This window comes from Corvus cornix, chromosome 26, assembly GCF_000738735.6.
Source record: "Corvus cornix cornix isolate S_Up_H32 chromosome 26, ASM73873v5, whole genome shotgun sequence".
Taxonomy (NCBI): Eukaryota; Metazoa; Chordata; class Aves; order Passeriformes; family Corvidae; genus Corvus; species Corvus cornix.
The window spans coordinates 2,697,229-2,837,524 of NC_046354.1; the positions used below are offsets into that span (position 1 = coordinate 2,697,229).

The 140,296-nt window shown below is 56.9% G+C and overlaps 2 protein-coding genes across 4 annotated transcripts; both read right to left on the reverse strand.

Moving 5' to 3' along the window:
- Positions 1 to 23,162: 23,162 nt before the first annotated feature.
- MDFI (MyoD family inhibitor) lies at positions 23,163 to 39,015 on the reverse strand. Its single transcript, XM_039565553.1, is given in 6 exon segments — positions 23,163 to 24,277; positions 24,591 to 24,770; positions 24,773 to 24,835; positions 28,664 to 28,847; positions 37,267 to 37,388; positions 38,946 to 39,015. Coding segments are annotated over 6 exon segments (876 nt in total). The 3' UTR covers positions 23,163 to 24,020.
- An 11,241-nt stretch (positions 39,016 to 50,256) lies between these two features.
- Positions 50,257 to 107,164, reverse strand: FOXP4 (forkhead box P4). Of its 3 annotated transcripts, none has more exons than XM_039565484.1 (17): positions 107,044 to 107,164; positions 87,534 to 87,747; positions 79,535 to 79,624; positions 71,420 to 71,542; positions 69,755 to 69,841; positions 64,415 to 64,562; positions 63,720 to 63,924; positions 63,352 to 63,456; positions 60,688 to 60,775; positions 58,872 to 58,961; positions 57,727 to 57,928; positions 57,546 to 57,622; positions 57,297 to 57,398; positions 52,706 to 52,827; positions 52,533 to 52,599; positions 51,983 to 52,149; positions 50,257 to 51,592 (listed from the first exon to the last, which is right to left on the reverse strand). In XM_039565484.1, exons 2-17 carry the CDS (start codon positions 87,729 to 87,731, stop codon positions 51,448 to 51,450), a joined length of 2,016 nt encoding a protein of 671 aa, XP_039421418.1. In that variant the 5' UTR covers positions 87,732 to 87,747; positions 107,044 to 107,164; the 3' UTR covers positions 50,257 to 51,447. The 3 variants fall into 3 exon arrangements, with proteins under 3 accessions (XP_039421418.1, XP_039421420.1, XP_039421419.1); XM_039565485.1 differs by having other exon boundaries at positions 51,448 to 51,592; positions 58,878 to 58,961; XM_039565486.1 differs by lacking the exons at positions 79,535 to 79,624; positions 87,534 to 87,747; positions 107,044 to 107,164 and adding an exon at positions 78,487 to 78,617.
- Positions 107,165 to 140,296: the final 33,132 nt, after the last annotated feature.

Consider the following 140,296-nt stretch of genomic DNA (forward strand, 5'->3'; position numbering starts at 1 on the left):
ATTAAAAAATTTTACTACTGTTTTATAAATAAATGTATAAAAAGAATGAACTGGGATGGAAGAAGAATCATTAAAAATATATTTATTTACAACATCCTGGAGCGTGGCAGCTTCTTCTTTGTCCTGGGTGGAGGACTGGATCTGCATCACCTCAGGGTGCTGCAAAACCCCTCTGGGGGCTGGTCCAGGCAGGTTTTGGGGACTCTCCTGCCCATTGCAAGAGGAAAAATCTACTTATAAAGTATCCTGCTGAGCCTGTGCCTGGCAAAACTCATCCCACACCTCGTCTGCAGCCCCTCAGCCACGTGCCAGGTTCCCACTCCCCTCGGTGCTGGTGTTAAACACACCCAGGAGGGGAAAGCAAGCAAGAAAATCCACCTTAAAACAGACTTCCCATGCTGGAAAAATCACAGGGGCTAATCTTGGAAACTTTATTAAAAGGAGAAGGAGGGGGGAAAAAAGAGCGAGAAGAGGCCGAAGGTGGTGGTGGTGGAGGGGGGGGGAGAGAAGGAGCGAGTGGTTCCAGACACTTCAGAGGGGGAAAAAAAATGACAAAAAAAAAAAAATCCCTGATTTGATTTATCAGGGGAGTGTGAACACTAAATAGAGAACAACGCCTGAAGTGTGAATTATTTCCTATATTAACACAGAGAAAAACTGATAGCCTTTTCATGTCAGGAGAATAGCGTGCAGGGAGGGAGGGGAGCCCACGACATTGTTCCAGCTCGGGGTTTGCTCACTCTTTATCAGGCTGAGATCAAAATTTATTCCCAGGATGAGGCCTGCGGCCCGGCTGAGGCCCTAGAGATTTTTAAGGGCCTAATTAAGAAAACAGGATGAAAATGGCGAAATAAGAGGGCAATTTACTTCTTGCAGAATAGGGAGATCAAATCAACTTATGAGCAATTAATGTGCACAAGGAGAGAATAAAGGGATGCCGGGATATGGAAGAGGGGCCTCATTTTAATGACATGCTCTGGTGTTGGCATAGAGGATTACTCTGAAGGTCAGATGGAGATTGAAACGACCTTGCAGATTCTTAACCCTCCTTCCAATTAACAGAACCAACTCAGAAATGCAAAAGACCCCGGCTCAGAGCACTGTCATCGCTTTATGCGCCGGAGGGAGAGGGGAGGGCGGGGGGAAAAATAAAATTATAAAGGAGAGAGAGGACGAAAGGGGGTTTCCTTGGCTTCCACAGCGGCCGTGGAGACGGGAGAGGAGGCTCTTAATTACAGTCTGGGAGCCACCCACGGAAAAAAACGGTGTCAAGGCTGCGAGTGGGAGAGAAAAGGGAGGGAGCGCTGGCTGGGGGTGATGGGTTAGTGCCGGGCTCTGCCTGCGGGGACGGACTGGGACGGACTGGGACGGACTGGGATGGAGGGACAGAGCCGCGGGATGGGCACAGCACGAGAGCCACCGCAGCGGGAGGGTCCCGGCCGCTGTCCCAGCGCCGGTCCCACGCCGCCCGTGGTGCTTTTCCCAGCGCTGGGGCTGATCCCATGGGAAGAGGAAGGATGGGGACATCGCGAGCGGGGGACACGGGGCCGGGCGCGGTGGCCGCGGGCTCCGGGAGGGTCGGGACGGGAGCGGCGAGGCTGCAGCGGGGCTGAGCAGCCACAGAGAGAGCCCGAAGGTGCGGAGGAGCCGGGGCTGGGCGGGAGGCGCGGCCCGAGCCCCGCCGGCTCCCGGGAACGGGAACGGGAACGGGGAGCTCCCCCGGGGCTCTGCGGTGCTCCGGGTCCTGGACACGGCGATCTGGGCTCTCAGCCCCAAATCCATCCATCCATCCGTCCGTCCGTCCGTCCGTCCATCCGCAGCCCCGCTCAGGTGGGACCCCACCCGCAGAGCTGCCTCCAGCTTTGGGTCCGACAGCACAAGGATGCGGAGCTGCTGGAGCAAATCCGGAGGAGGCACCAGGGATGCTCCGAGGGCTGGAGCTCCTCTGGAGCCAGGCTGGGAGAGCTGGGGGTGCTCACCTGGAGAAGAAAAGGACACACGGAGAGCTCAGAGCCCCTGGCAGGGCCTAAAGGGGCTCCAGGAGAGCTGCAGAGGGACGGGGGACAAGGGATGGAGGGACAGGACACAGGGAATGGCTTCCCAGTGCCAGAGGGCAGGGATGGATGGGAGATTGGGAAGGAATTGCTGGCTGTGAGGGTGGGCAGGCCCTGGCACAGGGTGCCCAGAGCAGCTGTGGCTGCCCCTGGATCCCTGGCAGTGTCCAAGGCTGGACAGGGCTTGGAGCAGCCTGGGATAGTGGAAGGTGTCCCTGCACCGGCCTTTGGATGTGTCTCCAACCCCCTCACAAGTGCTCGTGGCAAGTTGTTTCTCCAGCCCCCTCACAAATCCTCATTTCGAGTTGTTTCTCAAAATCCCGGAGAGTTTTCTGCAGAAAGTTTTCTTGGGGAGAGAAAAATAATCTTTAATGTAACAGAGGATGGGCTTGATCCCGAAGGAAGAAGGAATGAGCACGAGCCAAGTGGATTCACTCCCTCAGCACCTCCGGAGGTGCTGGGCCAAGCCCTGGGTATCTGAGCAGGAGAGCAGCAGCAAGAGGAGTGGGAAAATCAAGGGGTTTCACCCCAAATCCTGGGCTCCCTGAACTCATCCCCACATGGCCCTGTGGCACCCCTGGCACGGGCCAGCCCAGCCCTGTGATCTGGAAGCCGTTCCCTGCCTCAGGCTGAGTTTTCCCTCTCCCCCCGTCTCCCTCCATTTCCTTGCTGGCTCTGTCCGAGCCCTCTCTGCGATCTGAGCGCTTCAGCTGCTCCTGCTGCTCCTTCCCCACCTGAAGCCCAAACCCTCGGCCCCGCCGCCGTCTCTCCCAGGGTTGTTGTGGCAACGCTTGGGATGAGGTCAGGAGGAAGGGGTGGCTTTTTCAGGTGGGGGAGCAGCCACACAGCTGCCTTGGCTCCCAGAAACCGGAGCAGCTCCTTGCGAGGAAACCTTTGTAATAAAGAGGGAGAGGCTGGAAAACATCTGATGCCTGTCCAGAAATTGATTCCAAAGAGAAGGGGCTCGGTGGGTCCCTGGGTGAGTCTCTGGCTGGGAAGGGTCTCTCCCTGGATGTGTTTGGCCTGCTGCTTTTCCATCGGCAGCTTTTTAAGGCTCTGCGATTGGGGAGCCCTTTGGATTGCCTGGGGAGCCCTCGCTCCTGGTTTAATTGAGGATTTCTGGAAGTGGCTGTGCGCTCTAAACCACAGAACTGGGGGATGAAGGATGGTGGAGTTGGGAAGAGGGCAATGGATGTGCTGGAAAAAATCCCTGGGAGTGGGAAATGAGGCGCAGGTGGACAGTTCCTGCCTCAGTTTCCTCACTGTCCAGGTGAGGATGCTGAGGGTGACGCAGGGATGTGACCCGGCTCTTTCCTGGGGTGCAGCCCCTTTCCCATGGGATGCAAATATCCCCCAGGGAGCAAAACCTGGGAAAAAAAATCCCTCGTGGCTGGCTGTGCATGTCAGAGCCAGCTCAGATGGTTTTTGGGGTGCTGGGAGAGGCTCAGTTCTGCCTCCCCTGTAGATCTGCAGGAATTTTCACCCCCAAGCCACCTCCGGAGCCAAATGGCCCCACTCCACCGGCCCTGGCAGGGCTGGGATGTCTGCCAGGGCAGCCTTGGCCCCACAGACTCCCAGCCCATCTGGATTTTCCGTGCCTGCCGCTGGATTTACAGCCCTGGGTGCTGGAGCAGCTCCTGGCTGCTCGTTTGAGCGCAGCTGTGCCGGGATCAGAGCACAGAGCTCCGTCCCTGCCACCAGGAGAGGGGACAACGGGCAGCAGGAGCGGCCGGAGCAGCAGCAGAACCCCAGGGCACAGCGGGGCAGCTTTGGGGTGCTGGGCGCCCACGGAGAGCCAGGCTGAGGGGAGCAGTGCCTCGATTGTCCTGGTGTTTGGAAATCCCGTTGGGAATTCACTTCTCTCCTGCCTGTCGTGCCACAGGGACACCCCAAAGAGGTTGTGATGGACATGCAGAGACCCCTTCTCCCAGCAGGCTGCACCCCGAAGCCTGGCACTGTGCTGGGAGCCACCCTGCATCCCCATTCCAGGATTTTCCTCCTTGGGAATGCGGGATTCCTCCTCCCGAGCCCCTTCAGGGCCCTGCTGTGCGTTTGTCCATCTCCCACGCCACCGCGGAGTTCTTTTCCCCTTCTCTTTCCCCCCACGCTCCGGAGCTGGTTTAATCAGCTCCGAGTTTTCATTTCATGCCTTTCTCTCACTCCTTTTTTTGAGGGGGCAGTGAAATTTATACAATATTTAAGCAGCATAGTGGAGTCCTGGAAGATATTATTAATGTAAAAGGGACAGGCTGGAAATGCACTTGAACCTGGTTACAATTAGAGGGTGATTTTTCTAAAGGTCAATGAATTCAGATAATATCCACAGGGGGGAAAAGAAATTTAATACCTTTTTAGTGAATTAATTAATTATAATATTATATCAGCTTGGGGTTCTTTTCCAGAATGATTAAGGGAACGATCTGTCTTCGGAGAGGCTGGGGGAAGTCAGCGAGCGAAGGAGAGACTGACAGAGGGAAGGGAGAGAGGGGGAGACTTTAATGGGAGAATAATGGAGCCTTTTCTTCCCTTTAAAAACTCACTGCACTTCCAGGCCACATGATCCCTGCCTGCCGGGCCCAGACCCTTCCCTTCCAGCCTCTCCAAAGCCTTCTGGAGGGATTATTCCGAGTTTTCACCTTTCCAAAGCAGCTCCGGATGCTTCAGCATCCCCGAGGCCGGACGTGGTGCGGGGGTGGGCGGAACCTCTGCGGCAACTCCATCCCTGCTGCCACCAGGGCTGGCAGAGGGGGTCGTGGCCGGCTGGGAGGACACAGAGTCCCCAGGAGCCACCAAAAGCCGTGGCCTTGGCTTTGCTCCAGCCTGGGGAGAGCCTTGAGGCCCCAGCCCTCAGCGGTGTTGGTTTATCTGCAGCCCAAGCCGAGGCTGGAATTTACACTCTCTGCTAATCCAGCCAGCCCCAGAAATTAATTACGGCCTCGTACATTAAAAATTAACATAACCTTTCTGGATATATGTTCTTATGGCACGGGAGTGGGCCAGAGTCCCTCGGCTGCCTGTAATTGGAGCTGCTTTGCTTCTAATTCCTTCCCCCCCGCCCTGTTTTTTAGAGACGTGGACATTTGAACTCATTAATCACGACCCTGGTAGCTGGTAAAGTTTAAGAGGTTTGTAATTGCCTCTGCTGCTGGCAGAGTTTGCAGGGAAGGGGGAGATCGGGGGGAGCTCCTCTCTCCTTCCTTGGGGTGTGCTGGGATGGGCTGGGCCCCCCAAAACCCACCAGGGAGGTTCTCAGGGCTTGGCTGGAGGAGAGATGGGCAGGAAAAGGCTTTTGCAGGAGTTGCTCTGCCGTTCCAGGAGCTGCTTTTATGCTAAAATAAAATCAGCTTTCTTTATTCCTGGTGGGAATTACAGCACATCCCCACCCCTCTGCTGAGCTCCCGGCTGCAGAGATCCCAGTCCAGCAACGGGGACAGATCCAAAGCTGGATGTCCTGGTGGTGCCCCAGTGCTCTGGGGCTCCCAGTGCTGCTCTCACCGAGGAGTGGGAACATCCAGGGCAGTGTGATGGGATAAATTTCTCAATAAACCAAGAAATTCCTCAATAAAACAAGAAATTTCTTCATAAACACAAAAATTGAGTTGATGGATTTTATCAGTGGTGATTCCCAGTTCAGGCAGGACCCAGCACGCAGAGTGGGGCTGGGAACTGGGAGCCCAGTGGGTGTAACTGGTGCTGCTGGGCCACGGCCTGGAATTCCTGGGACTGGGATTGCCAGGGATGGTTTGTGCCTCCCATTGGTGGGCTCTAAACCAAAATGTGTCACGGGCACGGAGAGCATCTTCCTGCAGGGGTTTGCTCTCTGCTGCTGCAGCATCATCACAGCCCTGGGCTTCTGATGCACTTCCTCGATCTTCCCAAAAAATCCAGCCCTGGGTGATGCTGCTGGGTCACGGAATCATCGGATTGCTTGGGTTTGAAGAGACCTCATCCCATCCCACCCCCTGCCATGGGCAGGGACACCTCCCGCTATCCCAGGTTGCTCCAAGCCCCGTCCAGCCTGGCCTTGGGCACTGCCAGGGATCCAGGGGCAGCCTCCCGAGGAAGGGGGTTTAGAAGGGCCGGGTTGTGGTGCTGTGCTGGTGGCTCCAAACTCGGCACTGCCCCTGTTCTCCCGCTGCTCCCTGGAGGTGTTCATCCCTCAGCGTTCATCCCTCAGCCTTCATCCCTCAGCGTTCATCCCTCCTCCTCCTCCACTGCTTCCAAGAGGACGGAGAACTTCCCAGGCCCTTGGGCACATCTCCTCTTCCCTCCTTCCCCATCTCTCCTTAAAACCCCACCATCTTTTATCAAACCAACCCTTTCATTCCTCTTTCCTCCCCCTCCAACCCCACCACCTCCCTCCCTCCTTCCCTCCCTCCCTCCCACCACCTCCACCTCCCTCAGCCAGCCAGCGGCTGCCGGGAGAGCGCCAGCTCCGCTCCCATTGTGCTATCTTTGGGTCCTAAATTAAAATTTATGACATCTTGAAATGAGCAGTGAGGGTAATTTTGCTTCTGAGCGAAGATGCTAATGAGTCCCCTTAATGGCGTGAATAAGGAGTTGACGGGTCGTGTGTCACTTTGCGCAGCCCGTGCTGGTGGTGTAATGGCCGCAGTAAGTGTCTGTAATTATACCCTGTCTCGCTGTATTTTGGCAGCCGTTGTGGGAGAGCAGCGGCTCAGCCGCGGCCAAGGCAGGGGGGGAGGGAGAAGGGAAAACGGGGAAAAAAAATCCCAGCCCCTCCTGGGCGCCCTCTGTGCTCCCCGGACTCCTCTTCCCCCTCCTGTGTGGCTCCAGAGCGGGGCCTTTGCTGGGTTCCCGGTGTGATGGTTGTGGCTGCTTAGGCTGAGCTGCTCCATCCAAGGCAGGGAGGGAAAAGGTAAAGGGGGAAAAAAAATCCCAGCCCCTCCTGGGTGTCCTCTGTGCTCCCCGGACTCCCTGTGCCCTCCTGTGCAATTCCAGAGCGGTGGCTTTGCTGGATTTGGCTCCAGTGGGATGGCTGATGGCTGAGCTGCTCCATGCAAGGCAGGGGATGGAGAGAAGGGAAAGGGGATAAAAAGTCTCAGCCCCTCCTGGGCATCCTCTGTGCTCCCTGGAGTCTCCGTCCCCTCCTGTGCGACTCCAGAGCGGTGCCTTTGCCAGGCTCAGTTTCAGCAGGATGGTTGTGGCTGTTTGGGATGAGCTGCACCATGCAAGGAGTGGATGTGCCCCTCCTGGGTGTCCTCTGTGTTCCCTGGACTCCCTGTGCCCTCCTGAGCGGTGGCTTGGCAGGGTTTGGCTCCAGTGGGACGGCTGATGGCTGAGGCTGAGCTGCTCCATGCAAGGCAGGGTGGAAAAAGGGAAAAAAACCCCAGCCCCTCCTGGGCATCCCCTGTGCTCCCCAGACTCCTTGCCCCCCTCCCGTGTGACTCCAGATTTGCCAGGTTTGGCTCCAGTGGGATGGCTGGGGCTGTTTAGGATGAGCTGCTCCATCCAAGGCAGAGACGAGGGAGTATGGAAAGAAGGGGGAAATCCCAGCCCCTCCTGGGCATCCTCTGTGCTCCTCGGGCTCCTCATCCCCTCCTGTGTGACTCCAGAGTGGTGCCTTTGCCAGGCTCAGTTTCAGCAGGATGGTTGTGGCTGTTTGGGATGAGCTGCACCATGCAAGGAGTGGATGTGCCCCTCCTGGGTGTCCTCTGTGTTCCCCGGACTCCCTGTGCCCTCCTGAGCGGTGGCTTGGCAGGGTTTGGCTCCAGTGGGATGGCTGATGGCTGAGGCTGAGCTGCTCCATGCAAGGCAGGGGATGGAGAGAAGGGAAAGGGGATAAAAAATCCCAGCCCCTCCTGGGTGTCCTCTGTGCTCCCCGGGCTCCTCATCCCCTCCCGTGTGACTCCAGAGAGGTGCCTTTGCCGGATTTGGTTCCAGTGGGACGGCTGGGGCTGTTTAGGATGAGCTGCTCCATCCCTCATCTCCTTTCTCCCCTCTAAAGCCAGCTGGTGACCCCACAGGTCCCCCTCTGCCACGCACCACTCGGCACCACATCCCGAGCAAGAACTGCTGAGAAATGAACAACTCGAGCATGGGCTGGGAAGTTCCTGGCCTCGTGGAGGTTTGGGAATGAGGTAGTCCATGGAACATGGTCCGTGGTCCTGGGGCAGATAAAAACCTTCAGAAAAGCAGTTTGTAAGCAGGACCTCGCTTGGGATGTGGTGCCGAGTCCCAACTGCACTCTCAGGGAGCTTGGCTGCAAAATGATCCCAAAAAACAGCAGCTCCCAAGCAGCTCCTCGTGTTGGGATGGGAAAGTCTGCCCCTTTGTCCTTATCCCCAGGAAGCAGCTCTGTGCCAGGCCAAGGGACCAGCCTGGAGCCCGGTGGAGCACCCTGGGGTGATGCAGCATCCCTGGGGGATGGAGCACCCTGGGGGATGGAGCATCCCTGGGGGATGGAGCTTCCCAAACTTCCCTGAGGCCAGAGACCTTCCAGTCCATGCTTGAGTTGTCCATTTCTTGTCAGTTTTTGCTCGGGAAGGGGTGGGATGGTTGGTGAAAGTGCTGAAGATGTTTGTGGGGATTTTGGATGCCTATAAGGGCAGGGCTCCAGCTTGGATATTCTCTGGGACTTCTTGGGGCAACAACCTGGTCCCAACCCAAGCCAAGAACCTGAATAAAATGAATTTATACCCCAAATATGTGGCAAAGAGCTCCCTGAGCGAGCCAGGCGGGTTTTCCGGCACTGGCTTTGCAGGAATGTGTTCCTGGATTTACACCTGGATCACTTCCTGGGGCAAGGATAGGCGGCAAGAACACAACAGCAGCTCCTGGAGCCACCATGGAATGACTCCCAGGGAATGTGGAGCTCGGGAAGCCGTGTCCCAGCCCGGCCTCTCCCATGGCACATCCAAGCTCTCTCCCTGCGAACAGCCCCGCGCCTTCCAGCTGAAAAATCCCAACCTCTGGCTCTGCTCCGTCGTCTCCGGGCTCGCAGGGGATGATTTACAAACTGCCGAGGTTCCTGCGGCGCCTTTGTGGAGGTGAATTTGTGTTTATGTGTCTCGTGAAGCCTCCAGAGCCCTCCACGTATTTCTTCCTTTCCTCCTCCTGCCTCCTCCACACCATTCCCGACGTGAGGAATTCCTGGGTGATCCCGAGAAGCACGGGCAGGGCCAGGCAGAGACCGGGAGAGGCTTTTCCCAGCACTGCTGTGGGTGTTGGGGTGGATGTTATTCCCATCCTCCTTCCACTTCTCCTCCTTGCTCTGCCTTTGGTTCCCAAGGATTTTTGGGGACTTTTGTGGTCCCACCTTTGTGCCTGGAGCTTGGAGGAGCAGCAGCTTTGGGCACAGCCCCGTGGAGCTCCCCTGAGGTGTCCTTGTGGGGACGGGCAGTGTGGTCCAGCTGCTCCCCTCTTTCCCAGACTGATTTGCTGTTGTCACCTTTGGAAGCAGCAGGAATGATTTTAAGAACAACAGCGCCTGGATGTCCAAAACATCCCTGTTGTGGGCATCACATCTTGGCTTTGGGAAGCGAGGAATCTCCCTGGGCATGGGCTTGGATTGCCCAGAGCTGCTGAGAGGTGCAGAAATCCCTGCCAGCCTCACGCTCCAAGCACCGGGCTCCCGCAGGTGCTGCTTGCACAGGTAAGGGATGCTCCACACCCACCTGGCGCATCCCTGCGGATACCAACGCCCCCACCCCGTCCCCAGCTGCCTGCAGAACCAACCCAGGTGTCTGTGCCAGGCCACACGTGGCAGGGTTTTAAGGGACAATATCAATAAAGTCGGGATCGCTGTTCCCAGGCTCCGGAGCGGGGCTGGCAGCGGGCGCTCCCCGGGATCGTGACCATTGAAATATTGAAGTACTCGCATACAAACGGCGCTTTCAAGTATTTTTGACAAGGGTACTAATTAAATCTTAATTGACGCTGCACTAATTAGCTTCTTAATTACATGGAACCACGTAATTAGCAGCACACTCTGTGCTAATTGTTAATTAGGAAAACCAGGCTTCCCCCTATGCCCCCCCCCCCCCAGCCCTCCCATCCCTCCCCTCCTGTTGTCGCTTTTAACTGAAGAGGCTCTGGTGGGAGGAGGAGGAAGAAGAGGAAGAGGGGTGGGGTTGTGCTGTGCTGCCAGCACATGGCACAGGATGGTGTGGGGCTCCAGGTGGGATTTGGGATGGGGGCAGGCACACCTGTGGGGGGAGTGGGAGCACTCCTTGGGGTTGCTGACGAAGGAAAATCCTCCTCTGGAGTCATCCCCGTTCCAACTCCTTCAGGATGAGCCCAAAACCTCCTCAGGCTTTCATTTGGCCGCTTCCTTGCGGGGGTGAGGGTCAATCCCACCCCAAACTGGGCACACTGGGGTGACTGGGTGCTCTCACCTGCCTGGGCACCCTGGCTTTGCTGCTGGGGTGGATTCCACCCCTCTGTGGGCACCGCGGGATTCCAGGATTGTGGATCAGCCTGGCTCTGTGGCAGCATTAGCCTGGCACCGTGTTTAACCTCCAAACCTGGATTTTGGGAGAAGAATCACCCAGCTCAAGCTGTGCCACTGCCATGAGGGACCAGAGATGCTCCATCCCAGTCCCTGCTTCCCAAAACCTTCCGTTCCCACTGGGAATGGCAGCCATGGGGTGATGCTGTTTGTCCACCTCCTCCACGTCTCCCACCCCAAAATCTGCTCCAGCATCCCCCTCCCCACGCCAGCCAGCCCACGCTGCCCATCCTTGCAACATGCAAACCCCAAAGCTGGAGTTTTCCAGGTTTCTCCCTCTACTCTTTCTTCTTTAAGTATTTTTTATTATTTTTTAATTGCGCCGTTTTCCAGGAAATTGGAAAAAAAAACCCAGTGGCCCAACACCTGCTGCTGAGCCGGTCTTTCCCGAGAGCCTGGAGGAGCGGGATGTGCAGCTGGGATTGCAGCCCTGTGTTTATGGGGAAAGAGGTGGAGGGGGAAAGGAAATATCTGTATTTTCAGCAGGGGAAAAAGAGGAGGAAAAGAAAAGGGGGGAGAAGAAAAAAAAATTAAAAAGAAAAGAAGAGGTGAGAAAATTGTGCTCATTTGACAAATCTTTCTAATTAGGGGCCAATTATGTCCTCAGATTCCTAATTGGGATTCCGGCAGGTTTTCAGGCTTGTAGGGTAATTACAGGCTCGTAATTCTATTAAGATGGAAATTTGGGAGAAATACCTTATCATAACATTTGGATTTTGCCATCTGTGTTGACGGGCTGCAGCTCGGGTGGGAAGGGGGTGCTTCACTCCCGTGCTGAGCCTGATCCTGATCCTGATCCCCATCCTGATCCTGATCCTCGTCCTGATCCTGATCCTGATCCCCATCTCAATCCTCAAATGGTGCTGTTGGTAGGATGGGAAAAGGGGATGGGGGATCTGAGCCTGGTCTTGGTCCCAGGTTTGTTGTGTCCTCAGCGTGCCAGGAGAGTGGATTTAGGTGGAAATTCCCAGGATTCTGCAGGGCTGGATGTCCCCAGGGCCATCCCTGCCCCATCAATCCCAATCCCGGCGGTATTTCCAACCAGGAGTATCCATCACCAGCCTGGAGGAGGAAGCAGCTCCCTCAGCTTCCTCGGATTTCTCTGTCACCCGCCTGTGCTGGCGCTTGTCCCAGCCCTGGGATGTGTTGGGACACTCCTGTCCCTGTCCCCCCCACAATTTGAGGTTCCCCAAATCCCTAATGCTCGTTTGGATTTGGATTTCGATTTTCCCCCTCTCGGCTAATGAAACCAGCTGCGGGTAATTATTTGAATCTGCATTCCTGGGTGGGAACGCAGCTTCTCCTTCTGGATCCGCGAATTTAGAATAAAAACGAAAATGGGAAAGAATAAGAAAATAAAAAAATAAATCATGATAATAAAAAAAAAAAAAGCAAACCCCTCCTCTCCAGGAGAGTCTGGCTGCTTTTGATCTTTTGTGTGAGGCCTCTTATCGGGACCAGAGTGGGTTTAGACGCTGGAAGATGCGGGAATAACACTCCACGGAGATAAGCTGCAGCCCCGGCTCGCCTTTGTGTGGCACGTTTGATAGGACTGGGGCGATGTTTACTGGGAGGCTCTGGGAGAGGAGGAGTCCCCAGCACAGCTGAGAAGAAAAATAATTGCTTTTCGCAGGGTAATTAAAGGCTGGGGGGCTCAGCCCCGGGATGGGGTGGGAGCAAAGGGTTGGTTTGCTGGGAAACCCTTTGGATTTTTGGGATGTGGCGGATGGGACTTGTCACTGTCACGGCCACCAGGACCCCTCGTGGGGACACAGGAAATCCCGGGATGCTCATCCAGAGGTGTCAGATACTCCACCCTTGGATTATTTCATTGGGATGAGCATGGAAATGGCAGCGCTGGGTTAAAGGAATGTCCCTGGGGCGCTTTTGGGGTCCCAAACTTCAGCTTTGGGGTGGATCAGGATCCATCCGGAGCATCCCAGAGGCTCGGGAGCATCATTTGGAGGCTCGGGAGGAGCCCCGGATGGGGAAAACTGCTGGGAAAACCCTGCTGGATTTCTCCATCTAAAGGAGTTCCCCAACTCTTACAGGTGCCAGGAGGAACTTCCCAACTTTTCCAGCGCCCAGCCACCCCTGGGCTGCCGAGCAAGGACATTTCTCCTTCCCAGGACCCATCCCTGGGGTCGCCCAGGAGCAGCCCCCACCTCCTGCATCCCCGGAATCGCTTTCCTATTAATCTGACTTTTTATTATTATTATTATTGTTATTATTATTAAACATCTCTCTTCTCCCAAATCATCTCGGAGCCGCGGCGAGGTCCCCGGTAATAGCTCCATAAATTTCCGCCATAAAAAGTAATGGAGGGAGACAAATGAGATAATTAGGAATAAATCTTGGCGAGGTCTCTATTCATCAACATCCCCCAGAACCGGCCAATATTCCAAATCATTAGCAAAGCCCGTAATTAACAAAGAGCCGAGGCTTCCAGCGTTAATAAAGCTCGCTCAACTCGAGATTATCAGGTAGCAGCTGACGAATCAGCCCTGCTAATATTACGGCCTTTGTTAGGGATCTTCTTTCTTTTTTTTAAAGCTAAAAACCCCGTGTCGTGGGGTTTGGTGTTCTTTTTTTTTTTTTTGTTCTCCCCTCTCTTCTGCTAAATTTTAATTAGATTTTTGCATCTGTAGAGGCCGAGGGAGGGGACAAAGGGACAAGGTTTTTTTCTTCAATGTTCAGGGATGGTGGCCAAAGAAGAACCTGATGGATTTTGGGTTTTTTTTTAATTTTTTCCCCCATTTTTCTTACTACTTTCGTTCGTTCCTCCATACTGTGGGGAGTCCTCGAGGCTGGGACCAATGAACAGCCAACTTTTATTTATTCTCTCCCTAAAAGCCTCAGGATTTCTGGAATATTTGTGTGGACGGAAGGTGCCAGCTCAGCTCGGTGAAGCTGCCACTCCCAGCACCTCGTTTGGGCTAAAAGCAGAAGGAATTCGCCAAAAATCGAGCGCAGCGATTATTTTCCTGCCATGGATTAGGAATTCCGGGGGGTTTTTGGAGGTTTATGAGGAGTTTTTCTGTCCCCTGCCCACCTGAACAACGTGGGCACCACAAGCGCAGCCCCCCACGTCCTCCATCCTCCCCGGCTGGCACTGAGTGTCCAGAGAATTAAATTTTCACTTAAAAAATTACAAATTAATCACTTAAAAGTAAGGCTGAAAAGGTTTTGCAGCTGCAGAAGAGCTGCAAGGCTGCTCAGCCCCCCTGAAACCCCAGGGAAGCGCAGTTTGGGGTCTCACTGCCCCCGTTTCAGCCTCTGCCATCTCTTCAAACTCTCTTAAAATCATTCATTTGGGGTTTTTTAGGCTAAAAACTGCTTCAGATCGAGCAGGGTAAAATCTTTGCTCGTGCTGTGGGTATCCCCAGAGGAGGTGCAGCCGCTGAGAATTTTGGAATAAAATCCTGACCCTCGTGTCTTGATTTTTCTTGATTTTTCCTTGATTTTTTCCTCGACTTTTCTTGATTTTTCCTTGATTTTTTTCCTTGATTTTTTCCTTAACTTTTCTTGATTTTTTCCTTGATCTTTCCTTGATTTTTGCCTTGACTTTTCTTGATTTTTTCCTTGATTTTTTCCTTGATTTTTTGCCTTGATTTTTTTTTTTTTTAATTTTTTTATTTTTTCCTTGATTCTTTCCTTGGATTTTTCCGAGCATCCCTCGGGCAACTGGGCCCAGTCCGAGCGCGCTGGTGGGGACTGGGCGAACTGGTGGTGGGTGGCTTCACTAGAGGGCAGCATCCTGCCTGGAATAAAGCTGCCCGGAATCCCAGGAATTTGGGATGAGCCAGGTGGGAGCATCCCAAGGACTTCGCACCTGGAAGGGTGAAGGTGTTGGAGGCAGCGGGGCTGCGCTCCGGGAATGCCGCGGCTGGGATCCATGGGTTCATGGACAACCCCTGGTTTGGGATTTGGGAGAGATTTGGGGAATGGCTCCTCCGGGAGCCGCTTGTTCCCAAAATCTGGAAGGGTTTTGGGAGTGACTCCGCTGCTCGGCCGGCACGGGGAGGAGGCTGAGCACGAGCAGGAAGGGTTGGGAAGCTCCAAGCGGGATAAAAGGGGCTGGAGCAGCGCAGCCGGGATAAAAGTGGGGCTGCACGGTGGGAATTCCCGGGAATTCCTTCCCAAATCCTCAGGCAAACCCCAAATCAGGGAGCAGCAAGGTGGGAAAAGGCAGCGCAGGCAGGGACAGGGGGGATTGGTGGGATTGGGGGGATGAGGCTCTTTAGAGAGCCCGAAATTCAAAATCCTTCCTTGGGATTCCAAAGGATTCCTTTGGGCCCAGGCACAAATCAGAGGGGTTGGGCTGGGAATGGGCCGGGAGCGCCCCAGCAAATCCCAAAGCGCAGCTCCGGGATTGCCCGGCCTGGAATGGGGCAGGAGGCCCAGCCTGGCAGGGAAATTCCATGGAAATTTCCGGGCATTCCAGTGCCGAGGGAAAAACCGCACATCAACAGGGAAAGGGATCCCACAGGGGATGGAGGGAACCAGGGACTGCCGAGGGCCAGGGAGGGGAAACAGGGAGCTGGGCGAAAGAAATAAAAATAAAAATAAAAATAGAAATAAGAATAAGAATAAGAATAAGAATAAGAATAAGAATAAGAATAAGAATAAAAATAAAAATAGGAATGAAAATAGGAATAAAACCAGGAATAAAAATAAAAATAAAAATAGAAAATAAAAATAAAAATAAGAATAAAAATAAAAATAAATAGAAAATAAGAATAAGAATAAGAATAAAAATAAAAAAATAAAAATAGAAAATAAATAAAATGTATAAGTATATTTTTATATAAATATATAAATATATAAATATATAAACACATAAATATATAAAGACATAAATATATAAAGACATAAATATATAAAGATATAAAGACATAAATATACAAATATATAAACAGAAAAACAGAAAAATAGAAAAAATATTAAAACCTCAAACAATATCGATATAAATAATGTAGAAATTCATAGATAATTACATATAAATATATAGAGTTTATCGTATATATCACATATATAATACATATTAGATATAAAACGTATATCACATACATATAATATCTATTTTATATGTGATATATATTATATAAAATAGATATTATATATATAAATATATATATACACATATACATATATATACATGCATATACACATATATATGTAATATATAATACTTATCATATATAGCATCGATAAAGTGGCACTGGGGCGAGAATAAAATAAAATTAAAAAAAATAAAAAGATAAAAATAAAATAAAATAAAATAAATAAAATAAAATAAATATAAATATAATAAAATAAAATAAAAAGAAAATAAATATAAATAAAATAAAATAAAATTAAAATAAAATAAAATAAAAATAAAATAAACCAAAATAAAATAAAATAAAATAAAATCAATTTGTGCAAAATGTCACGCAATGATTAAATTCATCAAATCATCAAGGTTGGAAAAGACCTTCAGGATCATCAAGTTCAACCGTACATAAATACGGGTAAATGTATAGATATAATTGTATACATCGACGTATCGATCCATCTCTAGATTTATTTATCTATATATTTATAGATATAAAAAACTTCCTATTTTTATATATTGCCACCGGGACCTTGTAGAGAATACACAGAATATACAGACAAACTTGGGCAGAAGAGGGGGATTTGCACAAATCTCGGTGTACAAATCTCAGTGCAGGAACGCAGGAAACGGCGCTGGGGCGGCTGAGGAACGGATTCATTTGTGGCAAATATCTTAGAATTTGGCCAATCGTTAAAGGTGGAAAAGAGCTCGGAAATCATCAATTGCAACCCTATATCTACATGTGAATATAGAATTTTCTATCCTCACCCAGTGGAATTTTTTATATATATATACATTTATTTTTATTATTATTTTTTATTTTTATTTTTATTTTTATTTCTATTTTTTTGCTTTTGTTTTTATTTTTTATTTTATTTTATTTTTATTTTTATTTTTGTTTTTATTTTTGTTTTTGTTTTTATTTTTATTTATTTTTATTTTTATTTTTGTTTTTGTTTTTGTTTTTATTTTTATTTTTGTTTTTATTTTTATTTATTTTTGTTTTTATTTTTGTTTTTATTTTTGTTTTTATTTTTGTTTTTTATTTTATTTTTATTTTATTTTTATTTTTTAGTTTTAGTTTTATTTTAATTTTATTTTTATTTTATTTTATTTTTATTTTATTTTTATTTTTATTTTTATTTTTATTTTTATTTTTATTTTTATTTTTATTTTTATTTTTTATTTATATTTGTATTTATATTTTATATGTATATACATATTTTATACATCTATATATACATACACATCTATATAAATACGTAAATACATAAATATATAAATATATACATATATAAATATATAAATATATAAATATATAAATATATACATATATAAATATATAAATATATAAATACGTAAATACATAAATATATAAATATAAAAATATATAAAAATATATATAAATATATAAATATATAAATATATACATATATACATATATAAATATATAAACATATAATTACGTAAATACATAAATATATAAATATAAAAATATATATAAATATATACACATATAAATATATAAATATATAAATATATAAATGCATAAATACATAAATACATATATAAATATATAAATATATAAATATATATACATATATACATATATACATATATACATATATAAATATATATAAATATATACATATATAAATATATAGATATAAAATACCACTGGGTGAGTATAGAAAAATCTGTATTTGTGCAAAATATATACATATATAAATAAATAAATACATATATATGCAGAATAATAAATGCAGAAAAATAGATGTACGTCTCCCGATACATGCAGGTATGTGGGTATATACACACGTGTCTGTCTGTGCACATTTTTATATCTTTTATATTTTTATAGATATGATTAGACTTCTAAAAAGAAATTCTATATTATATATTGGGGATTATATTTGATGTAACTTTTAGAAGATACCTTTTAATCTAAGGTTTGTTTTGCTGGAATGTATTTTCTATCCTATATTTGCTAGAATACGTTTTATGGAATATATTTTCTAGAATATATTTCCTAGAATATATTTCCTAGAGCATGTTTTCTATACTACATTTCACAGAAAATATTTACCGTCATATTTCGATTTCATATTTTTATTTAACGTTTGAATACCGCCTTTTAAGATCACCTTTTTAAAACGAACCCCCATCTTTTTAGCAGAAGATTTCCTTTCTCACCCCATCACTCACTGAACCCGCGGGGGGTTAAAGGCAGGGCCGACCTTCCCTCCCCCCAAAATATTGCCCGTAATGGCTCTCAAATGTTGGCACCCCCGGCTCCCAGATATTCCCGAATTCCAGCCCCGCTCCAGTTTCCGAAAGAAAACAACCGCGGCAGGAAATCGCTCTTTGGGTTTGGGAGGCACCTCTTCCTGAGGAGCTGCCTGGAAAAGGCTCCGGAAAAGCTGGGAAAGGCTCCGGAAAAGCTGGGAAAAGCTCTGGAAAAGCTGGGAAAGGCTCTGGAAAAGCTGGGAAAGGCTCTGGAAAGCTGGGGAAGGCTCCGGAAAAGCTGGAAAAAGCTCTGGAAAAGCTGGGAAAGGCTCTGAAAAGCTGGGAAAGGCTTTGCAAAGCTGGGAAAGGCTCCGGAAAAGCTGGGAAAGGCTCTGAAAAGCTGGGAAATGTTTTGGAAAAGCTGGGAAAGGCTCTGGAAAAGCTGGGAAAGGCTCTGGAAAAGCTGGAAAGGGTCTTGAAAGCTGGAAAAGGCTTTGGAAAAGCTGGAAAAGGCTCTGAAAAGCTGGGAAAGGCTCTGGAAAAGCTGGGAAAGGCTCTGGAAAGCTGGGAAAGGCTCTGAAAAGCTGGAAAAGCTCTGAAAAGCTGGGAAAGGCTCTGGAAAAGCTGGGAAAGGCTCTGGAAAAGCTGGAAAAGGCACTGCCAGCCCCTGGCGTGGCCGTCAGTGGGGACGGGGATGCTCCAAAGCCACCCCGCTGCAGCTGGAGGATTTTCCAGCAGGGAAAAAGGAGGTGCTGGAGCTCAGCGGGTTCGGATCGACCCCCAGGATAAAATCAGGGGGGTGTTAAGGTGTAAAAATGGCTCAATAAACCGAGAAATTCCTTAATAAATGGAGAAATTCCTTAATAAATGGAGAAATTCCTTAATAAACCGAGAGATTCCTTAATAAACCAAGAGATTCCTTAATAAACGGAGAAATTCCTTAATGAATCAAGAAATTCCTTAATAAACACAAAAATGGGGTTGGTGGATTTTCTCAGTGGTGATTCCCGGCTCAGGCGGGACCCAGCACCCAGAGCGGGGCTTGGAACTGGGAGCCCAGTGGGCGTTACTGGTGCTGCTGGGCCACAACCTGGAATTCCCAAGCCGGGAATTCCCTGGGCAGCCGGACCACACACCGAGCCCTCCGCCAACCCCTCTGGAGTTCCCGTTTCTCCCTCTGGTTTTCCTGACCTCTGGAAAACCCATCCATTGCCCACCTGGTCCCTGCTGCCACCAGCTTGGCTGGTGCGGAGCTCCAGGATATTCCTGGATGATGGGAATCCCCGCCGGAGCAGGATGGGATCCGTGCGTTTCAACCTCCCTTTGGCATGAAATCCCTGGATTTTTGTGCTCAGGAATATTTATTTACACCCCCGCGGCTCCGTGGCTCCGGCACATCCCGATTTTCCTCCTTGTGCCCCTTGGCATTGCCAACCCTTCTCCAGCCTGAGGGTGAGCGGCTCCCTGGGCTTCTCCCAGGCACCAGGAGAGGGTTAATGGGATAATTCCTGAATTTTCCTCCTCCAGCTTGGTAGCAACGCCGAACGTGGGGATCTCTGCTCTCCTTTGGGTTGCAGCCTCCGGGCTCGGCGCCTTTGGGCAGCCGAACCCTCTGGAATCTGCCAGCTCCGGCTGAGCTCAGACAGCTCCGGCACCCCCTCCCCTCGGGATTTGGGAATTTTGGGGGGTCTCTGCTGGTGGGACACTCCAGAGCCGTCCCACCCTGCTCCCCTCAGCCAAATCCTGCCAAGCTCCCGGCACGCGGAGCCAAGGGACAGCACCCCCGTGTTGGGGACAGGTCCTAAAGTGTCCCCCGAAAATGACGGCAAACAGGGACAAAAACCCTTCCCTGACCCTTTCCTGACCTTTTCCTGCCCTTTCTTTGCCCCTTTCCTGCCCCTTTCCTGCCCCTTTCCTGCCCTTTATTTGCCCCTTTCCTGCTCCTTCCGTGCCCCTTTCCTGCCCCTTTCCTGTCCCTTTCCTGCCCCTTTCCTGCCCCTTCCATGCTCCTTCCATGCCCCCTCCGTGCTCCTTCCATGCCCCTTCCTTGCCCCTTCCCTGCCCCTTCCCTGCCCTCCCTGGGTGTTTTCCCTTCCTTGGCAGTGCCGTCCCTCCTTGTGCAGGAGGCTGAGAGGTGCCAGATGGCCCCAAGCCACCTCTGGTAGGGCCACTGTCACCACACCTCGGTGCCAGCCCCGTAGGACGCACGGGACCCAGAGCGGGGGCTGGTGCCAGCACAGGCACTGGGTTTTTCATTCAGTGGATGCTCACGCTTCTGGCAGGTTCGGGATTAAAGGAATCAGCTCCAGCCAGACACTGTGGGACACCAGGGAGTGGGAAAAAGTGATGCTGCCGGGCCTCTGGCCTCAAGCTGGGTTTTGGGGAAGGGTGAAAGCGAGGAGAGGAGCTGGTGGACCTGAAATGTTAATTCCTTCCAGCTGTTGTCAGTCTGGCAGGTTCTCAAAGGAAGTTTAATAGACTGCAGTCGTCTCCCCTCGGCCTCGGCCCCGTCCCCCATCCCGGCAGAACCTGGGATTACATGAGCAGCTCTGCCTTCCAAAGATTTGGGTTTATTTTAAGTTTTTTTTGCCCTTCTGGCTCTGGAAGTGTTTTCTTTTATGTGCGAGTGTGTGTGCGCACGCACGTGTGCGAGGCCTTGCTCCCGTCTTCCAGCTGAACCTGCCCCTGGGGTTGCAGGGAATTGCGAGGGAGTTTTGGGGTGGCACAGAGCAGGAGTGGGGGTTGTGCTGGAATGAGGAGGAGGAGGAGGAGGAGGAAAATGCTCCGTGGGCCTCCTTGCTGGAGCGCTCCCCAGTCCGCCGTGTGAACTGGGAGGAAACAGGATGGAGAAAGTATTTGGAGTGGAAAATAAAAACCCTCTCCCGCTTTATTGATCGTGATCGAGGACAGAAATAGCCCGGGCTGCTGACAGCCCTCCCCCACCACAGGAGCAGCCAAATGTGGGGCTTATCCCGAGCTGCTCCATCCATGGAGTGGATGGACACCATGGACACCAACGGGGTGTCCGGAGAGCTCAGGGCAGTGGGGTGAGCCAGCTCTGGATCCGAGGGGTTCCACAGCTGCCTGCAGAGATTCCAAGCCTCCCGCTGTCCGTCTTGCTCTGCTCTGGCTGCACCCACGGCAGGCTCAGCACGGGAGCAGCCCCTGGAACCCATCAGCAAATTAGAAAACTCCCATCATTAAGACCTCCAATGTCCCAGGAATTCTCAGTCACCAGCAGGGATTGTAGGAAAAGGAAACCCCCACGGCCAGCTGGGATCAGGCACTGCCCACCCCGGAGAGCACTGGGGGCACCGTGCACCAAAACCCCAGCAATGCTAATTTAGGAGTTTTAATGGATTTTAGCTAATTTCACCAAATTATTTCACTTAAAACATCAAACTCAGGGCCAGCCTGGCTGGGGAAGGCGGGCAGGGAAGCCCAGGGTGCCCAGGAAAGCCCAGCAGGGTCAACATCTGTGGGGGCATGATGCTCCAACTCTGAGAAAACCATAAAAACCAAGTGCTGGCAGGAGAGTAATTAGTTAAAACCGAGCACATCTGTTGTTAATTAATTCCCAGGCAGGAGGGTTTAACTCTTGCCTTGCCCAGTATTTTGCAACCTGGACGGCCAGCGCCAACTTGCATCCAGAGGAAGGATTTAACTTGGGGTTTCAAGCCTTTCCAGGGACTTGAGTTGCTCTGGTTCATCATTCCCCACCCTGATCCATCAATCCCACATCCCAGAGCCACCCCTGGGATTTTCAGGCATGCCTGGGGTGTGAGCAGAGCAGCCGGCACTGCTCAGGGCAATGGATGTGCCTCAAGTTTGGGGTCAGGGCTGCAATAAATCCCTCTTTGCCCCTTCCAGCCCTGAGGAACCGGTGCTGAGGGTGGGAACCACTCGGTGAGGGTGGGATTGCAGAGGGTAGAGGTTTGGGTGGCCCTGTGCTGGTTATTGCTCTTTTATTTGCATTTTTCCAGAGGCAGCTGTCACTAAAGTCCATCCACAGGCGTGAGCATCACATCCGTCGAGGAGAACACGTGAGGATCCCATCCCTGCTCCCCACCTCCTGCTCTGGATGGGGACCTGCTCCCTCGGGGTGAGAATTAAAAGGGCTGGAGGACTGAGGAGGAGCAGGAGAGGGGGCTTGGGGTGTGTGTGACCCCCACCCCACACTGGACTCACCCACGCAGGGCCCAGCCAGCCCGCAGGGCCCTCCCGCACTGGGGGAATCTGTTCCCTATTAAGCGGCTCCGGCTGGTGGGAGCCCTGCCAGCTCCAGCCTCCCTAATTAGCAGCAGCAGCGAGGCCAGCCTGGGGAAGGCCAGCGCCTCCGGGCCTCCGTGCCAAGGATGCGAAGGTTTGGAGCAGAGCCTCAGCCAGAGGCTGTGGAAAAGCTCCGACCGACCCTGCGAGCGCCGGATGGGGGCCCCGATCCCGTTTGTCCCGGGGTGGGCAGGGATGTGCATCCCACACCCGGCTCTCGCTGCTTTAGGAAGGGGTAAAACCCCAACCCAGTGCCCCGAGTCCTCCCTGGGGTGTGTGGGGTGGAGGAAGGCTGCCCGCACCATCCTCGGTCCTTCCGTGCACTTGCACTGTGCCGGGCTCTGGCCGCCTCTGGCTCAGCACTAAAAATAGGATTCCCGGCTGAGCGGCAGCGCCGGAGGGCAGCGAGCCCAGATCCCAAACCAGCCCTTGTCGCCGTGACCAACTGACCCATTTGGCCTCGGTTTTTAAGCGTTTTTCCCTCCTCGTTCAACTTCAGCCCAGGCAGCAGCTGAGCTGGGCCAGCTGAGCCTTTCCAGGGGCAGCGGGACCCCGCTGTGGGGCCGTGGTCCCTGACCCTCGTGGCATGGCCTGGCACGGTTGGGGGTCCCAAACGGGGCTGTGGGGCTGTGGGTGGCAGCAGGAGTGGCCAAAGGCACCCAAATTCCAGGGGCTGCAACCTCAGCAGCCGCAGCCCTTCTGCTGGGAATTCACGTAATTTATTTTCTCCTGTGGGGAATTTGTGCCCTGGGGTTGGTGAAGCAGCCCGGGAGCAGATGACACCCCAAGGGTGGTGGGACAATGGGGACAGGGTTTGTCCCAGGGCACTCCAGGACCTCAACCTGTTCCCTGGAGCCAAGGACAGAGAGTCCTCTTGTACTCTCCTTCCCAGCACAAGGAGCAAACAGGAGCACGCTGGGGCTGTCACTGACCTGTCCCATGTCCCCAAAGCCAGCTGGGAGCAGGATGGGCTGCAGGGACAGGGGACACGGAGCCTCTGTCCCCAGGGAGTGCCCGGCAGAGCACGTGCTGCGGCAGCCGTGGGTCGCAAATGAAGAAAGACCTTTATTTACAATAAAAAGGAACAAAAAACTTATAAAATACCGTGACACTTCCCTCCCCGTCTCCCCAGCCCACCAGCGGGGTGTCTGCCACCCCCACCCAGCCACCAGCCCTGTCCCCGGGATGGTGGCCCGGGGGCCAACAACTGCTGGGGGTCATTTGGCACCAACCGAGCCACCCTGCCCCGCCACGCCTGGGACACACGGGGGACACGCGGGGGTCGGTGGCAGTTCGGCGCAGCTCCGGCTGCAGGAAAAGCTTCTTCCCGGGAGGGGGAGGCTGCGGGTATTGCACTTGGCTGCCGGGCTCAGCACCGAGGGGAGGGGGGCCTGGCAGGACGCGTCCCCCAGCACGGGACTCCACAGCCGGGCGGGAGGCTCCAGCATCTCCCAGTGCGCGGGGGTCACCCGGCCTTGGAGGTGTCCCTGGAGGTGTCCCTGGAGGTGTCCTGGCAGGGGGATGCTCCGTGCCACCCCCTGTAACCCCCCCGGAGCGCTGTCCTGGGGCGGTGCCAGCGGCACGGGCTGTCCCCAACGCCGGGCCCCGGGGTGGCTCTGCGGGACGGGCGCTCCTGCTCTCGGCTCAGGCAGCAGGAGGCTCCCGCGGTGCCCCGGTGCGGGCAGAGGTAGAGCGGGACAGGACACTGCCAGAGCCCCCCACGCCGTCTGGGTTCCCCCTTCCCCAGGCAGGATCCGGCTCCGGCTCCAAGGACGAGGTTTCGCAGCGAGGGATTCGCTCTCCTCCTCCTCGAGGTTTTGGCGTTTCCCGAGGGGACCGGCTGGAGCCTCGCCCGCTGCGGGAGAGCCTGGGGGTCCAGCGCGGTCCCGGCCCAGCGGGGCCCTCAGGAGGAGAAGCAGAGCCCGCAGCACTCCATGCAGATCTCCAGGCAGTCGGCGGACTCGCAGCAGGCGTCGATGATGCCGCAGTCCATGTCGCAGGGCAGGTCGCAGTCCGCGCACTCGCCCGAGTTGCAGCAGCAGCAGCAGATGCAGGAGTCCTCGGAGGTGCAGGAGCCGCAGGTGGCACAGTCCAGCACGATGTTGCAGAGGGTCAGGAACTCGCAGAAGAGGCAGGAGAGGATGCAGTGGACGCAGCAGTCTGGGGAGGAACGCAGGGGTGAGACAGCGCCCGGCACAGGTGGGTGCTGGGGGAGCGCCGCGAGGATGGAAATCCTCCCTCAGGAATTCGCGGAAGGGATGGGAAAAGGGGTCGGGAGGCAGGCACTGCCCCAGGGAGTCTCCCTCAACACCCAGGCCTCAAGAGAGACCAACTCTGGAGGACAGGAGATGGCCCCGCTCAGCACTCGCCCTGCAGAGGCTGCCAGGAGGGCCCAGGGGTCCCGCTGGGCTCGGAGGATGAGATCCCAAGGGATGAGGGGCCCGAGGAGACCAGGAGAGAGGACAGCTGGTACCTTCCTGCGCCTCAATGGGGATGTGAGAAGAGGCCGACTTGGAGCTGCCCTTGCTCTTCTTGCTGCTCTGGCTGTTGATGGAGTGGTGCGACTGCAGCTTTCGGTGCGGCTTCTGCGAGCTGGGCACGGCCCGGCACATCCCGTTCCCCGCTCCGTTGGCACCGCCCGGCTCCGGCCCCCGCCGGCGCCGTTGTGCAGCAGGTGGGTGCAGGGCCCGGGGGGCTGCGGGGTGTTCGCACCTGCGGCTGGCCTGAAGAGGAGAGAGCAGCACGTTACCCCCGCCCTCTCCGCCGGGAAGAAACGCGTGCCCAGACCCCAGAGAAACACGGGAATCCGGTCCCCAGCTGGACACGGGGTGACCGGGAGGTGATGCTGATGGATGGATGGTCCAAGAGGATGGAGATGGAATTGGAGATGTGGAAAAGGTGGCTGGAGGAAGGAAGGACAAAGGAAGGAAAAGGGATGGTGAAGGGAAGGAGGCAAAGGCTCCGGTGAGAGGAAGGGATGAAAAAACCCCAAGAAATGAAGATTTGTGGTGAAGGACGTGCTGAAACTGCTGCAAATCACCAGAGGACCTGAAGGAGGAGATCTCCCGGCACAGCCAGCAGGGATGAACCCACCGAGGCTGCCAGACAGAGCTCCTGGATGTCCCCACCGCCCTCTGTAAAGCCAGAGGAGATGAGGCACCGCTGCGGAGCCAGCCTGCTCCTCTCCCCGGCCCTGCGGGAACCGGCCACTTCCTTAAGGTCTCCACAACCTCTGGCTGAACTTCTCTGCAGGAGGAGGAAAATAACTCTGCTGTGTCTGTGCCTCCCTGCAGCCTCTCCCGCCGCAGCCCCATGTCCTGCCAGGATGCTGCCAGAGCCAGAGGGGTGGCTCAGCCCTGTGCTCCTGCCGTCCCCAGCTGTGGTGCTCTGGGAGAGGACTGGGAACCAGCACAAGGAATGGGGGCACCCATTTTTGTGCTGGTTCCCAGTCCCAGCACCCATCACCCTCCCCAGCAATGCCACAAATAAAATCCTGTCTGGTGGTGCTTGGCCAAACTTTGCTTTTCCTCTGCCGTGGCAGTAAACAAGGGATGATTCAGGAGAGAGGCTCGAGGGCAAAGGCACCAGGGAACAGGAGCTACTTTCTGTGCAGGGCATGGGGGGACACGGGGGTGGAGCGGGCACAGACGGTCCCTGTCTTGAATCCACGAAAATAAAATAGATGGAAGGCGAAAATAAAATAGGTGGAAGGTGAAAGACACAAGTGGATGGTCCCAGTGCTTGGTTTTACCAGGCTGAGCTCGGCTCGGGCCGCCGAGGGAGGTTAAACTGGGAGCTTGGTCTTTGACACCCGCTGGGAAGGGAACTTAAAATAACCAGAGCTGAGCGGGAAAAGTGGGCTGGAGGCAGGAGGGATGGGAGACTGGGGAAACAGAAAACAGGTCTTGGATAAAACAGGAATTGTCTCCCCTCCCTAAAAAACCTCATGGAGTGTTGGCTTTCTGTGTACCCTTGCCCGGTGCCCTCTCCAGCCTCGTGTGTGCACTGAGATGGCACCGAGGATGCCCACAGTGACCAGGGCTGCCCAGAGCTGTGACAGGAAGGGGCTGAGCCCACAGGGGCTGAGTCAAGAGGGACGCAGCAGCAGCTCAGCAGCCTCGGACGGCAGCTGGATTCTCTGGGATTGCAGCAGGATGCACTTGGCGCTCCCCATTTCGCCGCATTCCTCAGATTAAACTGTTTGTAAATCAAAATCACGCTCTGGCTCCGGTGAGGGGCAGCCAGAGGCAGCCAGGAATCCCCCCTGCTCAAAGTCAGGGAAAATAGCTCCCATTTTTTTAGGACAGCCTTTAGGACACAAGGCCAAAGCTCTTCTAAAAGAGGCACCTCCAGCTCCTCAGTATCTCCGGGCAGGAGTGGGGGGAGCAGCCCTAAAATCCCAGGATTTTGGGGAAAACTGCCTGTCTACAGCTCTTCAATGACCAAAAACCTCCTGGATATTCCCTTTGGGTTTCCCACCGAGGCCATACTCCTGGATCCCCTCAGGCTGTCCCAGGGCAGCATCACCGGGGTCTCCCTGCTGTGACCCCCCCGAGCCACTGCCAGGGCTTGGAGTGGCCACCTGGGTCTGCTGCTCCTACCTGAAACTCAACACCCAGAATCCCAAACCCTCAATCCCAGTGCTCCAAAATGCTGGAAAAATGGATTCAAGCACCAGAGCTGAGCCTTCGGGGGGGGCAATCCTGGCACTGCTGGACACAGACATGACCCCGCACCCGACAGCCCCTTCTGCCCTGTCCCTCCTGAGCTTGCCATGAGCCAGACTGGCACGGGAATGCCACCATCCCATGGGAGAGCCTAACTGTGCTCCTCGGGTCCTGCCAAAGGAGGAATAACCCCCAAAACCCAATGGTGACCCCCCCAAGAGCAGCACTGGGAGGAGTGGGGGATACCAGAGGGGACGCTCCTCATTTCCCAGGGAGAGAAGGGAAGGTCCCTTCATCCAGCACCCAGCAGGAGGGTGCCCACGTCCCTCCCAGCCCCGAGGCCCGTGGGGGGCGGCCGGGGGGCTGGGCTGGGCTGGGGGAGGGGGCCGTGCAGCGGCTGCGGTGTGAGTCAGACGTGCAGAATGTCTTTGGGCAGCCGGCCGCAGCTCCCAGATGCTGCGCAAGTCTCGGGCTCTGCCGCAGGAAAACGTGCGCTCTCCCCGCTCCAGCGCCCGCATTTCGCCGTCCTCTCCCCTCCCCTGCCCACCCTCCGGAGCGCGCAGCTCCGTTCCCACCCGCCCTCATCCCGCGGGAACCTTCCATCCACTTCGCGCCCCTTGGAAGGGGAAGCTGCGCGCCCAGCATCCAGCAGAAGGGGGAATGGCAGCCTGGGAGAGAAACCCTGGGATCCGGGCTGGGGGCCAGGGAAAGGATGGACGGCTCCAGGAGAGCCTCCCGCGTCTGCCAGCTCCGCTCCCCCACCCCTGCAACGGGGAACGGAGCGAGGGCATCCCGGCCCGCACCGCGCGCCTACCCCACCCCGGCGTTTCTCACGGCAGCAGATTTTGGGAGGTGCTGCCTGGCCCCGCCACCGCCTGCGGCAAAACCAACTCCTCTGTGCGGACAGCCCGGCTCAGCCAGGCTTGGCACCAGCCTCACCCTTGCCCCGGACTCGCCAAGGCAAGAGCTGTCCCAGCGCGAAGCGTCTCCCTTTGCTCCAGCAAGTGCCTGCTGCGCTCCCGCCCCAGGAGCTGTGCCCACGGAGACATCCCGGGGCTGTGCCCACGGAGACATCCCGGGGCTGTGCCATGGAGACATCCGGGGCTGTGCCATGGAGATATCCCGGGGCTGTGCCATGGAGACATCCCGGGGCTGTGCCACGGAGACATCCCGGGGGCTGTGCCCACGGAGACATCCCGGGGCTGTGCCATGGAGACATCCCGGGCTGTGCCACGGAGACAATCCCGGGGCTGTGCCATGGAGACATCCCGGGGCTGTGCCCACGGAGACATCCCGGGGCTGTGCCATGGAGACATCCCGGGGCTGTGCCCACGGAGACGTCCCGGGGCTGTGCCCACGGAGACGTCCCGGGCTGTGCCATGGAGACGTCCTGGGGCTGTGCCCACGGAGACGTCCCGGGGCTGTGCCCACGGAGACGTCCCGGGGCTGTGCCATGGAGACGTCCCGGGGCTGTGCCCACGGAGACGTCCTGGGGCTGTGCCCTCGAAAACGGTCTCTGGGGCTCTCCTCTCTCCCACTGGGGTTTTGGGGGATGCTCCACCCAGCTTCTTCCCCGAGGGCTCATCCCTCTTCCCACCACGGCATCCCAGAGGACCCCAACGCTTCCCAAAGCAGCCCCAGCTGCCCCGGCTCCGCCTCGGAGGGCAGCGAGAGCCGTGCCGGGTGCCGCCCTTCGCTTTCGCCTCTCCAGGTGACTCAGGCTCGGTTTGAGCTTTGATGTGGGGAGGAACAAAGCGAGGAGGAGACAGTTCCCACCTCTGCCCCGCTTTTTAATGAGCCCCGCTGCTGATGAGGTGGCAGCAGCCCAAGGCACGGGCCCCCGGCGGTGTCCGGAGCTGCCACCGAGGGAAACACTCACATGTCACAGCTTCGGGAGCGCCGCAGAGCTCGGCCCGGGGGCTTTTCGTCAGCACTTTTGGGGACTTGTCATCTTCCGGGGGTTTCTCCTTCTTCGGCACCGCGGGGCGGGCGGGAGGCCGGGGGCTCCGCCGGTGGCACCGCTGGGATCGGCCTCGGGGGAGGGCGCGAGGGCTCGGCCACCTCTGCAAGAGAAACGGGGTTAGAGCCGAGACCCCGGGGCCACCCAAACCCCCAGCCCGGCCCCAGACACTGCCCATGGCACCGGTCAGGGCGTCTAAGGGGGAAGAGCTGGAGCACCACGCGGGATTTGGGGCTGCTCGGGACGGGCACCGCGGCTGCATCACCCCGCAGCTGCTCACCCCGCTGCAGCGCCAGCGGCTCGGCAGCACCATCCCAAAAACCCTTCCAAGCTCTCACATTCCTTCTCCAAAAGAGCCAAGGGATCTGGTTACACTCCGCAGCTCAAGCTGGATTTTTCATCCCCCTTCCCATGAAAGGGCCACTGTCTTCCCTGCGGGAGCTGGCTGCCACCTTCCCTCATCCTCCCGCACTCCGGAGCAGGAGTAACCCCTGCAGGACCCCTCGATGGGGCGGCAAAAACCTGAAAGGAGCTGAGTTCTTCCCCATGGGAGAAATCCCGGTGCCAAACCGCCCCTCGCAGAAAGCCGGGAGAAGGCAGGACCACCTTCGGCACTGCTGGGAGCTGGCTGCTCCATCCCACGGGGAATGTGGGGTGCCCAGGGCGTGTCGGGGGAGGGGGGGGAGGCTCGGTGCAACGCCACTCTCTCCCACCCCACCCCGAGACCCCTCCCGGCCGCCCCATCCCTCTGCCCATCCCCCGGAATAGCAACGTCTTGCACAACAGGGGCTGGAGCGTGCTTTATATAAAACTAAATTATAGGCTGGGCAGAGGGAGGGAGAGCAGCGAGCCATAATTGCCCTGGCTGTAACAGGAGGTCCTGAATGCCGGCAGGGAGGGGAAGGGAAGGGGGAAAGGGGCTTGGGACACTTCATTATCCTCGATAAAACCAGGGTCTCGCACACCAGAGTCGAGGAGGAAGGAGGGCAATTATGGATAATTAAAAGGAGCATAACGAGGGAAGTGAGGGGTTCCAGCTGCGCCCCGGGATCTGCTGGAGCCTGGAAATGCTGCAGAGGGGCTGCAGCCGGGCTGGAGTGAAGCTGCTCTGCTCCCAGCTCCAAAATCATCCACGTGCCTCAGTTTCCCTACAGGACCGCCCTCTCTGCCCTCCCCAGGGTGCAGGTCCAGCCTGGGGTGCTGGCGCTCCTGAGACGGGGTTTTGTGGGAAGGAAAACTCATCCCAGCACAGAGCTCTGCTCACAGCTCTCGCGGGTGAGGCGATTTTGGGGTTCAACCAAAGCAAATCCAGCAGCTCCAGCTGAATTTTGCTACAGCAGCGTTGGCTCTGAATCCCAATGGAGCATGAGCACGTGAGCCCCAGATGGGAGAAAAGCCATTCCCAAGCCTCTGGAAAGCCCAGAGCGAAATGGAGAGGTGAGGAGAGCAGCCTGTCATCTCCCCACGGGTGTGGGGGTGAGTAACACCCACACGCTGCTGCACCCACAGCCTCTGTCATGTCCCAGCCTGGAGTCAGCCCTGATCCAAAGCCAGACATGAAATCCCAATGGTTGAGGAGCTCTGAGTGAAGCCAGAGGTGTCCCGGGCAGGGCACAGACGGTGAAGCTCCCGCAGAGTCCCTGGGAAGGCATTGGAGCCACTGAGAACCAGCAGAGCCCGGGAGCTGCTCTGGTTTTGGCTGTGAGGTGCCCAAAGTGTGTTCAGGGCTTAACTCCCAGGGCTCCCCAGAACAGCCCCATCACCGCCAGATCCCCTTCCCTGCGGGTCAGCAATTGGGAAAAAGAGCTGGAAAATCAGGTGCAGCAGCAGGAGAAGGGCTGGCACAGGGAGAGCTCCAGCAGATCCCTGCCACGACCACTCCGTGTCTCCAGCACATCCCTTGCCTCCTCTGTGCCTGCTCCTGGGGACAAGGGGCAGTCTGGTGAGGCCTGGAGCTCCGTGGGACAGCAGCAGCCCTGGCTGGGTGGATCCACAGGGATATCCAGGGTGCTGCTCCAACCGGGAAGGAGCCCAGGCTCGTTCCTGCCGTGTCCGCTTCGCACTTGTAATTACCCTGCACAAGGGCTCGCACACAACCACAGCCACGCAGGGAGGAAGGTGGCAATTAAATTAACTCCCCCGGGAACAAGCTGGCCAGGAGAGGGACAAAAATAGGCAGGAATGAAGTTTGGGTCAGCTGGTCCTTCCCTGCCTTGCGCTGCCTCACATCCCTGCTGCTGCAGGGCCGCAGGGAATGTGCGGATGATGCTGCTCCCCAAGAGCACCATTTCCCCCGGGAATGGGATGGAAAAGGGCCGTGTCCACCCTCATGGTCACAGCCTGACCCCAGGGAAGGTCTGGGAGAAGCTGGACACGTGTGGGCTGAGCACAGACCCCGCAGGCTCCCACCCCTGATCCACAGGGAAGTGCAGAGGGAATGCCCCGGGAAGTGCTCAGGCTCTGGGTGGGCAGCAGCTCCCAAATTCCCCCCAACAAGAGGCATCAGCTCTGCTGGCACAGGGAGAGGTGAACAGGCACTTCCAGCACTGGCACAGGCTCATCCCACAGCTCCTGGCTCCCTCTCCTCCTTTAAATCCCCCCAACCCCTGCTCCAGGGGTGCCCTGCCAAGCTGAGGCCCCTCTGGATCCCCTCTCCCTGCTGCCAGCAGGGCAGGACTGGCTCCTTCCCTCCCCTGCTGCCCCCAGAACGAGACCAGGCTTGACCTGAATCCATCAGGTTTAAAACCAACCACGAGCCCGGGAAAAACGCTAAGGAGAGCCGGCCCTTGGGATGGGACATCCCTCCCTTTTTCCCTGATCCTGCACCCCCAGACCCTTCCTGGCCAGGGCAAATCCTCCCCAGAGCCTGGGATGAGAGTCCAAGTCTCTGCCCCCCCCAGGAGCAGCACAAGGGGGATGTGGAGGTGCCGTGGCACAGGGAGAGCAGCTCAGATCCCTGGTTTTTGGGAAAAGAGGTAACGAGGCATTTAAAAATAATAATTTCAGCTTCAATAAATCCCAGCACTGCCCTAAGGTACCAGAGATCGGGCAAGTGATAGATGTGGAGCTGCTTTCCTTTGCCAAGCCCAGGACACGCAGATGGATCCGGTTTTCTGATTATTCTCCCCAGTCCCAAAGTCCAAATCCATCCGTCACGGAAGCCCCGAGACATCAGTGAGCTCCAAAGTCCATCAAGGAGGTGGGAAAATAGGAGAGGGGAGAGGAAAGGTGCAAAGAAGCTGGAAGGTTTCATGGCTGCAACCGAGGATCCTGTAAAATTCCTGCAAAGTCCAATGTCCCATCCCTCTGGGAATGCAGCAAGGCCCTGAGTCTGCCAGAGCTCCTGGGGCTGGTTCTGCTCACGGGGAAAAGTGCTCTGTGCTCCGAGTTGGAAGCACCCGGAATTCCTGATGGGCTGAGCTAAGCATTCCCAAAGAGCCCGACAAGCAAAAGGCAGGAGCAGCCCGTCAGCATCCCGGGATGAGCTTCTCCAGCAGCACAACCACGAGCCACACCACAGGCAGCAGAGCCCCAGCAGCCCCCAGCTCCCAAAAACCTGAGGATTCCCTTCTCCCAGCCGGTTGTGGTGCCCAGACCCCCAGAGGATGTGGGAAGACGCAAAGCTGGAGCTGTGGTTTGGAGTCAAACCCACCCAGGGTGTCCCGTGGCTCCTGCTCAGCATTCCTGGGATGTGGCTGAGGATCCGCCCGGCTCCTGGGATCTCATTTCCCTGTCCCTCTTCCTCCCGAATGCCTTTGGCTCTGAGGGAAGGAATCTGGTGGCAGGAGATGGATGGACACGGCCCCATTCCCAGTCCCAGGGAGGGACAGCACGGGAAGGAAAACTTCTCCAACATGGAGCTAAAGAGAGGCTGGACTGGGAATATGGGAACAAATCCCATCCCTTTGGCGGGTTGGGACTGGAATGTGGGGACAAATCCCATTCCTTCATCAGGCTGGGACTAGGAATGTGGGAACAAATCCCATCCCTTCAGCAGGCTGGGACTGGGAATGTAGGAACAAATCCCATCCCTTCGGGAGGCTGGGAATGGGAATGTGGGGACAAATCCCATCCCTTTGGCAGGTTGGGGTTTGGTGTTGACCAAAAAGGAGGGAGAAGGGGTCTCAGCACATCTGGATCCACATCTGAGCTTTTGGGGAGCATCCAAACCCAACACCACAAGATGCCACTCCTGCCAGCGTGGAGACACTCAGGAGAGCCCCCTTTTCCCTGCCTTTAATCCCTTGGGAATGGCTGGACAGGGAGCAGGAAATCCTGGGTGCAGTTGCCATGAACAACAACCCAGCAGCTCGGTGCTGTTTGGGTTGGGAGCTCTCTGATCCTTTTTTCAAGCAGATAAAACGAGTCTGAAACCTCTCCTGGATTTCCTGGCCTGATCAGGTGCCTGCCTGCCCCATTCCAGGGACATTTCAGGTTTCCAGTGCAGAAGAGATGGCACTGAAGCAAATCCTTCCCAGGAGGGAGCAGAGGGAAGCAAAATCCCGGGAAAAATCCCAATCTCCTTCTTTACACTCAGTCTGAAATGAATGCACCGAGGCCGCCTCAGATTCTGGGATAGGGAAAGGAAAAGGAGGGTGGGAAGGGGAGGAGAGATGCCCAAAGCATGGCCAGGACAGATCCAGCACAGCTTTGCTTCCCACCCAGCAAACCTTTGGCCCAGTGTCTCTCTGCTCACCTGGGCAAAGCTTTGGATAAACAGTTCTGGGACAATGAGGAATCCAGTCCAGAACACCAGAGGTTTCTATGAGAAGATACTTCTTAAATGCAAAAAAAAAAAAAAAAGCAAAACAAAGCAAAAAAAAAACCCACAAAACCCCCAAATAGCTCAGCAGGCCGGGAGTTGTTGTTATTTGTTATTTATAGATTTTGGGTGGGAAGGGAGGGAGGAATTTTGGGGCCAGACAGGCCAGGAGCAGCGTCCATCCAGTCCATCCCTGTTTGGAGTTTGACCTCGGTGACCAAACCCCGACTCCAGGTCGGTGTCCCTACAAATCCCATCCCTCCAAGGTCCTCATGGCTCCAACTGGCTCCTGCCAAACCAAATTCATGGAAGACTTGCTCCTACAAGGGATTTCAGGGAAGAGAAAATATAAATTCCCTGCAAGAAACACCTCTGACACCGCAGCAGTTTGGGAGGAATTATTCCTTAAGCAGCAAGAACTGATTTAACATAAATATATTTACATTTTATAGATATTAAGGCACCATCCCAGTGTGGAGCTGCAAGGGAACGAGGGATCTTTAAGCCTGGACTGGAAAAACAGGGACAACAAAACTTCCCAGCACACAAACCTGGGAAGGTCTGGGTTTCTTCCTTCATCTCTCAGCACCAGGCCTCATCCCAAACCCAACATAAACCACCCCAAACACACTGTGGGGACACGGAATGGGGAAAAACGATGGGAAAACACCAGGGAAAAGACCCAGGCTGGGACTGAGTTGGAGTCTGAGGAGCACCTGGGGCAGGATAACTCCCCAAAGGATGGAAAATCTGGGAAATCAGGGGAGCCCAGCCTGGAGGAAGGACACAGGAGGAAATCCCGGGTGTCCTCAAGGAAAAGCAATTATCCCTGAGGCCTGGAAAGCTGCTAAGGCCAGGCCTATCAGATCCAAGGAGATTCTGGGAATTACAGAGCAGGGAGCTGCTGGGGGAAATGATGGAGGGAGTAATTAAAGCCCGAGCCAGGCCGGTAATTGGGTAACCTTGGGGGTTAAACCAGCACAGGTCCTGCCAGGGAAAATTTGTGTCTTCCCAACCTAAGTCCTTAAAAAAAGTTAATTGAGGAGCAGATCAGCAGGAGCTGCCGGGCACTGTTATTAAGCAGGAGAATCATTTGCATTTCTCCAGCCCCTTTCATCCCAGGATCAGCCTGGCACTGATTTAAACCCGGGCCCATCACACCTTCCCTGAGCTCCAGGGATTTTCCTGGAAAACTGCCTTGGTTGGTGAAGAAACCGAGGCACAAAAATGGGATTTTCCCAAAAGGAACATCCGGTGGGGATGGAGCCCAAAACTTCCCAGTGCTGCTGCTGCTCGCACTCTCTGTAGGTTGGGGTTTCTCCCACGCACGGATCCCAAAGAAAATTCCAAAAACTGGGATGTAGGAAGGGATATTGGGGCCATCCCAGGGGGTGCCGATCCCACAGGGGGGGAACTCCAGGCATGGAAAAGTTCTGGGGAAAATCACCAGAACTCCAGCAAATACCCCGAGGAGAGCTTGGGTTTCTGCAGCTCCCAGGCAGGCGCTTTCCAAGGAAATTCAATCAGGAGCTGGAGCGGGAGCAGGGGCGATGCAGCCCCAAGGCCTGGCTTTGTTTTGCTCAAACCCAGAAACACTGAAAAAAGCCAGAAATCTGCTTTTCTTGCCTTTTTTTTTTTTTTTTGCTTGCTTTTCTTCTCTTTTCCTCTGCAAGTTTTGCTGTCGTTCAAAGAACAAACACGAGCAAAGCGTTTTCAGGAGCTGACAGGGAAAAACTTGGAAAGAAAAACAGAAATCGATCTTTCCGTGCAAAATGTCTTTCTGTGGGGGTAAAAAAAATACGGTTTTGTTTCTTTCAGAGCTTTTTTTTGGGAGGGGTTCTTTGTGCTTTGAGCGTGAGTGCGTGCAACTCTGCAATCCTGCTCTTAAATCAGTGCTGAGCCAAGAAAAAACCCTTTTATTTGGATTTTGGATGGGTTTTTTTCTGTTCCTACCCTTATCCCAGAGCAGGACAGTGCCAGTAAAGGGTTCCTGAGCGGGGTGACACTGATTCCTGCTGAGAATTCCCTGCTTGGGGCACCCCGTGCAGGCCTCCAGTGGCATTTTGGATCTGGAGGCTGCGTGCTTGGGGCTGAGCACGCAACAGCTTTTTCCGCCTCCTCTCACACCTCGGGGCAAAATCCTTGGGAACAGGCAGAAAGAATTAAGGACAAATGTGCACGAGCATCCCAAACTCTGAGCTGCTGAGCTGGGACACAGGCAGGGATTGGAGACACGGAGGGGGACACGGGGGTGGCCCCACACAGCAAATGGGAAGGGAAAAGGGAGGTGGGAATGAGCAGAGCCAAAGCCAAGGAGGTTTTTTTGCTGCTGGAGGTGGATTTGTCTCCATCATCTTCACATGGAGGAGGAGGAGGAGGAGGAAAGAGCCTCTCCTGCTTCCCGCTGTCCCTCAGTGAAACTCTGTTTTCCTCCTGTTTTCTGCTAATTCCTCCGAAAAATAATCACTCCTCCCCTCCCTACCCAGGCAGACAGCAGCCTCTTCTCTCTGCCAACTACCTGTGGCTATTTCGGGGCCTTGGTTTGCCATGTCCCCGTCCCTGCTGGGTGGGAGGAGGCTGTGATGGCACCCGACCCATCTCCAGAGGTGCCAGGGAACAAACTCGGGGAAAAAGCTCCGTCTCCAGCTGGGAAACAGCAGCGAGCCCTGCAAACCCCACCTGAGCTGCCCACCCCACGCTGAGCTCGGCCAAACCACGCCGGCACCTCGGTTTCCCTGTTTATTCCCCAGCCTGGGTGTCTCCAGACGAGCCACTCTGGTTTGTAAAACTTGGGAAAGGGAATGGAGAGAAAATTCCCAGGCCCGGCGGTGCGTGACAGAGCCGCTGGCCCCTGCCCAAGCCACCAGGGCTCGGCAGCTGAATGTCACAGGGACAAACACGGAGGGGCCTGGCTGCTCATCCCTCACCGAAATCCCACGAAGAGGGAGGAAAGAGAGATGGGAGCGAGGGTTTGGGATGTGACAGCACAGAGCTGCTCCCTGAGGAGGGACAGGGATGGAATTCGGCCTCTGGAGCCTGGGCAGGTGGGAATTAAGGAGACCCCGTTATGCTCCCCACACTGCAAAGGAGGAGTCTGAAGGAGGCAAATTTGGTCCAGCTCTGCTCGGGGTCACACCTTGGGGACCACTCCAGAGGAGCTGAGGAAGAGGAGGGGGGATTTGGGATGGTTTGGGATGGAGGTGAGACTCCCTCAAGATGGGAGCACCGAACTGGGCACTGATGGGTGCCACTCCAAGATGGGAACACTGAACTGGGCACTGATGGGTGCCCCTCCAAGATGGGAACACTGAACTGGGCACTGATGGGTGCCAGTCCAAGATGGGAACACCAAACTGGGCACTGATGGATGCCAGTCCAAGATGGGAACACCAAACTGGGCACTCATGGATGCCAGTCCAAGATGGGAGCACTGAACTGGGCACTCACGGATGCCCCTCCAACAGGGACACACCAAACTGGGCACTCACAGATGTCCCCAAGCACCTCAGCCAGGCCCCAGTGCTCCCACTCAGGCCACCAGCACAACTGGGAGCTGAACCACTCTCTACCCACCCACAGCTCCTGTGCGGCCACAGGGAAGGTGGAAAAGCTCCAAGGCCATTTTCCCCAAAATACTGAACAGCTTTTTAAGTTACTTTTTAAAATCCCCCCCAGCCGCTGGTGCAGGAGCCGTGCACAGCCCTCCTCCGAGCCAGGCTGGGGACAAGCCCCGTGCAAAAGCTCTTTGCACCGTGCTCACCATTTCCCACCTGGAAAGGGAAGGAAATCCAGGGAAATCAGCCCCCCGCAGCTGCCTGGGCCCCGGGACGTGGCTGAGCTCGGAGCAGAGCTCAGCCGGGAAGCGGAGCCGGCGGCATCCAGCTGGAAGAGCAGGGGGAAGAGAACAAGAGGATGTATTCTCCAAAGCCCGGGCCCGGCCGTGCTCCGGGCCAAAGCCAACACGGGGCCGGTCCAGCTGTGCCGGATCCCGGAGCTCCCGCGGCTCCGCTCAGCCCGGCAGCCGCTTTCGGAGCTTTTGGGGTGGATTTGGCCCCTTTTGTGTCTGGTCTGACAGACACACCGCGGTGTGTTCCTCCAGCCTCCTGCTCTGCTGGTTTTTAATCTCTCCGTGGGATTTTTAATGCAGTTTCTGCATGTGAAGCTCGGCAGGGACAGCACCAGGGGCCACCGACCCAGGCAGAGCCACCGGAGGGGCTGCGAGGGGCTCAGCTCTGCCCCGTGGAAAAAATGAGGATTCCCCAAACTTTTCCATCCGCTTCTCCGCGGCCTGGTCCCTGTAACCCACCCAGGGCTGCAGAGCAGCCCCCAGCCCCTCACCCCCATTTTTTGGGGGGTTTAATTCACCCCCCCCCCCACCCAGCTGCTCCCTGGGCTTGGCTCCGGGACAGAAACTGCTGGAGAGTTTGGGATGCAAAATCCCGGCGGGCTCCCGGCAGCTGCTGAGCTCACACACAAACACAGAGACAGGAAAACACTGCCAGGGGCACCAACACACGCTCAGATGTTCACAATCCTGCACCAACACTCACAAACACACCCAAACACACCCACAGACACTGCCAGGGACACCAACACACGCTCAGAGATTCCCAGCCCTGCACCAACACACCCACAAACAGCCATACATCCTCTCCTCCCCCCCACCCCAAACCTGCTTGCACCCCCTCCCCAGCCACACACCCCCCTGCTACCCACCCCCAGCCCCCCAGCCGTGCACTCACACTCACACACTCACACTCACTCTCCTCCTTCCCCTTCCTGTGCACACTCAGCGTGTCCGGCAGTGCATTCCCACATGGGGCACCCCACACCCCCCAAACTTTGAACCAATCCCCCATAAATGCACCCCCAGCCGCGGCCCCCCAGCCCTGCACACACGCACAGACATTTATTTACACACCCCCTGCACACACCCCCCACTCGCGCACACACCCCAGCCGTGATCCCACAGCCTTCCCCGTGATCCCACAGCCTTCCCTGCGATCCCATAGCCTTCCCTGTGATCCCTCAGCCTTCCCTGTGATCCCTCAGCCTTCCCCGTGATCCCACAGCCTTCCCCGTGATCCCTCAGCCTTCCCTGTGATCCCTCAGCCTTCCCTGCGATCCCATAGCCTTCCCCGTGATCCCACAGCCTTCCCCGTGATCCCACAGCCTTCCCTGTGATCCCACAGCCTTCCCTGCGATCCCACAGCCTTCCCTGTGATCCCACAGCCTTCCCTGCGATCCCACAGCCTTCCCTGCGATCCCACAGCCTTCCCTGCGATCCCATAGCCCCCCACCCGTGCACAGACCCCCCCGTGCACACACACACACATTCACCCCCCTCCAGCCGCGCCCCCCACACTCACCCCCGGTGTCCCCCACCCTGCGCACCCCTCTCCCCCCTCCGTGTCCCCCTCAGGGCAGAACCTCCCGTACCTGGCATCGGGACCGCCTCGTCTCGGGGCTGCTCCGGGCAGCTCGGCCGGGGGCTGCCGGGCCGGGACATCGGTGCGGGGCTCCGTGAGGGCTCAGTTCGGGCTCAGCGCGGGGCTCGGTGCGGGCTCGGTGCGGGCTCAGAGCGGGGCCCGTCCCGCCGCGCTCACCTGGGCCCCGCGGGGCGCCGCGCCCGCCCCCGCGCCCGCCCCGCATCCCCCGGCCCCGGCGATGGGGGCCGGCCGGGGCGCGGGGCTGCCTCTGGGCTGGGCTTGGGATTTTTTTTTTTTCTTTCCCAATTCAATTCAAAAAAAAAAAAAAAAAAGAAGAAAAAAATTAAAATTAAACAACAACAACAAAAAGAGGCTGGGAGAGCAAACGCGGCCACCCGCGCCCGCAGCGCTCCGGGAGCTTCTGCTGGAGGCTGGAGCTGCGCCGGGAGAGGGGAGAGGCGCGGGGCAGGCGGAGGTGGCTCCCGGGGCCAGCCTCGGATTTGGGATTTCACAGCTCTGCCGCGCTCTCGGCGCGGGGCTGGGTCCCCTTGAGGAAAATCGAGGGGGGAGCAGCGGGGCTGAGCTGTGCTCGGGCCCCTCGGGTGGGTGTTTGAGCCCCTCGGTGGGTGTTTGTGCCCCTCGGGTGGTGTTTGAGCCCCTCGGGTGATGATTGGACCCCTCGGGTGGTGTTTGAGCCCCTCGGGTGGGTGTTTGAGCCCCTTGGGTGGGTGTTTGTGCCCCTCGGGTGGGTGCTGCAGTCTGTCCTCTTTCCCAGGCAGGAAAGCAAAACTTTAGTCCCCGACTCCCTGGCGTGTCCAGGGAACGCCTCCGCCTTCCCCACCCCTCCCCGCCTCAGTTTCCCCAACTGGAAAATGGGGTTCGGCTCCCTGGGGCGATGCCCGGAGCTGCTGGAATCAGAGGTGACGGCGTCACCGCCACCAGCAGCCCTGAGAGCTCTGTGAAATCCAGGTTCAAGCAGCAGCAGCACATCCCGAGTGCGCCAACCCAGAGGTCCCGGTTTGCTCCAGCGCCGCGTCCTCGCAGGGCCCCACGAGGATTCGTCCCCGTGCTGAGCGTCACGAGGACCCGGTGGGATGTTTCGCAGAGTTGTTTTTAATCCCACTGCTGCGTTTTCCTGTGTTTTCCTGTGTTTAAGAGCCCAGCTCTGCAAAGCACCGCAGGGAGAGGCCGGAGCACGAGGCTGGAGCCGGCCCAGCCGGCAGCAGCGGGGATTGTCGCCCTGTGGCCCTGTCCCCTGCCCTCCCCGCTGTGCCGGGCCGGGGGTCACCGGGGCCAGCCCGCCCTGCCCTCGGCCACCGCCCCCAGACACGGGGGAGTCTGGGCAGCCGCTGGATTTTGCAATCCGGAGCTTCGGCTCCGCGTTGCCAGAGCGGGGCTGGACCCGAGGGAGAGCCCTGGTGGCTCCTCACAGCCCTGGTGGCTCCTCACAGCCCTGGTGGTGCCACAGCCCCGCTGCCATCACCGCCAGCAGCGCTCCGCTGGCAGCAGGGCAGCTCAGCGGGGCGAGGGACAAGGGGAAGGTGCTGAGACGCCCCATGGAAAGGAAATGGGTCGGGAAGTGGGAATGAGGCATCCTGGGGCACGAAGCGGGACTGGAGGGATCTGACTGCTCGGGATTTTTCTGGAAGCTCCATCCTGAAGGCAGAGCTGTCACGGTAAAGCATCGGCACCGCGGTGGAAATCCTTGGGAAAGCCTCCCCACCGGCAGCCGCGGTTGGATGACTCCCCTCCCTCCGTGCTTCCAGCGGGACTCTGCCAGCTGTCCGCAGGGCTCCTTAGGGCAGCGCCCAGGCACGGAGCTGGCGATGCAGCCGGGGTGTGCCGGCACCGCTGAGGCAGCGGCTGAATCACGCCGGGAGCGCAGCGGGGCCGTGCCAGCCCCACGCGCTGCCGCCGCACATTCCGCCCGCTTTGCCTGCCCGGACACCGGCGGGCCCGGCCCTGCCCGGGCAGACGCGCCCTCGGCCGCCGGGCAGCCCCGAGGGATGTGGACAAAGGGAGATCAGGGATCCCGGGATTGCCTGGAGCTGGAGCGCGGCCTCCCCGGGCAGGGGATGCTCTGCTGGTGGGGGGAGAAGGGAGCCGGGAGTGCGGGTGCCGGTGCTCGGGTCAGGGGTGGGTGGGGATGAGCATCCCTCTTCCTGTGCACTGACTCCTCGGCCTGATAACCCGGAAAAAACCTGAGGAGTATTCGGGAAGCTGAGTCACAGCTTTGGGGGTCCGGGATCTGTGCAACCCAACTTGGAGGGGGAACATGGCAGCCCCTGGCACCGTGGGAGCTCTGCCAGGCAGGAAAGTGTTTTTACAGGGATTTTGGGGCCAGAGAGCAGCAGTGCTTTACCCACAACAGCCCAGGGACCGTGGTGACACCTGTGCCACTGGCCATAACTGTGCCATGGGTCATCCCTGTGCCAGGGACCATCCCTGTGCCATGGGCCATCCCTGTGCCATGGGCCGTTTCTGTGCCAGGGACCATCCCTGTGCCATGGGCCATCCCTGTGCCAGGGACCATCCCTGTGCCATGGGCCAGCCCTGTGCCATGGGCCACCCCACTGCCACGGGCCATCCCTGTGCCATGGGCCATCCCTGTGCCAGGGACCATCCCTGTGCCACGGGCCATCCCTGTGCCATGGGCCATCCCTGTGCCAGGGACCATCCCTGTGCCAGGGACCATCCCTGTGCCATGGGCCATCCCTGTGCCATGGGCCATCCCATTGCCAGGGACCATCCCTGTGCCAGGGACCATCCCTGTGCCACGGGCCATCCCTGTGCCACGGACCACCCCACTGGGACATCCTGGAACAAACCCGTGCTGCTGCTTGGCATTGCTTCTGCCTGACCATGATGGACCAGCAACCACTGCCTGCCCTCCCTGGGGGCTGCTGGGCCCTGGGCAGGGTGGTCTGGGGGGAAATCCGGCCCTGTCCTGGCACTGGAAAGCTCCAGGGATGGAGCAGGAAAACCCTCGGTGTGTCCAGGGGGTCACATGTTGCCCATAAAAATAAGGTTCTTTTTCCCCCCAAAATATCATCCTCTGTAAAGAAAGGACGATGGAAAGGAGCAGCCTGAGCAGGGGTTGGGGTGGGTGGGAGGGGTGGGGGCCACCCCACAGTGTCCAAAAATCCTGCAGCGATTCCACCCAGCCTAATCCTGCGCTGCGCCCGGGCCGGCTGCGCTCCGAGGAAGGCTGTGGGATCTGGCTGCATTTGGGAAAACAAGGCCGTTCCTGTAGGTGTGTGACTGCGCTGACCCACATTCACAAACTCTGGCACCCAGCGCCGCTCCCGGCTCCGCCGCCGCCAAAGTAAACCCAGCCCAGCTCTCCCAGCTCCTGGCTGCTGCTCGGGGGGAGCAGGGGCTGGGCTCCATCTGCTCTGAATCTGCACCCCATAACCCCTGGATCTGCACCCTATAATCCCTGGATCTGCACCCCAAAACCCCTGGATCTGCACCCCAAAACCCCCAGATTTACACTCCACAACCCCCAGATTTACACCCCAAACCCCCCAAATCTACACCCAAAACCCCCAGATTTACACCCCAAACCCCCCAAATCTACACCCAAAACCCCCAGATTTACACCCCAAAACCTGCAGATCTGCACCCCACAACTCCCAGATTTACACCCCAAAACCCCCAAATCTACACCCAAACTCCCCAATATTTACACCTCAAAAACCTCTGGATCTGCACCCCAAACCCCCCAGATCTACACCCCTAAACCCCCAAACCTACACCCCAACCCCCCAGGTTTGTGGATCCCCCATAGCTCCCGTCCCCCAGACTGGAGGCGTTGAAGATTTAAACCTCCTTGACCTTCCTGTCTCCGGCGAGGATTTAGCACTAAAACCTCGACTTTTCGGTTCAAAGAGGGTTTTGCAACATTCCCGGCATCCGTCCCTCGGCGAGGGCTTTGAAAATAAAATAAATAAATAAGAGAAAATGCGTGTGATCCTGGAAAACAAGGAACGAAACAACCCCGGAGCCACAGAGCGTGGTTAACCCGCCGTGGATGGGGCCGGGGCCCGGCACAGAGCGAGGCTGTGCAGCCCCAGCCGTGTTTTTTTGGGGTCTGAGCCATCACCCCCTGATCCGTGGAGCAGAATTCCCCTGTCCCTGTGCACACACGAAGTCTCGGAACAAAATAACCTCCTCAAAGCCTTCTGTTGGGGGGAGGAGGCTCTGCCGGCCTCGTCGGGGCTGCAGTGAATGACCCCACTGTTCTACATGTGCTGCTGAAAGATTTCTGATGAGTCACGAGCTATTTCTGTAAATAATAATAAAAAAAAAAAACCAGCAAAAAGTAAAATAAAAAGAAGGAAATGAACATTTAATACAAAAAAAAAAAGGGGGGGGCCCCCGTGAACATTCATCTTGGGAAGCTGGAAAAATTAAAGACTTCCCCAAGATTTCCCCCGTTCCCTCTGCCCTGTGCTCTGTCCTGGGGGGCTGTGGGTTGGTTTGGGGGCAGAGGCACAGGGGCATCGTGGCAGCCCCACCACTGCCACCCACGCTGGGCACCGCAGCTGGGGGGTTCGGAGCTGCTGGGGGGTCACGGGGCAGGGACTGCGCATCCTTCGCAGGGGCTGGAGCTGGACAAAGCACCTTGAGGCGGCAGCCAGCGATGGAGAGGTGTCCCCTCAGCTGCTTTGGGGTTCTCCTGGGCAGGGTCAGCAAAGCTCCCCTGGTCGGAGCTGCTCCAGGACTCTCAACACCCCGGAGCACCACGGGCAGCCGGATCCTGCCCCACACTCAGCAACAAAGTCCCCTTTGTCCTCCCTCCTGTCCCAGGTTGATGTCCCAGGTTTCTGCACAGACGAGGATGAGCTTTTGGAGAGGTTGGGGTGGCAGAAATGGGAGCTCCCACCCATCCAGGGCTGGTCCCACCATTCCTGGTCCTTTCCTTCCCACTTATTAAAGCCACAATTCTTCTTCCCCCCCATTTTTTGAGCCCCCAGAGCAGGGGGCTCACAGCAACCCCGCTGGCGGCCCAGGAAGGAGTGGCCAGAGCGTTTTGGGGTCCCTTCTCAGCCCTGACCCAGGGGATGCAGCCACAGGGATCCCCCCAAGACACCAGAGACTCAGGGAGGGCCCAGATCTCAGAGCAAGAACCCTTTGGCCACTTCCCTTCCTGACCTCGATATTCCAATTTCTCAATTCTCATTTAAAAAACCCCAAACCCAAACAACCCAAAGCTGTCCCTCCTTTTTTTTGGCTCTTTGGAGCTATTTGGAAGCTGTGCTGGCTCTGGGTTATCCAAGGCAGTGACTTCCCCCAGTTGTGCTTCAGGGGTGTGCGAAAATCCCATGGGTTTGGGATAAAGCACCAGGGTGAACAAAAATTCCATGGATTTGGGGCAAAGCATCGAGGTGAGCAAAAATTCCTTGGATTTGGGGCAAAGCATCGGCCCAGCTGGAGGGAAGGGAGGGATCCATGTGGGAGCAGCTCTGGAGCAGCAGGAGGGAAGAGGAGGAGAGGGGTCGGTGCCTCCTGCCAGCATTTATTGGGTGCAGGGATTTGTTCTGCACTGGGAGGGGGTGATTGGTCCCAGTGTCCCCTCAGATCCACGGACTGGTTTAGCAATCAGACTGGGAGAGCTTTCATGTCCATGCCAAGGAAAAAAAACAAGGGAAAAAAACAGGGAAAAAGAAGTTTCTGGTTTAAAAGTGAAAAGCTCCAAGTGTTAAATCCATCAGAGCCAGAGATGCTCCTGGTCACGACCCCCACACCCTCCCCAGGGAGCTGCGGAAGGATGGGGACACTGGGGGAGGATGGGGACACTGGGAAGGGATGGGGACACTGGGAGGAGATGGGGACACTGGGAGGAGATGGGGACACTGGGAAGGGATGGGGACACTGGGAGGGGGTGGGGACACTGGGGGGGGATGGGGACACTGGGGGAGGATGGGGACACTGGGAAGGGATGGGGACACTGGGATGGGGACACTGGGATGGAGATGGGGACACTGGGAAGGGATGGGGACACTGGGATGGGACAGGGACACTGGGATGGGACAGGGACACTGGGAATGGGGATGGGGACACTGGGAGGGGATGGGGACACTGGGATGGGATGGGGACACTGGGATGGGGACACTGGGATGGGATGGGGAACACTGGGATGGGACAGGGACACTGGGAGGGGATGGGGACACTGGGAGGGGATGGGGATACTGGGGGAGGATGGGGACACTGGGGGGGATGGGGACACTGGGGGAGGATGGGGACACTGGGATGGGACAGGGACACTGGGAGGGGATGGGGACACTGGGAGGGGATGGGGACACTGGGAGGGGATGGGGACACTGGGAGGGGACTGGGGACACTGGGGGAGGATGGGGACACTGGGATGGGACAGGGACACTGGGAGGGGATGGGGACACTGGGAGGGGACAGAGCACTGGGGGAAGATGGGGACACTGGGAGGGATGGGGATACTGGGAGGGGATGGGGACACCGGGGGAGGATGGGGACACTGGGAGGAGATGGGGACACTGGGAAGGGATGGGGATACTGGGAGGGGATGGGGACACTGGGAGGGAACTGGGACACTGGGAGGGGATGGGGAGCTGGTCCCCCACGCTGGGGCACCCACGGGTGTGAGCTCAGCCCCCCAGGTGGGCGTTGAGGGGCTGCAGAGGCACCTCCAGTGCACCCCAGGGAGCCACCACGGCTCAGAGCTCTGGAAAAAGGGCCACTGGAAAAAAGATGGAGGGAGTTTGGCCGGGGTGGAGCAGTGGAGGGAGAGGGGATGTGAGGCTCTGTTTGTGCCGGCAGGAGCAGCCGTTTCGGGGGGCTGGGATCTGGAATCTCATCCCTGTCCCTCCTTTGTTGCTGCAGCTCCGGCCAGGGCTTGGAGTGAGGATATTCAGGAAAAGGACAAGGCAACGACCCAAAGTCCCTGATGGCAAAGCCTGGATACCTTGGGAAGTCAATTCCCCGAGGGAAATGCCAAAATCGCCCTTGTTTTTTGTTGTTTTTAAGGAGCAGAGGCTGCAAACCTGGCCCTGCCTTGGGAGCCCCAACGAGCAGTGAGTGATTCCGAATGATCCTTGGAATTCTGCTGCTGCTGCTGGGTTAAGGGGCCTCTGAAGGACGTGGGCATGGATGTGTTAAACATGTTAATAATTATTAATAATGGTTATTTTTCATTTGTACGGGCAGGAATTCCTGCTGCAGGATCTCTGGCAGCTCACCTTCGCTCCGGCCGGTAGGAGAATGAGTTCCATCTCCAGAGGATCAAACAGGAGCTGTTGGGTGAGGGAGGGGAGAGGCCCTCCTGTCTGAGCTGCTGCTGTGCTTTTCCAGGGGCTGCTGTTGCCCCATCCCACCCCCATCCCATCCCATCCCATCCCATCCCATCCCATCCCATCCCATCCCATCCCATCCCATCCCATCCCATCCCACCCCCATCCCATCCCATCCCATCCCAGCTGCAGGAGTCCACCAGAGAAACAGGAATTCCCACCAGTCCTCCCAGTAAACATTTTAGGGCTGGAAGGAGCCAGGTGGGGGGAGATTTGGGAACCCAACCCCCCAGAGCTGGGTGGGGGGAGATTTGGGAACCCAAACCCCTCAGAGCTGGGTGGGGGGAGATTTGGGAACCCAAACCCCTCAGAGCTGGGTGGGGGGAGATTTGGGAACCCAACCCCCCAGAGCTGGGTGGGGGGAGATTTGGGAACCCAAACCCCCAGAGCTGCTGCAGCCCTCAACTCCCCCCACCGCTGACTGAGCAGATGAAGCCGCTTTCCCTCCTCTCCTTCCCGGGCTGGCCACTGCTCCTGCCAGGATTTCCAGGGAGATTTCCTCACTTTCAGAGAGGCCAGGATTTGGGAAAGGGCTGCCCAGGGAGGTGGTGGAGCCCCCATCCCTGGAGTTTTTCAAGGTGAGGATCACTCACCGATCTCAGAGCTCAATAATTCCATTATTCTGGAAAAAACACCGATTTTTTTTTTTTTTTTAATTATTTCCCCCCCTCCCCCACAAGAACCTTAAGCAAGCAGCCAGGCCGGCAGCACGATAGGTAATTTCTTTTATTGCATTTTATAATGCCATTGTCCATACAGAGTACATGCAGCTAGACCTACTGTACAAGGGTTTACCGTCTGCCCACGCAGACACACGGAGCTCGGAGTACAAATACACAGCCAGGCGATTTCCTTTATACAGCACGACGAGCCGGGGAGGCAGCCGGGGAGGCAGGGGGGGAGGGAAGGGGTCACTTTTTACACATCCGCCCTCCCCTCCGCCCCCTCTCGGAGCTCACCCCACCTCCCCAGCATCCCCTTCCCACCCAGCGCCACGGAGGATGGGGATAAACCACGGCAAAACCGGGAAAAGCTCGTGGCAGAGCTGGCGCTTCCCGGCGGGGGATGTTCCCCGATTTGTCGCGGCTCCATCCCTGCCAGCCCCCGGCTCTGGCCTGTCCCGACTTTTCCCAACGCTTCCAGGACAAAAACCTAGATCCAGGGAGATCCTGCGGGGCGTGAGGTTGGCCAGGGGTGTAAACAAAGCAAAGAAACCCTTTGGTTTGATGCAGGTTCAGCTGCTGCTCTCCCGTCCCCTCTGCGGCAGCCCCTCTCTGCCAGCACTGGGTTCTGACCCTCTCCCCCTGTTTGGGGAAAAGAAATCATTGAGGAATTAAAAAAAACCCAAAAAAACCAAAAAAACATGGAAAAATGAGGAATTCCTTCAGTGGGAGATACCAGAGAAACGCCTTTAGGTGCCCACAGCTCTCCCCCCTCGCAGGAGTGCCCCAGGGGTGGAGAGAAACAGGAAATGAACCACAAAAATACAGAATAAACCCCCCCCCCCCCCCAAAAAACAACAGTTGGTGTCGGTGGGTTGAAAGCCAGAATATCCATATCTCAATATATACAGACACACAATTCTGCCACGTGTTTGGTCCTTGGCCCTCCCTCCCGCAGCGTTTGAGGTAAAACTCGCAGAATTCCGGAAAATTCCAAGCCAAAATGAAGCGGAGGGGTGGGAGGGGTGGGGGCAGGGGGGGACACGCGGTACCTGGGCTCAGCTGGGACCCTGCAGAGGTGGCCGGGCTGGGTGGGGGTAAGAGAAGGAATTAAATTTACCCCTGAGTATCAAACCGGGCACATTCCCCTTTGGAATCGTGGAATTCCCGGGGGAAGGGAGGGAAAGGCATCACCTGGAGCCATTGGGCTTTTCCAAAGACTTTTCCAATCCTGTGCATTGTGTTTTAAGGGAAAACCCTCCCTCCTTTATATTTATATATTTATTTTTTATATATATAATATATAGAGAGTGCTCTGGGAGCCGGGATGGTGGCCAAGGACCATCGGGAATTCTCGGAGCGGAAGGGAAGGAGCCGGGTGATCCTCGAGGCTTTGGGGGTGATGGTGGTGCAGGGGGATTTTGGCTGAATCCATGAGGATCTGGAGGCGCTGGGATGCATTTTGGGGGTGTTTGTACCTCTGGGAAAGCTTCAAAAAAATCCTCCCACCCCAAGGAAGTGGGAAAAAAAAGGGAAGAGGAAGAGGAAGGTGAGGGGAAAGAACAAGGAAGGGGAAAAAGGGGGAGCAGCTACTGAACCCCCCCTCCCAAAAATCAGTGAGGGGCTGGCAAAGAGGGACAAAAATTCCCAAAATCCCAAAGGCCTGGATGGAGGCAGAGATTCCCTGTGGAGGGTGAGGGGTGGCCGAGCATCCCAAAGTCCAGCCCGTGCATCCCTTCCCACTCCTTCCTGGGAATAAAGCAGCAAGAGGTGATGCCACTCCCAGCAACGCCCCCATGGCAGCTGTAAACTTGTTCCAAAAATGATTTAAATTAAAGAGTGGTGAAAAAAGGGAAAGAAGGGGGGAAAATGGAAAAAATTGGGGGAAAGAAAAAAAAAAGCCAGGAAAAATAAAAAAAAAAAAAGAAAAAAGGAAAGAGGGGGGAAGGGGAATAAAGAAAAAGGGAAAAGGGGAGAAGGGGGGGGGGAAAGGGAAAAATTGGGGAAAAATAGGAAAAAGAGGGAAAAGGGAAGAAGTAAAAATAGGGGAAAAAAAAAAGAAGAAAAAAGAAAAGAAAAAAGGAAAAAAAGAAAAAGGAAAAAAGAAAAAAGAAAAAGAAAAAAAGGAAAAAAGAAAAAGGAAAAAAGAAAAAAGAAAAAGGGAAAAAGAAAAAGGAAAAAAGAAAAAAGAAAAAGGAAAAAGGAAAAAAGAAAAAAGAAAAAGATAAAAAGAAAAAAGAAAAAAGGAAAGAGGGGAAAAAGGGGAAAAAGGGGGAAAGAAAAAAGAAAAAAAAAAAGAAAAAAGGGAAAAATAAAGAAAAAGGAAAAAATAAGGTAGATGAGGAAAACCCACGGCGCCTCCCAGCTCCTTGGCAGGACGGGGGGGATTGGGACGCGCACAGCAAAAGGGGGGCTCGGCTGGTGCCCCCCGGCCCGGGCAGGGTCTTCGGTGCCCGGCAGAAGCCGCGAAGGGGCCGGGAAGGGGCCGGGAAGGGGCCGGGAAGGGGCCGGGAATGTCCCGGCGCTCGGCACCGCGAGCCGCGGGCGCGGGTGACACCTAGAGGGGTGTCGGGGGGAGCAGGGAAAATCCCGGGATTCGGGCACGGGAAAGGCCCCGCTGCAGCCCGGGATCTGTCACCCCCGGGGGACGCCCCGAAGAGCGCGGCAGCCCCTGGATGGTGCCGCGGTGACACAGGGGTGGCACAGGGGTGGCACAGGGGTGGCACAGGGGTGGCATACGGTCCCCCCCCAGTCCCTGCAGCCACCTGGGCACCGAGGATGCACCAGACAGGGAAAGGATGAGGGGAGTCCACGCTCACCCCACAGCACCAGGAGCCCCTCGGGGAGGTCACAGAGGTGACACATGGGGACAGAAAAACACCTTCCCCTGTCCCACCGCTGTGTGTGGCATTTTCAGCCCAAAACGCGGCTCCCGTGGTGCCAGCGGTGACACAACCCCCCGGGAATGTCTCACCAGGGATGATGGGGACAGAGAGGGACAGAGGAGCCCTCGGGGTCACTTTGGAGAGCCCAGAGCTGGCCTTAAAAACCAGAGCAGCTCCAGGTCCCTCATGACCCCATTGGGTGCCAGGACAGCCAGTGCCAGCCCGGCTGTGCCAGGGAAGGGGATGATTCCTGGCGAAGGGGACAATTCCCAGGGAAGGTGATGCTCCAGAGGGAAGGTGATATTCCCCAAAGCCACCATGGGACACTGGCAATGCCACCCTGCCTCCCAGGAGGAGCCTGGCACTGGGTACCCACATCACCACCCCAGAAAGAAAGAGCAGGGAGAAGAGGGGTGTTTGGTTGTGTTGTTCTCGTTGTTATTATTAATATTTTTTTTCTCTTTTTTTTTTGGCATGAATACCATCTGTTCACCTGAACTACGGCCCTTCTGTCTCTAGAAATCTTTTGGTATCTTCCCATCTGGACGCAAACAAAAGGATGAGGAAAAGAAAAGATGAAAAGCAGAATTCCTCCCCCACCAGCAGCAGCAGCAGCAGCAGCAGCAGGCTCGGCCTGGGGGCACGGCCAGGTTTGGCCACCATGGGGACCCTCCAGGGCCAGCTTTGATGACCCCCAGGTCCCCTGCAGGTGCTTGGCCGTGGGAATGTTGCCCCTCTGCCCCACCAAGACCCTGCCCCGGCTTTTGGGGTGGAATGGGAGGCACAGGGAGCCTTTTCCTGAAGTGAAATGGGACCAGTGGCCATCCCGGCTGGCTGGGAGGTGGCACCTCTGCGGCCGACGTCCAGCAGGAAGGAGGGAGCTGCGTCCTCACTGCCAGCGCTGCTGGGGATGGATGATCAGCACTCTGGGGATGGATGGTCAGCATTGCTGGGGCCAGCAGCCCCTCACCAGCTGGGGTCAGGGAGGCTGGGCAAGCTGGGAGGCCGCTCTGCTTGCCAGAGGTGACAAGGGGACACGTCCCACCGCCGCGCTGCTTCGTGTCCTTCCCCAGCTCTGTGACAAGCCTGACATCCAGCAGAGGATTCAGCCCCATTTCTGCTGTTTCTTCCCCCAAAGCTGGGTGGAGGCAGCACGTGGGCAGGGTCCACGATCCCTCCTTAGTGCAAAACCCACCGGGGCACGCAGAGGTGACAGCGGGGTCCTGCCAGCGCTCCCCGGGGCTCGGGCACCGTGGGGGAAGAGGGGACGGAGGTGCCTTCCCTGCGGGAAGGAAGGAGGGACCATTTCGGACAGGAACAACCTACCATCCTCGTTCACCAGTCACTAACCAGGGCAGGAGGGGAGGAAAAGTCCAGCTCGTGGGGTTTTGCTTCTCGTGTCGTGGCGGGGCCGCTCCGTCCCCGGGCAGTGGCAGCGTGAGGGACACGCCAGCAGCAACAGGTCGGTGTCGTTGTCGTCGTCGTTGTTGTCCCAAGGAAACCCTTTTGCTTTGTGGAAGTGCCTTGAAAGAACAGGGTAACGCCAAGGTCACCTTGGGGAGGTGGGAGCGTCACTTGGTCTCCATCCGGGAGGGTGGGAAGGGTTTGCCCCTCGGTGGGGGAGGAGGAAGGAGTCCTTAGGACAAGTCTTCCACCGGCAGCTCCTCCTCCAGGTCCCTGTCGTCGGGGATCGTCACATTCTGGTTGGTGGTGGCCATCAGCGACACGGGCCTGCTGTCGTCCTCCGCCTCGGCTGGCTCCTCCTTCACGTGCACGGGGTGGCTGTGGGGAGGGAGAGCCTTCAGCCTCGGGGAGTGGGTCCCACCACCCCAAACTCCCTGAAATTCTTGGTCCAGAACCCCCCTTGTCCTGGGGACAGGAGCCAAAACCCCTCTCACCCTGGGGATGAGAGCCCACAAGCAGCTCCCGGTGGCTGTGGGGAGGGAGAGCCTTCAGCCTCAGGAAGCTGATCCCACCCACCCAACACTCCCTGAAATTCTTGGTCCAGAACCTCCCCTCACTCTGGGAATGAGAGCCAAAACCCGCCTCACCCTGGGCACAGGAGCCCACAAGGAGCTCCCAGTGCCCAATGTGCTGCTCCACACCAACCCCTCCAGCACCCCTGTGCCCCCTGCCAGCGCTGCCCCTCGCCCTGCCCCAGGCCAGGCTGACCTGTACTGCTGTGGGGACAGGCGGGGGCTGTTGCTGCCGTTGCTGTTGACCTGCTCCACGGTGCTGCTGACGTCGTCGTGGCCCACGTGCAGCATGGCACTGGCCGAGCTGGTGTTGATCATGGTGGGGCTGTTGAGCAGGGGGAAGCTGCTCTCCGCCAGCGCAGCCTGCAGCAGGGAGCACGGAAGGTCACGGAATTTGGGTTGGAAGGTTCTTAAAGATCATTTCATCATCTCATCCCACCCTCCTGCCATGCCAGGGACACCTTCCACTATCTCAGGTGGCTCCAAGCCCTGTCCAGCCTGGCCTTGGACACTCGCAGGGATGGAGCAACCACAGCTGCTCTGGGAAATCTGTGCCAGGGCCTCCCCACCCTCACAGGCAATGATCTCTTCCATGTACCAAACCTCAATTTCCCCTCTTTCAGCTTGAACCCATCCCCCTCAACCCTCACTACAGCTCCTGATGAAATCTAAGACTGCAGCAGAGAAGGGCACTGTGGAGGGTTTAGCGTCCCCATGTCCCTGTCAGGGACAGGGCTGGTCCTTACCTGGTAACTTGCATTAAGTGCTCCGTAACCGAGTCCTGAAATCATATTTTTGACTAAGGTCGGACTCCTGCAGGAAGAGAGAGAGCAGAGGGATGCAGGGCTGAGCACTCCCGGCCCGGGGACCGCGGCGGTGGCAGCTCCTGGGCTGTGTCCCACGGGGAAGGAGCACCCACCCTGTCATCTTTGGTGGCCTTCGCTTTTGGTACTCGTGCTCATCCACGGTCCACACGGCTCCCTTGACGTTCTCCACGCGCACGAAGCACTTGTGCAGGCTCAGGTTGTGGCGGACGGCGTTCTGCGGGCGCACAGGGCATGGGCTCAGTGCCAAGAACCCTATCCCGCTGTCCAGACCCTCCACCTCCTCGCCATCCTCCTCCCTGCCCAGCCCCACAGCTCCTGTGGGGGTGTCCTGCCACCCAAATGCTCCCCAAAGCCACCCGAGCGCTCCCTCCCCCGTTGGCACTGAGGGCGTTGAGCGGTCACCACCCCAAATTGCACGTGGGACACGACCCCGCTTGGAGGACCTGGGCCTGACGCTGAGGAAGGTGGGGACAGGGTGGGACAAGGGACACCAGCTCCACTGCAGCTCTGCTGATGCTCAGCACAGTCAGCTCCTCTTTCCCTTTCTTTTTTCCCCCCTCCCGTTTTGGTCCTTTCCCTCCCTTTCTTTACATCGACCATCTTTACATTTCTAAATGTAAAATAAAGAGACGCACACGTAGGCAGCCAGCGCAGCCCCGAGAGATACCAGCTCCCTTTTCCCCTTCCAACTCCCTGCCATTTGCTACTGCCCCTATTTCATTACCAATTTTAATTTGCCTCTAATTAAATCCTGTGTATTTTTCCGACTCACTTGCTAATCCATGAGGGAGGCAGGAGGCTGGAGTGGAATCTCTCCGAGCTATAATTACAAAGGGCCTAATCACGCCGGGGCTCTGCCTTTGAATAAATTTCCTTGCATTAAGGTTCTCAGATTCTCTGCCTTGCAAATGAGAATGACCCCAATTTCAGGAAGTTGGCCTCGGAGGGTTTTTTTTTTCTCTCCTTTTTTTTTTATTTCGAGTCCTGATTCGTGATGAGAGACTAATTCGTTACGCTAAAACATTAACAGCAATTTAAAAGGTCGAACGGGGGCTGTATAAACAAAGGAGCCTGGCCAGCACAACAGGGCAAAAGGAGACACAAGGACTGAGCCCCCCCCCCCCCGCCACCAAGTGCCAGAGTGGCCAGAAGCTCAGCAAATGGCACCAGCATCGCCCCTCGGGCTTGGGATCTGAGGGGAAAAACAAACAAAGCTGGGCTCTTCCCTCGTCATCCCTCCATCCATCCATCCATCATCCCTCCATCCATCATCCCTCCATCCATCCATCCATCCATCCATCCATCCCTCCATTCATCCATCCATCCATTCCTCCATCCATCCATCCATCCATCCATCCATCCCTCCATCCATTCCTCCATCCATCCATCCATCCATCCATCCATCCATCCATCCCTCCATCCATTCCTCCATCCATCCATCCATCCATCCCTCCATCCCTCCATCCATCCATCCATCCATCCATGGATCCATCCATCCCTCCATCCATTCCTCCATCCATCCATCCATCCATCCATCCATCCATCCATCCATCCATCCCTCCATTCATCCATCCATCCATTGCTCCATCCATCCCTCCCTCCATCCATCCATCCCTCCATCCATCCATCCATCCATCCATCCCTCCATCCATCCATCCATCCATCCATCCATCCATTCCTCCGTCCATCCATCCATCCATCCATCCATCCATCCATCCATCCATCCATCCATTCCTCCGTCCATCCATTCATCCATCCCTCCATTCCTCCATCCATCCATCCATCCCTCCATCCATCCATCCATCCGTCTCTCCTCCAGCCATGCCATGGTGCCAGGGTGCCAGGGTGCCAAGCAGCGGGGACAGGCTCCCGTCACCCTTTGGCAGAGCCAGCCTTAAGGGGACACTCTGTAAGCAGCTCCCAGGGTCCCTGGGGAGGGAGATTTGGGCCCGGTCGGCGCTGCTTGATGGGATTTTTTGGGGGGAACCCCTGGGTCACAGCAGGACCCCCATTCAGCTGCCCCAGCTCCTCAGGGGACACTTGGTGTGGTTGAAGCCAGGCCCTGGGTCCCAGCCTGGTGCCACTGCCACTGTCACCCAAAGGGACACGCTCCATTTGGGCCATGCCTTGGCACAGGGCCCGTGGCACCCCTTGGGCCCAAACCCAGGGAGCGGGGTCACGCTGCACCTCACAGAATTCCAGGGACCTGGCATTCCAAGAGGTTCCCAGGGAGCATGACATGGCCTTGTCCCCCACTCTGCCCTCACCCCAGCGCTGGGTGCTGCCACTGCCCTTGACCCCCTGTCCCCTGTGAGCACACCCAGCACGTCCCTCCCTCGCCAGGCCGGCTCCTGCCCACACTCCCTCCTTCCTTTCGTCCAAACAAAGCCCTGGCTGCAGCCACGAGTGTGGCAAAGCCGGAACCTTCCCTGCCCACAGCGTCCATGCCCCCTCTTCCCCCCCGCCCGGTGACACCCCCCTGCTCTGAGGCACCGGCAGGGATGGGCCTGGAAAGGCTCAGGTGGGGACAAAAGAAATCCTGGCAGAGGGCAGGATGCGATCCTGCATCCCTGGAGCCTGGGATGCCCCTTCCCTGTGCTGGGTGTGGAGGTCCCAGGCCAGCCCCCCAATTTGGGACCCCCTGATGGCGTAGGGGACGTGTCCCCCCTCTCAGCCCGAGGTGGCTTTTGTGTTTCCAGCCAGTGTTTGTTCAGAGCCAGGCCCAGCTGCTCTGTTTGCTTCTCATCTCTCTCCTCTAATGATGTTTGCTCTGCACCCTCCACCCACTCCCTGGGTCCTGCTGGGGTCTCCCCGTGGGTTCCCCACTTTGGTCCCCAGCATTCCTGTCCCATCCCGGGGGGGGGAGGCTACAGGAATTGAGGGAAAAAACCCAGAAAAGTGGTTTTCAAGGAGAGGAAATAGGTTATTTTTTCCTGTGTATCCCCCTCTTTAAGAAGAAGCCTGGCTTTGGACACCAGAAGTTGTGAAGGGAATTATCCCCCTCTACTCCAGCTCTTTTTAATCCCCTGCCATCCCTTTTTTGGGGTAGAACAGGAAAAAATAAAGAATAAAAGAAAAGGGAAGCAGAAAACTGGGGGATGCCCTTCTCCAACTCTGCCCTTGCTAACATGGCGTGTGTGGAAACTGCAAAAAAACCCCAAAATATTTATTCCTTTCAGCAATAAAAAGGCAGAAAAAAGGCATTTTCACCAGCCATGATCTCATTGCAGAGGGGGAAATGAGGGCCCGGGGACCAGTGATGGCCACAGTGGGCTCTGCCCCATTGCTGCCACCCTGTCCCCATTCCAGGGCTTTGCCCAGGGAGCCAAAATGCCCAATATCCACCCAAAAGTTTAGGGATAACCCAAACGTTTCCTGTGGAAGCAAAGCCTGGCTCTGCAGCAGTGACACATGGGGGCTCTGGGCTCCTGGAGAACAGATTCCTCCTCCTCAACCCTCTCCAAAAGCTCCATCTCACTTGCACCTGGCTGATTTTAATTATTTTTATTTAAACTAACAGGTCTCCCTGTGCCACTTCACTCCTGGCTGCCCCGAGCAGGAGGGAGCTGAGCTGCCCTCTCAGTAAATACGTGCAGCAGGAAACAATAAATAAATCAGTCTTTCCTGGTCGAGGCAAGAAGTGAATCTCAGAATCACAGAACTGCTCCTTCCACACCCCTCCCGCTCCTCTGAGCTGGCTTTTCCCAGCTCTGATTTCTAAAAATCAAAGGGGGAGCAGCCCCCAGCACTCATCTGCTGCCCCAAAATTCACTCCAAATTCTGGGGAATTCCAAAATTCACCAGCCCAGGCTGGTGACAGAACCTCCTCAGTGACAAAATCTGCCTGTGAGATGGGTGGAGGGACCTGAAGGGCACAGGCAGCTGTTGGGGGCTGGAAGAGGGGTTCCCCTTGCTGATGATCCCCCTGGCACCCCCCTCTCCATCCCTCCCTGTGGATCAGGACGTGCATTCCCAGCCACCACCGAGACCCAGCCACCACAGTGTCGCCTGCCCCCAGGTTATCATTAACCTTATTTGCTATTTCCAGTCTCTCCCTCCTGCCTCTGCCCTTCTTCTCCAGAGAAAATCCCAGGATTTTACAACACAGCTCTTTGCTGTATCCTACTGCAGGGGTGATACATCCCCACAGCCCAGCAAGGTGTTTTGGGGGGCAAAAAAATGGGTTTTGGTCCTAAAATCACTTCCTGCACCATTTTAGAGGTGGGCAATGAAATGGTCCTTCAGTACAGGAGCATCTCCTGCAGCAGCCGGGCCCGGGTGGGTTGGGGTGAGCTCAGGGTGGGATGGGGTGAGCCCGGGGGGGTTGGGGTGAGGCCTGGGGGGAATAGGGTGAGCCAGGGTGGGATGGGGTGAGCTCAGGGTGGGATGGGGTGAGCCCAGGGTGGGTTGGGGATGAGGCCTGGGGGGAATGGGGTGAGCCAGGGTGGGATGGGGTGAGCCCAGGGTGAGTTGGGATGAGCTCAGAGTGGGATGGGTGAGCCCGGGGTGAGTTGGGATGAGCCCAGGGTGGGTTGGGGTGAGGCCTGGGGGGAATGGGGTGAGCCAGGGTGGGGATGGGGTGAGCCCAGAGAGCCAGGGTGGGATGGGGTGAGCTCAGGGTGGGATGGGGTGAGCCAGGGTGGGATGGGGTGACCCCAGAGTGCCAGGCAGGGCTGCTCTCACCTTCCAGGTGGCCGTGTTCCTCCGGAAGTAGGCGAACATCCGCGTGAACCAGTTATAGATTTCATTCAACGTTAGCTGCCTGTCGGGGGTCTCCAGGATGGCCTGAGCAGGCAGAGAGGGGACAAGGCCGTCACTGGAGGGGTTTGACACCCATCCCATGGGGCAGAGATGGGGGTTCAGCAGGTGGGGGGTGCTCAGGGAGGGTTTTGGGGTGCAGAGCTGCACCCCGTGGCTCAGGGAACCCCTCACCTGCCGGATGAGCGAGGCGTACGTGAAGGGCGGCCGGACGTCGGCGTTTTTGTAAAACTCGTGATTCTGTGCAAGCTCTGCAGGGGGACAACAACCGGGGAGAGGCCCTGGAGTGAAGGGACCCGCTCTGCCCCTCACTCTGCACCCCGTGGAGGGCACTGAGCCCCACCCCGGAGCTCACCTGATGAGATTGGGGTGCAGAACTTCTCCGAGTTCCTCCTGCGGATGGGCCCCACGTTGTGTAAAGTGGAAGAGCTGATGACGGAGGGGCCCTGCCGCAGGGGGGTGATGGGCGCCGTGGCCGAGGTGGGGGGATGAGGTAAACCATCGGGAAACGTGTCGGAAGTGCTCTTGGAGAGGGTGGCGCTGGAGACCAGGTTCAGCTGCATGGACAGGCGGGGAGGGAGGGGTTGGGAAGGCTGGGAGAGTGCTGGGAACATCCCTGGAGCAGGCGGGGACGGGCTGGCGGGGGGGAATTGGTGGGCTTGGAAAGGGTGGGATGCAGCCAGGGGTGGGGATGTAACTGTGGGGTGGGGATGAACCTGTGGGAAGAACCCATGGGATGAACCCTTGGGATGGGGATGAACGTGTGGGATAGGGATGAACCCATGGGATGGGGATGAATGTATGGGATGGGGATGAACCCATGGGATGGGGATGAAGCCATGGGATGGGGATGAAGCCATGGGATGGACGCATGGGATGAACCCTTGGGATGGGGATGAACGTGTGGGATGGGGATGAACCCATGGGATGGACCCATGGGATGGGGATGCACCCACAGAATGGGGGTGCAACAGTGGGATGGGGATGAACCCATGGGATGGGGATGAACCCGTGGGATGAACCCATGGTTTGGGGATGTACCCGTGGAATGGGGGTGCAACAGTGGGATGGGATGAACCCATGGATGGGGATGAACCCATGGGATGGGATGAACCCATGGGATGGGGATGTACCCATGGGATGGGGATGTACCCATGGAATAGGGGTGCAACAGTGGGATGGGATGAACCCATGGGACGGGGATGAACGTGTGGGATGGGGATGCCCCTGTGGGATGAACCCATGGGAGGGGGATGTACCCATGGAATGGGGGTGCAACAGTGGGATGGGATGAACGCATGGGATGGGATGCACCCACTCTATGTTGGAGCTGGCAGAGCAGCTGCATTTCCCTCCTGTTCATGGCACGAGGGACCAGGCTGTGCCAGAGGGTGGCCAGGGCATGTCCATCCCACAGAGCCCATCCAGGTGACCGAGCAGAGGGCAGGGAGGGGACAGCAGCCAGCAGGGAGGGGACATAGAGGGCAGGAAGGGACTCACGCTTACAGGCTGGCTGAAAGGCTTTGGCTCTGAAGGTCTCATGTGAAGATGGGCCATCATTGCCTGGAGACGCTCACTCTCCTTGGCCAGCTGAGGGAGGCACGAAGCAGGAGGGGATGGTCAGACTGTGCCAAAGTCACCATGGAGGTGCCCACAGCCTGGAGGAGCTGCCACGAGCCCCCAGCCCTGGTCTGGACAGGCAGCAACCCTCAGGTGCCACCTCCTGCCCGATGCTGGCTCCCGAGAGCCCCAGCGGGGCAGTGCCCCTGTGTGGGGGGTGCTGCACCCACCCTGGGGGGCGCAGGGGCCGCTCCAGCTCCGTGTGTGCACTCAGGGGAAAAATCCACGGAGCCATTCCCAGAGCCTCCAGGCTGCCACCCACCTGCAGGGCCACCCACCACAGCCCTGGCTCTGCCTCCTGGGTGCTCCTGTCCCCGTGCCCAGTGCTTGCTGTCACTGTCCCTGTCCCCTTTACTCTCCTCCTGCTCCCCGTCCATCCCTCCCTCCATCCACCCGCATTCCCACATCGCTGTAATTGCTCCCTGCCTCCTGTTTACTCCCCGGGAGTGCGGGCAAGGGTGAAATATTCACTGTGGCACCAGGAGAGACTTTGAGCCCGGCGGAGCCGATGGGATCTGACACTCCGCTCCCTTCCCGTCACCTTCCCTTTCCACCCGCACCCCTCAAGCTCGGGGGGTCCCCGCGCACCAGCCAAGCCCCCTCCCCGGGCGGGCGAGGAAGGGGTTAAAAGCAGGAGGCAGAGCGGAGTTTGCCGCAAGTTTGGAGCAGCTCCGGCTGCCGCGGAGCTCATTAGAGCTGACAGCTCTCCCCTCGTGATGCAGACGCTCCTCGCCGGCACAGCGGGAGCTCCGCGCTCCAAACTTTCTAATTGGTGGCTCCGTGGCAGGTTCCTCTCTGCACACACAGCTCTGCTCTCGCCCTTCAGCTTTGGGTTTTTTTTATTTTTTTTCCCTCCTCCCCTCTTCTTTTCCCTCCCCTCTTTAAGCCCCAGGAATTGCTTTCAACCTCTGGCTTTGACAGGGATGGGGAGCGGGATGGATCGCCCAGGAGGATGCAGCCTCGCCACCCACCCCGGTTTGGCTGTGTCACCCCCCACCCCACGGCCCCTGTGAGCCCCCTAATTCTGAGTGGGGGGTCCCAAGGGTGCTGCACCCCTCATCCCGCTGCGCCCTGCGCCAGTGTCCCCTGTGGTGTCACACACAGCCACGGGCACACGCCACCCTGAGCCCCTGCCAGCCCCAGGCTCTGTCACACCACGGGGGTCTCAGGGAGTGACCCCCTGCCCCCTCCCATTTCCTCCCCTTTTTTCCCTCTCCCTTCTCCATTAACTGAATTCTGCACAGCACGCTGGGGGCTTGGAAAGGCTGGGAAAAGCACTATTTAAAGAACCGCCTTGCCAAAAATAGCGCCCCAAAGTTGGGCTCCGAAGACCACGCTCAGCCACCAAAAAATAAGTGGCCTGGTTTCCAAGCAGCCCTGGGGCTCCCAGCGAGGTGGCACAGCCCATGTCCCCCCTGTGGGGACAAACCCTGCCGGCAGCTCCGGCCTTCCACATCTGTGGCATCTCCTTTCACCCACAGGGATGCTTTGGGATGAAAAGGGAACTCGTTTGAGGGCTTGATTTCCACCTGGATGCAGGATTCCTATTGGGAAGGGTGTTCAAAATGAGTCCCCAGGGGGATGGTTACAGTCCCCAACCCTGTCGCCCTCTCCTGAGGGGAGCAGCCAAGACACAGAGTGACAACGAGGTGGCTTTTTGTCCCCGTGTCCATGGGGGCTGGGGTGACACACCCACCTGTATCTCCAGCTGCTGTACCACTTGCATCTGGACTCGACACTGGGCCGTGCTTCGGTCATCAAGTGCATGTTCTGTGTTGAGGTGTCTGGGGAGGAGAGCACGGAGGCTTGGTTAGGCCTGGGCATGCCCAAACCTCGGCCCCCTCCGCTGGGGCCACACCTGGGATCAGTCCCGACCTGCAAATTGCTCAGGAATGCTCCGGCCCTGCTGCCCAAAGCGGGGTGAGCACAAGGGAAACTGAGGCACGGAGATGACTGAGCGAACCGGGCTGTGCCACCACCCCAAACCCCAGCTGGAGGGCAGCTGAGACACTCAGCCCCTCTGCTGGGACCACACCTGGGAGCAGCCCTGACCTGCAAATTGCTCAGGGATGCTGCAGCACCGCTGCCCAAAGCAGGAGGAGCAAGAGGGAAACTGAGGCACGGAGATGACTGAGCAAACCAGGCTGTGCCACCACCCCAAACCCCGGCTGGAGGGCAGCTGAGACACTCAGCCCTACCCGTGGCAGCCCCGGGGTGTTTAGGAGCAGCCTCTGGCTGAGGGAAAGCCCATGGATTGTCCTGGAGCAGGCTGCTGGCAGGAGGTGCCAGGAGGACCTGAGGAGCAGGTTCCAGGACAAAGGCAGTGTTATGGGAGGGTGACTGGCACCCTCCAAGGAAAGCCCCGAGGGCAGAGGGTGGCATTTCCAGGCTGTTCCCCATCCTGCCACCTCCCTGCCTCGTGTTTATATTTAGGAAGCACCAGAACCTTTGGTCCTTGCTGCCCTCCCTCCTCCTCAGGGAGGGGAAGGGCTCCTGGTGACACGGTTGTCACTTGCTGCAGAGCCAGGGACATCCTGGCATCACCTCGCCCCCAAAGCCAGCAGAGCAGCAGCCTGGGGGCACAGCCAGCCCCGAGGATGTCACAAGGCCAGGCCATGTCCTTGCTGGGGTGGGTACAAACTCGGGGGGGGGTCTCACTGGAGGAGCAGGATGGGTTGGAGGGAATTCTGGGCAGTTCCACCCTTGGAATACCCCAAAAGGTGACGCTGGGGGGTCCCCGGGGCCGTGTGCCAGGTGTTCCCCAGGACTAAGACAGAGACACCCCCGGAGCAGGCGCCTCAGGAGCCGCTCTCCAGGCTGGCTCCGGATGCGGAAAAGGCAGGAGTCTCACCCGGCCGCCTGCAAGAGCCTTCCAGCCCCAGCTTGCACAGACAAGTCAGGGAACCGGGCCCAGCTGCCAAACCCATCCGTGAGCAATGCCCCAGAGCCCCAGCCCTGCTCCTCTCCCTGCACGGCACAGCCAGGGCACGGCTGCTTCTCCAGGGAAAAACAGCTACCGGAGCCAAGCGGGAATGAGGCCATTTCCCACTGACCCTCATCCTGATCAACCACGGCTCCAAGGCCACGCTGCCCCCTCCCAGCCCAGCACAGACCACCCGAGCTGCTCCTCGGAGGGGCTGCTCAGAGGAGGCTCCAGGCTGGTGCCCAGACTCAAGGCAGGGTCTAGGCTCCAGCTGGACTTGGCCTTTGGCAGCTGGAAGTTTTCTGTCTGTCTGTCCCACACCCTGACCCATACCCACGTGGGCAGGGAGGGGACAGAAACCCTGGGGAAGGCTGCCCTTGTGCCTAGGGGGGCAGGAAGGTGGGACACAGGGATCCAGGCTGGCACAGCAGGGCTCTGCCAGCCCCGTGACCCAGCCCTGGGCATTCCCTGCCAGCTCCAGCTCCAGTTCCCAACCTGGAGCTGGCTCATCTGCCCTGTGCCACTCCAACATGCCCTGCCAGGCGGGAGGAGATGCCTTATCTGGGTTCACCCCATGACTCAGAGGCAGAGCAAGGAGGACACAGGAGGCTGAATCATCCTCTCACTCATCCCTGGGCTGCCTTCGCATCTCCTCATCCTCCCAGGCAAGGCCTCTGCCCAGCTCCTTCCCTGGGAATGAGTGAGCTGGCACAGTCCAAGGGCTGTTCCCGCTGGAGCCAGCCCTGAGAGTGTGGCAGAGGACAGAGGATGAGTTTGGAAAACCCCAAAACCCGCCCGCCGCGGAGCGCGGCACTCGCCGAGCAGACAGCCGGGGAGGCGGGGGAAGGAGCCCGCCAGCCCGTCAGCTCCTTCTGATGTCTTTGCTAAAAATCCCGGCTACAAAGAGATCTAATTGCAAATGAACTAATTAAGTAAACCTCTGACGAAGCGTGAAAACAATTTGTTTGACCCTGACGCTAGCAGAGGGCTCTCCGACAGCAGAGTTAATCAGTCAGCGCAGGAGCCCACAAGCGGTGTCAGCGGTGCCATCTGCCATCTGCTGCCTCCCCCCGCACCCCCCACCAGCACTGCCAGCCCCCCTCGCCTGCTGCCAGCGCCTGCCCGGGCTCTGGCCTCCTCCAGATCATCCACTCATCCCATGGTTTGCCTTGGAAATGCTCAGAAAGCTCATCCCCTTCCACCTTTGCTGTGGGCAGGGTCACCTTGCACTCCAAGCCAGCCTGGCCTTGGACGCTTCCAAGGATGGGACAACACCAGCACCAACCCCTGCTGTGTGTTCTCCTTCTCCATGGGGTCACCCAGCTCTGGTCAGACACTTTGGGGTGGCCGAACCAACTCTCAGGGTCTTCCCCTCCACCAGCTCCGTTCTGTCCCAGCTTGAGACAGAAAAAGCTCCCCCAGAAAGGTGACACTTACTTGACAAACTGCCCCAAGTCCTCACAGAGGGTTTCGCAGCCAGGCCACTTGCACTCTCCGTGGCCGTAGAGCGGGTGGGAGCCGGGGGTCTCTTCGTGGGAAGAGCTGCACAGGAGGCAAAGGGGCCTTCAGATGGGGCAGCCGGGATGGTCCAGCATTCCCAGGCATGGGGACAGCCCTGGGGCACCCATGGGAGACCCCACAGCGATGGTTCCCTGTCCTCTGGATGCAGCAAAACAGCGCCAGGCCTCATTCGCGGGGTGGGCAGAAACCCCTCACCCCTCCCAGCCCTGTGAGTGATGGATCCCAGCCCCTTCCACCTGCCCAGGAATAAAAACACAAAGTGCCAGGGCCCGACCCGGCTCTACCTGTCCCTTCTCGGCGTGTGCATGGTGCTCTGTCCATTGGGCAGAGGGTGATGGGAAATGGGAGGCGAGACCTTGGCGGCCGAAAACGAGGTAGAGTTGGAGGTGTTGGTGGTGAGGTCAAGACCTTCCTGCTTAATGCTGTCCTCGACGGGCTGGGCGGCCGTGACCTCCTTCCAGAGCTGCTGGAGGTCCGAGGGGCAAACAGCTGCGGCACAGCGGAGTGACCAGCATCAGCAGGGACGTGGGGCAGCATCCAGGGCACCCTCCCTGCTCCCTGACTCCCCAAATCTCACCCACCACTGGGAAAGCATCACCTGGAGCTGGGTACAGCAAGGGGAGGCTGCACGGCCCCATTGGGAAACCCAAAACAAGGCACCTGCAGCACCCACAGAGCTGTTCCCAGAAGGGAGGAGAGCCTGGCTTCCCAAATCCCGGCATCCTTCTGAGAGAGGAGGAGGTGCCCCAAATCCTGGCACCCTTCTGCCAGAGGAAGAGCTGCCCCAACCCTGCACCCCTCTGCCACAGGTGCCACAGGAACCCGGAGCCCAACCCCGCACATCTCCAACCGCTGCCACCACCACCCCCCAAACTTTGGGGGCATCACAAAACCCAACACCACAGCCCCTCCCCAGCCCCCTTCACCCAGAGCCGGGCAAGCTGCAGCCCAGGAACCCCCCCCAGGCCGGGCCCCTTACCTTGGGGCAGGGTCTGCAGGGGCACGGTGCCCTGCCCCGGCGGGAGGCTCACCAGGCCCTGGCGCTGCAGGTTTAACAGGTGCTGCTGCTGGAGCTGCTGCATCTGCAGGAGCTGCTGCTGGAAGGCCAGCTGCTTGTTCCCCAACGGCTGCCGAGACAAAAGGAGGGACAAATCCAAGCTTTATTCCCGGCCTGGCAGGGCAGGCGGGGGTTGGAGGCCGCGGCGAGGGGCGCTGGCAGTGAGGGGTGGCAGCGGCGGGGACACCGCGCCTGGCGGTGCCTCCATCCCGCTGCGGGGCCTGCTCGGCTCCCGGCTGAGCCGGACGGAGGCTTTGATCTATCGGAAGAGGAGGAGAAGGAAAGGGAAAAGGGGAAGGGAAAAATAAAGCGCTGGAAGGAAAGGGAGAGAGAGGAGCTGGGGGCTTGCTCGGAGCTGTGCCGGGAGGAAGCTGCAAAGCCCGGCTGGGGGGTCCCACAGGGGAGGCTCAGCTGTGGGGTCGGTGTAAAAAAAGGGGGTTCCCAGCAGGCAACAGGCACAGAACCCTCTGTTAAGGAAGAAAGTGATCCCTGTTTGTCAAAAATGACCAGTATGAGCCTCTTCTTGGGGCTGAAACTGGTGCCAGGGAGGGGGTGCCCAGTGCCAGCACTCGTGTCCCCACCCTGGCCACAGGCACCCCCCAAGTAGGTGACTCTCCCCCCACCCCCCGGAGCTGGCCAGGCTCTGACCAGCATCGCTGGCCCTAAACTAGTTAGGCAGGATGGGTCCCTGGGGAGGCGCCGAGAAATCCATGAGAATTAAGTGAAGGGGAGAGAATTCAATTAGGGCTGGGGACAGGCAGCTGCTAATCCGAGCCGGCCGGGAGAGGGGAGCTGCCCCGGGGCTGCCCGGCCTCATTAGTGGGGCAGGCGGCTCCCTGACCCCGTGAACCCCCCACGAACCCCCCCGTTTGGGCAGACGGTGCCGGCGGGGAGCGAGGAGCGGGGCTGGGCCCTGCTGGGGCACATCCCCCCCTCGCTGCACTCTGCAGCCCCCCAGACGAGTGTTTCCATGGCCGTGTCCTCGCTGAGGAGCACAAGAGCTCTGCAATCGGGATGTCCTTGTTTTGTGAGCATCGTGGGGATTCAGGTCCCCCAGGCACTGGGAATTCCAGGGAACTGGCGATCCCCGAGGCTGCATCAACAGGGAGCAGCAGACAGACTCTCTGTGGCAACCCCAGTCCATGACTGAGTTTGAGGCCAGCACTCGGCGTCCCACTGGATGCAGGTGGATCCCTGAGGATGCTGTTGATGCTCAGCCTTGGCTTTGTGAATCAGAGGGTGAGGATGGGCTCCAAATCCCTCTCTGCAACATCAGGCACGACCATGAGTCCTGTCTAGGGCACAGAGTTTAATTCCAGTTTCTCAGCCTCACAGGGATGTGTGGACTCTCCCTGTCCTCTCTGCCTCTTGGCTACGGTGGAATTGCCCCCCCAGAGTCAGATCTGGATCCTCCCTGGCTCTGTCTCAGCCCTGCACCTCTGAGGCTTAAAGATCAAGGCACAAATCAAAGCAATTCCTGCTCAGTGAAGAGAAATCCCTGCGCTCACCCTGACTCCTGAGCCACGAGGGCTCCAGGCTGTGGGATCAGCAGGATGGAGGGCAAAGGGCAGGACCAGGCTGCAGCCCGAGGGCTTTAACAGCAGCTTCTCTGTCCCCCAGGGTGTCCCCTCCCACGAGGGGAAGCTCTGCCACCCTGTGGGATGGACACACCGTCCTCACCCTGGTTAGAAACAGCAGCTGGGATGGGAAGGGATGGGATGGGATGGGATGGGATGGGATGCTCCTCTTCCTGGCTCCACCACCACCCTCCCCAAGGGCTCTGGGACAAGCCCGAGCTCTGCTCCAACACAGCCTCCTCCACATCACTTCCAGGCTGAGGAACTGGGAGTGGATGAAGTCAGGAGGATCCCTGGGCACGTTGCCTGCATTCCACAGCCCAGCTGGACTCTCCTGACCTGGCCTGGCCGGAGTCAGACCCCCAGAGCCCCCTGGGCAGCTCTGACCCACACGTGGCTCTGGCAGAGACGGTGTTGAACCCAGTGATAGATTAAACCTGCACCTCCACATGCCTCAAATCCATGTCCCTCCAGCTTCCCCAGACCAGGAACTGGAGAACCAGCCCCAGGAACTCAAACCCAGGCCTGATCCTGTGGGGGAGCCAATCTGCCATCCCTAGGGAACAACTGTGGCACCACAGACCTCAAAACCCCTGAGTGATGGGCGAAGAGGTGCAGAGCCATCCACCAGCCCACAGGCTCCAAGCCAAAGTTTCCCTGGAGCAACCAGGGTGGGGAGAGCCTGGATGACAGCCCCAGCCTTCCCAAAATTCTCACACCCCAATGATCCCCAGAAACCCCGTTTTCCTGTTGGAAAAGCCACTCCCAGAGGAGCTGGCTCTGTGTTGGGGCCGAATCCTGTGCTTGGCTCCCCCAGCTCATTCCCAGCTCATTCCCAGCCCATTCCCAGCTCATTCCCAGCCCATTCCCAGTGTGGGGCTGGGGGTCTGCAGCATCGCCGTGCATTAGACGCAGCTGAGTGGGTGCAGCTACCGGGGCAAGAGGCGCCGTCACTTTGATTTATGAGCACATCAGGAGGAGTTTGCGCCGTGACACGCGGGACTGACAGCGGCACTTCATTAAGCTGACACCGGGGTTAGGCGCCAGCAGCCCCCCCCTCCCCGCCCTGTCTGCCTTAGGAGAGGGACAACCCCCGCCCTCAGCAGCTTTGGGGACACACGGAGACCCTCCCAGGGGATATTGGGGTCTCTGCACCCCGATGCTGCTTGCACTGGGCTTGGAGGAGCCAAGTGTCCTGGGAAGAGCGGGATGGGAGACACCACGGCGAGGGGCTGCACCACAGCTCCTTGTTTCCCTCACATCCAGGGTACTGCTGGAGGCTGGGGGCTCACCCTCACACCCCAGCACAGGAAAACGCTCCAGGATGGTCTGGGATGAGCCACAGCTCAGCCCCATCCTGGCGGGATGCATGGATTCATGGATCAGCTGCCTTGCTCTGCCCCTTCCTCATGCCCCCAGCGTGGTGCAGCACCCATGGACACGGAGCATCCCCACATCCTTAGGGACAGGACGCTGCTGACGGGCTCTTCCCACACATTTCCATCCTCTTTTCTGTCCTGCCCTTCTCCAGCAGCTGTGCTGCTCCCAGGGAGATCGGAGCTGCTCCTCCCAGAGATGCTGCCCCTGCTCCGGGGCAGATCAGAGCCTTTCCTGCCAGAGAAGCTGCCCCTGTTCCCGGGGAGATGGGAGCCCTTCCTCCCAGAGATTCTGCCCCTTTTCCCGGGGGGATCGGAGCTGCTCCTCCCGGAGATGCTGCCCCTGCTCCGGGGGAGATCGGAGCTGCTCCTCCCGGAGATGCTGCCCCTGCTCCGGGGGAGATCGGAGCTGCTCCTCCCAGAGATGCTGCCCCTCCTCCTGGCTCCTTCCCGGTGCCGTTCCCACCTGTGGGTCCTGCTCCGAGCTGCTGACTCACAGCAGCACCGAGAGCAGCCCTCGGAACTGGGCAGAGGGGAAGCAGAAGGTGCTGGGTTTACAAATCCTGCAGCGGGGCTGGAATTAAATCTGGCCATGGGTTTCCATGAAGGGCAGCTCTGTGGAGGCATCCCAGACACTCCAGCTCTTCCCTGAACTTCAGGGAAGCCACAGCATTGCCATTCCCAGCAGGCAAAGGCGAACACAGACTTTAGGAACACCAGCTACCCAAATTTTTGAGGTGAAACCAAAGCCCATCTGAGGAATTTGAGGAGGGGAAACACTGACATCCCCTTGCTGGGACCTCCTCAGTGCTTTTCCCAGCTGGAAAGCTGGACACACACCCCTCCAGCAGCATCCAACACCCCTTCCCTCCTTTCTCTTTCTTGTTGGATAAATTTCCCGTCTCCTCTGTACCATTTAATTAAAAGTTAACACACGCTTTTTAAAGTGGAGCCCACTAAGCAAGCGCTTTGTTAGAGCTTAATTATATCCCTGCTCGGTGCTGCGAGAGAACATCTCCGGGGCCAGCAGGAAAGTCCTTGAGGAAGCTCACATCTCTGCCTCCCCCATTTCCCAGAGCTCCAGCAGCTCCTGGAGATGGCTCCGATAAACCTGACCCTGTAAACGCACCAACATCCCACAGAGAGACCCTGGCTGAGGCTGGAGCAGGTGACCCTGAGCCACCACAGCCACCCTGGTCCCCCGATGCAGACATGGCTTTGCCATCGGGTGCCCCCTGTGCCACCCCAACGCACAGTCTGGGCTTAAAATCTTCCCTCTCTGCCAGACAGCTGAGTTTTAAGTGCTGGGTGTCCATCAGGGTGCTGGATTTTGGGAGGGGAGATGGCCATGAACAGCCCCAGCACCTCTGCTTGCACCAGGGATGTGGAGTGAGTGGCCCAGGAGCACATCCCTCATCACTGGGAGCCCTCCACTCAGTGGAGGGGCAGTGATGCCGGACGTGGATTCTGCAAAAACACCCCATGTGCAGCATTTGGGGAAAAAAGAGGGGTGAAAATATCCAAGGAAAAGGAAGGGAGTGGTGCTCTGCTGGCTGGGCTCTGTCCCCAGCCTCTGTGTTAGCAGCACGTCCCCAAAACACAGCCACAACCCCTCGGGGGGCATCACTGTGCCCTCAGGGGCAAACCCTCGGTGTAAAGGGGGTTATACAGGATTGGTGCCATCACAAGGGCAAAAAATGTGTCTCCACCAGGCACCCACCTGCCCAGCACAGGGCCCAGTGCTGCCAACATGGTCCTGGGGGTCTGAGAGCCCTGCCCACCTCAGAGTCTCGTGCTGGAAAAGCCCTGTGCTGGGACCACTACTGTTTCCCACATTCCCTGTGTGTTGGAGAGCCGCCCTTCCCGGCAGGAAAAGCCCGGCTTTGGTTGCCACCTGACCAGCCCTGCCCACTCGCCAGGGCACAGCAAGGACTGGGCTGCCCAAGCTGAGAGCCTGGCAGGGCAAGGGCTCAGCTGCACCTCCTCTGATCTCGCCACGGGGGGATTTGGGGAGCCCTCGCTCTGTGCTGGGGGGCTGTGACCTGTCCCTGTCACCAGAGAGGGTCTGGTGGCCCCTCCAGTGCTGGTACCCCACACCCCACATCCCCTGGATGCAGCAGATCACAGAGAGGGAGGAAGAGGAGGAGGAAAAGGAGGAAGAACAACAACTCCCAGTGACTGGACTGGCCACCCTGGCACCCCCAGAGCAGGATGTCCCCGTGTCCCATCCCTGGGGGCTCCCTGGGGTGCTGGTTCCCCTTTAATTTGCTACCAGCTCTGCTGGCCCGGCGCCCTCCAGGTGAGCTCACCTCTTTGGGTTGCTGCTTTCCGGCTTGCTGCTGGGTCAACAGCTGCAGGTGAAGCTGCTCCTGTTGCTTCTTGTAGTATTCCTGCAGCTGGGAAGGGGAGAGAGCAACGGGATCAGCAGTGGAACCACCCCGATCCCACCTCACCACCTCGATCCCACCTCACCACCCCGTGCCCAGCACCGAGGCTCTGCCACAGCCATGCCAGCTCCTGGCACTGTGTCACCAGGGCAGGCTCCCTGTGTCACCTGGTGCAGGGTGGGATGGAAAGGACCCACTGGAGGAGCCAGAGCAGCAGAGGAACCCCATTCCCAAGGGCTCTGGATCCCCATGGCCCTTGAACCCCCCAAACACCACCAATGCCCACCCTGCTGTTTATTTTAATGCCAACCCGCTGGCCCTTGAGAGAAAAGCAGGCTGGGCTGCTCTGGCACATCCCAGAGCATTTCAGGGTGGGGAAACCCCAGTTTTGGCATGGTGGGTCCCCAAAACACCCCTGGCAAGCACTGTGAGAGCCAGGGAGGTCCCAGCTGGGAAGGGCCAGGAGCAGCCACAACCGCTGGTCTGTGAGAGCTGGGGTTCAGCCCTGCAGGCAAAACAGCCCCTCAAATCAAAGCAGAGGCCTTTGCTGGGCCACAAAAGAGGGATAAACCCTCGAGGAGCCACTGGAGAGGGTCCCAGTGTCCACAAGCAATGTTGGGACCTGCCGGCATCGCCGCCAGCTCTCGCCCTGGCCCCTAAATAAACTGTGGGTGATGGATTTGCTGCATGCAGGGAGCGGGGAAAAGGCACGGGGAGGTCAGCGAGACCCCCCAGCCCCCTCCCAGCCTCGAAGGGGCTCAGGAATGTCCCTGTGGATGCCGGGAAGCCTTTATCAGCTCGGGGCTGCCAGCAGCGAGTCGCTGTTTGTGTCGGAGAACAGGTTTGGAGGGGCTGGGTGTTTACCCCCGAGCCAGCCCGAGCCAGGGCGCAGCGGCGTGGCCGGGCTGGGAGCAGGAACATTGGGTCAGGGGTGAGAGGTGTGATGTTTGGTTTGCTGCCGGTGGAGAATGTGAGCTATTCCGGCCTGGGTTGTTTAATTTGCAGTCAAACGTGTTTCTTTATCCGGCTCCAAAGAGGCTTGTGGAAGGACCCACCCAGGGTAGTGTTTACCCTTTGTTCTTTCCCTGGGGCCAACCTTGAATCCTTATCAGCCTGTTTGGAGTAAACAGGTACTGGAGGCAGGAGGAAGGGTGTGGAGGATGCTTGTGGGGTTTCTCCCTCTCTCCCAGCCGGTGGAAGCTGTTTACCCAAGCAGACCTATTTTGTTTCGGAGTGGAAATCTCTTTTTTTTTTTCCTTCTCCTTTTTCTTCCCTCCCCATCCGACTAAAATATCTGGGAAAGCCAGGAGCATCCATCCCCACACCGGCTTTTCCCAGGAGCTGGGCAGCCCCAAATCAGCCCTTGAGGAGGAATTTTCTGGATTTTAAAACCCCGGCTCAGGGTGGCAGCATCAGCACTGTCAGCACCTGCAGCTCTTTTCATCCCTGGACGTGCTGGGAATCCCAAAGGAAATATGTGGAGAGCAGAAGGAGGAAAGAACCCATTTTTCTGCCTCCAAAAAATTCCAGCATTCCCAGACCCCAGAGGGAATTCCCTGGGCGGATTCAGCCCCGGTGCAGCGTTACCTGTTGCAGCATTATCGCCTGCTGCTGCTGCAGGAGGGCCTGGAGCTGGGGCGGGGAGAGGATCTGCTGCATCTGCTGTGGCGTGATCATCTGCGGGGACATCATGGCCACGGACACGGGGACCTGCGGCAGCAAGGACACGTCACCACTGCCAGCCCCGACCTGCAGAACTCACCCCAAACACCAACAGCGCCTCCCCCAGAGCATCTCCACATCCCCCATCCCTGTGTCACCTTTGGATGAAGCCCAGGTCCGTTCCCTGGGACGTGGCAATGGCAGGGAGATGCCCCACGGTGCCGCTGGCACCAGGATGAAGCTTCCTGAACCATGAGCTCCCCTCCAAGCTGAGGGCTCTCCTTTAAATGCAGCTTACTGGGGGAACAGGACATCAAACCACAGCTCCCTCCCCTGCTGGGAGCATGGGAAGGGTGGAGGGAAACACCAGGGAAGTGGGAAGATACCGATCACCCAAATAACTCCGCAGAGCAGAGCACCGAGGAAGAGGTTACGGGGTTCTCCACAGACACATCAAAGCTTTACCTCCAGCTGACACCAGTAACTCCCGTCACTCCCGTGCCAAGAGGAGGGAGGGCCGAGGGAACCTGCCAGCCCCTGCCTTTGGTTATCAAAACATGGATCCACACTCCCGGCACAGCTCCGGGGAAGGTGTCGGTGATGGATCCCAGCCCTGCTGGGTCCTGCCCAGGTGGAGCAATGCCCGGATGGAGCCATCAAGAGCTGCCTTGTGCCAGCTTTTCACCGATCCCACCAACCCAAAGCTCTTCCTGAGGCTCTGGGCAGAGTTAGGGCCACGCTGGAATTTAATGACCCTCCTGGATGCTCCCTTTTCCTGGAAAAGCAAGTAAGAATTGCTGGGCAGGAGCCACCAGCAGCCACAGAATCTTCCAGGGGATCCCAGGAAGAGGGAACAGCTGCCTGGCGTGTGGGATGAGGCAGAGCACAAGGCGGGCTCCAGCTGCAAGCCAAGGACCCGGTTCTGATCCAAACTAAACAACTCCTCATCCCAGGATCTCAGGAACTCAAAGAGCAGAGAAACCCAGCAAAGTCCCACTGAGAGTCTGGTTCCTGCCAGCCCTCCCATGCCCCCAGTCATGCTCAGACTGCCCAGTCTGGACCCCTTCCAGCCGCTCCAGTGAGGACAAGACCACAGGGCGGCCCTGTGCAGTCCCTCCCGTCCGTGGTGCGTGTCCAGCTGACCTTCAAGGGAGATTGCAGAGCCTTATCTATTTACTCAGGCATTCTGCTGCAGGGAGGTGTCGGACACGGGGCCAGCTCTGTTTGTCACCGACGTTTCCCCCTCCAGCCACCTCCGTGGCAGAGTTATTGATTAATTCCTCCGAGTTCCCACCCAAGGGCTGGAGCTCAGGAATGAGCCCCAGCGCCCTGCAAGGCTCCAGCACCCACCAGAGAGCCCCCGTGGCACCAGCACCCAGGGAGGAGCGGCTGGTTGGGCACCCAGGTGCTCGCAGCCAGCTGTGCCAAGCCCTGGGTGAACATCTGGGCAGGAGGGGAAGCTGGCGAGGAGAGCGAGGTGCGCGCCCAGGAGCGCTGCTAATTTCCCTCTGCCAATTCATCAGCCGGCAGCGTGCTCGGAATGAGAGCCCCTAATTAATTGCTCCTCCACATCCCCCATAGCCCGGGCGGGCTCCCCACCCCCTCCCGCGGCCCCTCGAACACGTTTGCTGGCATTTTCAAATCGGAGGCATCCTAATTACCGGAGAGTTATAACACCTTCCATTTCTCGCCCAGCGGACTGACACCCTGTCAAGAGCAAAGAGAATTGCCAGAGGTTTTGACAACACTAATTGCCCCTATAATCTAAAAACACAAAGGAGAGGCGATTAGTCGAGAGGGCCCCAGCTCTCGATCCGACACGAGGTTTTCACAATGTTACAAGAAAACAAAAGTGACGCTTTTTAGAGTTTGATGGCTGCTAACAAAAGCAGAATTATATTTTCATACAACCTTTGTCTGCATTAAATGGCTTTTTTTTTCTCCCCCCCCACCCTCCAGCGCTCGGATGTGGAGCTGACACGGAGAAATGGTGGTGGATCTGTGTGGGGGTGAGGTGGGAATGGGGTGAACTTGAGAGGGGCACCCGGGCTCTGCTGCTTCCTTGATTCCCGTGAAAAATTTCCCCACGGCATGGAAAATGCTCCTCTCCCAGTTAAGGTTTCCAGGGAAAGCAGGATCTTTTAGTAAAAGAGGAAATGCCCACTTCCAGTCGGTTTTGCTCCCGTTCATCCCACACCCCGGTGCCGGGAATGTTCCAGCATTGCCTTGACCCCAGTGGGGGCCAGCAAACCCCAGTGCTGGGGGTTCTTTGTCCCGAGCTCTGGTGACAGTGCCAGCTGCCTCTGTTGGGGACAGGGAGAGCTGCTGCTCCGAGAAAACAAAATGGGGATGGAAATGGGGTTGGAAATGTCCATCTCGACCTGCTAAAAGCCCCACAGGGGCACACCCCAGGAGGGTGACAGCACAGCAAGACCTTGGGACACCCCACACCAGCAGCCAGAGCAGCGGTGTGCAGGGAGCAAGGCCAGCCTGGCATCCCTGGATAACAGCAGGATCTGGGCAGCAACTGCCTCAAAATCTGGGATGCCAGTGGTCAACAACGTGAGAGCTGAACGGTGCTGGGCAGAGCAGCACAGGGGGTGTGAGGGGTGAGTGTCACCCCCGCACACAGAGCAGCACTGGGGCAGTGAGGGGTGAGTGTCACCCCCACACACAGAGCAGCACAGGGGCAGTGAGGGGTGAGTGTCACCCCATGGCACCAGAGCAGCACAGGGGCTGTGAGGGGTGAGTGTCACCCCATGGCACCAGAGCAGCACAGGGGCAGTGAGGGGTGAGTGTCACCCCTGCACACAGAGCAGCACAGGGGCAGTGAGGGGTGAGTGTCACCCCTGCACACAGAGCAGCACAGGGGCAGTGAGGGGTGAGTGTCACCCCTGCACACAGAGCAGCACAGGGGCAGTGAGGGGTGAGTGTCACCCCCGCACACAGAGCAGCACAGGGGCTGTGAGGGGTGAGTGTCACCCGGCTGCCGCCACCCCCAGGCACCGGAGCAGCCGGGAAATGTCCTCTCAGCCAGCACATCCCTCGGGAAGCAGGTCCCGGCAGCAGCCCCGGAGCAGCAGCAGCAGCAGCAGCAGCGGCTGGGGACCAGCCCGACGCGTCACGAGCTGGCATCTGCCAGACACCGAGTCAGGAAGGGTTTGACTCACGCCTTGGCCGGCTGCCACCCCACAGAAACTGCTTACTAACAGCTCCGGCTGCTCCCAGAAACACCCGGCGCTGCTCTGGCCGGCCAGCGGCATCTCCAGGGGCTGCTTTTCCAGTCGGGCCCGGCTGCAATCCCTGCGTGCCAAAGGACGGGGCGGGAGCAGCAGGCGGTGGGTGGAAAAGCAGGCAGGTATTCCAGGGAATATTCCCTCCCTGAGCCAAAGCTGGCTGAGGGAAGCAGGACTTGGCTGTGTGGAACGAGGCAGGATGGAGAGCGAGGCTCTTGAGAAATTTTTCCTGGATTTTTTTTTGGGGTTGTTTTTACGGGAAGCGGATTGAACTCCCAGGCGCGAGGCGGAGCGGGGAAAGCCGCGGCCTGGTGGCCTTGGCTCGCAGCGCCGCGGGGTTGTCGTCAGAGGGATGGTGCCCTCCTGACCCCGGGGACAGCTGGCTTGGCACGGCCTGGGGACATCCTCCGTCAGCCTCCAAACATCCCTGCTCCGGCTGTCACCTCCTGCCGTGCCGTCACCCAGGCCGGGAGGTCACCGCAGGAGCCACCGCGTCCCCAAGGGCCGCACGTCACCGCCGCTACGGGAAGGGGCAGCTCCTGGTCCACACCTCAGCCACACAGCCCAGAACTCATCCCCCCGTCTCTGCGGGCTCTGGGATCAGCGGGATGAAGCGCCCCTCTCTCTCCAGAGGGTGCTCCGGGCTGCCCATCCCTGCTCTGATCCAATCCTGGGGTTTAACTCCCAATTAGAACCATCAAAATCCACGTTTGTGCTGTTTTTCCTAATTAACCACTCTTTTCAAATCCAAACCCAACAGAAACAAACCGAGGAGGCTGGGAATAGAAAGGGGGAAACAACCACTGAGAGCAGCTTCAGTTGTGCTGTTTTAGGGGCAGGGGATGAGCAAACCCCACCCCAGAGCACCCAATCCTCGAAGGAGAAGAACAACTCCAGCCCCCCAGGCACATCCCAGCCTCCCTTCCTGCACTCAGCATCCCTGGGTGAGCTCCAAGATCCAGCTGGCTCAGACAGCCTGGGAGTGCTCCCCGTGCCAGGCAGTGATGCCGCTGACACCAAGGTGACCCCAGCCATGGCTTATAAACCCCGAGGGGTGGCACAGGGCCACCCAAACGCTGCTGTGCCCCCTCTGGACCTCACCGGGGAGGGATGGGACAATGGACTAAAATCTACCCAGGATCAGAGGAGAAATGAAGCTCAGCCCCACGTGCCAGGCTGGCTTTTGAGGCTGTGGGTGCTTTTAGGAACAATTTTAGGAACACTCTGAACAGCCCCAGCACCAAAGGCTTGAGTGCCCTGGGTGGGGTGGCAGCAGGGTGGGCAGGTGAGGGGACACCAGCATGGAGGACACCAGGCCCTGATGTTCAGCTTCATGTAAAGAAAAGGAGGAATCAATCCCCAGCATGTTCAGCCTAACGTGTACCCTCGTTAGTGCATCCTCATTAGTGCATCCTCATTAGCACAGCCTTCCCGCTGGGGAGGCCCCAGTCACACCTGGCTGGGCTCCAGTCACTGCTTGGGGGCAGTGGCAGCAGAGGTGACAGTGCTGAGACCCCTCCTCAGAGAGCCCCTGTCCCCCAGCACCACCCGGGCAGGGTGCCCACGTGCCCTCATGGGCATGGGGTGCTGGCACAGCTCTCACACCGATGAATCTGCAGGGATTGAAGTGACTTTGCCCCTCTGTAACCCAAAATGCCAATCCCAGAGTGGCACGGTGGCAGTGGCTCTGGGCTGGCAGAGCTGTTTTAAGGGCAATTCCTGCTGCTGTCCCTTGTGCCCAAAGCCACTGTGGGTGTTTAATTTTATTAATTGGATTGTGGCACTGGAGCAGCAGATAGTTCCAGTCACCAGCCAGGTTTGGGTGGAGCCAAGTGCAGGATCCCACCCGGAATCAATCCAGGAACGTGTCCAGATGGATTTGATGGTGATCCAGGAGGTGCTCAGCACCTCACACAAGCGACCACCATGAAAGCTGATTGTTTTTAGGGGTGTTTGCCTAGAAAAAGTGATGAGTTCCTTCAAGTTTTTTACAGGGATGAAGGTGTTTCACTGGGAATCACAGAAAAAGAGGGAAAACCCAGTAGGAATGGATAAAATGCACTTGTGAAACACACAGGCACAAGAGAGCCATGCCCAGCACTGGGGGCTTTGGGAAGGAGCAGGGGGATGGACAGGGATGCTCCAAGTTCAGATGGAAAAACGTCGGCGCAAGCCCAGACGGATGGGCTGCTGGATTTCTTTTCCCAGAGAGGGAACGCAGAAGGGCTGGTATTGATCTGTCTTCATTACCCATTTCACTCAAGTTTCAAATCAACAAAATACACTTTTCCGCTCCGCTGCCCTCCCCGCTGCAGCAGACAAAAGAAAAGCAATTTCCCGCAGTTTGCTCCAAACTCCTCTCCTCCCTTCCCCGGGCAGCCCTCCTGCCCCTCTCCCCTTCCAGCCAGTTGATCCCAACAAGGGATCCAAGGACACCCAAAGAAGGCACCCAAAGAGGGCACCCAAAGAAGGCACCCAAAGAGGGCACCCAAAGAGGGCACCCAAAGAGGGCACCCTGTCCTTCCCAGGTGCCTCCAAGCCAGCACTGACAACTCAGGGTGCTGCCTTCCCAACACCTCCTTCCGTGGGCTTTGCTGGATCCCAGCAGGATCCCAGTGGGATCTGCTGCTCCCACCATCCCAGGATGGCAATGCCCTGTGAACCATCAACACCAAAAGCCCCCAAAAGCAACATTTTGTCAGTGCCCCACCAAGTTTCCCAGAGTTTTATAGTTGTAAAGAAATAAACCTCTTTTCAAATGTTTTAGAACACCCAAAAGTGGGGGGTTTGGGTTTTTCCCTTTCCTGCAGCTGTAACTGGAGTGACAACGTGAGACTCTCCACACACACCTCCAGGCATCTGTGGGAAGAGGATCCCTACTCCAAAAAAAACCCCAATCCAAGTTGCTGCTGAGCCCAGCAGCTCCCTGGTTGTCTGGAAGCGCAGGCCATTGGGAACGTCATTAATATTCCTGCTGGCTTCGTGCCCCAAAAATGTCCTGTCCCCATCAGTGGGGTGACAAGGACAGTGCACAGTGTGGGCAAGCACAGGGGGTCTCCTTATCCCTGCCAACACCGGGACCCTCCTGCTCATTCCTGTGGGGTTGGGGGCCAGGAGCCTCCCAGAGACAAAATCCCCATGGATGTGGAAATCCATTCCCCAGCTGGGAGGGGCCGCACATCCACAGGCAGGGACCCAGGCTGGCACCCCAAGGACGCCCCAATTCCCAACCATTTCCATCCTGCCTTGCTTCCTGCTGCCTCCCCAGCCAAGGAGGGCTGCACTGGGACTCAGCCTTCCTCCTCCTCCTCCTCCTGCAGCCGTCCTGGCCAGTCTCATCCACACCACTGTGCCTTAGATAAACTTCCTTTCAAAGGAGTCTGCTTAATCCCCTATCTCCCCTCGGTCAGATCCCGCTCCAGCTGCCGGCGGGGCCGCGGGGGGAGGAATTGCCGGGCGCTGCTGAGTTATGAGCTATTTCTGACTCACGTCTACAACTTTCACAAGTCCTTTTTGCAACACGGAGAGAGAAAAAAGGGAGGAGGGGAGGGAGGGAGAGAGAGAGAGAGAGAGAGAGGAAGGAGATCCAGTTCGCTCCGGCAAAAGCCGCTGGCCAGATGGGCAGGCAGGGAGGGGAGGCTGGGGAGCAGCAGGGAAGGGGAGGACGGGATGTTCGGCTGCATCCAGCCGGGAATACCAGGGAGAGCCAGGAGGGATAAGCAGGAGGAGGAGGAGGAGGAGTGCAGGGACACACACCCACGGAGGGGAGCGAGGCGCCGGTTACCGGAATCTGACTTCACCCTCGCCGCCTTTGTCCTCTGCAGACATTTTCCATGCAGTGACTGCATTTCCTTCCTGCCGGCACCGCTGGAAAAAGCCGCTTGTTTGTGCCGTAGGAGCCCTGACTAATTCCCCACTGTTCCCACCCAGCTGCTGCTTCCCAGCCCGGGGGGTTCTGGGCTCTCCTGATCCCTGGCATTTGCTGTTGGATGGCTCAGCCATGCCCTGGATCTCCAAGCCAGGAGAGGATCCCAGGATTGCCCATCCCAGCCCGGCTCCCGCTGCCCACCCGCTGCCACCCGGCTCAGCCTGGCATAGGCAGGACCTCCAGCTCCGAGAGCGCTTGTGCTAATTACTTTCCTTTGTTAATTAAACCCACGTGGCTCTAATAAGGTAACCTGCTGTTCTCCGATAAATTTAATTAGCCTGAAGGGAGAGCCCCTCCGCACAGCTATTTAAATTGTCACTTCCCATTGCCTGGGCTTTACTTCTCCCTGCCTCCTCCTCTCTCCCGGTTTCACCCCTCTCCTGCCCATTTTCTGCCCCTTTCCTTTGGCACAGGAGGGGTGCAAAGAGGAGGTTCCCTTCCCTACAGGAGCAGGATGTGCCCACCCAAACCCTGGTTTCATGCCAGTGCCACAAATCCCCATTCCAGCTGGGCCTCTGTCCCATTCTGGAGGACCCGCCTTGACTCCAGTCCCAGAGGATTTTTTCCCTTTTCCAGCCCTGTGCCACCCTCACAGCACCCAGCATCCATCCTGGGATGCTCCAACCTTGGGAAACTCTGTGTCTTCCTGTCCCAAAACGTGGTGACACACAGTGACCTCCCCATCCCAACCCTTTCCCCTTTCCCACACACAAAAAAATCCTCCCAAGAAAGAAACCTCTGGAGCTTTCCAAAGCATTTAACTCCTGGAGTGCTCTAACCATGGAGGTGACATGGGTTTGCACTGTCCCACAGCTGCGGCCCAGCCCTTCCTGGGGAGGGGGTGACAGGGGACACTCGCACGTCCTCGGGGCTCACCTGCACCGCTGGCTGCTTGCCCTCATTGCTGCTGGGGGAGCTGAGCCCCGTGGCCTGCTGCAGCAGGAACTGCCGAGCCACCTGGAGAGCCTGCAAGAGAGACACACGGTGGGCATGAGGAAAGCCACCCTCCTCCTCCTCCTCCTGCTCCTCCTTCTCCTCCTCCTCCTCCTCCTCCAGCTCCTCCATGGATTTCATTCACAGGATGGGTTTGATGCACAAAGGGGGTGGTGCTCCCCAATGCTCCCCCTGCCACACCAGTTTGACCAGTAGATCCCATTAGTGACCACCACTCTCCCAGCCCCCATGGGGACAATCCTGTCCTCTTCCAAAAATCCCCACCAGGTCCAGCATTCCGGTGGCACAAGGGTCATTCCCAAACCCCAGCCCTGGCACAGCCACCCAAAGCTCCGGCTTCTGGTTGATTCATTCCAGAGCCACCACCAGGTTCCTGCTGCTGCTGCTGTCCCTTGTGCCCAAAGCCACTGTGGGTGTTTAATTTTATTAATTGGATTGTGGCACTGGAGCAGCAGATAGATCCAGTCACCAGCCAGGTTTGGGTGGAGCCAAGTGCAGGATCCCACCCGGAATCAATCCAGGAACGTGTCCAGATGGATTTGATGGTGATCCAGGAGGTGCTCAGCACCTCACACAAGCGACCACCATGAAAGCCGATAGTTTTTAGGGGTGCTTGCCTAGAAAAAGTGATGAGTTCCTTCAAGTTTTTTACAGGGATGAAGGTGTTTCACTGGGAATCACAGAAAAAGAGGGAAAACCCAGTAGGAATGGATAAAATGCACTTGTGAAACACACAGGCACAAGAGAGCCATGCCCAGCACTGGGGACAGCTGGAGAAAACGGGGGGAATTAAGGAAAATCCTGTGAAGAGATGAGGAGGAGAGAGGAGCAAGTGTGAGCTGAGAAAAGGAGCTTGGGAACCAGGAGAGGAATAAAGCTCTAAGGAAAACAACCCAGTGCTCCCAGACCTGCTTGCTCCTTATTTCTGCTTTTAAAGGATTCTTTTCCTTCTTTCTGGGTTTCTTTCTGGCATTTTTCTAAACAAGCATCCATGAAAAGTCATTCCCTGCATTTTAGATCTTATTTTAGGTTCCCTCTGTGCTCCTCTGCACAGGGAATTCTTGGGAAGAGCACAAGAAAAGCAGAGGATGCCCCAGTTGTGCCACAGCTTTGTTGTGGTGGAAAATCCACCTGACCTGCTCTGTGCAGGTGGACAGGCACTTCCAGGGCACTTGGAAAATGGGAGAGGATTTCCAGCTGGAGGCTGAGAGCAAAGGGTTTAACAGAGCCAGGCTTACTTTATTAAAAAATTGTAAATTCATAGCAGAGGGCCCAAACCCAACACCCCAGACACAGCACCGGGCACCCTCGGCTGTGTTTGTCACCATCACATGAACCAGACAGCCCCAAGAAAATCAAAACCTGAGGAATTTTATAAGCAAATGGATCCTAATTCCCTATTCCTGTGCTGAATTACCAGAGCTGCATCCCAGGATTGCCCCCAGCACAGGGAGGCTGCTGCATCCCAGGATTGTGCACCCAGAGCTACCCCATGGCCACCGAGCACCCCCAAACCCACCCAACCAATAACTCCCAAACTCCAAACAATTTATCCAAACAATTAAAAACTGAGATCCTTGAGGACAAACACAGCAATTCACCACCAGGAATCACTGCTGGAACAATCCCGTGGTCCGGATCCCGGAGCCGCCTCAGCCCCGGCGTTTCTCCACAGGCATTTTATTTCCCTGTTATTACCAGGGATAGATGTGCATCGGTAATGCGAGCACAAAAACCCTGTGACAGTTATGACAGCTCAAGGTCTGATATTTTAATTACTTTTAGAAATGAAAACAGTAATTCCAGTTAAAAGCCAAGCTGGAGGAATCCACTCGGTGGCGGCTCAGCACCAGGCCCGAGGCACTCCTGGGATGGGTACTGGAGCACTGGGCTGCATCCCACATCCACACAGCAAATCCCTGAGCTTGAGCTGCTTTTCCAAGTGCCTTTTAGCAGAGTTTTCCACGGATTTGGCTTCTCCATGTGCAACTCCTGCTGTGTTTGCAAGGACCAACTAGCAGAGGAGACCTGGCGAGGGCAGGCCCCTGCCCCAGCCCGGTAAAAATCAGCAGAGCAGAGATGGAAAACACAAGGGGAAAAGCCTCAGGAACAGAATTCCAGCGCACAAAAAGTGCTGCACAGGACTTCTCCTGGAATTTCTCTTCCCAAAGCCAAGGCCTGGCTGGCCCGGGGTGCCAGCGAGCCCCCAGCGCCCGCCCGGCTCGGCCCCACCGCGCCACCTCTCAGGGGGGAATTTAATTCACTCCCCGCTGGCTCCCTCACTTTGGTGTGCTCTGAAGCACGAAATTACAAAGATTTACAGGAAAAAACCCGACATGGCCTCACAATTGCACACAGGGGCCTCTCCAGCAGCGCCCTGGAACTGCCCCCTCCCTCCCTCCCTCTCTTCCCAGTGCCTGGCAGCGATTCCCACTCCAGCCCGAGCTGGGCTCAGCCTGCAAACAGGGATAGGAACCTGTTGTGGGGCTGTGCAGGCCATGTGGAGCAGCCAGGATGGAATTTCGGGATGTAGAGCCGCTCGTCAGCTGCATTTGTTGCCCAAACAGGGCAGGGGGATGAAGCTTTTCCATAGGAAAGTGTCACTCACAGCCTCTCCTTGGGGCTGAGGAGGTGGGAAAGCAGAAGGAAGAGTTTTCCTGTGGGAATGGATGGGCTTTTACCTCTGTGAACCAGAGAAAAAGTTATTTAAAAATAAAAATCAACTCCTATCCTGCTGCCTGGTGTTATCCAGGAGCCATCAGCACATCACCTGGAATTGGGAACGAATTCAAACTCCTGGATGGCTCCCTCTGATCACCAAATGATCCCAGAAAAAGTCTGCAGCCACAGCCAGAGCTGCTGGGGTGCAGATCTGCCCTCCCCAGGAGCAGCAGATTCCAGGAAGAGGAAGAGGACGGGACCTGGACACGGCTGGGGGAGGCCCAGGAGTGCCTTGGGATGTGCAGGGCCGTGGAACACACCTGGGATTGCAGGGACAGGTGGGAGAGGCTGGAAGGGGTCTGTTGGGATGGGGAGGGGGCAATGAACAACCCAACCATGCTGGGATGAATCCCACCCTGCCAGGACCTGCTCCCACAGCACCCTGCTCCTGGGATACCCCCAGAGATGCTCATCCCTCCCCTCAGACCCCAAATCCCTCCAGTTCTCTGGATCACCCCCAGCTCCAGACATCTCATCCTCCAGCAGGGGAGCAGCCCCTTTTCCCAGCTTCCACCCAGCCTGCCTGGGGAATATCCTGATTTTTTTCCCCCTCCGGCCTGTGGGGCTCCACACATCCATCCCTGGATGTGCTGGAGGCTCCTCCAGACCCCAGAAAAGGCAGATTTTGGCTGCCTTCCCCATGAAAAACATCACAAACTCCCCTTTCTCCCACAGGGAAGGCCAGATCCCACCTGGCTCCAGCTCTGGAAGAGCCCAGGGAGAGGAGAGAGCAGCTCCCACCCCATGCAGGGTGGCTGACACACCTTGGATTAATGTGGATTAATCCCTCATCCCTGCCTTTTCCTCCTCCAAACCTGCCCCAGCAGAGCCTCTCCGAGGCCTCCTGATTGGGAAAAAAGCTCCAAATAAATAAAAAAAAAGTTTGGAGAGCATGGAGACATCCATGGGTGATCCTAAAAGCAGAAGCCACAGCGTCTCCCCCCAAAAATCAACCCAAAATAATCCCAGGGCAAAGGAAGATGTTGCCTGGGGTATTTGGAAGTGCCTCATTTAGCAGGTATTTCACTTTATGAGGAGGGAGTTTTTAATTCCAGCCTGGATGCTCCAGCTGGGGAGAGCTGCCCAAAATCAGCTGAGGGATTTTCCACCTGGATCAGAGCTTTGCATGAGGTTTTACCTTCCAAAAAGAGTAAAAAAACCACCTCCAAAATTACATGAAAGCAAGAACTTTGCATGGAAAGAGGGAGTAAGGGAATTTTTATCTTCCTTTTTCCTTCCGATCCTTTTGGAGGGTGGAAAGAGGTTGGGAAGGGCTGAAAAAAAATGGTTAAAAAAAAAGAAAAAAAAGAAGATTTTTTACACTAACCTCATAAAAATGACATCGTCACATTCCAGAATTAGAGCCATTAAAACAACACACAGGGATATTTTTAGCTGGATATTAACAGTAAATGATGCCATATTGAGGAGCACTTCCACCAGCCCAGCCCTGGCCTCGCTTAACCAGAACCAAATGGCTCCAAGAGATCCAAAAGGAACAAAAAAATGACACAATTCCTCCCAGGAAAATGAAAAAAAAAAGGCCTTTTTACACCCAGCTCGGTGTCTGTGGCCCAGCCCCAGCTGTTCCTGCCCTGCTCCAATGCTCCTGGAGTTTATTCCTCTGCTCCTGACTCCTCAATCCTCACCGGGTTCAACCCAGCCCCACTAATTAAGGGCACAAGGAATGTGCTCCTGATAATCCTATGCCATGGAAAGAGGGGAAAAAGGGGGAAAAGGGGGAAAAGGGGGAAAAGGGGGGAAAAGGGGGGGAAAAAGGAGGGAAAAGGGGGGAAAAAGGGGGGAAAAAGGGGGGAAAAGGGGGGGAAAGGGGGGAAAGGGGGGAAAGGGGGGGAAAGGGGGGGAAAGGGGGGGAAAGGGGGGGAGGAAAGGGAGAGGAAAAGGGGGGAAAGGGGGGAAAAGGGGGGAAAAAGGGGAAAAGGGGGAAGAAGGGGGAAGAAGGGGGGAAGAAAGGGGGAAGAGAGGGGGAAAAGAGGGGGAAAAGAGGGGGAAGAAAGGGGGGAAAAGGGGGGGAAGAGAGGGGGGGAAGAAAGGGGGGAAAAGGGGGGGAAAAGGGGGGGATAAAAAGGCGGGGAAAAAAAGGAAAAAAGGCTCCTGCATTTGTCCTCAGTGAAATATTAAATATGAATCAGGGAAGTGAAGAGAGAGATGAGTTTCACTTAAGTGCTCTGGCCTCGTTTTTATCTTAAATACCCTAATAATAGAGGATTACACAATATATTTGAGATGTGATCACATGTTTTATGGAATGGTATCTCTCCCAGGGCAGCAAAGTGCCTCTCCTCCCCCCTCCACACCCTTCCCCAACTCCCAAAAAAGTCCTGTTTGCTCCTTCTCAAAACCAAGCCTTGTTTTTGTTTATTCCTCCCCATTTCTTTGACGTCTGTCTGCAGCACACTGCGATTTTTTAGGTGTTTTTTGCACCATAAAACAATCCCAAACAACGCCAGAGCAGCTGGATTTTCCAGATGGTTCATTTTCCATGGATTCAGAGTTGGAAGGAGCTACTGTGGCATGCCAGACTCTGGGGTTGTCCCCTTGATGCTCCCAGGACATCCCTGGATTTGGGTTCTCCATGTGAAACTCCTGCCATGTTTGCAAGGATCTCTTTCCATTCTTTTCCTCCATTCCCAAAGATGCAGCAACCCCAAAGACCCCATCTCTCTGCACCCCATGGATTTAAACCCCAGCTCCAGGCTGGGAACTGGAATTTATTGGAGGAATTCAGCAAAATAAAAACCCCTGGAAAACCCCAAATCCCAGCTGAGCAGCTGCACGATTCCCACTCCCCTAAAAAACCAGAGGGATGTGCCACCCCCATCACCCCGCTGCCCCCATTTCCTTCCTCCACTGGGAATTCCGGGAGGATCCAGCCTGGCAGGAGGGGGCTGGCGGATCCCTTTGGAGCCCAGCAGTGCCGGAGGTCCCTCCACGTTCCCACAGCAACGGCGAGGGGGGGTCCCGGGCCGGGGGCTGCCCCCCGGTGCCCCCGGGCGACCTCTCCCCTCCGCCAGCCCCGGCACAAAGCGGGCGCGCGCTATTGAGGCTTTTCAGCCCCATCCCAAGCATTGAAATCCAGGGATTTAACCCCAGCGCCAGCGCCAGCCCCCCGGGCTGCGGGAGAGGGAGGGAGGGAGGGAGGGAGGGGAGGAGGGAGGCAGGGAAGGAGGGGAGGGGGATGCCCTTTCCCCACCCCACCGGCCGCCTGCTCTCCCCTTCCAGGCTCTCCCCTTCCAGGCTCTCCCTTTCCAGGCTCTCCCCTTCCAGGCTCTCCCCTTCCAGGCTCTCCCCTTCCAGGCTCTCCCTTTCCAGGCTCTCCCCTTCCAGGCTCTCCCCTTCCAGGCTCTCCCTTTCCAGGCTCTCCCCTTTCCAGGCTCTCCCCTTCCAGGCTCTCCCTTCCGGGATGCTCGGGAGTGGCATGGATTGGGATGGATGAGGTTGGTGAGGGAATGTTACGCTCTGGAGTGGAGCAGAGCTGGGAGATCCTGTCTCAGCAATCCAGGCTGCTGCTGCCACACACCCACATCCCCTTGCTCCAGGGACACCCCAAAAGAGGGTTCCTGAGCACCTCACAGGACCCCCGTCCCCTCAAGATCCCAGGTGTCTTAGGGAAGCACCCTCGGAGAGGAGCTATAACCCAAAAATTCCCTGCAAAGACCTGTCTGGGTTCACCCTCGGAAGGTCACAGGCACTGGAAAAGGTCAAATCCAGCCGAAAACGGGAGCACGAACTCCCAGGAGCTGCAGCTCCCACGCAAATCCCCACGGACATGGAGCTTTAGGCCCACCAGGATGAGACGTGGGCTCCCACCCCTGCAGGCTTCCCAATTTTTATGGGGGGGATTTCATAAAGTTCAACGAGAATCAGGATTGAGTGCTGATATTCCGGGATGAGGGAGTGAGCACACGGGAAGAGCCCAGCGGTCCGAGAACCCAGGGACAACGCTGGCTGCTCCCAGGGATGGAGCAAAGCCTCCATCAAGCACCTAATTGTCCAAAACTCCCGCTGTGGGGACATTTATTCCTGACCCCAGCTGCTGCTCAGCCTGCTCCCTGGAGCAGGAAGATGGATAATCCTCGGCATAGATCCTCCCCCTTCCCCAGGTCGCTGGAGGTGTCACTTAGTTTTTTTGGAAGCTCACCAAACCCTCTGCTTTAATAACTCCATGTACCAGCCAGCTTGCCAGGGGAGCCCCACCAGGAGAAATGCCAAGGGGTAAAATGAAACATCAGGATTCACCAGGGATGAGCCAACACTGGAAAAGCCGCTTTATCCCCGATTTTCTGGAGGAGATCCCCCGTTTCACAGCCACGATTTGGCTGGTGGCGGGGGGAACACGGATCTCCTGTTATCCAGTGGAATTCCGGGACGGAGAGCAGGCAGCTCCTCGGAGGGGCACTGGCAGCGGCATTACACGCATGATTACCCTCCGGATCCGGGGAACAGCGGCTTAGCGGCGTGCGGAACGGCCGTGATCCAGGTAATGGATTTACAGCACTCCCTACTAAAGTATCAGACACAGCAATTTTTTACAGCTTTCACGCTGGAATTTATGGCTCAGGGAGGCGATCTCCGTACGAGGCGAGGGATCATTGCCTTATTTAGTAGCCGAGCAGGGAAATTGATGGTTTTTTGCCAAAGTTTGTTTGGAAAGGTAACCTGCAGGCACGTCCCCAGGGCTGGGAGGGGACGCGTGTGGCAGGGGCTCCCTGAGGGGCACACACATGTCACTGTCACACGTGTCCTGGGCCATGCGTGTGAGGTTCAACCTCCAGGAGTCCCAAGGAATGGGAAAGCAGCTCCTGGACAAGCCAATCCTCTCAGGGAGCACCTGCTCCTGGTGTTCCAGCCAAGATTTTTGGTGTCTCAGCCCCTCAGATTGATGGGGGAGCAGAGCAGGCAGGACCTGCCCCCAAAACCAGCGAACTCCGGGGCAGCAGCCCGTGAGCTGCAGGGATGGGTGGAAGCTCTGCTTCCCAAGGGATGTGGGACAAGGACAGAGCCCTGGTTTTTGGGACAGCACCTGCAGCCCAGCTCAACCAGGCACGGCTCAACCTGGTGGAACCCAACTCCAGAGGACAAAATGGGGCAAAACCGGGTGTCACCCCCACACCACATCCTCGAAGGACCCCGTTGCCTGGTGTAACACAGGTGAGAAGGAGCGGGGTGTCCATCCTACCTGCTGCTGCTGGAAGTGCAGGAGCTCCACAGGGCTCATCTCTCCGTTGGCCTCGGCTCCGGCGGCTCCGTCGCGGCCGCCGCCCCCGGGGCCGCCCCCGCTGCCGCCGCCGCCATCGGGCTGATTGCTGAGGCTGCTCACCCCGTTCTGCGCCGAGGGCGTGGAGCGGATCGTCTCCGAGGCAGATTCAACCATCATGACTCGCTAGCAGGACCTAAAGAGGGGAGAGGAGAGCCTGAGAACAGGGGCTGAGGTCCCTGGCTGTGCCTGATCCCGGCGGGATCCCGCAGGGATGGGATGTCAAACCCTGGCTGGTTTTAGCTGCGTTCAGTTTACCCCCAAAAATAAAAGTGAAGCTGTTTCAAACACTCTGCACATTGCTGGGCAAAGCGAGTGCAACTCATTCCTTAGAAAACCCATGATTCCAGCTTTCTCTGAGCCTGGTGCAAGGTGCAGAGCCTCAGGAATCCGTTTATTTCCCCCAAATCCCAAAATATTTCACGGTGAGAGGCTGGAGACAGCACAGCCAAACCCGCTGCACACCAAGCACAGCGAACCTGCACCACAGATTCCACCCTGAAAATCCCAACAAAGTCCAAACATTTCCTCCAAGTCCTTCATCTGCCAGCAAACCACCACTTCCCAGCAGGAAAAACCAGCTGGCAGAAGGTTTGGTGCCAGGCTGAGGAAACCCAAAGCTACGGCAGAGCGGCGATGTGGAAACGAGAGCACGGCGCACACGGGTTGGAAAATCCTCCCTTTTCTCCCAGTTTTTGCTCAGTGGGCTTGGATGAGTGGGCAGGTTGGTGGTGGTGAAGCTGAAGGTCCCTTTTCCTGGGAGAAACTCCTGGATCTGGGCTGGCATTGGAGGAACAGCACCACCACACCCAGCGCTGGTCTCTGCCACATCCAGCCCTGACACAGAACAGTGGCAGCGCGGGATCCAACCTGCAGCGAGGGTCTCTCCCTCCTTCCCAACACGTTTCCCTCCATGGAAAGCAGTTTTATCCCATTCCACACCCCTCCATCCCACCAGCACGGGCTCAGCGCTCACCCACCGCCGCTCGCAGAGTTCACGACAAGACGGGAACGAAAACAGAGGGATGGGATGAAAAAATACCACCTCCCTTTTCTTTTTTCCTCCCTCTTTTTTTCCCTATTTCCCCCCTCCACACCCCAAAAGCCAGCGAGACAAACCAGGAACAACATAATTGCTGAAATGTGGCGTGTAATAATCGCTATTCAGGGGCTGATCATTCATATTAAACAGGGAGCAGCGAGCTGCTCATTTGCATGTTGGAGATTATCTGCATTTCAAAAGTCATTTCCGCAGGGGACATGAGTGACATCCATTCCCAAGGGGAGCTCCTGGCTCCCTCCCACTGTCCCAGGGCTCTGGGGGTGACACACTGGTGGCTGTGGGACAGCTCAAGGTTAAGGGGATTACTGGGATTTGGGTTGGGTTGGAGCACGGCGTGGTTGGAGCAGCTTCCCAAGGATGGGATGCTCACAGGATGCTGCGTTAGGAGCAAAAATCTGGAATAAATCCCTCACCTTTGCCTTAAAACTACATTTTTTCCTTCCCCACTTTGAATTTCAAGGATTTCGAGTTCGGAAATATGAAATTATTGCTGTTCCTATTCCCGTTTTCCCTCTGAAATCCACCAGGCCCCACAGGGAACGCTCCATGTCTGACATTCGAACGGCATCACCAGGGCCAGAAACTCGTCAGGATTCAAGCAGGGATTTGACTTTTACACGGAGAACAGGAATATCCAGAGTTACAACGGGAAGTATTAAAAAAGGCAAAAAAAAAAAAAAAAAGAAAAGAAAAAAAAAAGGCTTTGGAAAGGATCTAAAACTTTCCTGGCTTCAGGCATAAACTGGAGTTTAACTATTGGGAATTAGGAGGAAATCTCTGCTGGTGGAGGAGCCGTGGGCTTGCTCTGGTGGTTCCAGCCCCTGCCAGAGGCGGGATGCTGGAGCAGATTCCTGCAGCCCGGGTGATTCCCGGAGCTGGGGACACCAGGCCAGCTGAGTTCCCTCTCCAAGTCCTGTAAAACTCGACTTCCCGTTCCCAAACCCCTCTGGGATGCTGGAGTGTCTGGGATCCCAACAACGCTGCGAGGGAAGTCATAAAAGAAAGTCATCATCATAATAATGGAAATATTTCCATTCCTATAAAAAGTTTTACAAAACCTTAAAGAAAGAAAAAAAAAAAGGAAAAAAAAATAAAATAAAAACGAAGCCGGTGTCTGCGAGGTTATAAAGTGGATTTAAATTAGGAACAAGTGCTTTTCCAGCCAGGACGGATCCGGGATGACTGGGAAGAGCAGAACCCGCCTGAGCGATGCCGGAGCACACGTGCAGCCCTGCACACAGCCGGGAGGGATCCGCAGCATCCCGGCTCCTGCTGCTCATCTCCCGCAGTTCAAACACGGCCAATATTCCAGGGATTCTCCGGATGCCGCATCCAGAGGGGCTCATCAGGATCAGACCTTCCCCCAGGCAGAGAGGCAGGGACGGAGTCCAGTCAGTCAGCGGGAAGATCCAACGACACCCACATGCAGCGGGAAAGGGTGGGTTTGGTTAAAAGGGGAGGGAGGAGCCCCCTCCAACGGCAACAGCAACAGAAGCTGCACAAATGGATCGTTAATTACCATTAATTACCATTTCAGACTCCCGAGCTCCGCCACTGAACCACCACTCCGCCTTTTTTGTTCCCCCCTTTTATCCAACCACCTTCCGTAGGACAAAGGGGAAGGAAACGGAGAATTACAAACGGAGCAACGAATCCCCCCCTGCCTTCGGTGGGACCATATGGCAACGAGGGTGTATTAATTACCGTGGCTTTTAATTAACAATTGCTTCATCTGAGCAGTAACATTTCCTTGACATCCCCCAACTCGCCGCTAACCTGCGCGGAGCACGCGCCATCCCAGTCATCAATCCCGCTTTATTGACGCCCATCCCTCCCGCAAACAGGCACGATCCCAGGGTTTTCCAATTAACACCTCCGCACTCTCTAATTAGCGCAATTAACAGGCTGATGGATGCCCGGAGCTTCCCTGGGAGGGAGGGGCTGGAGCGGGCGCTGGGGCTGCGGGACGAGGCTCCCACCGCGTGTGCCACGATTCCCGTGGGAACACCAGGTGTGTGCCATGCCATGGAGCCTGGCACTGCCATGGAGCCTTCCGGAAGGGAAGGATGGACCTGGAGGTGACCAAACCTATGGACTCAAAGCAAAGGATGTGGGATTTTAGGAGCAGGAATAGCAGATGAAGCAGGGATGTCGCCCCAAAAAAAAGCTCCCAAGGAATTTTGGGCCATCCGGACCCATCCGGAGCAACGCCACTGCTCCGCCTGATTCCATGGACACAGAAATTAAATGGCACTTCTCAGCCCCCAGGAGCTGCTGGAGCAGCCACAGCCACACCACGAGCTCCTCAGAAGCCACTGCCCCCACACCGATTTCAGCAGCTTTCCCTATTTCTCATCATCCTCGGCACCGCAATCCTCGGCAGCTCCGCAACTTTGGGCTGCCCTTCATGGCCCAGTGTCACCTCCACCCTGCTGTCCCTGTCCTCGAGTCCCCACCCCCGACCACCGCGGGTTTCCCCAGCCACAAACTCCAAGAGCTCCAAACTATCACCCAAGAGGGAGGGAGGAGGAAAAACAGTGGGAAACACCGCTGGGAAAACTCTCCTGGCCACATCTCCACGAGCTGGGACAGCACAGGTGACACGACACACTGACACACAAACCGACACTGAGACATTCCAGAGGCCGTTTCCACCCTTCCCACCACATCCCAGTCCCAAAGCAATATTCCAGAGCCTTCCTCCCAGCTCCAGCCTCGCCAGGACGCCGAGGGGAGCAGGCGGCCTCTCCCGTGGGTACCAGTGGATCCTGCAGGAGCACGGACCTGGCAAATCCCCCAAAGCCCTTGGAAATCTGCAGGATGCTCCTCTGCACAGCTGGAAGGAGAAGAGGACTCGGGAAAGCTGGATGCCAGGCACTGGATCTGCTCCCAGCTACGGAAAGTTGAGCAACCCGCCCGTCCTGCTCCAGCACCGCCAGGCTTTAGGAAGCGGCTGTTAATCCTAAAAGGCTTCGGCTGGAAGAGAAGCAGCAGCTCGGGATTGCTCCGAGAGTGGCTTTTTACCCTTTAATTAACACATAAACACATGGAAATGTGGAGAGGGGATTAAAATAAAAGTCTGGGGGAGCTGAAACGAATCTGGAGCATTACCGTAAATTAGAAGATATTTAAGGAACCAGGGACCGGCTAAGCTCAGGCACTGCTTTAATGGGATCTCACCTCTGGGCACTTTCATCTCCCACTTTCATCTCGCTCCCAGCAACTTCTTTGGGAAGAGCCAACCTCCGGCGCTTCACCTTCACCCCCAGCTCTCCTCACCTGCCTCGGTGCCAGCCCAGCCCAGCCATGCTCGTGGGTACCAGGGACTGGCAGGCAGCAGAGAGCCTTTGCTGCTCCACGGAAATCAGGCAGGGATGGCCACAGAGAGGTTCTCCTCCCGAAAAAAATTGGGAATCCTCGGATCAGCTCACTCAAAGAGCTGGAGAGCACCTGGAAGTGTAAGGACTCCAATGTGGGATTTTTCCCGTGCTCCTGGTGAGCCCCACCTGCCTCTCCAAAACCTTTCACCCTCGGAGCATCCTTTGCTCTGCGGAGCTGCCCCAACTGCGGCCAACCCCACAGCAGATCCCGCCCAGGAATGCCCAGCCCACACAGGGCATTCCCAGAGACACCAATGCCCGCTTGGCACCTCTCCCATTCCCTGCCAAGCTTCAGGAACACAAAACCCCTCCCAGAGTGGGTGTGGGACTGGCTGGATGTGGCCAGGCCGGTGCTGGGACAGCGGGGCTGTGGCTCCATCCCGGAGCACGTGCCGGGCACCGGGGCTGCTGCTCCATCCTGCTCCATCCCGGCTTCCCCTCGCTGTGCTCTTGAAAAGATTAAAAAAAAAGGAACCCCACTCCATCTCATTAAGAAAGTAAACACAAGAGCCATCTAAGTGTCTAATTAAGCTTCTAATTAGTCCCTGCTTGTTACTAATGCAAATTAGATTACGCCGCTTAACTACAGCATGTCCACAACACCCTTGTTAATTGCGGCCTTTTGAAATTAAATTACTCCCTAATTAGCATATCAAAGCCATTGATTCGGAGCCAGGAAAGATGAGGGCAGGAGGAAGCCGAACGCCAAGTTTTGTTAATCAGGGACGTCTAATTAAATAGTGACGTGGAGCACGGGGCTCCCACCTCGATGCTCCGGAGCCACCACACGTGGGGACCCGGGGCACCCTGAGCGGGGCAGCCCCTCGGTGGGAGCTGGTGGGCTCTGCACCCAGCAGGGATCAGTGCTGAGGAGCTGGAGCACCGTGGTGGGGCGGGATGCAGGTCTGGTACCTGTGTCCCATCAGGTCGGGATGCAAGTCTGGTATCCCTTAGGCTGGGATGCAGGTCCAGCACCCCTGTCCTCTTAGGCTGGGATGCAGGTTTGGTACCCATGTCCCATCAGGCTGGGATGCAGATCCAGTTCCCGTGTCCCATCAGGTCGGGATGCAGGTTTGGTACCCATGTCCCATCAGGCTGGGATGCAGATCCAGTTCCCGTGTCCCATCAGGTCGGGATGCAGGTTTGGTACCCATGTCCCATCAGGCTGGGATGCAGATCCAGTTCCTGTGTCCCATCAGTTTGGGATGCAGGCCTGGCACCTCTGTCCCACCAGTTTGGGATGCAGGCCTGGCACCTCTGTCCCATCAGGCTGGGATGCAGGCCTGGCACCTCTGTCCCACCAGTTTGGGATGCAGGCCTGGTACCCAAATCCACTGGGAGCAAGGCTGGGGGCACAGCCCAAAATCCAGGAAGCCCCCATGGAGCTACACCAGCCACCGCAGTGCCAGGTTCAGCCCTGCATCCCCTAATTTCTCATCCCCCTAAAAACTTGCTTTCCTTCTGCCCAACACGATCCAAATGAGAATTTAAAGGCCAAACGTCCCAAAACACACCCTCTGTGCACATGGATCAGGGTCACCCTCTCCCCAGCCCCCAAAACCCTCGGTGACCCCACACAGGAGCAGGAGAGGCGCCTCAGTGAGGATGGGTAGGGCTGGAAGAGCCTCTCACCTGTAGGATCCCAAATCCAGCTCGGCACAAGAAGTGAGGGGACAGTGCAGGGCACAGGGGGATGTGACAGCGGGGTCCTGACACCAAATCACCCCGCAGGGCACCGGACTGGGGGGACACATCCCCTCCCCATCCATGAGGATTCCTCGGATGGGACACCCCCACCTACATCCCCGTCCCAGATCCTTCCCTCAAAGACAACCAAAACCACCTCTCTGCTCTCACTTGGGTTATCCCCCAATACCTCCAACCCCAAATTCTCAACGGGACATCCACAACGGAGCCACCAGGGAAGAGATTGGATCCAAAGGCAGAATCACTCCAAGGAGAGTGAAAGTGAAGCCTAATTTTGAAGTTCTTTCAATAACTTCCTGAATGACCCAGTTCTTCCCATCTCATAACTTTTCCTCTCTGGTTTTCTTTTTTCCTCTTTTTTTTTTGTTTAAAGAGGTGGGAAGGGAAAAAAAAAATAAAGGGACGAAGATTGGAAAAGTTTAATAGAGGGAGAAAAAGTCTATTAAAAAAAAAAAATAAATAAGGCAGGCAGCCCGTCTCAGGGGAAGAGCTGAAATATTAAAGAAAGCAAAATCGCTTCTCCGGCTGCCGAGGCAGAGCAGGAGAATGGAGCGGCTGGAAAAGAAGGAACGGGGCACTTTTAATTGAAAAAAGGGAGATTCGAATGAAATATCCAATATCCCCCGTTAAAGAAAGGAAGAAGGATGGACCTTGGCCGCTGAGAAATTGCTGAAAGCCCCAACTTTTCTTTCTCTCCCCCTTGCTCGGAAGTTATAGGAAAGAGGGATGAGAGAAAGGAAGGGAAAAAAGGGTCTTTCATCCGAGAGGAACTCAGGGGGAATGGAGGAGGAGGGCGGGGAGAGAGAGAGAGAGAGAGCAAGTTTTATTCATTTATTTTATTTTATGAGATGAGTAAAAATAATATATTTAAAATTAAAAAAAAAAAAAAAGAAAGAAAAGGCCGAGTTTTACAATGTCCCAGTGTTTGGAAGCAGCGGAAAGGAGCGGAGAGGGGGGAAAGCAACTAAGAACAGAAGGGCCGGCTCCAACCACCCGCCGCACGAGCCTCTCTCCCAACGAGATTCAATTAATTGATAACAAGAGGCATCAAATTAATTTTTCAAGGATGTTAGATTTTGATGAAGGAAAAAATCTCTCTGATTTTAATCGGGGCGGCGTTTAAAAGGCATAAATGAATATCCCTTTCTAATCATCTGAGGCGCCGAGGAAGCACCAAGCGGTTAACGTGGAAATTCAAATCGTTTAATTAGGGGGGGTGGGAAAGAGGGGAGGTGGCCGTGGTGGGGGAAGGGGGCCTGGGGTTTTCTTTTTAAAGAGCTTTATGAAGAAATTATTTTTAAAAAAAATTATATTTCTTTCAAGCATCCTCGCTCTCCCCCCCCTCCCTCCGACTCCTTCTCCCAGCCCCGGAATGCAGCAGCACTTGGAAAAAGCCATCTCGGAGCGTTTTGCTTTTGAATAGAGACCATTCCCCAGCACAATCTAATTAACAGAAATGATAATGAAGAGGGTGGGGAAAAAAATTTCAGAGGGAACAAAATAAAAAAAAAAACCAACCCAAAACCTCCAAACTCCCAGGGAAACAAAATACAAACCCCACGGGATAAGGTGAGATTCCCACCAGGCACAATTCCTGTCCATCGCTCTGCGCTTCCACACGGGATGAGGGTTTTAGGATTTGGGATGAGGTTTGCAGCACAATATTCCCCCAAAATCCTGTTAAAATAATTACCAGCCGCTCCCATCGCCGGTGTGGGACGGAATGCAGCTGCAACCAACAGGGCATCACCCCGGCAGCGCTTTCCAAAGGTTTTCCCAGCATCTCCCCATAAATCCCGGCTCGCTTCAAGCCTCTCCCACACGCCCAGTGCCTGGCTCACACTGGTTTGGACACTCACGCAGTGGGGACACATCCCCCTGGTGCAAATCCCACCTGGAATTCCTGCTGGAGCATCCCACCGGCACCAGAGCCCTCATCCCACCCGGAGCTCACGGAACGCTCCAGTCAAAATCTCCTCCGTGCCTCCCGCACGCAGCCAGGATGGTCCCACACTTGCCTGGGGCACCTGAGGAAGAGGAGGGATCTTCCTCTTGGATGGAGGCACAAAGGAAACCGCCCTGGCTGAGTGAGGAAGAGCAGGGACACGGGAAAATGTCCCGACTCAATCCCTGGGAAGGGCGAAAGCTCCTGGAAAATGAGGGAAGCTCTGAAATCAAAATAAACCCCAAACCCCAGGAGCTCCCCCTGCCCCATTCCCTCGGGAGAGGCTGCAAAGGGCAAGGATGGAGCCAGGGAGGAAGAAAATTCCCTGGAGCAGGTGAGAGACACTCTGGAGCGGGATGAGGAGCGATGCCAGGGCTGGGACTCGGCCTCCCACGTCCCACCCGGAGCGAAATTTTCCAGCCGAGTTCGAGGCAAGTCAGACTGGAAGCTGCTCAAAGTCTCTCCTGGCCTTCAAATAATCCAGAGGGGAGGAAAAAACAGGCAAGGTACCTATGGAGCAGGAGGGAGGGACTCGGGATGCCACAAGTTTTCCCAGACTCCGTCACGTCTGTGCAAAAATTCATCCGGAGCAGGCTCTGGTTAATGCGCTCCCCGCCGCAGCCACGGCAAATCCCGTTTCCATGCAGGAAGAGGCCTGGTTTCCATCCAGAAATTATGCTGCTCACGAGGAGGGAGAAGAAAAAAGGCAGTGGGGGGGAGAACTATCCTTGGGCATTTTCAAACTCCCGGTCTGAAGTCCATTTTTCTTTGCATCCCGATCGGAGGCGGCATGACCCAAGGCCGGCTCCGTCTCGCAGCGCTGCCGGAGCCCGGCTCCGTGCTTCCAAACAGCTTCCCTGGTTTTATTCCTGCACAGCTTGGCTTCTCCATGGACAGACTCGGCATCTCCTGGTTTCTCTGGGCACCTGCCACCCCCACGGAGCAAAGGCAGCCCCGCAGACGAACACGGCTCCCGACAGCTCGGCTGGGAATAACCCCGGAGATTTCTCCAGCGTTTTCCTCAAAGCTGGGAAGCGGCGTGTTCGGCAGGGCTGTGCTGGGATCCTGCCCTGGGAACGCTGCTGGGTGCCCATGGAGGGGAGTGGGGTGGCGCATTTAATATCTGAGGTGCTTGGGAAGAGAGCAGGAGAAGCAGGAGCATCCCTCGGAAGCGGGAAGCGCTTCCCACCAGGAGCCTGTGCTGAAGCCAAAAGGTCACTGGGGTCCCCTGTGCTCCTTCTCTGTGTCACCTGGACGAGCCTCGTCCAGCACCGCGTCCTCTTCCCAGGAACATCCATCCCCCTCTGGGACTCTTCCATGGGGAATGCGGGAGGTGCTGCCTGGCCCAGCGCGCCCCCGGCTGCGGATGCATCCCGCAGGGATGGCAGCAAAGCTCTTCCGTGGCTTCAGCGTCCCTCCGGATGCCAGGCTGGAGACACAGGGAAGGGATCTGGTCCCGCAGCATCGCCCCGGGGTCACGCTCGGCATTCCCAGGTTGTGCTGATCCATCCAGGCTCCGACATCCCCACAGCTCAGCGAGAGCGGGACACGGCACCTTCCCAAACCCAGCACATCCCTGCTTCGTGGATTGGGACAGAGCTAGGGAAGGGGGAACTGAGTCGATGTTCTGAATCCCTGCTCATCCCAGGCAATGCTTCCTCCTGGGAATAGCACGATCCTGAAGGCCAAATCCAGGGAGCCCCGGAGCCCAGGAGCAGCACCCCGGTGGCTGCTGCTGCTGCTCCAGCTTGGTGGAAGGAAGGTGCCCCCCGGGACACACAGCGCCATGCAAATCCCAGGGATTATTCCCAGGAATTGGGCTCCCCCCATACCTCCTAAAAATAACCCTCATCCTTTAAAATATTAATTAATGATTCACCAATTCCTGTCACCCTCCCCTGCAGTCCTGGCATCCTGTGAGCACCTCTGGGTGCTGGGGCAGGGAGGAGCTCAAGGTCCCTGGTGCCCACCTGGCTCCTGACGTGTCCCCTGCCCGGGCAGGACTCACCAGCGGACAGCTCGATGCTGCTTTTTTAGGGAAGATCCCAAAAATCCCCAGCCCAGGGCTCTGGCTTGGGGTCCCAGGTGAGGGTGCCCGCCTCAGGCTGGGTGCCCACCCTCTGGGTGCCACCTTTGGCCCACGGCAACACAGCCCCCAGCTCCTCCACAATCCGGTCACATCCTCTTCCCACATCTCCTGTGAGATGGGAACACACAGAACCCTCTCCCTGTCCCCAGACTGTCCCTGGGTGGCGATCACCCACTGTAGGACACGGTTCTGGCACTGGCCACACCAGGCAGGGCACCAACCCAGCTGTCCCACATCGTGGTGAGGGAAGGACACAGCACCGGCACAGAGCATCAGACAAGATGGGAAGAGGACACAGCTGGGGACACCAAATCCCTCAGGGACATGAGCCACATCCCCATGTGTCCCCCACGTCCTCTCCAGCCCCAGCACAGCCCTGCCCGCTGCCAGAAGTTTTCAACCCCCAGTTGTTATTTTAAACCCCCAGACAAGCCCAGCAATTCGTGCTCATTCCCAGAGCGATTCCCAGAGTGTTTGTGTCTGCAACAGCGCTTGGGAAGCACCAGCACCGCAGTGCAAGGACATGTCCCCTCTGAGGGGACACGGGGCTGTCCCTCCATCCTTTTCCCAGAGGGATGGGCACGGCCCTGTCTCCTCCTGCAGCTCCATCCCAAATTTACAGCTGGGAATTCAGCAGCACCGACGCTCCTGATGCATCCCCTGCTCCGGCACGGCGGGGACACGAGGGACCGATGGCACCGACCCTCCCCAGAGCCAGCAGCACCCCCCAAACGACCCCCTCACCTGCCAAAGCCCATCCCACTGCACTCCCAAAGGGAGCAGACTCTTCAGCAGGGAGTGTTTTAAACCCCCCAGCCCCATAACCCAGCGGGATCACTCCGGCATTCCTCCTTCCCAGACACAGCCTGCAGTGCTGGTGGAAAACCTGTGAATGCAGGGCTGAGCAGGGTTTGATCCATGGACGGGGCTGCTCCGACAGCTCCAAAGTCTGACCCAGAGTCGGAGCAGCGGCTCCACTTCCCAGGGAAAACGGCCTTTGTTCAGTGGGAGCCCACTGGCATCCAGGGAAAGACTGCAAGGGATTTGGGAACAGGCCCTGCCATGTATCCTTTGAGAAACGAACCTGGCTTTACAGGAGAAGTGGGAATTACCCAGCCAGGGCCGTGCTGATCCCGACCTGCTGCCGCATCCGGAGGGTCCCCAGCATCCCTGAGGATGCAGAGCCCAGCCCTGGGATCCATCCCGTGGGAAGGAGCCGGGCTGGACCCTGCAGCTCCCAGCACTTCTGGGTTTGACTTGGGGAAAGTCAACCCCAATTGCAGCCCAAATCTCACTGCTGTCGTGGGAAAAGGGGATGCAGTCAATGTTGCGCCGTACCACGGGAGCGGAGCTCAGCCAGAAACCCCTTGCCAGGGTTTCTCCGGCACGCTCGCGCTCCCACCCCTCACAGGATGGATTTTTGGACATTTCCCTTCTCCTGTTCCTCTCGGGAGCACATTGAGGGCTCAAAAAGCACAGAAGTCCCCAAAAAGCACAAAAAGCCAGAATTACAGAGATTTTCCCCAGTTCTTCCTCTCCACCTCCATGGGGGAGCAAGGGCTCTGCTGCCAAACCCAGACCCCTGTGCAAGCAGCACCCTACAAATCCCAAGTGCTTTGGGGTCAGAGGGACAGGAATGGATCCCGCTGGAGGGGCACAATTGAGGACGAGCACCCCAAACCCCAGGGTCCAAGAGGCTGAGACAAACTGGGAGTGATGGGATGAGCAGGAGCATCACCCTCCTCCTCCTCCTCCTTCTCCTCCTCATCCCCCAGCCGCAGCTTTACCCACCCAGCAGGTGACAAGGGCCCCTTTTGTTTCCCAAATGAGGAATTCCTGTCAGTTTTGAGATTTTATTTATTAATGGGGAACCTCTGTGGCAGCCTGGCTCCCCAAACCCTGCTCGGGCAGGGTGGGATGGGATGGGATGGGATGGGGGAGGCGCTGCCCTGCCCACAAACCCAACCCCATCCCAGCAGGACCCTGTGGATAAAAGTCCATCCAGGAAGCTGCAGGGAAAGCAGGCTGGGGTGTAAAGGAGAAATGTAAATTCTCAGGAAACAATCCCAGAGAAAGGCAAAACTGGAGACTTCATAAACCCCACCTGAATCCACCTCGGCAAAACTCCGGGGCTTTGCAGCTCTGCTTGGCCCAGCACATTCCCAAAATCCACATTTCCTGCCTCAAAACTTACGGGACACTTCTCCCCATGCCTTTATTTGCTCTTCTCGTGTTTTTATCAGGCCCGGCGATGCCGTGTTTCTCTTCCCAATCCAAGCTACCCCACGCTCCAGGGAATTTCCCTCCCGCTGCCAGGTCTGGCAGCATCCCAGAGGAAGGACCAGCCTGCTGGGTGCCAGGAACCCTCCTAGGGGCACAGAGCTCCTCCTCAGCTCCCTCGCCGCTGGGACAAGCGGCACCCAGAGGGGACACAAGGCCCCAGGACACAGGAGAGCTCCTCTCCCTCTCCAGCACAAGGTCTCTACCGAATATTCCCACCCGGATCCTGGCCCAGTTCAGCCCAAAACTCCGGATCCTCAACAAGGAACTTCAGCTCTGCCAGGTATTCCCTGCCACAAGTTCTCCCTTCACCCCGGGTGGCTCCTCCGAGCCCCTCGTGACCACCCCGAGCCCCAAAGCCTTTTCCTGAGGCTGCAGTGGGGCACCTTTCCCCCATCCCGGGATGTCCCCTGCCATTCCCGGCCATCCCTGCCAGGCATTTCCTTCCCCTGGGAGCTGGAGCTGAGGAATCCAGGAGCTGAGGAAGCCCCAGGTCCCTGCACGGTGTGGGGACACTCCTGCTCTGGGAGCATCCTCCTGGCAGCTCCAGGACCTTGTGGGCAAAGCGGGATCCGCCGAGCTGGAACCCCCATCCCAAGGGATGTGCTGAGATCCCAGCACGGATGGGAGGCACCAGCGGAGCCGTGAGCTCAGTGCCAGCTCCAGGAGCTGTTCCTGGGCCACGGAGCACTGGCAGAAGGGCACTGGGAGTCACATCCCCACTCCTGGGCACGGCAGACCCCCGGGAGAGGCAGGAATCCGAATCCAAGGGGTCTCCAGATGGAGGGAACTCCTGGGAACACGGGATCGCAGCTCATCCCTCGCTCCACAGCACAATCCTGGCCTTGCATTCTGCATTAAGCCACCAGCCTCGAGCCCTCCTCACTGTCCCTCTTTCCCAAGGCATCTTTTCCCAGTCCATGACAGCTTCTCCCCAGGTGGCCCCATCCCATCCTGTGTCAGCTGGCCCCCAGCTCCCAGCCTCACAAGAAGCAGCAAAAAGAAAATCACTCACCCAAAATCTACAGGTTGTAGAATAAACCAGGACTTGGAGAAAGCAAGGGAAGGGTTTGGGATCAGAGCTGACCGATCCTGAGGGAAGCTGGCAGTGGGATGCTCAGCCAGGAACCTGGAATGGCACCGTTTTTGTGCCCTTATCAGCCTCGGAGCAGGGAGATCCCTGTGGATAACCCCAGCTCTGCAGCGACCTGGCACAGGGGTGTTCCAAGGATTGTTCCATCAGCACCTGCTCCGGGCGAGCAGCTCATCCCAGCCACGGATCCACGGCTGTGGAAACGGGAGCAGCATCTCCCTGAGCTCCGGAGCTGCCAAACACAACCTGCACAGCACCCGGAGCACAAACCCATCCCACTGTGGCTTCCTCCTCTTCCTTTTCCTCCTCCTCCTCCTCCTGCTGGGGCCATCCCGGTGCTCCCCAGCCCCGTCCGCCCATTCCAGCTCCGGTCACACCGGAGGAGTTTTCCCAATGAGGCAGGAAAAAACCACTTCCAATTCACCTCCAAATCATCCCCCGCCGTGGGATTTTTCTCCTCCTCTATCATCTCCAAAATCCTTTTGCACCTTTCCACAGTTTTGAAAGGAATCTTCCACCAAATCATTTTATTGCCCCGACTTCTGCCTCCGATAAACCCAGCGCGGAGCCCTGAGCAGAGCAAGGTGAGATTTCCTCCACATCCACCCTCCGCTCCCTATTCTCCTTGGAAAAATCCCTGTTTTCTCTGCCAGCCTGGCTGCACAGCCCGGGAGGAGGCACAGCTTCCGCCGGAACACGCTGCCAACGGCTTCTGCCAACCTGCCAGGGCACGGGAGCCCTCGGGAAGTGTCACCCGGGGCTGGCACTGCCGGCACCGCGTCGCTCCACCCCAGCGAGCACTCGGCACAAGAGGCTGCAAGCACAGCCTGGCTTTTCCTTAAAATAAAAAAAATCCCAGCAGAAAGGATCCCGACTCATACCAGGCACCCTTCCCTGTGCATCCCGGTGCCAACCCCGTGCCCACGGCAGAGGAATCCCTTGATGACTTCCCTCCCCTTCCCTCCGGCTCATCCCTGCTCTAGCAGGATCCCTGTGAAATAAATCGTGGCTTTGGACTTCTCCTCGCCTCCTCCTCTGCTTCTCCTGCCTCTCCTCTCTGTTTTCCCTGATGCCATTCCACTCCCAAACCCATTTTTGTCACGGGCAGCTGGATCACCACAACACGTTTCGTGCTGGAGCCTCGCCTGGGCCATGCCAAGAGCCGGTTAAATTAGGAAAAGTTTGTTAAAAAAACCAAAACAAACCCCTCAAGCAGCGTCTTGGCTGGATTTTATCTACCAAACACTTGGAGGGGGGGGGAGGAGAAAAAAAAAAAAAGATTAGGAAGTTTTTCAAGCTCTGCCCAGCCCCATCTTGATCTACAAGTTCTGTTTGACTTGAAAAGGTGCAGCACAGGGAGGTTTTGGAAGAGATAAAATGGGTGCAAGTCCTTGCTCTGAGCTGGCCCAAGAGCCAGCGCTGCTGGTCACAGCCCCACGGCCATTCAGGGGACAGTGGGGCCACCCCAAGGGTCACCAGCTCCGTGCAGGGCCATGTCCCAGCTCCCGGGGTTATTTCTGAGCCAGCTGCTCCCCCTGAGTTTCAATCAGGTGCATCTAGGAGTGGCTCACGGAGGATTTTTATACCTTCCGAGGCAAACTCATGGAAATTCCAAGCTCTGAGTGGTTTTATTTACTCCCTTTTTCCTTCTCTTTCCCACTAACGGAGCTCATCCCTCTGTGGGAAGATGCCCACGGAGCAGGACCGAGCCCCCCACCCTGCGGAATCCGTGCTGGAGGAGCTGGAAACCGAAGAGGAAGGGACAGGAAATTTCAAGTCCCCACTTCCAGAAGTGGCAGGTGACGCCGAGGCGGCAGCGGGGTCACTTCGGGAGCGGAGGACAAACCCAGGGTGGCCCTGGAGGAGGAGGTGGGAGCCCCCCCCTGCATTCAGAAGTGGGGAACATCCCCTGGAGACCCCAAAACCACCTGCCAGCCACATCCCAGCGCTCTGCTGGGCTTCAAGCCCACAGGGATGAAGGGGGGAAAAAAACCCCCACCCCTTGCCGAAATAAAGAGAATTTTCCCAAAACCTTCAGGCTCCCAAACCCCACCACAGAGCGGGAAAGGCAAGGAGCCATAAATGTGTATGAGTTATAAACCCGGGGACCTCCGGGCTTCTCCTCCCGCCTCTCTCCGGTGGGAAGAATGAGCCCATTCCCCTTGCCCCCCACCTTGCTGCCACAAAGGCGATCCCAGCCCCACAACTCCCCCCCTCCAGCCCCGCTCCCCGCCAGACCGACAAGAAAAGAGAAAAAGGGTTGGGGGGCGGGGGGGGGTGAAAAAAAAAAAAATAAAATCAAAGGAGAGAAAACCCTGAAAGCCGGAGCCCCTCCCCAGCCCCACAGCGAGACACAAACATCAGCAGACTCAAAGCATCCACCGAGCCAGCGGCGGAAAAGAAAAGCTGCCGGGCTCTCCGGGCAGCAACTTCACAACTGAGTGCACTCGCATTCCTGCCGGGTTATTAGGAGAGAAAGGCCGAGGGCCCGAGGAGATATTTTAGTGTCACTTGATTTTATACACTGCCCTGGTTTTTTGGTGGTGGTGGTGTTTTCCGAACGCTCTCCGCTCTTCCCTTTCCAAAGGGGATGTAAAAGCTTCGGCCGCCCGCTTTCCAGGGAGGACAGCGGGGCTGGACATGGCTTTTACAGATATTTTGGACATTATCTTTTCTCCAGCCCCTTCCCCACCTCTCCCAGCAGCAACTTTAATCCGTTTTATTCCACCTCGCTCCGTTTGCTCAGCCTTTCCCCCCTCGCCCACCCCTCGCCTCCTCCTTCCCTGACCCCGCTGGGCGACGCATCCTGGGGTGCAGGGCTTATGAGGGGGGGATTTTCCACACCGATCTCGTTCTCCTGCACTTTTTCCAACCCCCCCATCAAATCCAACTTCGTGCTTCGCAGCGGTGCCACTTTGGATTTTAGATTTTATCCCCGGAGCGCTGCTCGATCCGGCCGGGAACGGATGCACCCCTGTGCCCACACTGAGAACCCCATTAAAAAGGGGCTTTGGGATGGGGGAGACCCACAAAAAACCCCCCCTGAACAAATAATAAATTAAAATTACGAATCAAAATAAACGGGGAGCAGCTCAAAGAGGCAGCTCGCAGCACTATTTGGGAGCAGAAGGAGCAGGAGGGCTCCGGGATCTTCTCCACAGCCCCCAATCCCACGCCACAAAGGGCAGGAGAAGCCGGAGCCTCCGAGGGCTCTGCAGCCCTGACAAAGCTCCCTGGCTTGGCACAGGGAATTCTGCCCCTTCTCCCCCACGTTTTCCCCTTTCCCAGTTCGATTTAAGCAACCTGAAGGAGAAAAAAATTAAATAAGAAGGGAGAGAACGGAGTAATTTTTCCAAACCTGATCATTTCCTCCATCCACCCGCTCCTGCAGCCTGGTGCATTTATTTCTGATGGACTTTAAGGTGGGGTGGCAATTAAAAAACAAAAAAAAAATATTGAAAATCCTTAATTTAGAGTTTTATTTTGGAAAACCCTGAGACTTTGCTGTGTTTAAATTGACGATATGGGGAGGCATGAAAGGGAACACGTCCCCGCCGACACCCGGGACCGGGTCACGCTGCCCGCGTGAGACACATGTTGGGTTGATTTAATGTCAAATCCCTGCTCTCCACGGAACGTATTCCCCGCGTAAATTTTTAACACACCAGCAGAAATTTGTAAAAGTAAATCCTCCTTCTGGTTTGGGTTAAAAACCAACCCAACCTTTTAATACAGAAACTAATAACAATTTTATTGTCTGCCCCACAGCTTTACGACGCTCGCAGAGGAGTGAGGTCTTAATCCGATGGAAGTTGGGGTGGAGGGTGGGAAAAGGAAAATCTTGGGGTATCAACTGATGGGGAGGGAAGAGCTGCCTGAAGCTGAGGAGCGATCCCAGGCAGGAATTCGGACACGAATTCCTCCAGGACTATATTAAGAGCAGCAGCAGCAAAAATAAAAAAGAAATAAATCTCAGTGCAAGTTTTCCGAGCGGGCACTTCCCGACCACGACTCCCGGGGAAGTGGGGTTTGCAGCGCCTGTGAATTATTCCCGCTTTCTCCTCCACACATTTTTCATTTGTATTAAAAAGTGCACAGGAGGGAGGGAGGGAGGAAGGGAGGGAGAGACACGCGGCCCTTGGCTTGTTTGTGTTTTAAACGGGCAAAGGGAAACCAGCATCGCTCCCGGATGGAAAAAGAAAACCCAATTACGCTCCACTTGTTCTCGCCCATCCACACCTCCAAACGCGCCCGCCAACTCAAACCAGATTTCCTACACCCAAAGAAATATCCAGAGCCATCCGCGGCACTTCCCGAAGTGCCCTTTTCTCCCGGAGAGGGGGAGAGGGGAGAGCAGACAGAGGCGCGTTTGTTTATCCCACGGAGCGGGGAGAGGGAGCCGGGAAGAATAGAAATCCCCGAACTTTGCCAGCGCCAGGAGAGCATCTCAACGACGGCGGACACCGGGGTGGGAAGGGGATGTTGTCGGAGGCTGATCCAGGGCTCCGGGTGAGCCTCCACGCGCTATTTGCCCGGGAATTTCGGGACTCCCAGAAGACGATGCTCCGTAATAAAAACTCTTCCCGAACACCTTATCACTGCCGGCACCACCAGCAGCCGCTGCCGGCAGCGTCCCCGCCGAGAGCTCCCGCGGCACCGGGTTAGAGAGACCCCCCCCAAATCCTTGGGAAAGCCCCCCCAACCTCTCTCCCCGTCCAAACAAAGGCGCACGGAACCCCCGCAAACTTTACAACCGGGTGAAACCCAGGCACGGGTGAGCCGCGGGGCAGCCGGCTGCCGTCAGCCCCTCCGGAATCCAAACCTGCGGGGGTTTCTCGGGAATATTCTCCAGCTCCATCCGAAGCCGTGCCTTGTCCTCCTCTCCCTCACCTTGCAGTCTGGGTTAGGATTTTGGACACGGCGGGTGGATTTTCCCAGGGCGCTGCGGGAGCGACGGCCGGGCTGGCTGCAGGTTGTCGGGGACGGCGGCGGCTGCTTCTCCCAGGAATTGCAAAACTTGGGGCAGACTTACGGATTTCTCTCCAAGGAGGGAATCACAACCCCGGGCCCGAGGAGCGGCGGGTCGAGGCTGAGTTAAAATGCGATGGAGGGGGGGGGGGGGGGGAAAGAGGGGGGAAAAAACCCACCCAAGCCCTCCAGCAGCCGGAATTAAACCAAAACTGCCGGAGAGAAAGGAAAAGATGGGGAGGAAATGGGAAGCACCAACAAAGGGAGCGCTGGGGCGGCTGCAGGGCAGGGGCGGCCGGGCCCCCCCCCCGGTGCGCTGCCCCCTCGGGGGGTGCGGGACCCCCAAAGCGCCGGAGCGGAGGCGGGTCCGGATCCGGCACCGGCAGCGCGGCTGTGCCGGCGGCAGCGCAACTTTCCCGGGGCCCGACCCCCCCTCGCCGAGGGGGCTGCGACCCCCCCTCCCCTCCGCCGGCCGCCCAAACGCCTCAGGGGCGGCGGCGGCGACCCCCGCGCCCGCCCGGAGCCGCGCACCCCGCACGCACCGGGACCCCCGCGCTGCTCGGGGCGCACCGAGAGCGGGGACCCCCCGCGCCCCCCCGAGGAACCCCGCACCCCGGAGCGCCCCGATCCCCGACCCCTCCGTGCCCCCGCGCCCCGCCGAGCCCCGGCCCGCCCGCACCCCCGGCTCCCCCAGCGCCGGCCCCGCTCCCTTTGTCCGGGAGCCGTAACAAAACTTCCGAGCGCGGCGCGGCCGAGCGCGGGGCACGGCCCCGCCGGGGGCAGGGGGAGCACACGGGGGACCCGGCCCGCGCCCCCCGCACCTGCCGGGGGTCCCGCCCCGCGCCCCCCTCCTCCGGGGACACCCGCGGGGGACACGCGGGGACCCTCCCGCGCCGCTCGCACCCACCTGGTCGCGCCGAGCGCCGGGCTCCGGGGCGGGCATGAGCCGCGCCGCTCCTTCCCCCCCACCCCTGCACAGCCTCCCCGCACCGGCACCTTCCCCAAACTTCGACGGGGCGGGCGCGGCGGGGCCGGAGCTCAGAGGCGGCGCGGCATGGCCGGGGTGGGCTCCGTGCGGCGGCGGGGCCGCGCTGCGGAGCGGGGCCGTGCGGGGCTGGGCGCGGGGGGCGCGGGCAGCCGGGGCCGGCCGGGCCGTGGCCGCGCTCAGGTCCGGCTCGGCGCGGCGGCGGCGCGGGCGCGGTGGCGCGGGGCGGGCGCCGGCCGCTCCTACCATAGTTCCTCTAAAGCAGGTGCAGCCGCTTTCCCCGCCCGAGCATCCCCCCCGCGCCGCCCCGAGCCGCCGCCGCGCCGCCGCCGCGCCCCCCGCTCGCCTCCGGCTGGTTGTTTTTGGGGGGGGGTCTCCGCTGGATGGAGCACCCCGCTGGATGGAGCCCCCTCCCCACCTCCCCCCTTCCTTCGCCGTTCTTTGCCCCCCCCCCCCCCGCGTTTTGCTCATTAATGCCTGCGCTAATTGGTTTCTGCCGCGTTTGGTCCCCGGCGCGCAGCGAAGCTGTGGGGTTGGGGAAAGGGGGAGCGGCAGGGGAACTGAGGCACGGGGGGATTGGGGACACGGGCTCCAGCCGCTCCGTGGGATCACAGGATCGTGCGGGTGGGGAAAGAGCTCTCGGAACATCGAGCTCAAGGCACGAGGCAGAGCCAGGAACAGAGGCGCTGACCCCGATTTACGGCTGGGAACAGCGAGAGGCTGAGCTGGTGACCCCAACACCCCCAACCCCGCTCTGTGCCACCCCCCCCGTGCCACCCCGACATCCCGTCCCACAGCAGGGACAGCGTCCCCAGAGCCCCTGGGGGAGCAGAGCTGTGTCAGGGTGCTGGACCCAAACCAGCACCCAGATGTTGCAGCCAAACATCTGCACGGGGGTCCCAAAACTCCGTGAGGGGGCTGGACCCAACTCAGCACCCAGGGGCTGGTCCCAAACCCTCGCCCAGCACTGGGGACACAGGTCAGGGTGACACAGATGGAGCAGGGCAGGGACCAGCGCTCGTTCCAGCCTTGCCGCTGTGGCTGCCTCGGAGCGTTGGTTTGGGGGGTGAATTCCCACCTGCACGGGCTGGGGATGGATGATCCCACTCCACTTCTCCCACATGGAGAAGTTTTCCAAAGCCAGTTGCACCTTGATGGCACCAAAGAGCGGCCACGCTGTTCCCTTTTTGTTCATTCAAAAGGAGCTCTTTTGAAATTTCCATTTTACGGACAGCTAAAGTAGCTTTAAGAGGTGAAATTGGAATGAAAAGTATTTCAACCCACCTGGATATTTTTTTCCCCCTATAATTTAATTTTTTACAGGAAGTCTGGTTTTGGTTGGTTTGGTTTTTTTCTATTATTGAATGAAAAGTTAGGGAATTTCTGGGAGATGCGAAGGCTGCTTTTCTACAACTAGATTCTGGTGGCCCTAGGAAACACCCCATTGGTTTTGCCCCCAAAAATCTTCCCTCAAGGGGACAAACAGGATGAGGCCAAGCACCAGGCTGGCTCCTGGGTTGCGCTGAGCCCGAAACCGAGGTCTTAACCCACCCCTGTTGGAGTCCTGGGATTTTCCAGAGGGCTTGGCTTGCTCTCAGTCCCCTCTGGGCCTCCCCTCAGCGAGCCTCTGCTGCACCCACTTCTGCAGAACCCAGTCCTGGTGGAAGGAGCCCGAATTTCGTGGAAGAGGCGCCCCAGGCCCCATTTCTCGGAAGTGCCGTGGCTCCACTTCCTGCCGGCACCTCCTTTCGGGGGAGACAGCGTTCCCTCTCCCCTGCCATGAAAAACCAGGGGAGAACCACTCCAGCCAGCCCCTGATTCCGTGTGACCCCTCGGACCTGGGGCCAGGGTGGCCAGCAGGGGCTGGCTCTGCCATCCCATCCCATCCCATTCCATCCCTTCCCATCCCATCCCACCCCATCCCATCCCATCCCATCCCACCCCATCCATCCCACCTCATCCCATCCCCATCCCACCTCATCCCATCCCATCCCATCCCATCCCATCCCATCCCATTCCATCCCCATCCCACCCCATCCCATCCCATCCCATCCCATCCCATCCCATCCCACCCCATCCCACCCCCATCCCATACCCCCATCCCTCCCATCCCATCCCTTCCATCCCTTCCATCCTCCCATCCCATCCCACCCATCCCCCATCCATCCCCATCCCACCCATCCTCATCCCATCCATCCCATCCCCCATCCATCCCATCCACCCACCCCCATCCCCATCCCATCCCATTCCCATTCATCCCTCCCATCCATCCCATCCCATCCCATCCCATCCCATCCCATGGATCCCATCCCTCCCACCCCATCCCATCCCATCCCATCCCACCCCATCCATCCCCCAAGGGACACCTCCGCCAGACCAGGCTGCTCCAAGCTCCACCCAGCCTGGCCTTGAGCACTTCCAGGGATGGGGTAGCCACTGCCCATCGCTCCAAGCCCTTGTCCAAATCCCTCTCCAGCTCTTTCGGAGCCTCCTTAGGCATAAGGGGCTCTAAGGTCTCCCTGGAGCCTTCTCTTCTCCAGGCTGAATATTCCCAGCTCTCCCAGTCTGTTTCCGTGGTGGGGGGGCTCCAACCTTGGCTCAATCCATTCCATGCTCAGGACTCAGAGCCCTGGGACACCCCATTTTAGGGGGTCCCCTCTCCATTTTAGGGGGTCCCCACTCCATTTTAGGGAAGCGCAGCAGCTTCAACCCCCCCCCCCCCCCAATCCAGCCCAGATCCCTCCCGGCACATTCCAAATCCAGCGAGTGCTGGAAGCTCCAAGACCTTTGTGAGTTCTCCCCGCACGTATCAGTCCATGACAAACACAATATCTGCTTTCATTTCATCCCAAATGGGCACTTTTCCGAGTGAAAAAACCGCTTTGAGTGGCGAGCCTTGTCCAACCTGCGCTCGCCCTCTTTTCCCTACATCAGAGGAACCTCTTTGAAGACATCAAATGCCATCGGAGCAGGGAGGAGCCGCGCAAAAAGACGTGGGCAGCCTTCCACCGAGGGGAGTTCAGGAATGGAGCGTGGCCCCGAGATCCCTCTTTGTTCACCTATGTCAGCCTGGAAATGAGGCAGAGCGGGGAGGAGGGATCTGGGTGAGGAGACACGGATGGATCAGGGTCAGACAGGGTTTGGCGGGATCCCCTTGATGGGGTTTGGTCTTGGAGGGACCACCTCACTCCTGGAAAGCCAAAGGGGACATCAGGGATGCTGCAGGGATGAGGAAATTCCCAGGCAGGAGAGCACAGGTGCTCCTGCAGCAGCGCTGAGCTCCCAAAAGAAAGGGGGGAAGAGGGAAGGGAAAGAACTTCCTTTAGCTCTGCACCAGGTAAAGCCTCGGGCGTGGATCAGCTCCAAAGGGCCCAGCAGAGGCAGGAGGATTTGGAGCTCTGGGATGAAAGCTTTGCATGGATATAAAGCCCTGAGCCACGTGGGCAGAGCAGCAGAGTCGCAGTGGGGTGAGGGATCAGTCCCAAACACAGATTCCTTCAGCTCTTCCAGGAAAACTCCACCTTCCACCTCCGCCCGGCTCATCCTCGCTCTCCGCATCTGCGATCCACCCCCAAGCTCTCAACTGTGGGAAACTGCTCTTCCTGACAAAGTCGGGTTTTCTCTCCTCCAGGAAGTGTCTGATCTCGTAGCCAGGATATTGAAAACCTTTAAAACCTGAACATTTTCAGCCAAAGGATCGTGATCCTGTGTTAGCCTGGAATGGGAGCAATCCCAGTTTGCTGCGAGGTTGACAGAAGGCTGAAATCTTCCGTGGAAAAGGTCATTTTGGGTTTGTCCTAAATCCCACCCAAGGCAAAGCAGCTCTGAATCACCTCATCTGAAGCATCCTCAGGCTCTGAAGCACCCTCATCCTTCCAGGAAAGTCCTCTCTGAGATGAATCCAAAGCCCATTTGTCACCGGTTCTGAACGGGCATTCCTGCCAAAGGGGTGGTGGGGAATATCTCCTTTGGTTGCTCTTTTTCCTTCTACGGGAAGAGCAACTTCAGAAACAAAATCTGACTTCTCTGAAGGTGCTCATCTGAAAAATCAGTGTTTGATGATAGGAACAAGTCCCCCTGAGCGCCTCTGCTTCCTGCCTTGTCTTGGATTCTCTCCCTCTTGCTTTCAAGGCAGAATAAAGGAAAAAAGCACACGGAAATATGAGGAAGAAGAGAATTTGGGATGGGAGAATGGAGAGAACGGGGGGGAAAAGTTGTTTTTCCCCTCCCAGAGCAGTGTTTTGGGGATGGAGCTGTGCATTGACACAGCTGAACTCCAAACTCCCATCCCTTCCAAGGAGGAAATTTCAACAGATGAGCAGCAAATCTGGTTTTCCACCCAAATTTCACAAGCCCTTTTCACCCCGGCCCCCTGTGGTACCCAGCCATGCCCACAGCCCATCCCTCTGCCCGCTCCCTCTCCTCCCTGGGCATCCAGGCCTGTACCCCTGGGGCTCACCCCAGCACCCAAACACCCTCCTGGGCATCACCCGTGGGCGGGCAAGCGGAGCAGGGAGAGGGATCAGCCCTTCCCAGGGCAATCCTGCGGCTCTGGGCGCTGCACCCCCAGCCAGCACAGGGCTGGAGAGGCCGGGGGTCCCACAGGGACCCCCTGAGGGTCAGTGCTGGCGTGGCCACGCTCCCAGGCTGCCGAGCAGACGGAGCAATCCGGCTCTGCCCGGACGTGCTGGCGAGGCCGTGGCCGCTGCAGCTCTTGGACCCCGCTCACCTCTTGCGCAAGGCCGAGGGATGATGCACAGAGTTCCTGTAAGTGATGAGAGGCTCCTGGCTCCCCGGGAAAGCCACAGGCTGCTGCCTGTCCAGGGCCTGGCACTGCTCCCCTGCTCCGGCCACCAGAACCCCCGGTGATTCCCCAGGTGGGGGGAACCCGACACTCCCAGAGCTGGGGGGGTATCAAGGAAATGTTGCTGAATGTCAGAGCTCAGGTCAGAGCCCAGGCAGGGGCTTTGAGGGGGCTTTCATCACCTCAGAGCCCTGGCTGGTGGCTGGGCCGTGCCTCAGTTTCCCTTACTGCACACTGAGGGTCGGACTCAGCTGGGATTTAGGGAGCTGGAGGTAATGGAAAAGGGAGGGAAATCCCCATCTCCTGGGAGTGCTGCTCCCACACAGGGACAGGAAGATGTGGTGTTTGGGGGGTCCCCAGACAGTGCCCAATGTCCCTCTGTGCCCACAGAGCCCCATCCCAGGAGAGAAAGGAGCTCGGAGTGGAGATCTCCCAGCCCGGATGGAATTCCCTGAGCTCTGCCAAGCCAAGCTGTGCCAGCAGCCCTTGGGGACCCAGGACACCCGAATCCCCTCTCCCATCAGCACGTGCTGTGCTTTGCCTGCGGGATTTTCCCCCCTCCTCCTCTTTTTTTATCATTTCCCTGCTTTTCCAAGAACGTTACTCATCCGGAGCAGGACGTGGCATCCACTGCTCCCGTGTCTGCCTCGTTCCCTCTGTTCCTCCAGGAGATGCTCACCCGCACGCGGTCGCTGCCTGTCGGAGCCGTCACGGTGCCGGCCGGGAATTACGCGCGGTGTAAGGTTGGAGGAAGGAGGGGGGAGGCCACATTCGCTGCTTTGTCTGCAGTTGTTCATTTCTCACCCTTTGATAGATATTTTTTTTCCCCCTCCTCTCTTTCTTCTCCTGCCAGTGTTCTCCGTCCCGGCTCCCTGAGCTCCCTCCTGCTCGCTCTTACTCCGGGCTTGGAGAATCTGGCTGAAGCCACGTCCTTTGCTGCGCTGTCCCACGGTCACAAAGGGGTCCCCTCACACCTGCCTGGGACAACCAGTCCCTCCCCTTGGGAACGCCCTCTTCCCACTCTGCCCACTTCCACATTTGCCCATTTCCGCTCATTCTTGGCCCAACTTCCCCCCATCTCTGCCACAATGTCCCCACACGGCACCACGGCACCAACCAAGGGGGGCAGAGCCCACCCCACATCCCCGCTCAGACCTGGTGTGTGACACCTCAGGCCGGATAGAGGAGGGGAAAACACACCCAGAAAGCCCCAAATCCCTGCTCCAGGCTCTCCAGAGGGTCCCTGCCAAGGGTTGCTGTGGGAATTCCTGTCCTGGCAATGCCAGTGCACATCCCGCTGTTCCCAGTGCGGCCTCGGGAAGACTCAACAGAAAAGCATTCGGGACACAAGGTCCTTCCCCTTCTCCACGCACACCCGCGGCAGATCAATGAATATTTTAACAAAGAAATATTTCATTAAAAGAGTTGATTGCTTAATGAACTGTCCCTGTGAGCCATCAAAATGCAATGGGTTTTTTTTTTCCCTGCCTTTAACGAAGGCGAAGATTCATATCACGAAGAAGTGGCTTATCAAATTACCGTAATGGCCTGTGTAGAGCCAGCCTGGGGAGCGGCGTGGGGAGCCCGGGGGCTGCTCCCACTGGGAAGGGGACTCCACGGCCCCCATGGGTGTTGGGATGTCACCGAGCAAGGTGGGACAAAGGCAGGGTCCTTAGATCCCTAAAAAGAGTGCTCGGGATAGTGGGAAGCAGGTTTGCTTCTCTTTGGGCTGCCAGTATTTGAGGGGAAGGACAATTCTCCATCCCTTTTTCTTCCCAACTCGAGAACATCATGATAAAGGGACATGAAAAGCCATTTCTGATGTCTGAGGCCATGAATTGCACGAGAGCTCCAGCCTCCTCTGCCTGGCTCTTGGAATCACAGGATCAGGGAATGGTTTGGGCTGGAAGGGACCTCAAAGTTCCTCCAGTACCAAGCCCCTTGGGTGATTAAATCAGAAAGGCATCCAAAAATGTAATCACCATCTCTTATCAACCCTGGGCGCTGTTTGTGTGCTCTGAGGGAACCATCGCTGCTGCTGCTTCCCCGGAACTGCCAGGCAGGACACGGGCTCTTCCTCCTTGCTCCTTTTGGAAGCTCCCACTGCTTTGCCTTTGGAAAGTTTGTTAATGAAAATGTCCCTCTCCATCCCAGGTTTCTGGACGGCTCCTCCGTGCTGCTCTCCAGGCTCCGGGCTGGGCACGGCTGGAGGGATCCAGTCATTAACAGGCGGGAAATGAACAATAACCTGACAAGAAACGACCAATTTTCCATCAATTAGAGCGAAGCCTCTTTTTGTCTTTCAGTAAAATTAAGTTTTGCTGACTGGTGATTACTTTGGTCTGACGACAATTCATTAACATTTACACGGGGAGGATGCTAATGGCGAGGAGGAGCGGGAAGGTGCTGAAGGAGCCGCTGCACTCGGGTGGAAATGTGGGCTTGGAGAAGCTCTGGAGGTCAGGCTCTGGCAGCAGGACAGGCCAGGGAAGAGGGGAAGCAGTCCCCAGAGCAGGGCAGCAGGAAGCCCTCCCGCCTGCTCAAAGCAGGAGCACAAAAGTGCTTTGTTTGGGGCTGGAATTCTGCTCCTCGCGCCGCTTCCCCGCTGGGGCTCTTGGTTTAAGGACACCCCAGTGTCCCCGGGGCCAGCACCAGGCCAAGGTCCCTCAGAGCCACTCCTGAGAGCGTGGGGACAACCTGGGTATGTGCAGCCCATCCTGCGCTCGCTGTGCCCTCGGGATGGCTCCTGGCCCTGCAGAGGTGCCACGGATGGGGACAGGGTGGCAGCAGAGCTCTGGACGTGGCATGAGTGGGACCAGGGGTGGGCAGTGAAAAACCAGCCAGGGAAGTGACCACCAGCACCTTGAACCACTGAAACCAGGCAGAATCGGCTCAAATTTCTGTTAGAGAGGGAGAAACCGGTGCTGAGTGTGAATATTTGCGTATATATGGACGTGTGTTTGGGTACAAGGCACGGGAGCCTTCAAAAATCAGGTTATTCCACGGATCAGAGCTGCCTCTGCTGCTGGATCAGGCCTCTCCTCGGCCTAGAATCCGTCCCCAAAAGCAGCAGCAGAAGTTTCTCAGGCTGCTGCCCCTCTTGCACACACCTGGGGGTCGGATGCATCTGCACCTGAGCAGGTTTGGGGGGAAGAAACAGAAAACCTCCTTCCCACAGGAGCCCCCTCCACCACCCTCTGCACTTCACAAAACTTCCCTGGGTGTTCCCAACCCCGAAACTTCCACTTCTCTTGACTCATTTGTACAAGCTCCCCCGTGGTTCCAAGTCTGGCACAGAAAGGAGCTGCCTCTGTGATCCCTTCCCAGGCAACCGGGCAGGGATTAGCTCATCCCGATGGCGATGGGGAAAGCTCGGGGAGCGTTTACTATAAGAGGCCTTTGATTCGGTTCGAGGGCTCTGGCAGTGGGATGGGGAATGTGTTGAATCAGAGGCACAGCAGAGCCCTCCCTGCCCACACTCCAAGCTCCTGGGACACTTCCCTGAATCCCCATCCTGCCACAGGGATGGCCAGGCTTGAAGGACGCGAGGATTTAGTAGGGGAAAAGAGAAGGTCCAGTTCTCACCTCAGGTTTTCTGTTTCTTCCCTCAAGTTGAGGAAGGGTAAAATTTGCAGCTGGATTTTTTAACAGGATGGGTAGCACAGGGATGGTTGGCTCCCTGCGCTGTTTTGTCACTCTATTTATAACTTGATTTGGGAGGGGATTTCCACAAAACCCCATAAAAACTGGGGTTTCCCATCAAAAAGCTTTTCAAGTTCTTTCATGACCTTTGTTCAACAATGACCTAATTTCACTCAAACTCTGGCACAGCCTATTCCTGAGGTGGGAGGAGAAGTGGCATTCAAAATTGGGTCAGTTTTCATTAAAAACGCTTCCGTTTACTAATAATTTTTTGTGTGTCGGAAGGACTGGGATGGGCTCCAGACGCCGCGCGGCTCAGAGGGGACGGCTGCCCTTCTTCACTGGAGAAATGGGTTAATCTTCCTGGGAAATCACTGCTCACCACTGCTGATGCTCAAGGACTTTCTGGCTCTCGGTGAAGGCCTTTCCCCTCCGAAAGTTTGGGTGGACGCTGTGTTTTCCGTGGTGCCCCTTCCTGAGGGTCCTGGCGGAGTGTTGGGTGTGAGGATTGGGGTGGGACGGCGCTGGTTAAAGCTGAACCACGGTGGTTGTGCCCGTGTCACCTGTGTCACTCACCCTGGCTGTGCAACACGAGCCACGAGCCGGCCAGGGAATCCCAACTCCATCCATGGCCCGGGAAAGACGTGGGAGGAAAAGACGAGAGCAAGCGGGAGGTTGGAACATCGTACACCCTGACCTAATTCAGAGCCTAATCCAAAGCCTGCCCTAATCAGGGGGAATCTGAACCTTCGAGTCTGATCCCCCCGACCCCGGGGAAGCCAATGGGAAATGCGGAGGGATTCGGGAGCCGGGTGCAGCTGCTGTGCAGCCGGGGAGGCTCCTGGGGATGGAGCAGGGAGCGGGAAGGGATCGTGGCCTGGGGTCTGCTCCCACAGTGCTGAGAGCTGCCAGAATTCCGTTTCCGGAGCCATTCAAGCCGGGGCAGGACGATGGATGCCCTCAGAGCCCACGGACCCTGCGACTGAACCCTCTGAGAGCCACAGGATGGGCGAAAAGCGGCGGCGAAACCGGCGAAAACCGGGCGAGGTGGGGAGGGAAGCAAAGCGAAGCCAAGAACCGGCGCTCGCTCGGGCTGTTCCTGCTTCTCAAATGTGCAAATTATGCAGCCATTTCACGGGACACTTAGGAGTCAATTTGCAACGCGGCTCAGGGGGGAAATTGGGCACATAATTCCCCTGAACAATAACCGGAGCGGCCGCTTAATTTAACTCCGCGCCTGGACCTCGTTAGCACGTGCCATGGGGAGGATGCTGCGGGTGCCGGCGCCACGTGCCCGCATCCCTCCGCATCCCTCCGCATCCCTCCGGATTCCCGGGGCTCACAGCGAAGCCCGAGGGCGACAGGGGCCGGCTCCGGGGCTCGGCAACCCCGGCGGGTCCCAGCCCGGCTCGCACACGCTCCGGCAGCCCCGGCACAGTGGCAGCAGGCTGTTCTCATTACAGCCCAATGAGGCTGTTTACTCACCCAGCTGGAGACAGTTAGAGAGTGATAAATAATGAAAGAGAAAACATGATTTTCCCCTCTGTGGTTTCTATTTGTGTAACCATATGTCACAGCTCAATACGGCCGCGGGTTTTTTTTCTGCTTTATTCAGGAAAGAGTTGATTTTTTTCCACAGAGCAGCGATTTTCCCCCCGACTTCTCTTTGTTTTTTCTTTTTTTTTTTTTTTTTTTTCTTTCCCCTCTCTGCAGCAACAGAAGTATTTCTGTTTGTTTTCTTGTGAAACTCGCTCGGACTCTGACTCCTTAAAGTCTGGCTTGTCCCAGGAACGGCGGAGGTTTGATAGGATTGTGCTCAGCTTCTTTTCAAATACCTGTCACGGGGCTGCGGGGAGAAGAACCAGCTGAGAGCAGCGTGGGGAGGGCTCGGCACCCCGGGCGAGCCGAGCCGAGCTGAGCTGAGCCCGCATCTCCCCGGCTGCAGCAACTTCCTACGGGAGAATAAAACCCTCTGGAGCTCTCCCTGGCACGGGAAGGGAGGGTTAGATGAGGGATAATGAGCTGGTTTTGTAAAAGGATCTCTGAGTGCTTTGTGAGGGTGAGGGAGCATCGCTGCTGGGGAAACTGAGGCACTGTGCGCTCCAGAGGGTTCTTCCAGGGAACCTGCAGCCCCCAGGCACCTGCGTGATCCATCCCGGAGCATCAGAAGCGGGGTTTTAACTGGGGGAGAAGGATCCGTGGGAGAAGGCGGCAGCCCGAGAAGGAGATCTCGGCTGAGCGTGGCTGCATCCCCGAGGAAAGGCCCTGGCAGCGCCGTGCGCCGGATGGCGGCCGGGAGAGCTCCGGGAGCGCATCCCGCCCGTGCCCTGGGGAGGGCAGGTCCCTGCACGGCCCCTCTCCCTCCCCGCCAGGTACCGCACACCTTCCTCCTGCAATTATCCCCGGCTCCCCCCGCGCCGCATCCCGGCTGCCGCCGTCTCTTCTCCTGCCATGCCCCCGCAGCTGCCGGCGCTCCTGGGAGCTCCTGGCACGCTCCGGGGATGAGTTTCCCCTCGGAGCACTCCCGGCCAGGGGCGTGCGAGGTGTTTTTTCGCCCCAGCAAGTTCGCCGGCTTCACAACATCCTCTTCCCGCAAGATACATCGTTCTGGGAGGGCAATTATCCCAGTGACCTCATCCGTGTCTGCGGCATGAGGTCACCAACGTTCGGGGAGTGCGCGCCAGCCCGGTCCGAACGGGTGTGCCCGGAGCTCGGCTCATCCCGATCCGGCATTTGGGCTCGTTCCAGAGCCCCATCCCAGCTCCCAGGAAACGGGCAATTAACCGTGGCACAATTCCCAGAGGCCAAACCAGGTACCCGGGTGTGGATGCGGCAGAGAAGAGCCCGAGCGGCGCCGAGCCCCAAAATCCTGACGCTGCCGTGGGTTTGGATCCACGGAATTCACCCCAACGTGGGAATCACCTCCCAACAATCCCACCCTGGGCATCCCTGGCAGCGCTGTCCAAATGCTCCTGGAGCTCTGGCAGCCTCGGGGCCGTGCCCATTCCCTGGGGAGCCTGGGCAGTGCCCAGCACCCTCTGGGGGAAGAACCTTTCCCTGATACCCAACCTAAATCCCCCTGGCACAGCTCCAGCCGTTCCCTGGTCACCTTTCTCCTGAAACGGCACCGAGTGTCTCCCTCGCACAGAGCTCCTGCACTGACCCAACTCTGGTGGCTCCAGGTCCTGTCACCTGGTGTGGAACCACAGCGTGCCCACAGTGTCTGATCCCTACAAGGTCCCAAAGCCTTGGTTGTGTTGGAATTGCCTCAATTAAATGTAGCAAACACACCTCCTCCCGGGGCTGATCCCTTTTTGAAATGTAGGGAAACCGTTTCTCCGGAGGTTCTGTGCGCAGCAATCCCGGCCTGCACATGCAGAGCCCTTCCCACCCCACTCTGCTTCCCACATCTGCTCTGTGACACTCTGCAGTGACAGGTTTGAGGTCAGAACGGCCTTTCTGCACCCTCCAGGTCTCGTTGAGGTGCCACCAATGAGGCTGTTGTCCAAAATGTGCCCGAATTCACCCAAATGCTGGAAAGGCAGCTGTTCCCCACGCTGCAGCCACCCCATTCCACCAAAACCACGCCAGCTCTGAGTCTGAGCCATGTGCTGAGTGTTGAACACTTTGGTGTTGATGGATTTGTCCCTTTTTAAAGCAATTAACTCAGTAAAATCAGGATCTTCTCGCTTCAGGTCACAACAAACTCTCACTGCAGGGCTTGAGCTGCAGACGGGGGGGAGATGGACCCCGCTGCTTCCCTGGCCCCATTCCTGCCCCAGCACTTCCACAGCCCAAACCCTCTCCTCAGCCTTCCTGCTGCAGCTCCTCTCTCCCTGCCAGCAGCACAAAATGAGGGCTGGGAATTCCTCGCAGGTTAATTGGGGTTATTTCCTATTAAAGCCCCTCTGCCTCTGGAACCAAACCTGCACAGCCCCGCAGGTTCTGACGTGTCCTTCCTGCACCTCTCCCTGCACCGAGGGGTTTGTGTCCTGGAAAGGAGGTTGGGATAATCCCCCCTTCCCCCCAGGTCCCTGTCCTGACGTGGGACGTGGCACCTGTGGCTCACAAACCCCAAACCCTCCTGCCATAGGGTGGACACAGGTGTCAGCTTGGAGACCAGGCTGATGGCACTGAGGGAATCCAAACCTTCTGGAGAGGATGGATCCTTTGGTTTTGATTAAAGCCCGTTGGAAATGCCTTTCCAAGCTCGTTCCTATGTCTGGAGCAGTTCGTTAACGTGCCCACCTTTCCTGCCATGAACCCACGGACTCAGGCTCGTAAAATCCAAATAGCCCATCAGCCAGGAGCTGGATCTGACACAACCGCCTCAAAATAACCGGGAATATCAAACCAGCTCCCTCCTGGCAGCACTTCTACCTGCAGATCCCTCGTCTCCAGGCCTGCAGCCACGGCTGTGCCAGGAAGCATCCAGCTTTTCCACGGCTTTTTCCACTCCTGGCTGTGCAAACACCGGGCCCCTGCTGCTCTCCAGCCCCTCCGCTCCCCCCCGGCAGTGCCTGGGTTAACGGGAGGCACTTGGATAGAAAAAAAACCCTTTTTTTTTTTATTGTAGCAGCAGATAGGGAGAAGAAAAAGCGTTGGGCTCATTTATCTGGCTCACAGTGTTGCTAATGCCCTCGGCTTGAGGCCAGCGTGAGAGATTGGGAGGTAAATCGGCCAAGTCATGCTGTACAAACATTTCAGAAAAGAAAGATATTTCCAGGCTCTCTTGCAGGAATCCAGCCCTCCTCCTGCTGGGGCACTGCGGGATTCGGAGCCCGCTTTACCTCCATCTGTGGGTGTTCAAAAAGCAGAAGCTCACCCAAAAGCGGTGCTGGAATTTGGCTGGGGATGCTCAGGCCCTGGTTCTCGTGGAACATCCCCAGGGATGTTCTTGTCTGGGCAGTGGGCACAGTTGGATTTTTAAATTAATAATGGATTTAAACTTCCCAGGGACTATGTGTTTTCAACAATATATACACAGAATTTTTATTGCTTCCAACATTTTAATGGATGGGTCCTTTGTTATTTATTAAAGGCCCATTGAAAATGTCTTTCCACTCTTGTTCCTGTGTCTGGAGCAGTTCATTAACATCCCCACCTTTCCTGCCGTAAACCCACGGACTCAGCCTCGTAAAATCCAAATATCTGCCAGTAAAGTCCCCACACTCGGAATAAAACCCCGCTCACTGCCCGGACTGCAAGCGCCCACATAAACCACGGGAAAAGGTTTGTGCCACCACGCTGCCACCCAGGGCAGTCAGGAGAGAGGGCAGCACTGCTGCACTGCCCTGGGTGGGCGTAGGAGTGGGACAGACCCTCCCTGGGACCTCACAACCTTTTTTTCCAGCTTGAAAGTCCCAAAGATTCTCTGTGATGCACCAAGGGTTGAGTTTGGGGTGTTTGGGGAGGGGGTACAACACCAGGAGCTGCCAACTGCGATCCCACCCCATCAGTTTTCCACCAGGAGAGTGGGGAAGGGGCCGCAGAGCCCGAGGTGGGAGTGAGGAGCTGTTGTCCCTCCCAGGCCCGAGGGAACGCTGCCGGCGAGCTCGGCTTGGCTGAGTTTTATGGAGGAAACCTGCCTGAACAGGGAGCCTGTGACTCGCACTCGCGGAACAGCCTCGGTTTTCCAGGCGCCCGGGGGCGGAGGTGTTTGGATCCGGGATGTGGGGCCACCCCGGCTCTGGAGGCGCAGAAACCGCGCAGCATTCCCGGCCCTGCGCCGGTGCCGTGACGGGATGTGAGCGAGGACCCTCCAGCCTGTGGATTCCTTCCCTTTCCTTGCCCATCTCAGGGAGTCAAAGCAGGAAGAGCTCAGCCAGGATCTCTGCTCCATCACCAGGAGTGTCTGGTGGTGTCACACAAACAGGGGAGACCCCCGGGGACACCCCTTTGCCCTCCCGCAGTTTATCCCCACCCGGGACGGGCACCGGGGTGGGTGAGGGCAGGGGCAGGAGCTCCCCCGGCAGGCCCCGGCCCGGGGTGGGTCTGTCACGGAGCATTCGCAGCCTCCGGTCGATGCTGGGTTGGGAAAAGGCTCCGGTGCCTCATTACCAAAAGGACCTGACAGCCAATTTGGCAACACAGAGCCCTGGGGGGTGGTTTTACCTCCCTGGGCACCAGTGGCAGCACAAGCAGCAGCACCTTTTCCCTTTTCCCTTTCCCCTTTCCCCTTTTCCCTTTTCACCTTTCCCCTGTCCCCCTTTCCCCTTTCCCCTTTCTGCCTTTCCTCTTTCCTTTTTCCCCCTTTCCCCTTTCCTTTTTCCCCCTTTCCCCTGTCCCCTCTCCTCTTTCCCCTTCCCTTTTCCCTTTTCGCCTTTCCCCTTTCCCCTTCCCCTTCCCTTCTCCCCTTTCTCCTTTCTCCTTTCCCCCTTCCCTTTCCCCTTCCCTCCTTTCCCCTTTCCCCTTTCCCCTTTCCCCTTTCCCTGCCCATCCCATACTTTTCCCTGCCCCCTGGCATGGCTGGACCCCGCATCCCCCAAATCCCATCCCCGATCCCCGGAGCACCCCCGGCCCCACAGCCCCGTCCCGCTCTGCCCGAGGCCCCCGGGACCCCCGCGCTTTGCTGGAGGGCACGGACTGAATCCTCGAGCACCGCAGAAATCTCCGAGTCCTCTTTAGCTGTCCCAGGAGGAGGCAGATCTGAGGGAAGGCAGCGGAGACGATGCCTGCAGCAATGTCAGCGCTAGAACAGCCGGGCTGACAGGATTCAGAGCAGGGATTAAGGTCGGGATCAGGGATGCGGGGGAAATGAAAAAGGGCTCTGGCTTCCAGGCGTGTCTCCGCTGTGTTTGTGCTCGTGTTTGCCGGGCAGGGACGAGCTCCAGGTTTTCAGAGGCTCCCGGAGAGGCCGGGGTTCACCTCGGAGCTGCGGCCGGGGAGGGAGGAGGCACTGGGGACATCCGGCTGTCCCTGGAGCGGCCGGACCGCGCCGAGAGCGCCGGCAGAGCCAGCCCTGCTCCGTGGGAGGATGCACGGGGCATCCCCGGATCTTCCCTGAACATCTCCCTTTTCCCAGGAGTTTCCAAAATGTCTCTGTTTCACTTCCTGACCAAGCTATTCCCATTTCTGGGCCAGGACATCCCTCCCTGCCGGGCTGGGGCACCGAGGCGGTGACTGCAAACTCCAGCTGCAAATCCCTTTGCTCCAGGGTGGTTTTATTCCACGTGGAAAAGCAGAGCAGCTGCCTCTCCCCGTGCTCCGGAGCCTGCGAAAAGCAGGATTGTGGAAACCTCAAGGAGAGTGAGAAGGGAGCAGGAAAAGCCAGGCCAGCGGTGCAGCTCGTGTAGGGGCAGGACCCTGGGACCTGTGGCAGGCAAGGAGCACCTCAGTCCCCGTGGCTGCTGCCTGTCCCCTGCTGCTTCCACCGTGTCCCCAAGGCCACTTGTCACCCCGTCACAGCTTTGCCCTGCTCCCCCTACCCCCAGAAAAGGGCTGCTGTGCGTTTGCACTCCAGCAATCCCAAATCCCCCCTCCCAAATCCTGCTCTGGGTCCTTCCCCCCTCAGCTGCAGCCCCCAAAAGGTTGGTGCTGCTGCGTTTCTCCTGGGAGAGCTGGGGAACAGGAGGCAGCCCCAGTGGGATGCTGGGGAGAGTCAAACCTACCGAAAATTGCTTTTCCAAGAAGAGAAAGTCCCACCCTCTTCGGAGCAGGTTGAGAGCCCCCGGCCGGGCTCGGGGCTGAGCCATCCCAGGAGCTGGAGGGGGGACCCCTGTGCCCTCAGCGCCCTCCTCCCGCTCTGATCTCCGGGAAGGGAAGGGGTTTGGGGTCTCTCCGTGGGGCAGAGGTGGTGCCCGGCCCCAAACACTCTCCAGAGCACCGGCAGGGCTGCTTTAATCGCCAGGCTCTGCAGCCTCCAGCAGCCAGGCAACGCTCCCAGTCAAAGCAAAGCTGCTCTCCCTTCCCTCCAGCCCCTTTCCCTGCCTTCCCGGCCTTTCTCCCGCTCTCTTATCTCCACACAGCCCATGAACTTTCTCCCAGTGCTGCCCACCCTGCTCGGGGCTCCTGCACTCGCTTTGTTCCCTGTTTGCACCCCAAGCATCCCTTCCTCACTCGGCCTCTCGAGGAGGCAAAGCCCCCAAATCCCTGGGGCTGCTGGGGACATCCTGATGGGTTCCACACTCCAGCATCCTTCTCCTCTCCACCGCTCCAACCCTCTCATCCCGAAGCTCCCTCTTTTTCCTCGTGGAGATACAAAGGCACCAAGTTCTCCTTCCCATCCCTCTTTCCCCAACTCCCCTCCCCTCAATTCATCCAACCCTCTCTTTTCCATGTGGCTTTTCTTTTTTATTTTTTCCTTTCCCTTTCCTTCCTACCTCTCTCCCCATTTATTTTATTTTATTTTTTTTTTAATTTAAGTTTTTCTTTTAACTTTCAAGGTCACCACGGACAGACAATGCCACCAGTGCCTGTTTGATATGTGAGCGCTATTGGCGTCCATTGCCACGGTTTCCGTGGTAACACAGTAACCATTAATTTTCAATTAAAGTAGACAAAAAGCCCGATGACAGCTCCAGGTCTGCTGAAGATGTCAAGAATCCGTATTAATATACAGCAAGAGAGCATAATTGTGTGTCCATCTTCCCGAGCAACGAAAATGGAGGGATAATTACCAGCTAGAAAGCCACTCTGTAATTTTGTTCTTACTGTCACCACAACCCTACATATTAGCATAAATTAAAAGCAGGGTTTATTGTTACCAAAGTGCATTGATATTTCCAGCCTATTTTCTTCCTTTTAACTGTTTGTTGTTGACGGGTGACTCCCGGACACTCCGTGGGTGAGCCCACGGGAGCGTTTGGGATGCCAGCAAGGAAGGGATGAACGTTTGTGATGCCACCCAGGTGGAAGGATGGGAAGGGAGAAATCCCAGCTCTGTGTGCAGCGCTTTTCTGTTCTCCACCATCCATCAGGAGCTCCATGGGTCCCAACTTCTCCACGCTGGGGGCTCTGCCACGTGTCGTGTCCCACATCCTCGGGTTTCACCACGGAGCTGGAAGCGCTGCAAGTCCCCGGCCGCTCCACGCTCGGTGACAGCCGAGCTGAATTCATGAATTTGAGTGAATGGCAAAAAAGTGGGTTCCTTGTATCATATCCAGGGAAAGCTGTCCTTCAAACGGGAATTTAGTGTAATTACCCTTGAGGGAGCGATCCTCAGGCAGTCAGTCACAACACTGACCCGCTGCTGGGATCTGACAGGGAAATTACAGCCTGTGTGCTCAACAAAAGGGGCTTCCTCCCTTCCGAGAGGGACACGAAACGCTGAGGCTTGAAGGGAAAAGTGGTGGCTTCAGTCTGTGGCTCGCGTGGGGCTTCCCTTTCACAGAAGAACCGAGCCAGGAATGGGAACGGGCTGGAAAAGGAACCGAGAAGCTCCAAATTCCCACTGAGGAAAGGAAGTGGATCAGGGAATGGCAAAGGGCAGGAGGTGGCCTGGCACAGGGGCTGGCACATCCCTGTGGCCCCCCTGCAGGAACCAGAGCCACCACAAGCTCTGTCCTCAGCTGTCAGCGCCGGGACCTGAGTGGTGTCACCCAGATGCAAGGCTGGAGGTCTCCGCTTCCTTCTCAAACGAAGAAACCTCTCCTCTTCCTTCCCACAGACCAGGAGGGGCTCTCTGATCCATTGGTTTGCATCCCCAGGGACTCGGGGGGTGAATTCCCACGGGAAAAGCCAATCACAACATCCACAGTTAAAGGAGGGGATCAGTCAGGGTAAATTGATACTCAGAAAAATACACAAATAGATTATTAAGCATTTGATTTGTGAGGATGATGGCGAGGAGATGGATTTGCCTGGAATGCTGCATCCAAGGAACTCCCTCCTTCACAGAGCAGCCAGCACAGGGACAGCGGTGGCACAGCTCCGTGAATATTCCCACAGGGAAATCCAGGTGACAGGGCCTGGCATGAACTCACCACCCTGCAGGGGCACAGCTGGCTGGGAAAACGCCCCAGGAGCTGCAGGCAGCTCCCTATGGAATGGGAAGGACATTCCCAGGGCTCTGGGGCAGGGGATTGTCCCCAGGCTGGGCCTGGTGGATATTTTTGGTGACAAACCAGGCTGGACACAGGGAACACCTGGGGAGGGGCTGCGCTCAGGGGGACGGAGCTGATCATGGGATAAAGGAATGATGACCTAGGGAGCTGCAGCCAGGCCAGAGGGACCGGGAATGAGAAGGAGAAAAGGTCAAATATAACTCTTCTTTTTTTGGAAAATGCTCGGTGCAAGGAAGTTGTGTTTGACCACAAGGCTGGGGTGAACTTGCAACAAGGTGCAGGAGCCCAGAGCGGGGCTGGGGGAAGCTGTGGGGCTCTGCCAGGTGCCAGCCCTGCCTGTCACCCATCCAAGGGACACCAACCACCTCAGGGAGTTCAAAGCCAGGCAGGGAAGCAACAATGAGAGGTTTGGAAAACCCCCAGGAGGGGCTGGAGGAGCTGCACTCAGGGATCTGTCCTGGACGTGGCAGGAGGAGCTCTGAGGGCACCTGGAAGATCTCCATGTTCTGTTGGGATCCCTCAGGATGAGGGAAGGTGCTCCACGTGTCATTCACGTGCCCAGCTCAGCTGATGGGGCAGGAAAAAAGCCAAATTCAGCTTCTTGGCCCACACGGGTAAATCCAGAGCAAGTCCCCTCTGCCTGCAGCTCCTTCCCCGGGACAGGCTCCTCAGCATCCACGTTGTGTTTACTTTAGGGGGGAAAAGCCATCCTGATGATTTACAGGGCAGGGCTGGAAAGGAAGGTGACAGAACCGGCTTTTCTCCAGGAAAATCTCTGCTCCCTCTTTGCTGGCAGGCTCTCCCGGCCCAGAGAGGGCTGACTGACCCCCGAATCCTCCCCCTCACGGGATCCCAGTGTGGGACCCCAGTGTGGGATCCCCCAGAGCCGAGCTCAGCGCTGGAATGGGAATGTGGCGAGGACGGATCGCGAGAAAAGCCGAGGTTTGCACCAAAACAGCCTCAGCCATGATTAAAAGCAAGGAGGGAGGAAGGCACATCCCCAGCTGGAATTGCTGCTCCTCTGGGCACTGCCAGGCCCCTCCTCAGCTCTGCCAGGGCAGTCCCATCTCTGGGATCACCGTGGTGGGGACTCCGTGCCCCACAGCTGATGCCACCTGAAGCACAGCACAGCTTTGTTCACCCTGGCTCTGTGCCCGAGGGCATTCCCGGGGCACAGCGAGGCACGGCACAGGCTCGGGAATGGGGGCTCAGGAGAGTGGGGCTTGGGACACTGGGATCAGGGACTCTGGGACCAGGGACACAGGGTTGTGGGGCTAAGGGCTGCAGGGGTTTGGGAATGCGGGGCTCAGGATCTCATGGGATCAGGATTGTGGAGCTCAGGGACACTGGGGTCAGGGACACTGGGATCAGAGACACAGGATTTTAGGGCTCAAGCATGTGGGGCTCAGAAGTGTGGGGCTCAGGGACACTGGGGTCAGGGACACAGGAGTTTAGGGCTCAGGGGCTCAGAAGTGTGGGGCTCAGGGACACTGGGGTCAGGGACACTAGGATCAGGGACACTGGGTTTTAGGGCTCAGGGGCTCAGGGATGTGAGGCTCAGAAGTGTGGGGCTCAGGGACACTGGGGTCAGGGACACCGGGATCAAGTACACGGGGTTTTGGGCCTCAGGGACACTGGGATCAAGGACACAGGATTTCAGGGCTCAGGGTCTCGGGGCTGTGGGGCTCAGGTGTTGCCTTTGCTCCCCGTGTAACCCCAGCTGCTGCACGGCCAAGGGCACCCTGGGCTGAGCTTCATCCCTCCGTCATCGCATTCCCTGTGCCAGACTCATCGCGCCCGCAGCCTGTCCGGGGTGGGGGATGCCTCCGAGCCATTCATCTCCCATTCAGTGCCTGGCACGGCCACCCCACCTCCCCACCCTGCCCCCAAACCGCCCTGACAGCCCGGCCAGGCTTTGTCCCCAGCGGTGACCCAGGGACCCTGCGACACCCAAACCCCTCCGAAACCACCCCAGCCCACGCCGGCAGAGCCAGCAAAGGGTCAAAAAGCTCCCAGCCCTCCTTTCCCCCCCTGGATATAAATACCAGTCGACACAGAGTACATACATCTTAAACAAACACTTGGCCGGGCTGTTTATCTCCACAGCCTTTAAACAAACTCTTTCAAAGGTTTCTGCTGATATGAGAGATTTACTGAAAACCATTCGCCCTTCTTAAAAGCCTCTCAGTTTATGCTGCTCTGGGTGAAATGAACGGTGTTTGAGCCTGGAGTTTTCTGTCTTCTGACCGCATGTTTATCCGAGGGGCCACTGCTGGCTTTGATACGAGAGCAGCACGGACACAAATCTTTACGAGGGAAAATATAAAATAAACTCCCAAAGTCGGGGTGTGCGTGTGCGTGCGTGTGGCACGGGTGGAGGGGAGCGGGCAGGGAGGGGAGGAGGAGAAGTTTTGTCCTTGGCAGGGTCACAGAATCCCAGAATGTCTGAGGTTGGAAAAGCGCTGCAGGATCACCGAGTCTAAGCTGTGCCCGATCCCCGCCTTGTCACCCAGAGCATGTCCAGGCATTCCTTGGACACCTCCAGGGATGGAGATTCCAAACCTCCCTGGGCAGCCCCTTCCAAAGCCTGACCACCCTTTTCATGGAGAAATTCTTCCTGAAACTCCATCTCAGCACGGCTGGTCCGTGGCTCCAGCATTCCATGTTGTTATCCCATCATGTACGTTATTCCCATGAAATCTTTCATGCCAGTGACCAGCGTGGGGCCACCTGAAATCCAGCTCAGCATTCCACGGCCGTGTCGCTGCCGCTCCGGTTGGTTCACAGAGCAGGGGCCGCTAAACACCGGGAACACCGAGGGACACCAGAGTTACTGCCAGAGCAGCGAGGGTGAGGATGAGGATGAGGATGAGGATGGAGATGAAGATGAAGAAAAGATGAGGATGAGGAAGAGATGAGGATGAGATGAAGATGAGGATGAGATGAAGATGAGGACAAGGATGAAGATGAGGAAGAGGAGGATGAGGACAAGGACAAGGACAAGGACAAGGACGAGGATGAGGATGAGATGAGGATGAGGAAGAGATGAGGATGAGGATGAGGATGAGATGAAGATGAGGATGAGATGAGGAGAAGGAGGAGGAGGAGGAGGAGGAGGAGGAGGATGAGGATGGAGATGAGGATGAGATGAGGATGAGGATGAGGATGAGATGAAGATGAGGATGAGATGAGGAGGAGAAGGAGGACGAGGAGGATGAGGACAACGACAATGACAAGGACAAGGACAACGACGAGGACGAGGATGAGGATGAGGATAAGGACGAGGATGAGGATGAGGATGAGGATGAGGATGAGGACACACAGCTCAGTCACTTTTTCCTGTCTCGGTGCATTTTCAGCCCCATTTCCCAGGTGGGGAATATGAAGCAGAGGAAAATGATGAGCTCAGGCACATTTTGGGAAGCAAATGGGAGGAATTGGACCAGAGTTTAAATGCTGGATGGTCCTGCTTCAAGGAAGGCTGACCTGCTACTCCTGGCTGCAATGGAAAAATGGGAGCACGCACTGGAAGTGCTTGTGGAGGAGCTGAACCACGCAGGGGGAAGAACATCTGCCCTCAGCGCTCAGAAATCACCCCTTGGCTCTACCTGGGGCTCTTTGCCCTGCCCCAGGCTGTGCCCACACGGAGCTCTCTCGGCAGCCCTGCCACGATTGCCAGGAAAACTTGGAATAAAGGTGGTCCCCGCCCCAAACACCTTCAATCTACAGACAAGGTAAAACATTCTTCTTCCCAAGCAGTTCATGCTGCTTGTCCAGTGTTTTCTCAGGCGCTGCCTGAGCCCTTGAGCTGCTGCCGTGCCGAGCCGAGCAGGAATCTGCTCCCTGGCTGCCGGCAGCCCTGCAGTGTTACGTGTCATTCCTTGTTTACTGTCCTCCCTCGCTTGTGACACACTCAGGCAGGGACCTGTTTGTTGTCACTGTGACACCCACGTCAGTAAACAGGGCGAGTTTACCCAGCCCTCAATCAGGGAGCTGTCGATGGCAGGGCCCCGCTTCCAACGGCACCACAGCCCCGGGATGCTGAGGTCTGACTTCCAAATCCAATCCCCTCGGGGTCCCTCGCTCAGCTGGAGGACGAGGGGCTGCTCGTGCATCACCCAAAACCAGCAAGCTCCTCTTCAGGCTCTGCAGGAGAAGTTTGCAACCAGGCCCGGGCTCCTGGAGGTTTTATTTCCTTTTACTGCCATGGGAATATTTTTCTCCTCCGGGGCTCCCTGGCTGCCTGATCTCCCAGGGTTTTAGCAGGAACAAAGCCATGGGACAGGTTTCAGAGTAAACAGCAGCCACCACGAGACTCGTGACACAATTGCAAAAGCCGTGGCCACCCCGCCATGCTCGGAGATGTGACCTTGCTGCCCTGCAATGCGAGAGGCCCAGAAAGAAAACCCCAACAGATTTATCCTGGAGAGCCACTGCAGCATCGTGGCCTGGCTTGCCAGTGGTTTGGAACGAGCTGGAGGCCCCACATGGGATTTGTGAATGCTGGCATTGATGGCACAGCTTTTCCATCCCTTCTCCGGCCCCTCTGATCCGGGCGGGAGAAGCTTGGAAGCTTCTGGGTCTCTGGTGAGCCCGAGGTCTGGGGCTGTGGGGAGGAGGGGGACGGAGAGGAGAGTTCCCAGATGTCTCTGCACATGGAAATAGGGCTGTTCAGGCTTCTGCAGGGTTTTGTGTGCTCTGCATTTAGGAGAAACCCAGCCAGAGAGCAAAGGTCGGGGCAGAAATGCCAGTATTTATTTATCCAGGAGAACTCTGCGAACAACACGTATTTGGGAGCCTTTCGAAACAACAGAACTCGCCCCACAGAGCTGCTAAACCAGTTTGGTGGCGACAGCCCTGCACACGCTGGGCAGGAGCAGGGACACCGGGAGAGGCAGCTGGAGCCAGAGCACCACATCCCACCAGGGCATGGCATCCCAGCTCCCATCCCGGGGGGCTCCGGGCAGCCAGCCATTCCCAGGAATCCCCCCCAGCACAGGGGGAATCCCGTTCTTGGGATCTGGGCTGAGTAAAAGCCGAGCAAAGGCCTGACACTGGGGTGAGGGGCAGGAGAAGCTCAGTTCCAAGTGTAAACCAAGGGCAAAAAGCAGAATGTTGTTCTCCCAGAGAGAAAACCTTGGAGCTTTGCCCCCAGGCTTTTCAGAGCTTGGATTGATGGTGTTTGCTTTAATGGGGTGGTTGGTGTTTCCCCATGGGGCTCCACGAGCATGGGGTGCTTGGGATCCCCTGCCTGTGGCCAGCCCCCAAATCAGTGGCCACTTTTGAGGCCTCATGGCCGTGCTGTGGAGCAGCCTCTGTGAGGGTGCCGTGGGTCTGAGCAGAGCCCAGAGCGGCTCCGGGTGGCACCAGCCCAAAGCTCTCCCTGATTTTATCCCATTTTAGTGCTTTGACCAGGATGCCAACAACCAGAGCAGGAGGGACAGGGCGGGAGCCAGGCACACCTTGGGCTCCCAGAAGTTTCTGTCAGCTCAGAGGGAAGCCGTCCATGACAAAAGGGTTTTTCCTGGAGCCTCTCTCTGCTGGCTGGGCCCTGCAGGAGGACGGGATTTGCACCCATCCCGATGCTCTTCTGGCAGTGCTTTGGTGAGCGGGGCTCACCTGGTGGTGCCTGGGCCATGTGGCTGCCTCGGTGCCACCTGGGCATCGTCCTGGCTGCTGTTTCCCCTGGCTCCTGGCACAGCAAAATGCCCACAGTGGGGGATTTTTGGGCTCTGCGTGACCCAACACAGGCTGAGCATGGCAGCGTGGCCCAAGGCCTTACCTGAGCTGTAGAAAAGCTCAGATCAGCCTTCTCCGCCATTTTTTGGGGGGATCTTGCCCAAGAAATGAACGACCAACACCTCAACACCTCAGCCCAGCCGCGGCTTGGGAGGAAAAAAGAAATCCAGACAAAATCTTTGACCCAAGCAGGGCACGGCCTCCTCTGCTCCCAAACCCCCCCAGGGGGGGCTCAGCGGCTCATTGTTTGGACTCCCCCACCCTCCCCTTTGGGCTGCACCCCCTGTGAGGGCTCAACCCAGCCCTTCTGACACCCCCATGAGGGACAGCCTGTCCCCTGTCCCCTGCGTCCCCCGCGGGCGGTGGCCCCGCTGCCGGCAGAACGGGGGCAGCGCCGCCGGGCCCCCGAGCACGGAGCGAAGAGAAGCCTTTTTGTTCACATGTGTTGGCTCAGCTCAAATAACTCATCGGGGACCCGGGCTGCAGGCTGGAACGGGAAGAAACTCTCTCCAGATGAAAGGATGTCAGAAAATTGTATTTAGTCAACTGCGTGTGTGTGTTAGAAAGGGGCGGAGGGAGGAAGGGGCCGCGCAGGCCGTTACTGTGAGTGACTTTCTGACTTCTTAACTTGTCAGCATATCCTAAAGTTAAAAATGCACATGCACACAGGCCCGCAGCCAAGGAGGCTGTCTAGCCGCAAATCCAGATGTGGGGGCCACTGCGCTCCCGCCAGCCCCGCTCTCCCTGAACCGACTTTCAGACTAAACAATTGTGACTTGGCTGTGAGAGCAGCGCAATTCCAGATGCTGCTTTCCTTGCACGTTGTTTTAATTGGGCTGGCAGGCGCAGGGGCTCTTTCAGTGAGAGCAAAGCTTCCCCACGGGACCGCAGGGTTTTGGCAGAGCTCCCACACTGCTACCTTAAGAGAGAGAGAGAGAGGGGGAAGGAGAGGGAGAGGAGGGGAGGCAGGGAGGTGATGGTGGGGAGAGAAATTGCGAGCGACTTTCCGAGGTGTTTACGGCCGGGAGCGGCCGCTGCGCTGCGGATTTATCTGCTGGAATTCTCACCTGGTTTGCTTTCAGATTTCTTCAGGGGTTCGGTTTGGTTTGTTTCGTGCTCCCCCCCCCCGGAAAAAAACAAAACGCTCAGGACACGGGGATGTGCCAGGGGGGGATTTGCAGCCGGGGTCAGCGGTGCCAGGACAGCCCAGTGGCACTGGGGGCACCCAGGGTCTGCTCCTCAGCCAGGGGCAGCATCCATGGAGGGTTTCCATGCTGGCCATTCCCCTGGCATTTCCACAGGGATGTTCCCTATCCCTGCTGGCCATTCCCATGGCATTTCCACACGGAGGTTCCCCATCCATGCTGGCCATTCCCATGGTGTTTCCATAGGGATGTTCCCCCATCCCTTTCCAGATGTTCACAGTCCCAACACCCCCAGCACTGATCAGGGATCCAGGGGTTCACCTTCACCCCGTGCTGGCAGGGTGGGACACCCTAAAAGTTAAAGTCACTGCAAATCCAGTCCTAAGGAATGTTGGTGCTGAGGGAAACCCCAAAACCTGGCTGGGAACACCCTCGTTTCATCCTGCCCCAACTCCCCCAGCAGCAACCCCACCCCAGACAGGTTAAATCAGCCTTTTTGGGACCCCTCATCGCCATCCTCGCTGTGCCCCTGTTCCCTCCCCTTCTCCCACAGGAGAGGCCTCCCCTCTGTGCCCTCACAGGTTATCCCAGGGGGTCCCTGTGCCATGGGGTGAGACCCCAAATGCTCCTTTCCTCACCCTGCTGTGGGGTGAGACCCCAAATTCTCCTCTCTCCACCCTGCTGTGGGGTGAGACCCCAAATGCTCCTGTCCCCTCCCTGCCGGGGGGGTGCCGGCCCTGGCTCTGCCAGCCCTTGGTGACTCAACAGCGCAATTTTAGCCTGGGCCGGGCTCCTCTCCCGAAGGCTCCCGAGCCAAGGGAGGCACAGCCGCCGCCGGGATGGGATTTTAAGGTAGACTCTGGAAAAAAAACCCGGGAGCCCCACAGGGAGCACAGGAGACACGAGGGGAGCGCGGCGGTGGAGCTCCAGACCCGCTGCTGGTCACTCCCAAATCATTTAGGATGCAAAAATACGGCTTTTCTGGTTTTGGAAGGGGTGATAAAATCCCAGGGAAGGCGTTGGGAACCTCATCCCCCCTGCTGGGATCTGCCCTCACCACTGTCCCCAAAGCTGGGGGTCTGGATTCCTCCTGGATGCTGGAAAAATTCAGGAAAGGCCAGTCCAGCACTGCCAGCAGCAACAGGTACTTCCGATCCATGAAAAACGAGGCCAAAAAAATGCACTTTTGGGGTTGGGGGGCTCCAAAAATGCAAACAGGGCAAGGAACTGAAAGTGCTGCCCCAAGTCCAGCCCGGCTCCTGGGCTGAGTGCTCTGGGAATGTTAAAAAATAACCAGGAAGGTTTTCTAGACAGGGAAAAAAATGAAAGTCCCAAACACATCCTTGGCCTGAGCTCTTACAAGTCCCTGACCTCTTCTTTTCCCCCCTAAATGGAGAGGGGAAATAGTGGGGTTTAGGGTTTTTTTTTTTGCTTTTGGGGGGGTTGTTTGTTGGGTTTGTTGTCAAACCTTGGCCTCGTTAATTTCCAAGCAAAATTTCCCCCCAATAAAAGGCAAACATGGAAAGAAAAACAAACTATTAGAAAAGAGAGGAGGGAGGAAATGTTATTTAAAAGGTTACCAGACCACATCATTTTCCAATGATATTATATACTCCCTGCAGTATCCAAAATATATACGGGATTGGGGCCAAGAATGTAAAAAAAAAAAAAAAAAAAGAAAAAAATAAAAAAAGAGGAGAAGGAGGAAAAAAAAAAGGAAGAAAAAACACCCAGCGTAGACACAACATCTGGACAGAGGCTGAACAAAACCTCCATTTATCACACTTAATCCTGCAATGAAGCAGTCAACAGTTTACTTCTGTTTTGCTAATTTAGCTGCTTTCATGCTTCCGAGGTGGAAAAGCCAAAGGAAAAGCTTGGAATTAAGTGTCGCTTTGTGAAGCTCCTTCTCCTTCTGCTCTGTTTCAGGGAAATTTCTTCTCCTTTCTTTTTGTTTTAAGCCTCTTCTTGTATTAATTTCACCTTCCATGCCCCTCCTGATGTTTTTTCCCCCCTTTTTCTCTTCTTTTTTTCCCCTTTTCTTTTTCCTTCTGGAAAATCTGGTGGCCCAGATTTTTTTTATCCCAATGTCAAGGGATATTTTCCAATTCCAACATCCAGGAATATTTTGATGCAGCCACCCCTGGACAGACCTGCTGCTCACAGACACACGGGGAACCCCCTGAATTCTTTCCCAGTTTCCACCCAACCTTCCCAAACTCCAGAGAAGATCCAGTGCCGGTGGGATTTAATTCCCTTCCCTTCCTCCCCACACATCCCCGTGCCTTCTTCTCCAGGAATAATCCAACTTTTCACCCAAAACCAAACTACACCAGGCCGGGGAATGCCCTTGACTTCCAAAAAAGTGGGAAAACCAGGGATGATCCGGGTTCATCCCCCGCTCCGAGCATTTTGGAGGAGCCCTGGGGCTGATCCCTCATTTTCCCTGGAGGAAAGCTCCCGCTTCCAGCAGAGAACCCCCCATTTCCTGCCCTATTGCGGTGCAAATGCGCGTCCATGTGTTCGCCTGCAATTCCCACAACGAATTCCAGCGGCAGAATTCCCTGTCCTCGGGCGAGGCTCTTCCTTCCGACGAGCTGTAAAGCACCCGCCAGCCTGTTCGGGGGCTGCCGATGATAACCCCAAACCACAGCCGCAACCACAGCTCGTCCCATTCCCCAGCACTTCCAGGATCCCGAGGATTCCTATGGATTCAGGAGCCCAAACTGGAAAATTTTTGGCCGCTGGAGCTGCTTCACCCAAAGGATGAGGAATCTGGGGCTCCCATGAGAAAGTTGAGTTGTCTCAGTTCGATTTTATTTAAAGTTAAGGGGCAAAGCCCCATTTTCTGTTGAAATTTCCACCGCTGTGATGGGAGAGGAGGGAAAAACCTCCCAGAAAATCCAGCTGGAGCAGGGAATTTGCCCATATTTAGCAAACAATTTTCTTGGAGCTCCTTCAGCTTATTTTTGTTGTGTCAAGAGCAAAAGAGACAACAAACATCCCTCCTCAGAGGTTTAATTAATATTTGTTAAGACCAGAATAAGCAACGTCTCCAGAGCTGCCTGGACGTGGAGGCAGCCCTGGGAATTGGGGTTATTTTTGGGGCTGTCTGGTTCCCCACACTTGATGTGGCTTTCGTGTGTGTCAAAGGCTTGTCTCAAGACTTAAAACGGGATTTTAAAGGAGAATTAATTAATTGATGAGCCGAGCGCTCGGAGATCAGCGGAGAAAAAAAATCCTGCGAGGTGTGAGAAACGCCCAAAGGATTCCTGGTTTCTCCTGGATTCCTGGTTTCTCCTGGAATGCTCCAAGTGGCACATTCCTTGTCTAGCAGGCACATGATCCCAGGTTAGATAAGGAGCTGCACATCCAGGCTGGCCAAGCAGAAAACAAAAATGGATGGAGCTTGGAAAAATGGGAGTGGGAAAGTGCCAGGATGGGTGATGGAGCTCCGGCCTCCATCCCTGGGTAAATTCCATGAAAACATGACAGCGAGGAACAAATCCCCCTTCCCGGTGTGACCACGGAGCCCTTGTGGGGCAGAAGGGACGAGTGCAGGCTCAGGTGTGCAGGTGTTTAGGATTTCATGGATAGCAGTGGGGCCATCACAGCAATAGGATGGATTTTCCCTGTCTGGAGGAGGGCAGAGGGACGCAACTGAGTGGGATGAGGATTCCATGGGATGACAGCCAGGCCTTTCCCTCTGCAGGTGTCTCTGGTCACAGGGTCCCTCCCACTCCGGGCTTTGGTCCCCACTTACCCCTGGAGGACCCAAACAGGACGTGGATTGGGGTGGGTCAGGGGGTTTGGCTTCCCTTGGTGCAGGTGGCACCCCCTGCATGAACCCCCAGGCTCCTGTCCCCACCTGCTTTGGGTGTAAAGGGTGAAAAACCACTCAGAGGCCTTTGGGCTCCCTTTAAAACCCCCAAACCCATATTAAAGTCTGACAGAACAACCCCATTTGCTGTGTCCTGGTCCTGTCCTTTATCTCCAAGATTATTCCCCATTTTGCTCCATCCCAGCAAACTTTTGCAAAGCTTGGAGCTACTTCCCTGCAGGGATTTTCCCAATTTCTTTCCAGGAAAGAAACAGGGAACCCATAGGGATGTGCAGGAGTTCTTCCCTCACTTACCCCAACCCTACCCCAATGTTGAAGGATATTTTTCCTTCCCAATATTGAGGGATATCCTTGAATCCCAGTGTTGAGGGATATTTTTCTAATCCGATGTTCTGGGATATTTTCCTATCCCAATGTCGAGGAATATTCTTCAATCCCAATGCTGAGAGATATTTTTCTATCCCGATGTCCTGGGCTATTTTTCTATCCCAATGTCCTGGGTTATTTTTGTATCCCAGTGTCCTGGGTTACTTTTCTATCCCAATGTTGAGGGATATCTTTTAATCCCAGTGTTCTGGGATGTTTTCCTATCCCAATGTCGCGGGATATTCTTCTCTCCCAATATTGTGGAATATTTTTTCTATCCAAACATCAAGTGACTCTTTTCCATCCCAGCATTGTGGGACACAGTGTTGGGGGATATTTTCCAATCCCAACATCCCGGAATCCTTTGATGCTCCCAACCCATCCGAGCATCCCAAAGTTTAGCACCAACCCCAACCCAACCCATCCCAGCAGCTGCTGACAATAAATAATCCCATTATCTTTTCCTGCCGGGCTCTGGAGCCGGCTGCACGCTCGAGCTGCCCAGGGTCCAGAGCCCACATTCCCGTTCCCGTTTCTGTTCCCGTTCCCGGTACCGCGATGGAGCTCCTGCTGCATTCCCACGGCTCTCCAGTGCACAGCCAGCCCATTCCAGCCCTGGCCTGGCGCTCTGGGGTCACCCGTTCGTGTTTACTGCAGGGAAGGAGGCCGCGGCAAGCATTCCCAAACATTCCTGCTCACTGCCTCAGCTGGCCGGGAGCTCTCCCACCGCGCCGGGCGGGCCTGGGAACGGCAGCCGGACACGGCCGGACACGGTGCCCAGCTCTCCCCACCCACTGCAGGTGCAGCTACGAGGGAGAGGGTCCTGGTGGCCCTTTGGGGGCTCTTTTAGGGCAATGAGGTTTGGGGGATTCAGGATCAGCCTGGAGAGCCTTTGGATGGAGCCTGACCCCTCCAGCTCCTTCCAGCATTTCTCCAGATGGGAGCTTGGCCTTTTACAGCCTCACACTGCACCATCAGGGATTATGCCCCAAAAATCCCTCCCCAAATCAGCAGCCAAACCCCTTCCTGTAGTTTTTCCCCCCCCCCTCAGTTCCTCCTGCCCCACTGTGGTTTATAAAGCCCCAGCCAGCGCCAAGAGCCGAGCGCTGCTGCCCAACCTCAGCTTCCCTTCCCCGGGGGCTGCCGGGCCCCCCCCTGAAGCTTTTGAGCCGGGGAAAGCCCCACACATCTGGCAGGAGCCGCTGGCCATCCCCGCCGAGCCGAGGAGGAGCTGCCAGCGAGGGCAGGAGGTGGCCGGAGAGGTCAGAGGGAGAGCAAACATCCCGGCCCTGCCAGCGCAGCCGCCGGCTTCAGCTCCAGCTGCCACACAAAGAGCCCCTTCTGGAAGCGGGGCTGAGCCCTTGGGGGCTCCGGGGACGGAATTCAGCACTGCCTGGGAGAGCAGCTCAGTCCCTGAGGAAGTCTGGGAGCATCACTCCATGGGCTGGGGTTCAAGGGATGCTCAGCTGACATCGGGAAGCCCCAGATCCCAAATCCATCCCTTCCCCTCCACAGACAAAAAGCATCAGAAACGGGGTCTGCCACACTACAGCAAAACCAAGCCCTGTGCTCAGCTGGGAGCTCCTCTGTCCGTGCTGGGAGGGGAATTTGTTCCTCTACTGCTCACCCAGGACTGCAGAGGGAGCGGGGCTCGCTGGTATTTACCGAGGCCGAGGGGCTGCTGGGGCGAGCGCTGAGCAAACAGCTCCGAGCATCCCCTGCCCGGAGCTCCGTGGAACAAAGGAAACCTTCGCACACGGGCAGAGGGGACAAAGAGCCACCAAAGTGCTTCCCTCAAGGCCACCTGTGGCAGGGATGGAGCTGGGGGGACTCTCAGACCGATCCCAGGTGATTCGTGGTGGGCTCGGGGCCACCTTGCCGTGGGCAGGTGGTGACGCGGCGGGGACTGGGCAGCCCTTGGCGAGATGCAGGGGGGCAGGGAGTGAGGATTTCCCTGTGCCAGCTTCTCCCTGCACCCCCTTCCCTCACTGGGCTGGGCTGTGCAGACTCTGCCCTTGCCCCAAAAGCCCAATTTTGCAGCTTTCTGCTCAAAAAAGAGCAAGAAGAGCCTCTGGCTCAGCCACTTTTGTGCATCAAACGCTGTGGCCCAAAGGGACGCTCAGAGCCAGCCCAGGCTGGAGCATCCCTGAGGATCCCAGGCCTCCCCTCCTGAGCTTGGCTGCGGCTCTGGCCGGAGCTCTGGCGGTCCCTCCACCGCCGCTGCCTCAAAGCCGCCTCTTTGGGGTTGTTGTCTGGTGCAGTTTTCTTTTTTCATATTTAATATTAATGGTAATGACTGTGGCAGGGAGATAATGAGCTCCCAGCCAGATTAGAAGGGGGTCGGCTCTTATCGGGGCCTGTTGAAGACTCATGTCTTTCACCTGCTCCTTTAATATCCCCCATCTTTCATTCCTACCGCCGAGCCCCCTCCCACTGTCCTAGAACAAAAGGGGTATTATTGTCCGGGGTCTTTTCAGGCTGGAGCCAGGAAGACCTCCTCCCTCCCCCAGCCGCTCCCCGAATGTGCAGCAGTTTGAAATGAGCCTTTTTCCTTCCCCGGCAGGAGATTAGCTCGGTTTGACAAGGCGGTGAACTTTAGGCAGGGTGAAATAGGGTCTCCTTGGGGAGCGCAGGCAGTTCAGCCCTGACTAATTCTGACAAAGAGAGGCACCAAAAAAAAAAAATCCCTGCCAAAAAAAAAAAAAAAAAAAAGGAAAAAAAAAAGGGGAAAAAAAATTAAAATAAGAAAAACAAGCGAGAGCTGCAGAGGAGGCAGGAGAGGAGGGGAGGCTCGGGGGAAGGAGGGAGGAAGCAGGGATGGGAGGCCAGAGGGCACGTTCCCGAGTGGGGCTGGGCTGGAAATCTGGGATTTGCTCCTTGGGTCTGGTCTTGGAGGAAGGAATCACCTCCGTGGGCAGCCCTAGGGTGAGCACAGCCGGGATTCAAGGAGATCCTGGTGTTCCACATCCACTTCCTCCCCAAATCCCCTTTCTTTATCATTTTAAAGCTCTGTGGGAACCCTTTAGCCTGAGCCCTGTGGCAGCAACACCCCAGAGTTGCTTTTAAAACACAAACCAAAGCCTTGAGCTGGCGTGGCCGAGGCAGAGGGTTTAAAAAAACAACAACCCCAAACCCCACGAAGTGAAAAGTCGGGATTTGAACGCAAAGAAACCCAGGTGCTTCCATCTGAAACTGCTGCTTGTGCGTCAGAGGCCGGAGTTTGTGCAGGGACTTGTGATGGTGACGTGCCCGGGCTGGAGGGTGTGGATGGAGCCGGGAGTGACGTAGGTGAGGGATTAGAGGAGAGATTGGCAGAGGGAAAGGCGAACGGTTTCCTGTGGCTCATCCAGGGGTGTCCTCCATCACAAAAAGGCTTTGAAGTGCTGCAGGGAAGGCTCTGGATGACGGGAATGTGACTTGCAGGGCTGGGAGGAATGAGGCACTGCATGTTCCCAGTGCTCGGGGTGGAGAAAAGGGAGCCTTTCCCTGCCTTTCCCCTCACCTGGGCCCTTCCCAAGCACAGCCCACGCAGGTGCTGCCTCACCCGGTGCTGATGGAGAATCCACTCAGGAATATCCTGATTTCCTGGGTCAGGGCTCACAGGGAGGGAGGGCACTGTGTTCTTCCGCAGCCG

Excerpts from the sequence above, each read along its gene's own strand:
- FOXP4 (XM_039565484.1), bottom strand. The coding sequence starts at position 87,731 with ATGATGGTTGAATCTGCCTCGGAGACGATCCGCTCCACGCCCTCGGCG. Across the intron at positions 58,962-60,687 it reads TACAGCAGCTGGAGATACAG|CTGGCCAAGGAGAGTGAGCG; the intron begins GTGGGTGTGTCA and ends TGCCTCCCTCAG. Across the intron at positions 52,600-52,705 it reads AGGCCACCAAAGATGACAGG|GAGTCCGACCTTAGTCAAAA; the intron begins GTGGGTGCTCCT and ends CTCTTCCTGCAG.